The sequence below is a fragment of the Leuciscus leuciscus genome (assembly GCF_965113295.1).
Source record: "Leuciscus leuciscus genome assembly, chromosome: 13".
Taxonomy (NCBI): Eukaryota; Metazoa; Chordata; class Actinopteri; order Cypriniformes; family Leuciscidae; genus Leuciscus; species Leuciscus leuciscus.
In genome coordinates, this window is record NC_138737.1 from 19532201 (window position 1) to 19676379 (window position 144179).

General features: G+C 38.3%; 1 protein-coding gene and 1 long non-coding RNA gene across 13 annotated transcripts; both read right to left on the minus strand.

The window, feature by feature from the left end:
* Nucleotides 1-8188: 8188 nt before the first annotated feature.
* pbx3b (pre-B-cell leukemia homeobox 3b) lies at nucleotides 8189-98616 on the minus strand. 12 transcript variants are annotated; one of them, XM_082188013.1, is made up of 11 exons: nucleotides 96690-98616; nucleotides 95922-96000; nucleotides 26094-26341; nucleotides 23083-23273; nucleotides 21297-21432; nucleotides 19398-19427; nucleotides 16039-16204; nucleotides 15393-15470; nucleotides 14856-14968; nucleotides 13807-13896; nucleotides 8189-9886 (listed from the first exon to the last, which is right to left on the minus strand). In XM_082188013.1, exons 1-11 carry the CDS (start codon nucleotides 96885-96887, stop codon nucleotides 9794-9796), a joined length of 1422 nt encoding a protein of 473 aa, XP_082044139.1. In that variant the 5' UTR covers nucleotides 96888-98616; the 3' UTR covers nucleotides 8189-9793. The 12 variants fall into 12 exon arrangements, with proteins under 12 accessions (XP_082044139.1, XP_082044143.1, XP_082044144.1 ...); XM_082188017.1 differs by having other exon boundaries at nucleotides 95922-95995; nucleotides 96691-98193; XM_082188018.1 differs by having other exon boundaries at nucleotides 26100-26341; nucleotides 96690-98193.
* A 1074-nt stretch (nucleotides 98617-99690) lies between these two features.
* LOC309513411 lies at nucleotides 99691-103994 on the minus strand. The gene is made up of 3 exons (XR_014211444.1): nucleotides 103897-103994; nucleotides 103543-103698; nucleotides 99691-102199 (listed from the first exon to the last, which is right to left on the minus strand). It is a non-coding gene; the product is annotated as an uncharacterized lncRNA (long non-coding RNA).
* Between the last annotated feature and the right edge of the window lie 40185 nt (nucleotides 103995-144179).

Consider the following 144179-nt stretch of genomic DNA (forward strand, 5'->3'; position numbering starts at 1 on the left):
GCATGCGCACTATCTAGAGGACTTGTTTTCATGTGCTGAAGTCAATTCAATATTTGAAGAGCAACCAGTAGGCTACAGTTATTGTGTTCCACAGAAGACATTCAGAGGATGGAGCCGGTTAGGAACGACATGAGGGTGTTTTTTGGTTAACTGTCCTTGATCAAGGGTAAAATGATAACTCAAGGATGACCCCTTCTACATAGTCTTCTTCGGATAATGCTTTCCGGAACCACGTGTCTGTAGCGACACACCACCCAAATATGATCATATTAAACATTCAACCATGATAGAAACTCAGGGATCATAACCTATCCTTCTTATCCAGCAGCCCGGATGTCCTCCGTCACATTAATCAAACGGTGACATGCTACAACTGTGAACAAAGTGTGAATTGAACCACAGCGGCAAACTTCAGAGCTCAGTCGAACTCCCAACCCCAAAGTATACTTAATTTGACAAAGTATCTGTCATAAATCACACACTCATTCTAAAATAACCACTCCATTTATATTCAGATATTAAAGAGCTGGACATTCTCCTTTAAAATGTAGAGTTCACTTTGGTTGGAGAATAAGAGAGACCACTGTAATGACTTCCAGATAGCTGTACTCTCCGAGAGGGCCATACATCATACTTTAACAAGTACCAATCAACACATCTCCACTCTGTTCGCCCTCCCCGTCCCCTTCCTCAGGCTGCAGGGTAGCTTCTGGAAAATTGTGTGTGGAATACTTACATGTGGGCAAGTGGGAAGTCTGACTTGTGTCCTGTGTGTCATATTGCTGTTGATGTTTTTATAGTTCAACGAAATGGTACGAGAGGTGAATCAGCACCTGTCAAAGATCCGCTCGATCTGTCTAGACTCCTCAAAATAGCCGGATGAAAAAAATTAATAAATAAACACCTTGCTCTGAGACAAAGTCAGAGTAATCGATTACAGTAATCAATAACAGATCAATTTCAAATATTTGTTGCTGATTGGTAAATAGCCATGTTTTATTTACGGTACATGTAAAAAGTTTGGAAGCATTACAACATTTGAATGTTTTTGAAAAAAAGTCTCTTATGCTCACTAGGGCTGCAAAACTGCAGTAAAAACAGTAATATTGTGAAATATTTTTATAAATTAAAAGAACTGTTTTCTCTTTGAATGCTATCTTTATATTCTTTTAGATGTTAATATCAGAGGGCTGCCCATTTAAAAAAAAAAAAAGAAAGTTGACTGATTAAATATGTGTGGGTTTGTGAAAGAGAGAAGTAGACGAGAAAAAATAGCATCAGTGGAGTGAATGAAATATTAAAGCCCTCTAATGAAAAATAGGAGGTTTGCTTTTTCTTTTTACACTTTCAAATGTATTTTTTAATTTATAGTTTTAAATTACAGACATTTTATTTCTAGCTGAGGAGCAACTAGATGGATGGAGCATCGAGCAAAAAGGATGGTTTAAAATTTTAATGAATAAACAATGTCCTTTCGCTGAAATGTTACATGGGTCTTTGAACAATGCACCAGCAGCAATTAATCAATACGAGAAGAAAATTACATTTCATATTTAACAGAATATGAACTCTAGCTTAATAAATGATATCTTCTTTTAATTTAATTGGCGTCAGCTCAGATCTAGCAGATTGCTAATAAAATTCAGGATTTCCATATTTAATGATGCATGCTTTTCGTGCTAAATTTTACAGGGGAAATGTTGTCTTTAATGAACCTTAGAGACAATCCTAATAGACATTGTCTTTAACAAATGTAATTTCCCTTACATTAAAGGTCCTTTGGTTGATTCTGCTGATTTAAACACATTTAGCCAGTTATGGAGGACCAGAGAATTATGATGTTCTCCCTATTGCTTTTGTTTGCTGTATTACTGCGGCATTATCCATTATTCAGAGTAGTGCAAAATAAAATAAATAAAAAAGGACTGTTGCGATTTTACTTTTCCATCTTCTCGGTTGGGTTAAAAGGCATGGTTCATTTTGGAGGAGTCTGCAGCGAAAATGGGAATAAATGGATGTCAATTTCCATTTTAAATTGGTAGCCAATGACCCATGGAGGAAGCCCTTTCCACCACAGACAGACAGAATAACTCGAATTAGAAGCGGCTGACATTTCAGTTAATTGCTGCGAGTGTGGCCGGCTTCTGCAGTCACCTCCAAACCAGGTTCAATTAAGTCCTCACCTTTACAGCCGAGTGTTTGGAGGGGAGGAGAGACGGAAGACGGTGAGGAAGAGTGATGCTCAGACCGAGGATGCTGACAACTCACAATGAAGTCTCAATAGTTGTTATGAAGTGTGAATCTTGTTTTATTTTGGCAGAGGGCTGACTGGGTGGGGATAAAAACTGATGTCTTTGATTTTTGCAGCCTTTTAAATCACATCTTATCTTTTTTGACAGCATATTTCAGACACCACAACTTACATCACAGTTCTCAATTCCAACATGGGTGAAGTTGAACACTATCCATAAGATGCAGTAATGTTTTTGTCATGTAACAATCACATTGTAAAGGTCTGCACCATCCATTATGCTTAATAAGCTATTGCATTGCTTTAAAATCACCATGAATTCAAAATTGTCAATTCTTATTTTTAATGGAATGTCGCAATATTATAAATGATTTATCTGTGCACAATTTTTTTTTTTTTTTTAATGAATGTGTCCTCATAATTTTTCATCAATTTATTTTTTTTCTAGTTTGAGAAGTATGGCAAATGGCAAAAAGTAAAAGTAAAGAAAGAAATTACAAGTGCAAGATACAAAGTCATGTTTCAAAACTATTGTAAAATATAAAGTCTCAATTATGAGAAACAAAGCCAAAGCCACACTTGAAAGAGAGAAACACTTCATGACATTCATATTGTGAAACAGTCACATTATGAGACGTAAAATTTCATTGTGAGATTTAGCATGTTTGGTTAGATTAAAACAAACCCTGGTGCGATTGCTCTGTTAGTGCTGTTCATTTGAACGCAGACATCCGAAACCTGGTGCACACCAAACAAGTAGACCAAGACCGCTGAAAAGATGTGTCTTGGTCCGCTTCCAAACAAACTCTGGTGCGGTTCGAATGAAATATGAATGCAACACGGACCAAAGACATGTGAACGAACCAAAAACAGGACATGCTGTCACAAGATGCGACCACTTTAAAAGACAGAATGCTCCAGCATACCTGCTTTTTCTCGTCATAGGGTGCTTCTGTAAAGAACATAGGCCAGTACGAAAACCTCACTCCCCTGGCCTTAAGAGGCTCGCTAGCGACTGACACAAGCGAACCTTGTTATCGTGCCTGCCTGCCACGCCAGCGACCCCATTTTGAATCCCGCTTGGAGCAGGTCGAATATGAACAGCAACATTTTGGTGCCGTGACCCGGATGGGGGTGAGGTTTAGGGGGGTGAGTGTACGGACATAGGCCAGTAAAAGCTGTGCATGTAAACCTCACTCCGCTGGCCTCAAGAAGCATGCTAGAGGCTCCTTTCTAGCATCCTTGTTAGCGCCCCCACCTCCCAAGCTGGAGGCCCCAGTTCGAATCCCGCTTGGAGAGGGTCGAGCAGGACCGGTTACACTTTACACTTTACACTCATTTATAATTTGTGCAACCTCGTTTCCTTTCCTCCCATCTTAGCTCCACCCTCTTAATAATAAGGGTATTACAGATTGTGTATTAATACAGTTGTATCCTCCCTCATGACTCCTCAGGAAGCGTCCTGACTCCCCATTCCTCACCTCCTCGCTGTGTAATTAGAGAATTAAGATGCCCTTCAAATGGCTGAGTTTGATCTGTTTCCGGGTCACGGGCTGAAGGCTGGGGAAACGAGGAAATGAGCACTGTAAAAAAAGAAAACAAGTTGCTGCCTTAAATTTTTACGTACATTCAACTTGGATGTTTAAGTCATTTCAACTTAAATTGCATTAAAAAATGACAGTTGAATCTTGTATAACCAGCCCGTTCTCATCCCAAGGCGTCATATACTGATACATATACATATCAAGAAACTTTGCTGCTGTACCATGAGTCCAGCAGGCGTAATGATATGACGCAGCGCCTGAAAATAGTCCCCAGCTCGGTAACTTCCAATGTGACCGGGACTAAGTTTGTCTAACCTATTAGACCTATTTTCAGGCGCTGCGTCATATCATTACGCCTGCTGGACTCATGGTACGGCAGCAAAGTTTCTTGATTATTACGCAGGAATGAGATAGTTCCTAGCCATATCAGCCTAGAAAATCGCAACTTTACATTTTCCGTCGGTCTTAGTACACGATGTAACTACAGAACAGTCAAGTTTTAAATAGGAAAAATATTGAAACTCTTTGGTCATTTTTTTGAGAGAGATGCTAATGGTCCTGTCCGATTCAATGATCTATGCTAAGCTATGCTAAAAGTGGTACTGCCAGACCCGGAGATCGGCTGAATGGATTCGAAAACGGTAAAACTCAACTGTTTAACTCTGGGGGAGTTGTAAAATGAGCCTATTTCCCAAAAAAGTTGAGTATCCCTTTAACTTATTTGGATGAGTTAAAGCAATGTAAAAACACATGTTATAACTTATTGATCATATAATTTTTACAGTGAGGAAGCATCAATATGATTATTGAGAAGCACCCATTTGCGATGTTGCGTATCACATTTGGATACAGGCATCAGAACCGCGTCTCTTCGCAGCAGATCTTCGTTTGTGTGTGACAGAGGGATTCCTGCTGCTGTTTTGACACTTTTACACATTTTATAAGCTCTTCACAAGTTCTCAGCTCCATCATACCATCATATTTACACACATACAGTGAGCGCATTTAGCCCAGCACACAGTTCGACAATTTTTGCAGCAAAATACATGTCATAAAAGCCTTTTTTTTATCTTTAGGTTTGGTGTTAAAAATGACAGTGTGAACGCTAAGCAATCCAGGACTAAATGTGTAATTTTCTTTTGAAAGAACCGAACTACAAGTGTGAACACTCTTAAATTCACATCCTCTGATATATTCACATTGCAAATTATAAATCTAAAATGACGAGAAATGAAATTGCCAAATGGTAGATAGAAACTCGCAATTACAAGAAATGATGTCGCAATTACCCTTTTTTTCCTCTTGAGGCAGAAACAGGCTTCCATAATAATCAGCTTTCAGTCAGGATAAAAACACATTTTTCCCTTTAAATGAGCGCACACAGACACATACACCCTCTCTTAGCAGTCAAACCCCTCTCAGTGCCCACATTACATTAATATACAAAAACACAAATGCAACAAATGAGGCTATTGAAGGCCCACATTGGCAGGTAAATCATTCCAGTAGGATCAGAGGGGGAATTGTTTAAATTGGCTTTCATTATTCAAGGTCTGTATATGATTTGCGCTGCCCCTCTAATTACTAGAGGTACTGACCACCGGGAGCAGTTGACTGAGGCAATGCTAAATAGGTTTACCTGCAACAAGATTTGAAGGTCAAACTGTTTATCGCTGTGCCTCTCTCCCGGCCATCCAAGAAAAAAAAAGATAAATAAAGGAAAAATTACGATGACTTGAAACTAGGCTGATATTTGCAGATGGTTTGACAAGCTTCTGAAAACGGTTTCCGATCATTTTGGTGATAAAATAATCAAAATAGAGTGTTTTTCATTTCTCATGGCAAAATGATTAGTCCTGTGTCTTCCAGCAATAGACATTCTTCCCTTTGAACCATTATATCTTTTTCTGCTTGCAAAGCCCATCAGGTCATTAGTCAGAACAGAAAGTGCTGTAAAACTCCTGGTCTAAGTAAGCACTACTAGGTTTAAAATGGCACATTAACTGCAGTGCATGACCTTACACTGAGCTTGGTAATGGTTCCATCTTTTGTCTGCTAATATGAAGTTGTCTTGGGAAAGTCAGTATTTGCACTGCATTGTTGCTCTATTATCTGGTGTGCATATTTTACCATTGATTTAGGGTAAGAAGATCTGATATTATAGCCGGACGTCGTCATACTCAGTTTCTAGTCAGAATATGAGTCTGATACTGCTCCATTGGGCTGTGATTAAGGGGCGTGTTTCAAACGAACCAGGAAAGACAATGCATCTGCACTCAATTGAATAGACCTACAAACAATCAGAGCAACGGAGTAAGTGACGTATGTTCTTCATTCATTTCTCCGGTTCTCTGTTCCTCTTTTAAAATGAATGCACTGTCGATATCTTCTATAACAGACGCGATGGCGGAATCTACACATCTCAATTCTCCAGCGGCAGTCATCTTTGCTGTAAACGAATTCAACCCAAGCGATGTTGATCATCTGTCCATCATCGTATAAAGCCCGCCCTGACAATCTGATTGATCCGAACAGCTCTGGTTCGAGCATAGTTGCTCCACAACGGATCAAGTCAAGACCGAAATTTGCTAAGTTTGGCTGGCATCCAGGCTACCGTTATTATGGCTATTTTGGTCCATTTAGGCCCCACTACTAACCAATCCACACTCTCGGACCAAATTTACTCAACACATTCGCTATTTATGCGTGCGATAAACTTAGGCGGCGTTTACAAGGCCAATTAGCTGAGCACAATTTCAAGATCATTTGCGATTTATAGATTTAACTCTTTCCCGTCATTGACGGAAATGTACGTAATTTGTGAGACAACGCTTCCCCGCCATTGACGAAAATGTCGATCTTTCTGTGTTTTCACTGTTATACGGTAGAGGGCGCTATTAGGCATCTTCTGAAAGAGTACTGAATTTCCTGATCAAAGCACAGACAAAGAAGAAGCAAAAACAAGCGATATCATACGTAAGCAGATTGCACATTGGAGGAATGATCATAAGATCAAATGTAGGATGGTTTCAACACAACATTTCATAAATGAGGCCCTGCATCTGGTAGGGAAACGGCATAAGAGTAAAATGGCTGCACTTGCTCTTATTCTAAAAATAAGGTGGATGTTTGATCTGTGACGTCACACAAGCAAATATATTTGCATATGACTGCCTCCAGTGCAAGACATCGACGAAAAGTTATGCATCATTGCACCATATGCTCTGCCCACTGGCATTCAGTCGCTAAATGGCTGACATTCGCCTACATTGGATATGAGCGTCGCGTCGCACCAAAAGAAAATAGAACCCATTATAATCACTGAAGCTCTCTACACTGAATACAGTATATAGATGCGCGTTCAGTTTCTCCACGCACTTGAGTCTGTCGACTACAAGAAAAATGGAAGAGTGGAAAGCGTTCGCTTTGAATACAGCCACATACCCTATGGAATGTGTACACCACTAGGCCTCATCACCAAATCATCCCAAACTGTCACTATTATTTATTATTATAAAAAAAAGAGCTGCATGTGTTCCATTTTTCAGCTTTTTCGTTTTAGCCTTTATCTATTCTCTACAATGCCAGACTCCCATAGGAAGCTCAAACTTGACTCATTGTCTAGAGATCACATCCTGTTTATTTGTTAAAATAAAGAATAAAAAGGATTTTGGCTGGAGTGCGAATTCACAAACAGGCCAATTAAAGGAAGCTATTAATTTAGTTGCATTTGTCAAAGGGCTCAGGCAACAATTAGTACTATTAATGCAATCTTGTCACATGTCGCCATGCCACATGGAATAGCTTCTCACAAGCTGTTCCATGGATCCCTATCAAACCAAATAATTCATTTGGCCCCAGCAGCCCTCACTATGCTAAAATCCCTCTCTTTCTCTTTGACAGAGAACAAGCCTGCAGGGGGAACCATGCTTTCTATGTGGGGACTGTCAATTCTTCTTAGAAGCTCTGTCATGCGCATGTGTGGTTTGCATAGACGTGTACTAATGCATTTAAGATATTGGCGTATGATTGTCTAAGTAATGTGACACAAGCACTTACGCGTTAGCAAAATGGGGTGTTGTGTTTAGTTCGGCGTGTGTGCTTGATTTGATACATGCGCGTTGGAGGAGAATAAATCTTTCACTTTGTTGAAATTGGCATGAAGAGGTATTCATGCAAATGAACAAGACCTTGTTTTTTGATATGTGCATGGATACACATGTGTATGCATATAACAGAAGTACAGTTGTTTTCATATAAAAAGTAACGTTTGTGCTAATGTATGTAATACCAATATAATAACTTTAATCAATTTCAATCTGTTTACATTATATTATTATTATTAGCATCATCACTTCAAGTGCAATTAAAACAAACAAGGCAATATCAAAACTGTCATGAAAGGAAAACCGTTTATTCATGTTTGAAATTACACATAACTACCACAAGGAAGACTTTTCAGTCCAGGGTGTAGTCTGGTTAGAAAGAAACACGAAACATCTTTAATACATTAGAACCACTGTCACAAATAAATTTTGTATGACTTTTTTTTTTATCAGTTTCAGAATCACATACGATACAAAAAAAAAAAAAAAAAAAAAAAAGAGAAAGAAAGTTGGAACCCTGTCACACAGGGTTTGAAATGTACAATTCTGAATACTGAAACCTCTATGCATTACAGGTTTTCTTTTTTTTTAATCATGGGTTTTTATTTATTAATTTTTTATTTCTTTTTTGCATGAATTAGTAACAAGATGAGCAACATTCAAAATGTTCTTCAGTATTTACAACAGTTTTACTGTTTGGTGTTAATTTTATGATCGTATTTCCCCCTCCCTGTTCCGTCCCCCGAGATCCAGCACAAAATTCCCCTCCAACAGCCACTGTACTCTCCATACTCTCAGTGTTATTTGTATTATTAATATTATGGTTATTTTTTTTCTTTTTTTCCTTTAAAAGTTGCAACAAAGCAACTTAGTTTTCTTAGAAGGTTAAAATATACATTAGATTACATAAAGAGCGAGAGACAGAGAGAGCAAATTTCTTACAAGATGGAACCAATCCAAACTAACAAAAGTAAAAAAGTATTTAAAAAAGAAAAAAAAAGAAAAAAAAAAGAATGACAGAAAGTAATAGACAAAAAGCGGTGGTGGTGATTTTGTTGAGAGGTAGTCAGTGAGAGCACTATAAGCTAAAGAAATGTTTTAAATCTATTGGTTTTCTATGAGTTTCAATGAGGTAATAAAGCTGAGTATTTATTTGTGAGATGTATAAATACTCTCAAGCTATGTCATATACAAGAATGTTTTTGAATGAAAAATTGCCAGAAAAGCATCCAACAAGATGACCCATATTTCCTTTTTAAGTCTTCTACACTTTCTTCAATAATTGTAGAGAACTGAATATTGATAACGTTTTGTGTTTTTAAAAAAAGACATAAATTGCCAGGCATTTAAAAATCACCCCCCAAAATGGAGTGGATTGCCTTTTGTAGGTGGACTTGTTAAGGTCATTGCTAGGTGTGACATTAATACAAAATAAAAAATAAAAAATCAGAAATTAATTCCCCAAGCTGCCTTCTATAGCATTTAGCCCTGTTAAATGCATCGGTTAGCATCATATGAATATACCTTTGTAAGTCTCAGTTGTATTCCTGCACTAAAGCTTTGCCGACAGTCGGTTAGAACCATGGAGAGGGGTTATGACCAGTAATTAAAACAAATAACAGTTTGAGCTTGTACACTTTAAATGATAAAAGAAACATATTGGTTTGATATGACTGGAGAGATTGTTAGTAAAAACTGCAGTGGACTGATGGTACGGCTAAGAAATGTCCAGCTTCCAAAACACTGTGGAAAAGCACGGTGGATGATTCCATTAGGATGTTTCTGGATTAGCTGTGAGAGTTTATTCTGTGTCTCTGATTGGTCAGTCTGTGGTTTTGTAGTTCTGTGATTGGTTATCCACAGCTTGAGAAGGGGCCGTGTCAATGAGGAGATCAGTTCGAGGTATCAGAGTGCACACTACCAGGGCCTTCTGTAGGGGAGATCACAGAGGATGGAGTCGTAGCATCCTGCCATCCCCCATTACCCTAAAAGCAAAACACAGGGAAAAAGAAATGCTATTAATATTGTTGGGGGTAATGAAAAATGAATAAAAACATTGAAATGCCAACTGCAGTAATGAAATATTTTAAATAACACAAATATACTTTATGTAATTAATCTCACTGCCTCAGTGCCTCTGCTGCTGACCTTTGATGATCCAATTTAAGCATACTAATAAGCAAAAATTGCTTTAGATAAACAGCATGTTTGTGTTTATTTTTTGTATTTTTGTTGAACAGAGTGTTGAACATTCTCCTACTGTGTCATTTCACTTTTGGTATGAAAGGTCCTTTACTTTTGCCTAAATCAGAACAAGCAAGTCCAGCCCACGTGGGAAAAAGTAACGCAAAAGTAACGTAACATTACTTTCCATAAAAAGTAAACTAACCCAAAGTTACTTGCATTAGGAAGTTACGCAACATTGTAATGAATTACTTTTAAAAGTAACTTTCCCCAATACTGCTTTCGCCACACAACTCATTTTACAGTGAAAGAACATTTATACATATATACATACATATATATATATATACAAATATATATATGTGTGTAAATAAAATATTTAAATATATATGCCATTTTGTAAATAATCTAATATAAATACAGTAAAAAAAGATGTATGTATTTATATGTACTGTACTATGAGTCATCCCATAAATCTTGTGCAATTTGCTATGTAAAAGAATATAAATTTCCAGTATTCATATATTCACAGAAGCATGTGTGGCGAGAAGCGCGGGTGTGTTTGTTTGTCTGCTTGCAGTGAAGTGTGTGTCCTAATCCCGGTTTGTACGTGCGAAGCATGCATACATATGCATACTAATATATTAAGAAATTAATAAGAGAGAGTGTCTCCTCTGATCTACTGTCTGACATGCCGACGGCCATCTTGCCACGTTAAACCCACATTGGCTTCTCCCTCTCTCTCGGTCCCTGCTTCCCTCGCTCTCAGAAAACAAATTCGCATAAATGTTGTGGCCAATGGGAACGATTGCTGAAATCAATGTCTAATCAGATTTCAGCGGTGGGCCGACAGCTTGTCGCTCCATATTTTGATGTCAGTCAAGGGGAGGGAGGGGGGAAGCTCGAAGGATGCTGAGTGGAAGTGACGGTGCAGGCCTTTCCTCCACCCTGCTCGCCTGAGTGCTTCTGATTCAATCGCTCGGCTCTCATCGGAGACTAGCCTTTGCTGGATATTTTCCCTCCAAAATAACGCTTAAATCCCCCCCATCTAATTCTACCTCTCTTTCTCCATCTCACCACAACAGATAGTAAAGGTAAGCCATAGTTCCCAACTGGTAGGTCACGACCTGAAAATCTGTAGCAGATAAGTTACGAAAGGGTTGTGGGCGCAGAAAAAAACCCCAAATTATTGTGCTTTTATCATGTGTTTTGGTGAATATTTTAAAATGTTTGGTATCAAAGGCAATGCATCAGAACAAATGCTACAGTATTTAATTTGTAATTATTTTGTAAAAGTGTGTAAAATTAAGCAGATGCCAACCTGAGGAAATGCCCTCATTCTCAAAAATCACAAACAAAACTATGAAAGGAAAAAGAAAATGAAAGATTACAAATTTGCAATAAGGATAAACATGGTAAAAACTGGCCAAGTAAAACCTAATAAATTGTCAAATAAACATGGTGAGTAATTGGCTTAATATAATCAAATAAAGTATATTAACAATAAGCACAGTGAATCATTGGCTTAATATAATAAACATAATAAATTTTAAAAATAAACATGGTAAATTAGTGCTTTAATATAATATAGAAAATTATGAAACAATAATAAACATGGTGAATCATTGGCTTAAGGTAATAAATTATAATGAATTATAATAATATTAATTAACATGGTCAATCATTGACTTAATATAAATTAATTATAATAACTTAATAATAATAATAACACGAATATGGTGAATCATCAATAATTATTTTGTTGTTTAATACAATGTTCGTTTGATGGAGTTGTCACTTCATGTGAAATCTGGATCCTGAAGAAAAACTGTTGAGAACTACTGCGTATTTTGCTAATGAGGTGTTTGGTTATCAAAACAATCTGTCTCTGTATAAAAATCATGGGGAGATGTGTGTGCCTGTGCATGTGTCTGTGTGTGTGTGTGTACGGGGAACTGTTCAGTGGCGGAATTAGGATTTTGCTGATTTAGAGTTCCTGGAACTGGTCAATAAATAGATTGTGCTGGTCTCCTCCAGCCACAATGTCTGGACTGATGCTGAAACGCGACCGTTATAAGGAAGTCTGCTGTTCTCTGATGACATGGATCACTCGCATTCAGCCTGACACACACACACACACACACACACTTGTTGTAATGATAGAGTGACTTAAGCAGTGGACCAGAGTGAGAGAGTGTGAAAGTGTGGCGTTTGAGTCTGCGAGAGGCTGACACTTCATCTGCACAGCTACAGGCCAAAGAGGCCTCCGAACACACACACACACACACACACACACACACACTGACACACAGCCGTCTCAGCATTAGCCACAGATACACTGCCACGTTTGGGCCTCACTGCTGTGAAAAATCAGGCATACGTTTTGACTTATGACATTTATCGTTGTGTGCTTTGCTAGAGTTAATTCATGCAAATGGAGCTCTAACAGTCATCAGAAAATACACATATGACAGCTATGCTCTATTAATTACCTCACTGCAAATTATTCCTCCATCTGATTGCATCTGTTTCCCAATAGAAAGTGATTTGTTTTGCTTTTGGAAAGCTCATTTATCTTTTTTGATAATGTACAAGTACCATTTGGACCGATAAATAAGCTGTTTTGTATTATGAATAAATAATAATCTTTAAGACACGTTTTACAGGCTCATTTGATAATATTACAAAGCCAGAAAAAGTTTACAAGTTCCTATTTTATCAGCTCAGCAGCCACAGAGGCTTGTCAGTCAGCAGGTTTTTTTTTTTTTAGATTAAGGCTAACACATCTAAGTTTATATATTTACGAACAGATATAACATCTAAACCTGTGTTTAGCTCAAGGAAGATAAATGTCTGTATTTCACTCTTCTCTCTCTCTCATCAAATAAATGAGTCTTTACTCTGATGGTTTCAGATTACGCAGTGCATGGTGGGGAGAAAAAAAACATCATATCAAACCTCATCAAGGAAGATAAAATTCATGCCTGCAGAAGGCTGCAGGCAATCATACTTTCATATTTCATCACGTTGATAAGGATATTGCAAATTCTTTGAAGCATTGCAAAACAGGCAAACAGAGGCAAGACGTGCTAGTAAAAGCCTTTTCATCTTACCACGTTATAGGTTACTGTAATAGGAACTGTTTACACAGGCAACAAACTGACTTAATATATTTCTGAATCTCATTTTCCTCACACCACTCCCAAATACTTCAGCCGCTTGAGCTTTTACTGAGCAAAGCATTTATTCCCGCTTTTAAAATGGCCATATTTTACGCTTTATGCATATTATGGGATAGATACTCCTGTCATCCTCTGAATCATCACTCTGTTTGTTGTGGAGTTTGGATTTATGGTGGTTTCTTGCTGTCTGATCCTTCTAATTTATGTTATAATAACTATATGTAGTGCACGACACGTTACAAGTTTAACAACAGCATTTCTTAGTAAATGCCAAGCTAAAGATTTTGTTGTTTATGTCTTCCAATCCATAGCACATAAGTATGTTTAAAAAACAAACTATAGCAAATTCTTAACGAAAGTAAACTATAGCAAAATCGTGTTAATTTTTTTCGAAGATTTATTCAGCAAGGGTGCAATTGATCAAAAGTGACAATTAAGAGATTTATAAATAGAAATAACAGCATTTGCATTGTTACAAAAACAGAAATTTTGCATTTTACAACTTACAACTTTTTTATAGTGACTGAGACAGTACTTACATTCAAGCCATGTGGACTATACATCGGATTCCCCCCCAGGGCATCATTGTATCCTGCCGTCTGACTGATAACATGGCGCAGGGTATCCACCTGCAGAGCACACAACAGGAAGTCAAGCTTGTCAACATTCTGTGTTTCAGGAACGCATGCAAACATCAACACAGTGATGTATGGTTAAAACAGACAAAGGCAATGGTGTTTAAACGAAAATTTGATGGCTTTGTTGTTTACTAAATGAATCATACTAATGGAATATGCAGATAAATGGGATACATATGTGGTTTAATGCAACATTTAGGACAACATATGAGTTTCCCTTCTCTATTGCTGTCTGGCTATGATTACTTTATTTCCAAGCCTGAAACATAATAACATAGAAAGAAGGAAAGCAATAATTTTGATTTGGAATTTACTACAAAACACAATAGTATTCGCATATGACAACAGTTGGAGGAGAATACGGTACGTGACAACACATTAACAGAGCGTGAGCAAATATCGAGAATCTGATAAATCTTCAATACACATTAACTTCTCTATTTCTCTCTCCTTCAAATGGTGTCTTTTAACATGAGAATGAAATGAGCTTATGTGAACATGGAAAAATGGGGATAATCACAATGAACAGGGGACAGAAAAGGATATAGAGGTTTGAAGGAAAGAACAGTACCATACAACCAATACCAACCCAAGAGCTCAAGTCAGAGCCAAATGCATTCACAACATCAACTACAATATGGGGTCTGTTCCAGGATCAATATACTAGCATACTGCTGTAAATAATGAGTTTCTATTCAGAAGGACCTCTTAAGGCTGTGATATGGTAATTTGGTTGGGGGTCTAGACTGGAAATGTGAAGGATCCGTCCATGTCCAGACTACTTATTAATCTTCCATGACTATAATGAGACTAATTGTTAAGGGGGTTGATCAAATCTGTATCACTGTCTATATGTTGAGGGGGAGGGGGTTGAGTTTTTAATGTGGATGGTAGGCTAGCTGACAGGTCTGCTCTGGTTCACAGCCCCAGTTCCTGTGCGTAGCGCCTACCTGTGACTGCACATTGGCTCCGACTTGTGCCCCTTGGTAAGAATCCCCATTCAGATTCTGCATGCTCATGAACATGTCCCCCGAGTTTGGGAGGTTAAAAGAACCTGACGAACCTAGAAAGGAAAGATGTAAGGAGCTGAATAACGAGAGGATGAGAAAGAGAAAGAGAGGCTATCACAGACTCACACATACACACAATGTGTACAAGGACATACGCGCACCACACACCACGCTAGGAAGTGATGCTCAGAAAGCAAGCAACAAAGGAAAGCAAAAGAAACAAGGGAGAAATGAAAAGATAGGGATGGTGATGGCGGCTAGGTTGCAATACATCTCTACAAGGGCACATGGGGGTCACCAAAAATGGCAAAATGGGGGGGGGGGGTCACAAAAAGGACAGAGATGGAATATGGAATTGGAAGTCTAAGTTTTCCACGGGGGTTCACACCTACTCCTACTCTAGTGGGCGGGGTCATACGGGGGATTATATGCCAATGACAAGAAGGACAATAAGAAGCTTATGGAAAAGGCCAGTACCAGTGAACATGTTGGTTAATAGAGTGTTTTTGTTCTCTGCAGAGTCCAGCTGAAATTCTTCATCTTTCATCTGGAATCCTGGGTGCAAGAAAAAGGGGACCCCTTAAAAATTGCTTACCCACAACTCCTCAGGGTCTATGCTAAGTCCATATCACAGTCAAATATTCTGCTTATTATGTCTGAAGAGCATACGTTTAAGAAAAACTGCATCATTCTGCTAATCAAATATTGATTATTATTCCATACTATACATTTCTTTAAGAGTGTAACATGCTCCGAGCAAGATATTTCTATAAAGTCACAACAGGGGCAACACTGTCACATTTATGGATAAGAAGGGAGTACAGTGGGTGAGGATTATCTCTTCTATACCAACCAACACCACCACCCTGCCACCCTTCAATTCTTCAAACATATTCAGCATGTGCAACCCGCTCACACAGTTTCTGCTTGACTTTACTCGTCTCGTTCAGCATGTATAGTCTCAGAGGCAGGCGAGTGAGGCTTATCCCCCAGGCTGGGACCTCTCACTGTCACAGCAGCCAACCAGCGTGCCAGAGGGAGCAGAGGTTCAGAAGGGACCAAGCTGAGATAGGGTACAGCTGGTTGGTTTTTGGGGGCTCGTCCGGGATTGGTGTAAGCTTACCAGAGTTAGGTGTGGTGGGTGAGTTGGTCTGACTATTCTGGACGGCGGCAGCTGCTGCGTGCGCGGCAGTCACGGCTGTCTTAGCGGCGTACAGGTTGGCCTCCTCCTGGAACTTGCCAATGTTTTTTTTGTAGCGGATCCTCTTGTTGCCGAACCAGTTGGATACCTGAGGGAAAGATGGAAAGCAAAAAAAGAGGGGGGAAAATAGGAGGGGCGTCAGACGTCAATGCAGACGAGGTACTGTGCACTGAGCAGAGTGATTGTTTCAAGATGTCATGTTTGGGTCCATCAAGTCCACAGTCCCCAGCCTCCCACAGTAATATCCGCTGGGCATGCAGACTAATTAAGCGATTATCAGACAGGGCTTGTGCGTTATTGCGGATGGAGGCGTGACATGCTCTCTGTTTGTCTCTAGACAAAACCAACACACATGGGGCTGCTCATCTTGTGGCAAAATTAGGATCAGTGTTGTGCTTATGGGATCAGGTAGCTAATGCCAAACTTTCCTTGTAAGGCTAGCTGAGATCTTGCTAAAAATGGTTTGTTCTTGTCTTTGACCCCATATAATAAATTAAAATATTCTCAATAATTGTTTTAACATAAATCTTTCTTTTTTTACTTTTACTAGCTTTCTTTAAAGGTAACTTGGAAACATTCGTTGCCTTGATTTCAAAGGCAAGGCTTTTATGCATCTTAATAACACTAATGTTCTTTTCTTTTGCATAAAACCACTTTTGTGCTCTTGCCTGAAGACAAATAATAGACATGATAATAACCACAACTCACATAGTACACCTAAAAGCAGCCACACCGCCTCAACCCAATACATTAATAATTACAATAATGCTAATTCTACTAAAAACAGCAGCCAGAAAACAATATGATCTGGGTCACATGGGGGGTGGTAGATGTGCAAATGCTAGCACTGCATAATTGTGGAATAATAAAGAGATTAAGGGTTGTTTCTTAATAGCCCTATAAATTACGGTGGCCTGTCGCCGTGGCGATCTCTCCTGCCGTATTCCAGCTCTGGCTGGACTGGAGGACCAGAGAGCCTCAGCCCCTTAATGATGCTTTATTTAATTTCCACCTCTCTGCTTCCATTTTAATATCTCCAGCAGCCCGAGCCACACTATGCTACAGCGGCTGAATTTACATGACATCAGATCATTTCTACCCCCACCATGCCTCTGCGCTTCTAAATCTTTAATATCTAGGCAATTAAAATTAATGACCATTCAGCTGAAGCCACCACCGTTGGCAGGCTTTTGCCTTAACATCAATTGTTTGATGGGTTTACCTAGAGGTTAAACTAACAAGCAAGGTTTAATTGGAAGCAATGAAAGCACTAGCCGTCATCCTTTTTACTTAACCTGCTTATGAAGCAGTTTAAGGCCATGGAAAAAAGGCACGCAGAGTCTCCTTAAACTTTTCCTTTAGCTGTTCCTAACCCTAACGTTTCATATTTTAACAAAACATAACTCATTTAAATGGTTGTTCTCTCTTTTGCTGTATTTTTTGCCTTTAGATGAGTCAATAACAAATAAGGGTGTCCGAGAGGTTTAAAATAAGAATTTATTTTAAAAATCTAGTACAAGAACTCTCAAATGTAATCTCTGTATTCATACTGGTTTCATACATTAAAATGTTTTATTTCACTTGACAAAAAATGTTTAAATACTAATATTTTGCCTCACTGCATATTTGGTCTTCATATTTATGTGAGGACACCCTAGACTAGAGATGCAGTAAACGTCTATGCCTGGAACCCAATACCTGGTTTATTTGCTTTAAACCAATGGAGAGGAAAGCCTGTGTGGGTGTAGTAAATAATTCACCACTACTCCCTCCCCAAGCTTGGGTCAATACACCACTAGTGTCACTGAAATGGGATGGATGATCTTACCCAGGTCTCAATACCTCCCGATTTATACTGCTTCTCTTGCTGAGAGTGGAGCTTAAATGGAGACTCAGACTTCTGGCTTCATCACACACACACACACACACACACACACACACACACACACACACACACACACACACACACACACACACACACACACACACACACACACACACACACACACACACACACACACACACACACAGACAAACGCACAGACACAGACACACATGCACAGACACACACACACACACACACACACACACACACACACACACACACACACACACACACTTCCTGTCATTGGCGGTTGCAGTGGCCAGGGCTGCTGATATTATCAATAATGAAGCGGTCTGCCTCAGGTTAATGTGTTAACTATTAATGCAGAGCTCTGCTACATGTATAATGAGCTGAAATATTGATAAGTGTCGTTCGTTTGAACCACAGGAAGATCGAAGCGGAAGAACAGCACTTAATTGGGTGATGGGCATCACACTTTGTGCTTGCTCATTTGCAGGGTGCATGTTATCCCCTCTAGACTCAGTGCCTAAAATCATAGTTGTTATGAAAACTCTTTAAAAACAAAAAGCATCATGTGACCCAGTATGCCATGGTGCTCATTTAGAAGGCAGAACATCACACATGCACACAGATCGTGCCCAGATAATGAGGTTGATTCTGTGCACTGAGTGAAGTGGTGCCTGATAAAGGCGACTAAATTTCATCAACAATACCATTAACACCACACATCACTTCTAATCAGCATATGTTTCAGATACAAGGAAAAAGGCAAAGCAGGCAGTCTCTGGGATGTACATGTTCTAGAATTTGTTGCAACAAGAGTGAATTTTTTTTTACTACTTATATAATGTTTTTTAAAACACACCGCAACATTTGTACCTATTTTTTTTATTAAAAATAGAATTTTTAACACTAAAATTGAAAAACTAAATCCTCCAGCATATTATTCATTTAATGAAATATATTTCCAAATATATATATAAAAAAAGGTTAAGTTCCTGAACATATGCAGAACACACTTATTAAATACGATGTGGGGTAAATGTCTATCACAGAAATGTCAAAATATACAATGACAAGACATAACACAATCAAAAGGGACACATACTTTTAGAAGTTTGACAATCGAGTGAAATTCTCTAGGGAAGAGTGAAGGGGGAGTATATATATTTATATTACATAAATACTGTCTGATATTTAGTTGATTACTGAGCACTCCAAATACAGTCCCATTCGACACTTGTTCAGTGTGCAGATTTTTTGTCACTAAGTTTAGAAAAAGGTAGACTTTTGGGGAACAGAGTGCTGAGTATATCTAAACATGTTCTTAGGTATTAGTGAACACACATAAAGGGGTGACAGAATAAAGGAAAAATCAACAATAAAGTAAAACAAATGGCACAAAAAAAGTGGAGCAGGAGAAGTCATGACATACCTGTGCCACTGTGATGGTGGTTCCCACCCCCTGAAGGCAAAAAAGAATGGCTTTTACAGGATCTGACTCTGAACAACCCTCCATAAGCCCCTCCCCACAGAGAAAAAATAAACATTTATTACATCACAGAGTATGCAAATATGCTCTAAGACCAATAGGTTAACAGTACACATTTTCCTTGACCACCTCTGTGACAATTTGAAAAAAGGAAAAGAGTTTTGTCTGTGGGGAGATGGGTGTGGGTGGGTACTCTTGCCTTCAGGTGGATTCTGAATTTCGCTATTAGAGTGGGAAAACACTATACTCTTAATTGCTTTGCGAAAATGAATCACACTGTGCGACTAAAAGTTTTTTCCCTCTTCTTTCTCTCCTACACACATACACTCGCATGCACACACATTTACTCTAAAACACAATGACTGACACAGATCACCACAAACTGTGGCATCCATCCACAACAGGGTACACGCTGTGTCTTCAGGCCCTGCATGAGACTCAGCTCAGTGGAAGTATCAGACTGATGTGTTAGAGCAAACAGGTATGCATGCTAGACAGTGACGAGAGAAAAGAAGAGGACAATGAGAGAGAGTACGCTGAAGAGCCTTTCTGGTGTGATCAATCTTGGCCCTGTCCCAAATGGCACCCACAGCCCTCGCGATCCTCCTCCGAGTCCATACTTTGCCACATGGGCTGCTGGGTAACATTCAAGGATGCATAGCTGCTGCAAAGTGGGTGCATGGGTAGGTTTGGAAACCTAAAATGACAAACTGGACACCATACGAGCAAAGGTCAAGTGACCATAGGTCCACATTAAGTGCACCATTTGAGACAGGGCCTTTGTTTGCCTCATCTGACCTAGCCCTGCCAACTAGCTGCTGTTAACCTAGATTATGGTACTACCCTGCTGACAAAAACAGCTTAAAATAGCCTAAGATGGTTTGATGGTCTCAAAGCCTGTCAAGCTGTTCTGTTGGCTGATTTTAGAGGGGTCTTGGGAACTTTTCAGCTGGTCAGGCTAGGAGACCAACTGGCCAACCATGTAAAGCAGCTGAGCACCACCTTAGCCAGGATGGGAGACCAGCTAGACCAGGGTTTTTTTAACCCTGCTCCTGGAGACTAACTTTCCTTCAGAGTTTAGCTCCAACATTAAGCCATAGACACACAAGACTTTGAGCAAAATTTATATAGACACTGCAGCGGTCATTTGATGTCACACTCTGTAGCATTTAAAAAAACACACACAATTCAACATATTATACATCCAAAATATAAACAATATGCAGTCTACTCCACTTTACTGCAACTCTTCAATCCTGCAGATTTAAAGTTTGCGTTCTTTTAAATGAGTTACGAGTTCAGCCTTCTATCGGTCACATATCATCACGTGATACGAATTCACAGAGCAGAATTCACCAAACTTGAATTTTGGAAAGCATTTCCTGTCTCCTGCATTAGTATGTGTATAAACAGAAGTCAATTGAACGAAAAGTGTAGTGTGACCGCCCCTTAAATCAAACACATGAACCATCGAATCAATGTCTTCAAGGATCAATTGAAAATTTGAGGCATATGTGTTGGAGCAGGTTGGAACTAAACTCTATGGGTCTCCAAGAGCAGGGTTTAAGATCCCTGTGCTAGACCAGCCGAAGACAAGCTTAGCCAGGTTGAAGGACCATCTTAAACCAACTAAGACCAGGATAGACCTGCAAAATAGCTTAGACTGTTTTAAAATGCTTTTTTTGTTTTGTTTTTTTGACAGAGAGGGCATTGGATTTACCTAATTAAACCCTGGGCATGGTGACTTTAAGTCTTCAGGCTTTGATCTGTCATTATTCATTCTTTCCAGACTATCCAACAAAAATGGGGCATGTGCTACATGGATGGGTGGTGTGGTCTCACCTGGGATACTGTTATGCTGCACTTCTTAGCCAGCTCCTCTTTGGCCTCTTCACTGGGGTACGGGTTACTAAGATGTGAGTAAAAATACTCGTTCAGGATCTCGGTCGCCTGCTTGCTGAAGTTCCGCCGTTTCCGTCTGCCGTTGGACAAGCGGGGGGAAAACAAGTGGAGGAAGGCAATTAGAGAAACTCAAATAAAACCATGTGTGATGGCCAAACTCATAATGAACTGCTGGCAGGAAATGAAGTCAGGAAGGCTATTATCGGAATACATATGTAGACACACAAATGGAGAGTTGTTACGTTATCGGTTGAGCTCTAAGCGAAGCGTGAAATGTTCACTGTTTAGAGCAGCGAGCTTTCCCTCTCTCTTTCTCCCTCTCTTGTGCTTTCTTTCACTCTGATGGGGGCGTTTAGAGTTGCTCAAGCATTCCCAGTCAGAGCTGTATCTTGGGACATTAGGGAAATCAGGCCATGGCCAGCTGAACACTGTTCCTCAAGTACAGGGGCAGGGCCTGATGGAGTTGCACTTACCGCCACTCACTGCGACCCACCCCGCCACAGTTAAGCGCTGGCTTCTTTCTCTCGCCTTGTTTAATGCCTTTCACACGAGTGGCCGGCCAAATGATTGTGCTTCCGCTTCACTTGAGCGTTCTCCTAGAGACCTCATCCGTTCTTTTCTCGTGTTCACTGCATCATTTCTCTCCCCTCTATGCCTCTCCAGATCTCCTCTACCAACTGTTTGTGATTACAGTAATCTAGACCACCTGCCGATGACCTCCTACCCACCAAATGCAAATGACTTCATTTCCACTCTATAAAACTCTTAACTGCTTTCAGGTGCTTAGTATGACTGTGTTTAGTGGATGGCCTCTAGGCTCTACAACCCTTGTCTTGGCAGTACCACATCTTAACCGCTAATGGTTGAATAATGTTGAATGTGTTATTGTGCTCGACTGATAACAGGTGCCTGAACCCTGTTTGCACAGATTATAGGTCAAATGAACTCAAAATTGAGCTAAAAACTATTTGTACTTCAAGTAACAATGGAACCTTAACACTTATGTTAAGTTGTACTTAAAAATGTCTGAATTTAAGTTGTACTTAAGAATGTCTGAATTATGTAAATAAAACATCAAAGTGGCATCTGCAGACAAATGATGCTAAAGATTTTTTTCAGAGCTAACTTCACCTTCTAAGCCATTACTGTAAAATAACTGATCCAAAGTTCCTCTTAATGGAATTATGAATCGTCTATCCTCATTTTGAACAACTTTTCGTCCTTGTTTTGAACAAATAGCTTTTTTTCTTTAAAATAAATATTACTTGGTTTCATATTTTGTTTCATATTTTGTTTCATATTTTGTTTCATATTTTGTTTCATATTTTGTCATATTAGTGAAATTTTGATACAATTTCACAGGCAAATATGGTCCATTGTCTATAGTGTAGCGATGCATGAAGCACCGCTAAACACAGAAGTCTCTTTAAGACTATGGGCAAAATCTGATTGGGGAACTTTTTTTGCCCGCACATGAAATTTTTCTATTTTATGATTTCCTATTAATATGACTGGATTGACTTCTAAAATTTCACTAAATAACGATAAATGTGACCACACCCTAAATACATTTGGGGCCATCATATTTGATGGTTAACTTGAAATCATATTCTCTAATCATCACTTTCTTGTATATAGCAGAAGATGGATTCTTTCAGATACAACCGAGAATCATTTGTAATTACATGTCCTATAATGTAGACAAATCACACATACGGATACTAACCTGGCATCGAGGAAGCGGGACCTCAAGATCATGACGGCCTCACAGGTGCTCTGTTTAAGCTGCATTTGGATGGAGCTGAATTTGCGATGGATGATGCTGACCATGCGCTCGATCTCTTTGGGCGAGATGGGTCGTGTGCGAGACTGCTCCCTCAACAGGTTCATGACGTGGGTGGTGAACTCATTACATGCCTGTGGAGAAAGACATTTTTGATCTGAGGACACAGAGGGAGTAGGTGTAAAATGCATTACGCAAAACTAAATTACTCTGAAATCTTTAGGACACGCTACTGAGACTAAATGTAATAAATCATTTCTGAATATACAATTCTGTCATTATTTTCTCACCTAACATCCCAAAAAACATCCTAGAGATTGACACTCTTTTTAAAATCATTATATACTCTCAGCACAGTGACAGAAATGCTCTTTGACGTTATTCGGCAGAAGCAGCACATCAGTTCAACTGCATTCGTTTGAAGCTCTCTGGAGCAGCAATCAGCAATTTTTGAAGCAAGTTCAAAGCTGACGCTCTTGAAAGCACGGAAAAAACACCATCCATACTGTTTGTAGTGCTGCTGAGGACTTGAACGGCTTAATAGGTGAAGTCATCTATGAATGCAAATGCCGATTTGCAATTTGGCACTTGCCCAGCGCCGTAGAAATTAAACAGCTTTTCGTTAAAGCAGTGGTTCATACATGATTAATTAGAATAACTAATTTAGGTAGTGCACACTTTAGCTCATTACTCGGAGTAAAATTTGTTAAGTATTTACATTTAGATTATTAAAATGGGGAACACCCTCAACAAAGATGCATTTACTCTGGGTGAAAGGGTTGAGCAACCTTATTCACATGCTCCCTTTTTAAACGCTTGCAAGTTAATCAGACTAATTGAGCCCATTGGCCGGCTAAGCCATCAGCTAAACAACTTCCATTTCATATTAAGAGGATTGTTATTTACAAATAAAAGTGTTCTCTCAACCACTCTTAATTGTTTTCTGTGAAACGTACGACAGTAGCAGGGTCAATGACAAGAGAAAAAAAGAGTAACCACGGTAAAGAAAAGGAAAAACCTAACACAAGTTCTTAGAAATATACTATTCATGTTGGTTTTACTGTATATGGTTTGAAACAAAAGCTTGAATTTAATGAATGAAAATGTCATGGGCTGTAACTATCAAGTAAAACGCAATAAGATACATGAATATTCTAACATAAATACATGGGTGTACAATAGGGTTGTCATGATACCAAATTTCCAGTAGTCGGTACCAACACCATTACAATTTTACTGTTCTCGGTACCAATTTCGGTACCATTGTAAAATCTTTTGGAACTATTTAACTATTTTATTTAACTATTTGAAAAAACAATATTAAAATAAATTCAATGAGTTTATTATTTATGATGGTAATCATTATAAGTTAATAATACATATAAACATTTGAAGGCCACATGCTGTTAGGGTTATATTTCTGTCAATTTATTCAAGTTAAACCAAACTTTTATTTTGACGGGTTGTCGTGAAGACCTTTAAGTTTCTGTGGGTGTATGATATGATGATGGTTTTTTCTCAAACTAAAATTAAATTAAAATGCTCATGAAGTGAATCAGACCCAGAGCGGCTCTGGAGATGAAGTTAGTTCATGCATTCAGGTCCTCATGTAGTGAGGTGGAAGAGGCTGATAACACAGCGAACGTCACGCGTGCTTCAGTGTGTGTCTGTGTGTGTGGTAACTGAAACCATGCGTCTGCGCCATTCACACAGAGATGCGCAGAACATCCAGGATTCGTATTTAAATAGTCTTTTTGTGGTCAGTTAGTCTGGAGCCCTGCGCTTAGATAAACACGAAAACGACAGAAAGCCGCCGCCTGTCAGCGGGTACCGAATATATCCGTACTCTGTACTACCTGTAGCTGCTTCACTGTAAAGCTGCTTTGAAACAATCTGTATTGTAAAAAGTGCTATATGAATGAAGGTGACATGACTACCGGTACTACAGAAATGCTAGTATCATCATATTTTTTTAATTCCAGTACTGACTTGGTACCGAAGTACCGGTACTTTTGACAACCCTATGTAAATCATATTAAAAAAAAGGATATAGATCTGGGCAAAATGAGCATCATGTCATTGACCCAGGGACAATAGACTATTTATACAGCTATAACTTAAATTTTTCTAGACGTCGCTTCAAAACATCCAGCATGTTAACTATATCGTATCTCAACAAAAAAAACTATCAAAAAGAGATTGAAAGGCCATCGTTCAACTTGCCCTTGATTATGAGGAAAATAACTAAAGCGCTGAATCAAAAATTAATGTCAGCTCCATTAAAGAATCAATACATGACCTCAATGAAGCAGCCAGTCCTGCATAGCGACACTCTCAAATGCACTATGCAATCAGAGGCTGCTCTCCACAATGTAACTAAAAGCGTCTGCTCAATATTTATAAGAGGACGTCTAGACTACTGTTGTTCAGGGGTCAGGTAAGTTGAAGATGTCCTAATGCCTGAATACCACCATAAATCACATTTGCTCTCAGTTGTAATCATGATAGACAGGACTGTAAAATGCAAAATGCTTGCTCAGGTTTAGACCTCTGACACCTTCAGTTCAGATGAAGGCCTCTAGGTCTCCCTTTAAACCTGTCATTAAGCTTCAGTGGAAAACATCTATTCAGACAGAACAGCAAGCTGAGATTATTCACACTCATAGGATCAATGCAAATGTGTGAATGCAGATAAAAAGTTATTTTGTGATATTCTTGGCTCTGTACCATACAATCAGATTGGGCTTCGTAACAACTATATAGGTGTTTTCAGAAGGCTGGAAAAGGTTTTAGGTTTTAGTTATATGGACACGAACTATTATATGAAAATGTATTATTTCTCTCTATTTTTTTTTTTTTTTGGAGCAACTTATAGAGAAGTCAAACAGGACCTTCAGAAAGAAAATATACATTGCAAGCTGATAATGCCTTATTGGACTATAGGGTGTACTGACATTCACCTGTTCATATTTCTCCAGCTCGGTGTGGTAGATCTGTCTGATCTGGGAGAGTTTGGCCCTGTAGTCAGAGTGCTCAATGGAGTTGTCAGTGGGACTGCCGGCCGCTGCTGCCGCCGCGGCCGCCGCCGCCGATCCTCCACCCTTCTCCGGTCCTGACACACCCTCCGCCAGAAGCATGTTGTCAAGACGCATCAGCTGTGGATCGGGTGGGTCCTCTTCCTGAGCCCCGCGGATACTTAGACCTGATAAACAAAAACAAGAGATTGGTCAGTGACATGACGAGGTAGAAGTGAGACCACAATGGCTTTTTTTTTATATTCTTAAATCAATTTATCATAAAGTGGTATGACTTTCTATTTTCTGTGGAATACAAAATTCTAGATTTTAAAAAATGTTTTTGTTAATCGATTTAAAGTCAGTTGGGCCCAAAACACCATTGGACCCTATTAACATCTTATGTTTTGAACAAATATAAAAGCCAAAGAGGTTTGGAACAACAAATGATGAGTATTTGCATTTTTGTCTGAACTATCCCATTAAGCACATGATCACTATAACCCTTGAAACTATTTTTCAAAGGAATGCAATGGATACTACACTCTCACATGACGCAACAACCGTCCAGCAACACGTTCTTGATGCTCTTGAAAAAGCAAAGATAATGTAAAGACATATACTGCCTCGCTTGTGCCTGTCTGCTGCCCTCATGAGCTGCGAACGATGAAAGAGTGAATTAATTATTGACGAATGATTGAATTTCATATAGGCGTTAATCACTGACGTACTATCACACGGGTTGTGAGCTCTGCAATCAAGCCTCTGTCTGGCAGCAAATACCACTATCTGTCACAACAGGCGAAAATAACTCCAGACTGTATTAGAGAAAAAATACGTCGTCCATTCCGACCCATCGCTATGCTTGAGTTAAAGTGAGACGGATCAGGGTGCTGGGGGTGTATTGAGAGAGTGCTGAAAAGGCCCGTAGGTACGAATTTGTTTTTCCTCTGTTTTGCAGTGCTGCCTTCTCGAATTTTCACAGCACACTGCACACACGGTGTGTGTACTCACAGCCATACATGACAGGGACACTCACCGACTGACACACACTCAACAGCGTGATGGCACCTCTCCACGCTGAGGCGATGCTAAACAGAAAGGCATGCATGTACTTGTGCCTCAGCGCGCTCGCCTACTGGTCCGAAATCACGGGTACGGCGTAATAATGAGCAGAAAGTGTTCTCATAAGTGCCGTTATATTTTGTTGTTAACAAACTGTTTTATTATACAACCCCGGTTCTGCTCTCCACAGAGGCAAGGCTGCTTGAAATGTATGTAAATTTGCATAGCAATCGATATGAGGGTGAAAGATAGCTCATTGTGTTTGCCTGATATTCATAATGAACCTCAGAGCAGTAAAGAGCCATTAAGATTGATTACAAACTTCCTCATCATGCTTGCCTCTCTCTGTGTGTTTGCATAATGAATTCCATTCATATGGGAGAATAATGAAGCAGAAAAAGTTCTTTTAGTGAAAGATTTTAATCAAACGATTTGATCTTAACATGTATTTGTAATGGTGCCTTTAAGAAGAAGAATATGAAGAAGAATATGAAGAAGGCTGCGGCCTTCAGTCTTTGTTATTGGGACACATCCCGAATTCTACTTTCATAGTAGCAATGATGTTAACCAGAAGGAACAACGTTCTTTGTATCTAGAGCCGGCCGGATCACAGATCTCTGACATTTTATTTTACCTTTTAAATAAGGAACTATGGGAATGCAAAATGTCCATTGATACACACTTCAGAGTAAACGATATTTCAGTGGATCCTAATTAGCTTTCATTAAACACATAAGAATGTGCACCTATACAGGCATGACATGCATTCTGCAGTTTAAAAAGCCAGACAAAAATAATACAACAAAATTAGCCATTAAACCTGAATAAAAATGAGTTGAAATTAACATACTATTAGTCAGGGGGTGAAAAATCACCATAAATGTAGGACTAAGACGAGAATGTGTATGCTGTGGTTGGTCTGGGTATTTTGGACGGTTTAACTAGTGGGTGATTTGGGGGTTCTGAGAGTTTCTGAGAGCTTCATTACAGGCTTCATTAAGATACTGTGAGATGCTGAATCCTAAATGAGGAGATTACGGAGTTTATTATTGCACTGTGGAAGCCTGGCAACCAGCTAAGCCTCTCTCTCACACACACACACACACACACACACACACACACACACACACACACACACACACACACACACACACACACACACACACACACACACACACACACACACACACACACACACACACACACACACACACACACACACACACACACACACACACACACACACAGGTATTCTTGATGGCCAAACCGTTTAAAGCTATTCAGATAGAATGTATGATTTTACATTTGGGTAGTTTACAAATAAAAGAACAGTATAATGAGGGGGGGGGGGGGGGGGGGGGGGGGGGGGAACCAGTTTATTTACTGTATGTGGTTCAAATTCAAAAAAAGTTTGAATACATACAGTATGTACATACTAACATGATTGACTAAAGGGTCCATACATTGGCAACGCTACAGTCGCTTCCAGTTCTTGTGCACATTACAACATAAACAAATATTTACACATTTGTTTTATGGTTTTGTAAACAGACTTCAAGACTCGCTCCCATAAAGCACAACCACACACACACACACACACACACACACACACACACACACACACACACACACACACACACACACACACACACACACACACACACACACACACACACTCACTCACAAAAGCTACAATCCATCAACGGCGAGCAAACCAACAGTACAAACAAACCCCTACCGAACACGGACACTCTAGCTAACCCACTTTTGTAAATAAACAAAGACAAGATGCTGTCAATTTGAAGAGACCATTTACTCAGCTAACACGAGAAATCTTAAAGAGCGGCACCTTCAGCCCAGACTGCCGATGGAGGAGCTGCCTGGCCCGTGCGGTATTGATCAGGTGTTAGTGCATGTATGTGCTGTTGATATTAGGCCATGGGGTGTAATGGTGTGAGAGGCAGAGGATGAATGAGGTCATTTGTGTGAGACGCTCAGCTGGCCGTGCTGGACAATGCAGTGTCAGCGTGTAGAGCCAAGGCCACACCAGGGACAATATGACCCTGCTCCACTGACTCCAAGAGCAGACACACAACTACACATACACACACAGAACCAATCAGAATCACTATATCACATCTACATCGCAGAGACATCATTCCTCTTTCTTATTTTCTTTTCTTTTTTTTGTTTTAGTCATTTTATTGTGTTTTTGTAATTTTTATTAGACTATAAAACATAAATGTCTTTATTGATTGATTTTATTCATGTTTTATTTTATTTATTTTAGTACATCAAGTTGATCCTATATTAATATTTAGAATTATTTCTTATTTTTATATTTTAAGTTTTTGAGATTTTATTTAATGTTAGGTCAAGTTTTAGTAATTTTGTACGTTTGTTATTTTTATTAGTTTTTTTTTTAAATACATCTATACAGTTTATATTGATTTTTAAGTTTTAGTTTAGATATTTTAGTACATCAAGTTAATACTAGTAAGTTTTTGATCAAATTTGAATTAGTTTGTTTCTTATAAATTCGTTTTTTATGATTTCATTTTGATTTTAGTTAAAGTTTTAGTAATTTTACAGTGTGTTTTCTGTCCATGGTTTTTATTATTTTGAATAAAAATGTCATTTTATTTTAGTACATCAAGAAAATGAGAAATGCTGCTTTGGCAACTAGCTGAAATAAAATAAGATTAAGATTTTTTAAATGTTATTTTCAGTTACTATAATACAAGCCTGATTTGATGTGTACGTTTTCATCTGGATTAGCTTGTCGGATGTTAGAACGACATTCAGCAGATGTTGTCTGCGGTTTAAGATGTTTATCAGACGTCTGTACACAAATATGGCTTCTTTTTTTTTTTAAGAAGCATGATTCTTTCCAGATGATGCGATGATTTGCGGTCTCACTAGTATATGAAAGTATGGGTATGTTTGGGTTTGCGTTTGATTTGTGTTACGTTAGAGGAGGTAAGGCTTAGTTTTTGAGTTTTGGTTTATTTTCACGATTCTGTCAGGTATATTAAATATACCACAAACTGACACATTTCCACACCAGCCTCAGTTGTCACTACCATTCCGCTCAGTCGCTCCTGAAGGACCAGAACAGGAAACGCAGCTGAGGGAATTTACAGAGCTTTTCACTTAAACAGACATAAATCAGCACTTTCATTCAAACCAAATAATCTGAGGCCATAAAGAGCTGCTTGTCTCGCACTGTATATTACCGCCAAGTTCCTGCGAGCAATAACACGGCCGTTCGCAGGCAAAGCAAAACAGAGAGGGACGTGAGGATGTGACATGTAATGCAGTTAGAAGGTCCTGTCGCCCACACTGGCCCTGACACTTTTATCATACGTGTCCATTTCTATTTGGGAAATGGCGGGGATAAAAATGATTACTCGGCTGTGCGGAGAGCGCGCCGGGCCCCTCCAGGCTGTAGACCGGGTGCATTGGTGCCACGACAGCCCAGGAGAGCCATCCATAATGGGCACATTTGTAGACAAGGACCCCCTCCTCGTCTCCCCCTCCTTTCTTCCACCTCCACCTGCTGCAAGAGCTTCAAGCAAACAGCGTTGTGGTTTATGGGGCCACTTTCTTTTAACAACAGAAATAAGAGTCAAGTCATTTCCTGTTGTATCATTACTCCGTTCACTCCCACATGTCTTTTTGGGTGCTCCAGTTCTCTCTTTCAGCTAATGTACATTTTCCCATCTTTTATAAGGGTAATATTTTGACCAAATCTATTCAAGTTTATTCATATTTAATTTAATTTTCAAATGTATCCAATTTATTAATTATTTAAAATATATATAACAATGACTATGACAAGCATGTTTTTAATTTTAACATTAACATTTTTTGTTCATCATAATGGAAAAAGTTATTAAAAATGAAGTCCTTAAAAAGGAAACCAGTTATTTGGAAAATTATTGCAAGATCCTTATGAAAAAGTCTAAAAAAATATAAAAGTTTTCCAAACCAACATCAATAAAAAGAGTACATTCAAAGAACGTGTTTTATACTTTAATTTTATAAGAACTGTTCCTTTTCTTTACACACTCATAAGTAACTTCACCATATCTTCCTTCTTTTCCATTTGGATAATCCCTCTGTTCTCTTCTCCCTCTGATATTCTCCCTCTGTTCACTTCTCTTAATCTTTATTCTTATCCATTTTATTATACCGACACTATTCATATAACTTCCGGCTCACAGAGGATCCGGACAAATAAGAAACAACCAAATCTCCTCAGTTGCAACAACACTTTTATCACTTCAAACTAAACCCCAATATGTCTGAAATGAATTAGTGCTATCACATCCACACAGCGGGTTATTTCATCCCGAGGCCTGTGGTTTCCTTTAAGCTAAGCAGCTAATAACACTTTTAGGATGAGCAATGTAAACATGGTGCCATGATACTGGTAAAATAGGCTTTGTGGTGATTAGATCTCTCATTGGCAGTAAAGCTGCAAATAAGCAGAGGAGAATTTCCACTGCTTCAGTCACAGATATCCGCACTGGATTTACCTAATACCTCACTCTCTCAGCGTAAGCTTGACGGCATGTGTAAACACCATGCACCTTTATCCAAACCTTTTACCTTCGAACTGACGCAACAATCCGTGGTAGTAGTACGAAACATTCGTTTTCTGCCTTTAAACTTTTTTTCCATCTGATGCAAGTTCCTTAGGACTTAAACCTTGAGCCAAGGCGACAGAAAAAGCAGCTGGGTCTGATGCAACGTTGCGGGTATCATGGTAAATGGACAATAGGGGGTTGGGAGCTCGTTTGAAGAATGGAGGCCAAGCTTCACCTTCACAAGTTCCCTAAAAATACACAGTACGGCGCAGAACCAGCCTCAATTAAACGCGTGCTTTAGGCCTGTCACTCGATTTCATCAGCTCAAAATGAACAACACGATGAAGGGGGAACTGTTGCTGGCATGTTACGAATCTTTAAAAAAAAAAGATTTTATACACTTAGGCCTGCACGTCCAACACGGACAATGCAGTGTGAAACGGGCCTTTTACTTTTAGTAAACTCACCAGACAGACACAATGTTTCTGTGATAGACAAGGATTAGACAACTGTGTGCCGTCACAACAATTATGGTGAATTTACACCTGCTCTCCTGTCTCTCTTCCTCAATCTGTCCCTTAGGCACTGGGCATGCCCTTACGACTGACCTCTGACCTCTACCTTGTTTACTCCCATCACTTAAGAGTGGCCATGAGAGCCATAAAGACTCATCCCCGCTGAGTTAATGTGCAGTGTTGGAGCGTGCCAAGCTCTTAACACACACACAAGCACCACTGAGTCGGTTTTTTCCCCTTTGGTACGGTCAGTGACTTGGGGAGGATGTGTGTTTGTTTACACTTACACAAACCTCAGACTAGTGATTCCCAACCAGGGATTTCAACTTTGCTTTGCTAAAGCAATATTTATATATAAAGATATATATATTATATTATATTCGATTCTATTTCTAGTTTCTCAAACTGAAGTTACTGTTTTCTGCAGTATGTTATTTTCACTGTCACTATCAATTGTTGTAAATTAATATATCCAATATACACTACAATTTAAAAGTTTGGGGTCAGTAAGATGTGTTCATATTTCTGAAAGCCATCTCTTATGCTCACCAAGGCTGCATTTATTTGATCAAAAATACACTTAAATCAGTAATATTGTAAAACAAAACAAAAACAAAAACAGTGTCACATGATCCTTCTGAAATCATTCTAGTTTGCTGCTTTGCTGTTAAAGAAATGCTTCCTTTAAAACTGTAGTGCTGCTTAATTTTTTGTTTTTTTTTGTTTTGTGGAAACCATGCCATTTTTAAAAATCCATATTTGAAAAGATTAAACTTAAATAGAAATACATTATAAATGTCCTTACTGTCACTTTTGATAAATGTCATGCATCCTTGCTGAATAAAAGTATTAATTTCTTTAAATAAAAAAGCAAGCTGGCCCCAAACCTCTGCACAGTAGTGTAACTTATGTTTAAAAGAACATATTTTGGGTTTATACTGATGAAAAAGTACTTGAAGCTTTGGCGGTACAGAAGGTTAAGAAACACCACAGACAACTAAATTCTTTGTTTTCAGTTTATCCATTTAACGGGAGGCTTGAAATCCGACCGTGATGTGCTGACAGCAGAAATACTTCCCTGTGTTTGTTCATATCAGGAAGAGCATCTGGTTTTGTGAAGCAACATGAGGAGACAGGAAAAAAAAAAATACAGTTATGATTCAGTTATCCCTGCATGCGAGCGGTCCAACAGTGATTTCTTCTCGAGCGCTCTCTTTCACGCTTCCACGGTCTGTGGGTTCAGTTCAATACACCTCCGACTGACCCCATAACCCCACATCCCTTCTCTTTCTGTTCAATGAGTTGCTCTGCAGCAAACCGCTGCCTATCGACACCATGGCACGTCTAATTGCATCGACCGGCGCAGGTCTCCCAAAGCTAACTAATCGAAAGGGAATTTATTTCCTGTCAATATCTAGAAAGGTCATCTCTCTCAGAACAGCTCAGTGCTCAGTCGTTCATGACCATGAAAAGTGCGTATGTGGGGGCAGTTTTGCCGACTAAATGTCCCCAGAAAGAAAATGGCTTAATAAACACAGTAAATAATGTGTTAAATAAAATGTAAAAGGTTTGTGTGATGGTTAAAGAATAGAAAACATCATTAGCTCAGTATAAAAACAAACTGGAAAGTGTGTACTGTATGTATCCTCAAGATGGTGATGGCAGGTTAGATGAAGATAATGCTAAACTGAGAGCAGAAACAAAGCAAGATTACAAGAGCCTTTGTAATCGAATCAGCTTTGCAAATACGATGCGGATTGGACATGGACATACACGCTAACACACATATTCTTCTTAAACAACACAATCTACCTCTCTGTCACGTCTGTTGAAAAAACTTTAAGATCAAAGTGGATAAAAATATGTTGTTCTGCCAAGTAAAACAACCACAAAATCAGCCACATTAATGCATCTTCAAGTGTCTTTCTCTGCGTGTCCATATATGAGTCTTGGCCTACATCCACATGGCAAAGAAAACACTAAGGGAAAGCGCCTCCGGGCTCTCTCTCGCTCTCACATGTAGGGTAATTAACATGCCATTAACACATTAATACACATTAGCTATTCCCAATGTTAATGACAGACTAATTACCATACCTGAGACTGCACTGGGGAGGCCAGCGCACTGCGCCCTCCCACCAAATCGACTCAGCCAGCTCAAATCAGAGCCCCAGTCACACACTAGAGGCTCTCTATTTCCCCACAGTCATAGGGTTGTTGTACCGCGAGACCACGCTCACTGCCTGCCCAGACAGTAGACTTTGACAGACTTAACATGCTGGACATTTTCTAAATGTAATGTTACAACAGAGATAGTGACGCAAGTTTTAAATAGAAAGACTATTGGGATAAAGTCTGGAATGCTTATAGAACGCAACAGTTGGATTATGCACATACAAATCCTATTGATTTTCTCTATAGAGACACTAATCAGTGTAATTTCAAGGTGAAGTCGACATAGTGAAATTTCACTCAATGCGTTTTCTAAATGCATGTTATTGATCTTAAATTGAATGATTAATCTGTGCATGCGTTTTATTTTTATTTTCAAAAACAAAAAATTGGTAACACTTTAGTTTAGGGTCCAATTCTCACTATTAACTAGTTAAATATTATCATGCATAATACTAGGATATTTGCTGTTTATTAGTATTTATAAAGCACATATCAATGCATTATTCTGCATGACCATATTCTACATTCCTTAATCCTAGCCATTACCTAAACTTAACAACTACCCTACTAACTATTAATATGCAGTAATTAGGAGTTTATTGAGGCAAAAGTCATAGTTAATAGTTAGTTAAAAGTGAGAATTGGACCTTAATCTGAAGTGTGACCAATATTGGATCTTCCAGTGAACTGACAGACTTCTCTCTGGTGACATATGCAGGACTTTTCCAATCATTTAGCCCACCTAAACGTTGCCCTTGCAATAGAATCAAGTCCTCACCCTACTTATTGTCTTTTTCTTTCCGATAATCCATTAAACTCAGATGTACGTCACAATATGGAGAAAAAAAAAAGTTCGTCACTACTTCTGTTTCATTGCACCTTTAAATTCTTTTACAAATCCAGGACATTTCCAGGAAAATTCTACATTACCCACAATTCTGAAGTGAGAACCACTTCCATAAAGCACTCTGGATAGACCAATCACATTTGGTGGTGTCATTTAGCCAACTAGCTTAGTACTGCGTTTAATGAACATCTAAGTGTTTGGTTGCTGAGGTAGGTGGAATGTTAAAATGCACTACAAGGTTGGTAAATGATCAGTGTTTACAGATTGGGAGACATGATGGCAGTGAGTGCGGGAGGAAAGAGAAATGATGGAGCAGTACAACTTCGACTGGGAGGAAGATGATGTTGATGATACACGGTATCTCTTCCCTCCGCACGGAATGATAAGCTAATCAGGACTGTTGACAGCGATGCGTGACAATACACACAAACCTCAGAGCTGGGATGGGGCATTCAAGTTTAAACATCTACATTTTAAAAGAGAAAGAAAGAGGGAGGCGGGGGAGAGAGAGAGAGAGAGACGTGACCAAAAGTGGCAGCAGTCAAGAGTAGAGGATTTCCTGTCAGTTCAGGTAGCCTGGATGTCCCTAGATGATGATGTGTTTCCTCTCCCCAGGAAAGAGGTTTGTGACAGGGTGAGGGAGAGGAGGAGGGGAGAGAAGACAGGGGTGGGAAAAGATAACCCAAACAAACATCTTGTAGACATTTTGCCAAGCACACCAAAATTAATCATTGTCCCATTGAGGAGCTGACATTTGTCTGTAGTGACACGCAGCGTGAGAGTCCAGAGGGAGAGGACGGAGAAAGCGCGACAGAGACGGAGAGAAAGAGTGAGAGTGTCTAAACAAGAGGGCCTCTGTCACTGCCTCTTTGTGTGTTTGTGTGTGTGTGTGTCTGTGTGCCCTCCTGGACATGGAGTCGGCCTGGGGCCAAGAACCACAGTGGTCAGCGAGCAGGCCTGCTTGTGTGTCTGTGTGGAGGCTAGCCAAACCAGAGAGCGAGGCCACTGTGACACAGATCAACACTCTCTCTCTCACACACAGTGACCTGACGGGACCTATTCAGCATGGGCTCCTGTGCTGGATCTCACGGGGTCACTGGCTCTGGCCAGGCTGAGCTTTATTCAATCATTTGTTTAGCCAGTATGCATAATTAGTCACTGGTCAAGATGCTGTAGCCAGCATTTTTTTGGTACACATAGTGATGGACGCAGAACTTGTTGGCAATGCAATTAAAAAGCCAGCCTTTATTTATTAATAATAAAAAGAAAAAAATAAGAATTTCTACTGAGTAGTGAAGTACAAATCACAAGCAAATCATTACTTTTAACAGGTTCATTCGATCAAACTGATTCACAAAGTGCTCTATATACCATGTAACCTAATGGGAACCTATATAACCTAATCAAAAACAGTGATAAATTGATCTTTACTGATTAATGATGTTAATTTCACAATAGCAGTTCTTTTTAATGATTCAGTCGAACAGATTCGCAAAACACTCCTAATGGTAATATATGTAATGTAGTGATAAGATATGAATCTCTACTAATTAGGTATTCTGCTCTTTTGAACCTGCTCTCTTTAATGATTCAGTCTAACTGATTCATAAAGCACTCTATAACCCATGTAACCTAAAGGAAATCTATATAACCTAATCATAAGCATAGTAAGAGATTTGAATCTTTTCTGATTAGTTATGGCCAATTTACAAATTAATTGTTGTTTTGAACTGGTTATGTGTAACTGAACCAAACTGTTACATAAATCTAAAAACATTAAAAAAAAAAAACGTAAAAAAAACGAATGGAAGACAAAGTTTTAAATAGAAGTATCGATAAGATATGAACTCTCCTGATTAGTGATGTCCAATTTGGAAATTTAATTGTTGTTTTGAACCTTTTCTTTGTTTTGGCCTTAATAATTTGCAAAGTGTTATCAAAAACAAAATTATGAATAGAAGCACTAGTAAAATCAGATTAATGTTGTCCAAATTGAAACTAAATCATTATTTTGAACCACTTCTTTAATGACTGAAATATGCACACACACACACACACACACACACAAACGATTCACAAAGTGCTCTATATTCGAATTTAATAGAAAACATAGTGAAAAATAAAAGCAATGCTAAGATATGAATCTCTATTGATTAGAGATGTCCAATTTGCAAACAAATCACTGTTTTGAACTTGTTCTCTCTTTTGTCTAAACGTTTTCGCAAAGCGTTCTAATCTAACCAAGTGGAAATCTATAACCTAACTGAAAACTTAAGTGGAAAAATAAAAGTATGGATAAGATATGAATCTCTACTGATTTGATGATCCAATTTGAAAATCAATCTTAGTTTTGAGTGGATTCTTTTGAATAATTAGGCTGAAATGATTCACATAAAGCTCTATTATCTTTCTAACTTAATGCAAACCTTAATGATTAACAGCAGTATTGTATTGTACTGTATTTGGCAAAAGAAAAAAGTATTTAAGTCTGTCTAAAATCGTTAAAATGACTCAAACTTTCTAACTCCACAATAGATTATGCCGGTGGTCTCTTCATTCATTCAAATACAAAATATCTTCATATTTCCAGTATTCCATGAAATATGTATATGTGCTTTGAGCATTGTTACACTTCAATATTGTACATTTCCAATTCGACTCTCTCAATTTCTAGCCTGCTTTGGGTTGTCATATTTCATGTTAATATCTGCTTAGGTTATTTGTTCTTGTCTTATTAAGCTCCTGGCCTTCATTTGTGGCCAAGGTAGTGTGCCTCTTAATGTACACCCCCAGCAAATAATGCAAATGTGTCATTGAAAGGCACTTATGAAATACCCACAGGCAACTAATCTATGCAAGCCGCCTCGTCCTTCTCCGCCACTGCCTAATTAGGCAACGGAGAAGTATGTAAAATCAGGTCACACACACACACACACACACACACATATACAAAACACAGGACACACAAATGGCAGGTTCTGGTGTATTAGTGTCATTATACACACACGCATGAGCACGACTGCATGCAAGGCAAGAATAAAAAGCTTTGGGCAGACGTGAATATTGCTGTAATATACAGGCGCACTAATCCCAGAATCCTCTCTGCCTGGTTTCTTCATTTCTCTCGCTGTGATATGTGAGCGCGCTGGAGTGTTCCTGCATGTCAGATGCCCACATGTGCGTGTCTTTTTTTTTTTTAAATGTGCGTGTATGTGCAAGGGTGTGTTGATAAACAACAAAAGCAGCGTTAGAAACATACAGCTGGGCCGTGATCCAGTGCCAAAGAAATGACTTTTTGCAATGGTGTCCTCTGTGCCAGACTTGACAGTCCATCATTTAAATTTGGCTGCAGTGAATCCACAGCAAAGACTCTGCCGCCTGGAGCGGAGAGAGAGAGAGAGAGAGAGAGAGAGAGAGAGACAGAGAGAGAGAGAGAGAGACAGAGCTCCCTCTGAAGGGTCTCTTCTTTCTTTCCGAGAAAGAACTACACTCCAAATTACAGATTAGCATTGCCTTGTTTTCAGCATCCTGAGGCAGGAAACCTGCGGAGCTCCAATCACAGAGGATGCGCATTCACCACAGAACTCGCACGCAATTATTTCAGCAATAACACTCTTCAAAATCCATTACGTAGCGCACAAGCACACAAATCAGGTGTGAAGGAACACGTATGATGGTCTAAAGTTCCCTGAAATTCCTGTAAAATCCCTTGCTGATGCCTACAAGCGGTTCGTTCACCTGCACCGGCCTATTAATAAGCATGAACAGTTTGGGAAACAATAAAAAAGAGGGTAAACCTTTATTTACCAGCCCTTAAAGGGACAGTTCACCCAAAATGTCATAATTTACTTTATAGCAATATAGCAAAATATTTATCAATGGACGTTTTATATCGCTGTTAAAGTTATTAGGTGAGATAAGCCTTGAATAAAATAGAAGCCTATGCACTTGCGCTGACTGACACAAACCCGAAAAGCACAAACAGAAAGCCGCCTCTCAGACACTATGCAATCCAGAATTCAATCTCTTTCGTGGTGTTTTGTGCTTGAACGGTCATATACGCACAGTGTTATGTCAAAATAAAAAAAGTCGGTTATGTCTTAACTCTTAAGTGAATGTAAACAGTTTAGCGAAAAGTGGATGTGTGTTAATATCCTGGATCTGTGCGTCTGTGCTGTTGACTGAATAGCTATTGTAGCTTTAAGAAAGATTTAAAAAAGATCAAATAAAATAACCAATTTAACTATACCATGACATATACTGTTATTGTGAAGAAAGATTATTCATCTTATTAAATAAGATTTTCATTTCACCCACCCCTAATTTAGCATAATGTCCTGCTCTTTTCCATACAATGAAAGTCAATGGGAACCCCAACTCTTTGGAAAACAGTGCAGTCTGCTAAAATTCTCCTGTGTTACACAGTGCCAAGAATGAGATGAAGGTGGTTCTTTATATAAACACTACACCTGTAAATAAAATAATATACAAAGACAAAAACTTTTTAACATCGAATACAGATAAACAGTATTTTTATCAAATAAATTACTCTAGTTACTGCTGTTTTCTTCCTTAATTTAGCACAAATGAAAGAAAAAATGGAAACAAAAATAATAATATTTGTTTACATCTCTCTTAATAAGGGTTTAGGTCTGAACTGTGGCCTCTGGCTTTTAGCTAGTATGTTAAAATTTGAATCACAAATATTCACAACATCACACCTTTCCATTTCAAACTGCACTCAAACACAGCTTTCAGCTTATCGTTAAACGCTGAAGAGAAAGAGAGGTGGAGAAGGAGATAAAGAGAGAGAGAGAGAGAGAAAGGTCTTGCTTAGCTAATTACAGTAATTAACAGTTACAGATTTAATTGGAGGAGAAGACATTAGTGGGGATAACGTTTTGTCGGTTGTGGTCGGGGTGGACCAGTGTCTTGCCAATGTGCCTTTGTCTCGGGGCGAGGAACAGCGCTCGTTGACACGACATGCGTCAGGTTGAGATGCCGGGGCTCGTCAAGCACGCGCAACCGCCGGCGCTAACGAGCTAGAGGGTTAATGAGAGCACGCAAGCTCTCCACAACAACAGCACCATTAGCCTAGCTTGCCAGCAAACAATGCGTCTTTTCTTCTCAGGACTTGATGCTTTTAGCCACCTCAGTTCAGTGGTTTCAGGCTGAACATGAAGCTTTAAGAGCGTTTTGAGGGCTGAAGCTGTTATTATTATCCTTTTTTATTTTTTTTATTTTTTGAAACATGAGGGGAAACACACACTTCATCTCCATTTTCTAGCCGACTGCAGTGGCGACTGACCTTTTCAGATTGGATTGCCTTATGTTTTTGTTCCACATGTATATCATTTCCACAAAAGATCAGCCAGCCAGTGCAGTTTCAGGTCAAACACAAGACATTACATGCGCAAAAAGCCCACCCCGCTCGCTCGCTCGCTCGCTTTTTCCCTGCCCCCCCCGTCCTCTTTCGCTCTCTCAGCTTAAAGAAGCTGGCACTTATACCGTAAAGTGCTCGCTCGATTCACAGGATCGTCTTTCAAAATGTGTTTGTGAAATCCCACACCCCTTTGAAATGCAAGGGGATTTATTGGAACATGGTCCATTGAGAGATTCCGAGACATTCTCCCTCCTTTTTCCAGCCCTCTAAAGCCCTTTATCTCCTTGCCTCCGCTCACCCGCTCTCGCTCCCTCTCTCTGCGATTGTTGTTCGCCAGTCTGTGTTGGGCAATTACAGCACAGACTGAAAAATGAGGATCCTCTGCTGCTGTGTCCGTCTTTTTAATAAGCTTTGGTAAAGATGACGTGTTTGAATGAGTTCGATATCCTCACAGTGGGGCAGTGGAAAGGCTGATTTTAAAATATGAGTAAACAGTGTTTAGGATTTGGGAGAGGAGGGTGAGGAGGGGTTGTCGCCGTCTCGCTTGCTCTCGTTGTTCCCTTTCGTTTCTTGTGCGCTCTGTGTGTTTGTGCATATAAACTCGAGGGCTTAGCGCGAGGGAGACTTTCACAGATAACTTCTGGCTGCTTTTTTTTTTTTTTTTTGAGCTTTGCAGCAGTTCACAGATTTGACTATAAATGTGTATTGCATGGGTTTTCATTAATAAGATAGAAATTCTCTGGTAATGGATTTTGGCTTCATGGAGATACACAACGAAGCCTGAAAGTTTGCGTGAAATATGGTGTGAATTTATGGTTAATTTTATATGCTATAAACAAAAGTAAAAGTACCCATGCAAAACTTACCCTGGTAACTGTAATTTACAACAAAAATACCATAAAATTTGTACAATTATTTTTAGTATTTTAAAACATAAGACATTAATGTAGAATCAAATTTGAACTGTGTAAAAATCTTTCAGAGTGTTTTTTTTATGACAGAAATTATCAGTATGTAGACCACAGCATTTTTACATTAGTGATTTAAAGTAATAATTTGGCAAGCTATCATTATGGCTTCAATCACAATTTTTTGCAAGGGTAAGAAAACAAAGGTATTGAATGGAAGTCCATTTCTGCCCCTCAAAAAAAAAAAAATATATATATGCATTTATCATTACAGAGCTTATATCTCGTAATGTGATTTAATTGACTATTTTAAACTTTTCTCACCATAAAACTTTCCATTTTAAACTTTATCTCACACCTTTATGACTGTGGTACATTTTGGGTGCATATGCCACAGGTTCACAGTGTGAGAACAGTCGTCAGTCACGAGTTTTCTACATTTCCCCTGGCTTACAAGTAATTTCTCTCATTTTTTACATGAGAACGTAACTCAGAGCAGGAATAACGTAAATGTCCGAACAACCCTGAGTCTGAGCAGATCTGTGTAAAAGCGCCATATCTGAGGCCAGTAAAACCAGTCCATAAATACAAGCGCCACTGAGTGAGAGGAGCGCGGGCTCCATCCGAGGGGGAAACGGAGGTGGGCTGCTTCTCTTCAACCTCTGTTCGCGCAGATGACAGCCACATTATGGGCCCCTCAATCCACCCGGGCTAGCTTTCACCCAAAAGCCATATCTGTCAACATTAAATACACCCGCATTACCCATGTAAACAAAAGCATCCGCCGTTGCAAGTGCATCAGCGGCCACAAGGGCAAAACAACACAAGAGCTAGCAAGTATCACGCTACGGGCAGCGGCTAACACAGCTAGCTGTTTAGTCAGGTTGTGAACTCTCTTTAGCCCTCATTACTCATCCAGTCAAGAGAGAAAGAGTCCAATCTTTTTGTTTCTCTCTCTTAATTCATGTTTCCTGTTTGCTGTGTAAATGGAGAAGTGATGACACTTTGAGCCATCAAAATGGAAAGCCCATTAGATAAGCAAACACTCCGTTAAAAACAACTCTCACCTGCTTAGCAGGTTCCTCAGAGATGAGGGTCTGTTTTCCTCTCTAACTTGCTCTCTTTTATTTCCTTTGAAAAACCAACAGCACTTAAGCAAAGCAAATATTTTAGTGACCACACCAGGCAGTGGAGTAATCTGTTTATTTTCTCTTTTTCCTCATTTTCCCCCCTTTTGCCTCATGCACTCCTCCAGCTGCCATCTTCATAGGATGTGTTTACAAATGAATGGATTCCTTCTGAAAATGGGAGACTGCAGGGGCTTTCAATTTTCCAGGGCGGTATTTCACACTGGGGCCTCCCTCTCTCTTGGTCGACACACTCTTCATATCTGACTGTCTAACATACAAGAAGGCCTGCAGGAATATGTAACACTGCTCTCCATTTCTCAACAGGCTGTTGCTCTCTGGGACATTATGTATTGGGACTTCATAGCACTTAACATGTACCGTGCAGTCCTTATTTTCTCATGGAAGTCTATAAGGACTAAATGTTTATGCACGTCATGCCCCCCCTCTCTTCTGGAGTCCCTTATTAATACTGGCTGTGCATGGACTGAATATTTCACTAGTGGACACAGAAAAACCAAAGCAAGTACAAATCCCACGGACCAAATGAAATGTATTAAACATGTGGACTTCATAAATCTCAGCTGCCTCTAAACAGGGTAATAGTGGTTTGTGTGTGTGAGTGTGTGTGTGTGTGTCCTGACTTCCTGAACAGTACATCTCAATGAACACAGTTGAATGAATGGATGGATGGAATAACAGAAAGAAAGAAAGAAAGAAAGAAAGAAAGAAAGAAAGAAAGAAAGAAAGAAAGAAAGAAAGAAAGAAAGAAAGAAAGATGGATAGAATAAAAGAAAGGATGGACGGACAGATGGAAAGACAGAATAAAAGAAGAAAATAAAGTCTGATGATCTGTATTATTTACAGCTACTTTTATATTTGATTTATCTTTGATTTAATTGTATAATTAACATCCATAATTACTCGATTAAGAATAGATTTTCAATAGAAGTATCTGATGTAAAAGGGCGACATGCTGTGCGTTTTAATATAGTTTGAAAAAATAAGCCTTCATAAAGATAAAAAGCCCAGAAGATCAACTCCCGGGGACAAATATTGTCCCTTAATAAAAAAAAAGTTCATTTCTGAAACGAAAAAAAAGCCTTCATTATTATATATTATAGACAAGGGCAAATTCAGCAGTTCTCATTTTTTTAATCATTTCTCCTCTATCTGACTCCCTGCACAGCAGCCTTTGGGAGGGGCAGAGCTCAGTAACCCTGAGGGGGCACTTTCACCTTCAGCAGTGGATGAAAGGTAGAGAGAGCCTGAAGGGTCTGCCCCGCTGCTCTCGGCGCCATGCCCTGCAAAGCTGGGCACAAGCCGGGCACAACCAGGCACACACACCTCCCATGCCAGGCAGAGAGGGTGAGAAAAAAAAAAATCAGTGGGTAAGTCTAGAGAAAAAGCTAAAACCAGAAAGACAAATACGACAGTGTGAATTAAATAGTTACATATAAAGGGATAGATCATCCCGAAATAAAATCTATCTTTTTAATGTTTAAAATTATTAAATTATGAAGGTCAAATTAACACTGGGGATGTTGGATACAATTCTGTTCAGCCCCTGAAGATTATAGGTAGTATAATCTGTCCTGTTCCCATTCTCTGCAGATGAGATAGAAGGGCATTATGTCTTTCTCGTGATAGCTAATCTGTGATCAGAAAAGATCAGGCGTGCTAAGAAAAGACAGTTAGTCACCGAGGTGAGCTCAGGAGTTTGACTCGTACACAGAAATATTTTGGCTTCAAACGCCAAATCCTTTGCCTCCCGCTTCACATTATCCAAGCAAAACCGAGGGCAATAGTTTAGGCATAGGTTTTAAAAGCACTCACAAAATGTCATCGGTCATGTACGGCACTGCTGAGTGTGGAACCGTGTGTGTGTGAGTGAGCAGACCCATGAACTCCATTAGTACAGGTTATGGTTTGAAGCCCCCACCAGCCACTGGATCACAGGGAACGCTAGCCTGGGCAAATCACCAGGGAGTTCGGCTTTGTAATGCCAAAGCCCTCAGATAAACACGCAAGTACATGAGAAAAGCCATTTCTCTTAGCCTTGGCTTATTACTCGAGGTCCTAAAACAAATAAGAGCCTGGCACCTTTTAAATCACTTCAATTCACATTTCAAAGTATAATTTAATCTTTTTTTTTTTTCCTCCTCTCTCTCTCTTTCCCGACATGTGACAATTACTTCATCATGGCGTAGTGACGGATTAAAAAGTTGTCAAATTAAATATTTAAGAGGTCTGTGGGAGGGCGTGAATTTGTTTAAGGTATAACAGAGGCTGAAGTTAAAGCTACACTATACGCATGTCATTCCTCTGGGAACGAATCCATGGATTTTCCTTCGAGCCACCTACTTCTTTCCACAGAACCGTGCTATCCGGGGCTATGTAGCTCCATGCTGTGTTGGGCTGCTAATATCGCTTTTATACTGTGCCGTCAAAAGGAATATGGTTATGATCACGTAGAATAAAGAAATGAATACATTCGGAGAAAGAGTGAATAATTCTTTAATGGTTTCAATTGTACTCCCCGAGAGTAAAGCAACCAGCTCCTTTTCATGCCATTTGAATCAAAGCCCACTCAAACACTAGTTAACAGCATTTATTTTTCAATAACTGCAGAGATCAGGGGGAAGGAAAGAGAAACACCCCTGTGGAATTCCATGTAATACAAGATATGTTCTTTTGTGTTGCGGAAAAATGGAAGTGACAGGTGACAGTTACGGAACAGCAGTTTTCCTGAGATCAAAATTGTGTGCGCTACAAAGCGAGCATGCCGGATCCGGCAGGGTTAAGTCTTTATAAAGACGCAGAAGATCTCAGAGTGAATAATAGTAGCAGTTCCTAATCAACGGAATAAAAATGTTGTGGACTACTTTGGACTACTTGACTACTAGGACTACTTGAATTTGATTAAAAAAGCTCCAGTGCAATATTGCCTGGACGTGCAATATATATATATATATATATATATATATATATATATATATATATATATTTTATTTTTTATTTATTTTTTGCTTTCTGTGGATATATATCTGAATATAGAACAGATCCTGACAGCCACGGACTCAAACCTTGGAACACTTACAGAGCAGAAGGCTGATGGCAGTGAGAAGTCATGAGGCATCACCTCTGAATTATGGTGGATGATGCGGGATGAGTGACAGGAAAGGAGACAGCACAGTGAGCCGTAAGTATGTGTGCGCACACAGGAAGGAAACTGCTGTGCTAGGCTGTACTAAATCTAGGACAGGGTTTAAAATTAGCATCTCTCATGGAGAGCTGCCTGCCTTGGCGATTCGCTGTCATTGCATGTCCAGTTCAGTTTGGTCCATCTTAAAAAAGCAGAGTCATATCTTAAACACAGCTGGCCTTGTCTACACAACACAGACGACCCAAATGAACATGAACACGCAAACATTTCTTCAAACAGTCACTTGTCCCAATGTAAATAAGTCTTGGTATGTGGATGGCTTCGAGACTCGATTCTTCACTTTAACAGCACTATTCTCCTAGAGGCATTTTTCCATAAAACTGTTGCACAGTTCACCTACAAGCTGTTTGGTAGCTCATAAATGATAGCATACATGGTGCAAAAAAGAAACTAAAACATGCAAATTGCTATTCACATTATTCACTATTAACCATTTTATTTCTGTAAGCTGTATTTGAAAAAGATATTCAAGAAAATTATGATTTTTCGGTTTTGTCCAACAAAATTGATTGGACAGTGAAAAGCGAGCATTACACACCATTATAGAACACAATTGATTGTGAGTAAGTCTTAATACTGGAATCGGATACTTAAGGTCAGATATCGGATATGAAAATAAAAATTTCGATTCCGCTTATGAATTCCTGTGTGCGTATTTTAATGTGGTTTTCAACAATTCAAGCGCAAGATGATGCGAAAGAGAACTCAATTCGGCAATTCAGTTCACTTTTGTGTCTTCTTGTGCTTGGACGGACAAATACACACAAAATGATGTCAAAATATCTTCGTAAATAGTCGGTTATGTCTTAAGTGAACATAAAAACTTGAGAAAGAAAACGGAAGTGTAACAGTATATAATTTCAAACGATACCCAACCTTAGTAAATTGAAAAACTAAATTGAAAATACAAACTAATAATAACAAACAGCAGTAGTAAAAACAACTTAATTATTAAAAACTAAAAGGAAAGCCATTTTCATGAAAGAGCAAATTACATTTCGATTAGACACAAAAAAATAAAAAATCCTTTAACATAGCATGCATCAATGAATAGTTCAAAATAAGACCAGGAACGTGCAGTAAGAAAACAAACAGTTTAATGATGACTTCATGTTGACTTTAAGGGTCACGGCAGGTTTACGTCAATTCTAATGACTTAATTCGTAATATATGGCCCTGTACCGCTACAGAAATCCTCCTGGTTAAAATGGACTCTGGGGCCATTTCTTAAACACAGTTCATTTCGTTCCACTGTTTGTCCTGTCACACACACGTCTCCTTTATCCATCTCCGTTTCTCATCTCTCCCTCCCTATCTTTCCGTCCTAGTCTTACACATTCCCGCTCTCGTTCCGTGGCCCCGGGCTGCATAATTAATGCATGTACTGACAGCAGTGTCACGCACTGACTGAGGAGTCATTCGCTCCCCCACCACACGACTGTCGTTTCACCCAGGAAGAGGAACTCGGGAGATGAGCACACAGCCCGGCATGGAGGACCAACCTTCCTCTAAACCCACCACCCTCCTCCCATTCTCTGTTGTTTCATCATTGTGATTGAGCGGGAAACAGGAGCGGAACAAAACAGCGGCTTATGTTCACGAGGCCCCGTATATATTATGCATTCGACTTCTTGGAATATATCTTTGACTGATCCTCAAATATTTCTCAAGGCTCAGACGTGTTTTACCCCCTATTCTTCCTGCCTCAGACTCGCTCGCTATTAGGCATGAGTGGGCCGTGGTTGTGTGCGCGTGTGACACAGAGCTGAAATTATGAATTGCTCCTATCAAGTGGGAGCTGTTGCAAGTTGATGAAGGGAGCACCGGTGATTGCCGGGCGAAGGGAGTGCTGTTTGGAGACGCAAACGGAATTCTATCTCAAGGAACGATCCCTCCGGAATAGTCTTCAACGTAAAGAGGATGCGCCCCATTCCCAGCGTAGCAAATTCGTACATTTCAATAGAGAGCCGTTTCACACCGTAGACTCTATGATTAAATGCCGATGCCTGCCATTTTATGGGAATACATAGAATCCCCTTGCTGATTCCCTGACCGTTTTACCTGTCAAAAACAATTGGTGGAGGACAATATGAGGTAGTGTGAAATAATACATACTGCCTAGTGCCTACTGACTGAAACACAGGGACCTCAATGTACAGTATCCCTCAATCTCAATACCTCTCTCCTTTCTTTTATCTCTACTTCTCTCCTAGGCCTTTTGCGTTGGGGTTCGAGCAGAGACACAGATTAAGTGACTTGATCTTGCAAACATTTGAGGAATTCAAGCCCACAAAGGGGTCAGCGCAGGGGCGAAGGTATAGCCTTACACACACATACACACGTACGCGCACAACCACACACACTCAGACTGCTCCATTAGCCCGTCAGTAGTGCTGTCACTGGTGCAGCCCTGCAGAGTTTTCTCAGGGAGAAATAGCCTCAACACGCTGCACTTATGTTCTCTGATAGCGCGGCTCTGACTCACTGCAATGGACAATTAAAGCCCAAAAAAATATAGAGAGGAGAGGGGGAGAGAGAGAAAGATGTGAAAAGATGGAAAAGCAGAATGTGTCCATTGTGAGTACCGGTATACAGTATGAATATGAAGAACAGTATATGGATACAAATACTCAAAATAAAACGTTGCTATTAAAACAATTGGACTCTATTTAAACAAAATAAAAACATACATGGATAAAAGCCCACTTTGAAATGCCTGCTAATGGTATTACATACTTTCTGCACGAATCCCCTCTTCTGTGTGCCCTGGATGTTTAATTGTGCAAGGGCCGAATGGGGGAAAGAGGATGGGGGCTAGACTTAGGGCATCGGCCACTTTTCACAAATTGCGTCCTTATTCGATTACGTTTACATTTTGAGGTCCACGTCCAGCTATAACGCTGCGTCTTCCAATAAAGTTTGCTTGTTCGGAAATGCTGTATTCAGAAAACGCAAATGCTGAGTGCAGTCTCCTATGCTTTCCCTCAATTGGATTTTCTTCATCTTACTGGGACCTGGACACTGTCAAACAAAAACTTTGAAATGAATCTTTTATTGCTATTTGGGGAGGAATGTAAGTATTGTTTTGAAATTTAAGCAACCGGTGTGACTACATATCATTCCTGTTATGCAGTACCTTTTGAACTTTTAATGCTTTACTATTTCACATTTATTGATTATAGCTTGATTATTATACTTTTGATAATATGCAGAATTTTCTAACTAGATCAAACAAAATGGAATGGAACCAACTAATGCCAGAAACGCAATACTTACTGATGTCTTTGCTGTTGTTTTCTAGCCAAAAGTGAATTTTACTTCCAAGAAGATGATGTCATTAGGAAACTGGCTTTTGTTAAAGGCATCTTACAAAAGACTTAACATGATGGAAATCTATATTGTTTAAAAATTAAAACAATATTGCCAAGGAAAAACTTTTTAATTAGGTAAAAAAAAAAAAAAGAGGTAGCACCTGAAACATTGCTTGAAAAGAATGAAAGAAAAGTTTAATATTTTACCCAATATATTAAGATATATATATATATAATGTCATGTGGACATGAAAAAGTAAGGTCCCACTTATTAATGTGACTAGTAATGATTAAAAGTGTTAATAATATCTCAGAGTGGTTTTCGGATTTCTCAGTATTTAATGAAATGTACCTAATAACTGCTTTGTTAGCATTTCACCTACAGTATGTTGTTCTGTCTTGCTTTCTGTATCAACTGAATCAGTGAGATGAACTACATGAGTATCTGCTTCCATTGCATTTTTCTCAGACACTTTAACAGGACATCTACTCTGATGGTGAAGCTTAGCCTGCCCAGAGATTTGAAGGCGTGGCAGTCGGCAGTTAGCCTTTAGCATCGTGGTGACACGCGTTCCGTTAGCAGCTAACACTGCCTCATTTATTTCACTTATCCAGAAGATTCTGTACAGCGACGAGAGAACCTGCTGACCTTGTCACTTCACACCACCAGCCTCTCTTCCTCCTTTGCTCTCTGTCTGGAGCTAAAGGACTCGCTGGTGCTTGGGTTCTGTACGATTATCCGAAGAAGCCACAGAGAAAAATGTACGCCTATAGAGAGCATGTAGATGATGCTTGAATATCAGTACAGTCGGAGCACCCATGGTGTGCAAATGCTTGAGCTCATATTATAATGGACTGCTAAAAGGGTTAAGGGTTTTATCTCATATAAAAGGGTATGAGATTTAACTGTGTGACTGTTATGTGGAACTGAACTATTTTTCTGCTGTAAATTGACAGAGAAGAAAAAGGCAGGCGCACCATCATTAGAGAGCATGCACATCCACATTGGCGGTGTTACGGTATGCTTTCCGCTGTGCGTCCTGATAAAAGAGGGGGAAGAGGTAAAGGAGGTGTGAGAGGAGCATCTTTGAGCTCCTCAATAAATTCTCATTATTTGAAGTGGAGTATTTGAGAGCTAAGAGCAGGGTGGTGTGTATTCTCTTAATCTTGTCGTCGGTGGCAGGCTATGTGAGGCAGGGTGGGTTAATGTAATATCACAGTTGGGTGCCTCACCATGCCACTTAAACCCCCTATTAGTAAAACACTCCCTTTCTCCCTCCGTGTTATAAAAATGAACCCACGCTGCCATTTCAATGACGCACAGGAGAGAAGACTGTCAAAAACTTGTAGTGAATTCGAAAAAAAACGAGTCTAGGCTCTCAGTTATAATTAATCCCATCATACCAAAAAACATAAAATGGAACAACAGGAGTTAGCATTAAATTCCATGAATGTGAAGTTATGAAAATATTATTAAGGTGTTTTAAATGTAAAGCATGAAGTACCCAACCCCCCCCCTCCAATTTTTTTAAAATAATATTTTTAAAAAAGAGTCCAGTATTGAGCCCTGTGGAACACCTTAAAAAAGGGTCTAGTATCGAACCCTGTGGAACACCTAGAAACTTCAAATGTAAGTTGACTGCGGGGCACGAAGAAACACTAAGAAAAACACAGATGAAGGTCATATTGTGTTGAAAATGGGCAAAGATAAAACCCAAGGCTCATCCAGAGACCCTGACACACAAATTAGTGATGTGCATAACAGCGTAATTGGAAGTAACAGTGGAAGAAAGGATCGGAAATTCACACAGGCAGGCATGAAACGACGCAAATGAGCTCTGGACTAAATGGGAAAAACAGACCAGCGTCTCCTTTGACTCCCGTCTCAATTAACGGCTAACACAATCCAAACATCTCCCCATGTCCACTTGCTCCAATAAAAGCACAAATCTGCCTTTGGCCTATTTTAAGCTCTCTGAATAGTTCGTGTTTTTTGCTTGTACTTTCTTTCGCCGCAGACAGCTCATCAGGAGTCTCGCTGGCATATCGGATGAGTTAGTATGCCTCGCCTGAAATTCTACCCACCAGGTCTTCCTGGCAGCCTGGCACGATTGCTTTATGGCCCAGGTGCTCGGAAATGCCATAAATTTACCGTTTTATTAAAAGAGAATTAAGAAGATGACTCAAATGGCTGTCTTAATCTCCCTGGACCTCTGATCTGAGAAAGGCAATGGGTCAATGACTATATTTGAAAAGAAAGCGTGAGAAGAATGAATGAGGGACTGTGGGAGAAAGGGATAACTGAAAGAGTATTGCTTCGTACAGCTAGTGTACTCTTCAGTGAGGCGGCTCTATGCCCGCTGAGCATCTGTGTCACCGCACGCCACACCGAGGCTGCCAATCTCGCATGGGCACACACCGGCATTCACCGTGCCACCCAAGCCACCCTCTGCCACTCCAGCAGCACCGCCATGCCACATTCGCCTGTGCGTCCTCCCCTCTTCTCCTCCCTGACGCGCAGGGCCTCTCCAGCTGCAGCTTAATTTCCTGTGACTTGCCTAATTACTGTAATTAAGGATTAATTGCCATTAATTATTCACACATAAGCTCATCGCAAATCATGGGGTAAATGTCTTCTGAAAGCTGCCATACTAGCCATGGATAAACACACTGGGATGCTTCAGGCAGCTGAATCTATCACTCCACCCTGCAGCAAAGAGCCCTCCTGGCCCGCCAGTCTTACCAAAACAGCCATAACTCTCCACAAGAGAAACGTCAAGTCCGACCCACAAGAGGAGAGGTTCTGTCACACCTAGCATGTTCTGCTATCAGTGCTTACACTACTGTAAAGATGGATGGAGGCAAGCCCAAAGAGCTAGGCCATGAGCGCTGGAACGGGCCGCCGTAAATTATGCAAGTTTAACATTTGAGGAGAAAAAAGGGAGTAGAAAACCTCTCAGAGAGAGAAATTGAGCAGCTAAACTTTGAAGAGCTTATCAGCTAGTTTAAACAAACAGCAAATGTAAGGCTGTGTCGACAGGGCATATGTAAAAAAACGGGCTGGATTTATGCCATTCCATCACACACAAGGTTAATGTGAAAGGGGATTTTCCTCAGACTGAAGCACACAGGCATACACTCTTTTGATGGAAACATCAAATCCTTACAAACTCCAGCTAAAACTAGCTCAAGGTGGTACCTGGTTTTATATAAAATCTAGCTTGAAGATGGCCATTAGGTGGGCCAAGATTAGCTCAAGTGGTTGACCAGCTGAAATACTAGCTGAGAGGGCCCACATAGAACATCTTGAGCAGCCTGGTTAGAACTGTACACACATCGGTTTCCAATACACAGCTTAAACTCATATACCACCTTAACAAGTCAACAAGAAATGCCATTTACAACACATTTTACTGCCGTAATTTGATGTATTCATAAAACAAATTAATTAATTCAATTAAAATTCTGAACCAAATTTATTCAACATTTAAATTTAATATATCTAACAAATTCAGTACTAAAAGTCTTGATTTTTTTTTTATAATTCATGTTTTTTTAATATACATATATATAATGTTGTCTATATGAAAAGTGCTCTCTATCCCTAATCTGAGCTTCACTCTTCGAGCTTTACAGTCTCTTCTAGTCATGAGCTTGTGAACTATCTCAGAAATTGCCCCAGCGTTTCTGAGGCAATAGTTTTAAAAGCTCACGCTTCATAAAATCATAATAATGGCCATCATGTAAATCTGCTGAATATGAAATGTCTGCCGGGAGGCAGCATGCAAACAGTATTTAAAAAGCCGACACTTTTACAAGGCCTTAAATCAGCCTAGCTTCAGTCTGGTCCTCAAAACTAGAAGCTCGGGCAGAGAGAGGGAGAGCAAGACAGAGAGAGTCTGATGCCTCGCAGCTGGTCTGTGAAACTTTACAGTTGTCTGACAAACTCAGTCATAATACACCAGGCTGACAATTACTCGCCAACTCTTGAAACAGGGTCTCTAAAGTGTCTGATGCTTCGGCACTAATAGGGGACCGGAGAAGTGCCGTCCTAGGTCTTTAAACATAAACACTAGCGAAATAAAAGGGAGGCTGAGAAAGAGAGAAAGAGAGACCGAGTTGGGGGAAAAGAAAGAGTGGGAAAGAGCGAATGAGAGAGGCACTAATTGTTCTACTAGAGCCTTCTGCTCCAGATTAATGCAGGAAAACATTTTCATTTGGGTACATAAGTTTGTTTGTCTGATTTAAACATTTATGCTAATGGCCCTTCTGCCAGCTCTTTAATGCTTTACACACTGCTGTAAACAGCCCCTGAGCTTATCCATCACACTTGCGCTCTCTCACGCTCTCCCTCTCTCTTTCTTTCTCTCGCTCTTCATCTCTGTATAGCCATGGAATCCAAGACAATGTGAGAAAGACAAGTGCAACTACACTGTCTCTCTATCTCTTACAAACACGCATATATTTACTTATCTATCTAGATGCGGATATTCTATCAAATTCGGTACATTTACTGTACACCCCGATGTGAATAGAAACAAAAAAATTCAATAAAACTACTGTTTTAAGTTTGAGTCAGTATATGCGATTGTTTTAAAATAATACTTTTATTCCGCAAGGACACATTAAATTGATCAAAAGGGACAGTAAAGACATTTATAATTTATAATAACTTATAAAAGATTTATATTTCAAATAAATGCTGTTCTTCTGAAGTTTCTATTCATCAAAGAATACTGAAAAAACAATCACTTTTCCACAAAAATATTAAGTAGCTCATCTGTGTTGATAATGATAAGAAATGCTTCTTGGGCAGCAAATCAGCATATTAAAATGATTTTTAGAGGATCATGTGAAACTGAAGACTAAGGTAATGATTTAAGCATCATACAATTCCATCAGAGTTATTATAAAGTAGTGTATATAAAATATTTTAAATATGTTAAATCAAAACCTTTGACATTGAAACTTCTGAAACAGCAGCAAAACTTTGGGCTATATTTGGGCTTTGCAGCCCCTCTGTGCTCATTTTCCATCTGTTGTCCTCATCTTAGCACATACAGACAGCATTAAGTGACACAGACCCCATGGCGCATTCAAATCTTGCAGTCTTCTGGGTTTAGTCCCCACACACAGTCTACATCTGACACCTTTCAGAGTGAGCATTCATCAGTATCACTGTCACTTAATTGATACTTACTAATTTCTCCTCTTTCTCTCTCTGGTTCTGTGTGTCAGCTGCCAGGGGCCTCGGCGGTGCCCTCATTTGTGGACTTCCAACCGACTCCACAGGGGTAATTACACTTTATGTGTTAATTGGTGTAAATACAAAGACGGGAGCTACACCTGCACATTTCACATCACAACTTGAAACTGCGAGCCGATCGAACAGAGTGTATGTATGTGTCTATCTGTGTATACATCTGTGTATACAGGCAAACAAGCCGGTCATGTACTGGATCAGTCCAACTCAAAACGAATCATTCAGACTGGTTTTGCTAATAAAATCAATTGACTAATTGAAATGGTCAGACTCAAGAGAACAATTTTAACATGAATCATTATTACTATTTTAAGCACTTATAAATATAAACTATGTAAGTAAAACAATCTAAAAAGTAGCATGTTCAGTATTAAACAGAATTGCAGTAAAATGGCAGTGTACTAACAGATACTTTTGATGAAGCGTAAAAGCACTTTTATAGTGCTTTTGTGTCCTTTTCGAAGTTCGAAAGCATCAGTCCCCATTTGTTATAATTGCTTTTGTTCTACGGAAAGGCAGAAACTTTGGAACAACATGAAGTTGTATATTTATATAAATAAATATAAAATCAAAGTATTTTTTACAAATATAAATACATTTATTTCACTTAGCACCAAAACAAAAATAGTTATGTAAACAGGCTGTTTTTGCTACTGTACCTTTAGGACATGTTTTTATGCAAATGACCTTTGTTATGGCTGACAGACCTTCAAGTACAGTTGTAATTCACACTAAGGCATTTATATGTAAATGTAGACAGTGATACAGCGCGTTACAGTGATGTCAGAATCACGAAAACAAACTGTTCGCTGTTTTAGTTGCCATAACTGGAACTTTTGCACATAGAATACATTAAGGATTAAAAATAATTGCATTTTTAAATGAGTTGTATAACTTTCAAATACACTATCATAACCATAATCCCACGTTTTTTCTTTCTGTTCCACCACCGTGGAGCCCTTTGTAAAGTGTCTGTTGTCAGCAGATGTCATTCCACTGGAGACAAAGGAAATGAGAAGGGCTTTGGATATCATCAGCATAGAAATGAGCCCTTCTCTCTCTCTTTCTCTCTCGGTTTGCACCACAGTCCTAGCCCGGACCCCAGCCACTCCAGCCACTGTGCTACCTTTTCAACTTGCAAATGACAGTGTCACCAAACGCTATCCTTCCATCAATCAAGTCAGGGGGGTCATGAATATACAAAAGGCGAACGTGGAGACTCGGCCACCTCCCGCAGCTTCGCTTGGCCCAATTATAAAGCTCTCTCTCTCTCTTTCTCTCTCGCTCTCCCTTGCTTTCCTTGCGCGTTGTTTGTTTATATTTTAAAGGGTATGGTCACGTTCAGCCGTAGGCTAAAACAAGGTAGGTCAGGCATGGTGGCCCTTGTCAGAAAAGACTGCAAATGCAGGTACACTCTGGATAGCCAATGTCATCTCTCTTTTGCGTCACTATTTCTCAGGCTTGGCCACAGGAGTGGTACGGTAAGGAAAAGTGCACACACGTTGGAGAACGGTCCGCTAAGAATAGAATACGGAGTTCAATTGTGCACACACGCAAACAATTTAGCATGCGATCCCTTGATACAACCTCCTCAACACAGGAACAACACTACAGCCACCCCTCTCTCGCTCGCTCTCTCTCCCTCGTTCTCTCTCCCCCTGGTCCAGCTGTCAGCTCCTAGCGTGTGCATTAGCATTCTAAGTGATCCACGGCTGCCTTCTGATGAATGTGTGTGTGTGGGTAACTAATGACCTCCTTGCTGCAAGTGGAACTGATAGTCAATGGCTGCCACTGATCAATAGCACAGAGCTGGGCCTGGCCACCGAGAAATCATTTCCAAGGCCAAAGACATCTCTTACACGCAGAGACAGCACGGCTATCATCAAAGGCATGGAGAGAGAGAGAGAGAGAGAGAGAGAGAGAGAGAGAGAGAAAGAGAGAGAGAGAGAGGGAATGGTCAGTTTCTAAGGAGAGAGAGGGAGAGCAGGAAAAATGTTTTGACGTAGAATCTTAATGCACTAATTTGTCACTTCGCTGCAGTGGCTCGCAACTGATTTTTACGGGATGACCCAGAACTCGAAATTGTTTATTGTACAAAAGTAAACAAAAATGTCATTGGTCGAATACTGAAACGCATTATTATTACATTATTTGGGGATAAAGGCATTTCGTGCAACCCGCGGTCTAGCCCAAGATATTAATATTACTTTAATTGGACATACAGCCATTAACATTAACAATAAAAATATGGAAAGCTTTTAAAGTTAGCAAACCTATTTATATTACTATTCTAAATTGCTTCACCATACACATAATTTCATCCTGGTCTGGGCTTACTGTAAACATGACATAATTCACATATACTGAGAGCAAATAAGAGCAGTGGTAATAGTTTACTAAAGCTTCCAGTCTAAATCGTCTTTGTCTCTTTAAAAGATAGCATTGTACTATTAAAGTGACACCAGTGATAGCTGGTATAAGTATAACTATAGTAAAGTGATTTTATTCCACCTTGTAAATACTGTTGTGACCTACTTTACATATAAAATGTAAGTATAGGAGAGAATACATACAAAAAATTAAGTGAGATTAAACATGTGTTTCTTAGTGTAAAGAATATTTTAATAATCTAAAGACAAGTTTTTTCCACTATAAAGAACTTTTGTGCATTGGAAAGTGTCCATGGATGTTAAAAGTTCTTCACCATCAATGCTAATAAAGGACCTCTATTTTTAAGAGTATAAGAAAGAATTGGGTAGGAAAAGAAAGGTCAAAAGAAAAGAAAAGAAAAGAAAAGAAAAGAAAAGAAAAGAAAAGAAAAGAAAAGAAAAGAAAATTCCTGGAGTGAGAGATGTGAGAGGTCATGTTTCGAGGTCTGCCCTTGAGCTGTTTAGGAAGTGTTAATGTGACAGCAGAAACCACTGCAGTAACACAAACACACACACACACACACACACACACACACACACACACACACACACACACACACACACATTCGCACATGCAGGCCGATAGAGAGAGAGGAGAACCAGTGTGGGGTTAACGTCTGGCTCCGGCTCAGGGAAAATAAATTGCTTTAAATATGGAAGTGGACGTCGGAATGGTCCCTGCTAGAGTGGAGTGGGTTTGGGTAAACCAACAGTCTGTCGGCCGTAATTTATAGACAGCTATGATAAATACTATTTGTCCATGACAGTCACATGAAATAATAAACCTTGGCTCTGCTATAAACATTACCAAATCCTGACACTATTGATTTATAACGGCTAACACTGACATCAAACCAAACAAGTGACAGAAACAATGCCCGGGCTTTAGGCGCAGTTTGTCAACTATTAATACTGTCAGAGGGGGCTTTCGCTTTAGCTGGGAAAGCCTGTCGCCCAGTTGTCAGTCGACCATGCTGAGGAGGACGCGGGAGTGAGAGAGAGAGGGAATGTGCTGGAATTGTCAACAGGGGTCCTAGCGGCACGGCTGCATTAGCCCTAATTACCCCCCCACCCCCCACGCCCGACCCCTCCTTCCCCTAAACGGCTCCTGCTCTGCCAGCCCCAACTTAAAATTGCATGTTAATTATGTAAATTATTAATTGGGCTGAGACTGCTGTTTATGGGATTTTGGACTTAATAACTGGATCAGCCCGCACTCCGAGCCTGACCTACGACAAGCCACGGCCAGCCAGTGAAAGTGACATTTTCCGAAACATTACCTCCTCTACGCACACACAAACACATACACACACACACACACACCTCTTCAGAAGGCTCATGGTGTATAGAGGGAAGGGAGGGTATTATGCAGGTGGTGCTGTGTAAAACCCTATTTGGCTAAATATGTGTTTCACAAATGTATTTTATGATTTTAATCCAGTCCAAATTGAACCTTAGTAAAAATGATAGAGCAAAACCCCTATTCCGACTGTAATTGCTTTACATGGGATTTTATTGCAGTCTGAATTGGAAATGTTGGTGTTTTCTCCCATAACTTCCAAGAAAATGAAAGAAAATTAAGAAAACTGTGGTTAATAGCTAAAAGAGCTAAATTGCACATTTGAACATGTAAACTTGTATTACATACAGTTCTACATAGAAATATTATCATTTATAACTTACACAAACCATGTGATAGCCATGTGACTGAGTATACACGAGAAGCACATTTTCGGGTTTGTATGTTGACAGAACTGACTCGTCCCTAGTGACGTTGTATCACAGAGATGACATGTAATATGTCACAGGCGAAATGCAGTCGTTTCAATATGAATCCACATGATTGAGAATTTTGCATAAGGGCGAAACATTTCCCCACACAGATTTGAGTTCGAGTTTTGTGTGCGCAAATTCTCCTCACTGACCAACAGAAACCTGCTTAATTTAACTTTTTTAACTAAATACTGTAACTAAAGCTATTTTTTTAAGTTATGCCACTTAATAAATCTATTTATTTAGATATGTTTGCCAACTTTCTCAGTAAAAAAAAAAAAAAAAAAAAAGATTCTTGACCAAAAAGAAAACGAAATAAGTGATCACAGAAAACAATCGTTTTTTGTTTGATTTCAACCGAGAGAGGGTCAGGGAGGGATTGAGGGAAAAGTGAGAGTGAAAGATAGAGGAAGATATTAGTGTCTCATTTCATGGCTGTCCAGGACTGTCCTAAGATCTGAATATACACACCTGTGACAGGCGGAGCTCGAACCCTGTCGACACCTGTCATGAGAAACCAGCTGAATCCAGCGCACACTCCATGAACCCTAGACGTTCACAGACACTCAAATTCAAACTCACCCCGAGCACACGCCCCCTGAACATCCCGACCCATTTGGCAGTGTCCGACGCTTCTGTGACTGAATAACCCTGTAACTGATACCATCAGATAACTCCAGCCAGGAGCTCCGTTTCAGCAAACCAACCCACAACAAACAAATCATTACAGATCACCATGACCACATGGGCCTTGTAAAGAAAGCCACATTTCAGAATAGAACTTTTAAAAGAACTTCTTTTAAAAGCAGTCTGGCTTGTTCCTTTCCAAAATCGTACCGTGAAAACACTTTAGGGGGAAAAAGAAACCTTTGCCATCATAAACCATTACTGTTAACACTCCAAAAAAAAAGTTGGAGTAAGGGAAATTCCAGAAGCGTTCATCACTGACACATACGCACAGTGCGTAAGTCATATATCACGGTCCGTCCGCACTAGCAGGGCTTAACTCGGCCGCTGCCAACATCTCGTCTGCGGCTCACCGGGCCCCTGAGACTCGAAGCAGGGCTTCCTGTACGGGGACCGGGGACTGGGGCGTGATTCAGTGCACAGACAGACATGCATGAGTGAGAAAGCACTACACAACACCCCCGGGCTCCAGCAAAGAATCTCTGCAGCCAAAAAGTCCCACATTAGGGGACTGTATAAATATTTTCTTTCACTTTTCTTGCTCTCGCCGTCTGTACGAAAATGCCTCAAGGTGTTTTTCCCTGTGGAGAACCTGGATGTTGTTGGAGGTTATATGAGGTTATACGCAACTGATTAGATAAACAAATAAACGTAATTATACATAAAAGCAATTTATCTGAAAAGTCAGTTTTTTATAAACTCTTTACGTAATTGGGTGTTCCTTCAACTTCGGGCACTGCTATGTCCCAGGGGTTGAGCTTTATTAAAACTAACAAATTTAAACATTATTTTTGTAATATTAATGTCCTCCCTGGAAATTGCTTTCATACCTTCATCATTTATTTCTCCTACTTTTTAAATTACTTTTATGTACCAATTTAGTTTTACCTACATCACAGACTTTCTATATTGAACTATGAAAGCCCATCCTAAAATATGAAATATTACGTTTAAAACTATTCTGATCTAAACAAAGAATTAAATACACCATTTCAATATTTATATTTCTGATTTCAAAATTCAAGATTCAGTTTTAAAAAATTACAGCTGTCGTTTCCAACACAACCCCCCCAAAGGTAAATTGTTCTTGTAAGTGGAATATTTAAATTAATATAATTGTATTAATATTTTGTCAAATGTTTTTAGAATGTGTATTTTTATTAAAACTTTATTACAAGTTATAATAATGTTAAATTGTGCAAAATGCAGAAAAAAAAATAATAATTTGCTTTAGCAAGACAAAGGAGTCATCCATGCTATTAATACATAATTTGGTGAAAAGACACTGTGGTGGAAACGTTCATGGTGTTTCAGAAACAATTACTAAAATTACATAATTATAGTGTGACGCATTAGTGGACATATTAAACTAGTGAGACTGTAAAAACTGTTGTCAAAGAGTTTATTACCAAGTCCACAGGGCCAAAAGTACTTATTGTTGAAGAAAGACCCAGTTGTGCATTTACCTCACAAATAAGTGGAATCATTTAGTTGTCGTAATTCACCTAACTCTCCAGTTAGCAGCTACTAAAGGTTTTGCTTTCAACATGACAACGCTAACATGTAATCCAAGCTCTTTTCTGAAAGCTGTGGTCATTTGCGCAAATGGTTTCTTCTTTCAGGAACAGTAGCTTAAAGAGAAAACGACCAGCATGCTAAAGGGAGCTGGGAAGTGCACATCGGTATGTAAAGGATCTCCCCGCAGCAGAAATGGTAAGACAGCATGAGGTTGAGATGTGCAATGGCCCTTGACCATCATAAAAGGCAGCTGAAATTACATCCTTTGATTTATATACTAAGAAGACAAACTTCGAATAAGTAGAAATATAGACATGCAAACAGAGTACGAACTGCCTTCTCTGTCAAACACACAATATAGCAAGAGAATCCGTACATATACTATATTGAAATAAAGCTTAGGTTGACCTCTAAAAGAAACCAAACAAGCACGATGATTGTGTGGTTTGTTTTAATTTCAGCTCAATTGTTCACAAGGCACATTTAAATTATAGTTTGATTAGAGCTGAGTAGAAGGTACAGTAAATTCTGTTCTCCTTGAATGTTTGCTGCAATTCCTCTAAAATGGGAAATATTGATCAGCGTGATTTCCCTGGGCACCCAAAGAGTGAAGAGAGAGAGAGAGAGAGAGACAGAGAGAGAATGAGAGAGAGAGAGAGAGAGAGAGAGAGAGAGAGAGAGAGAGAGAGAGAGAGAGAGAGAGAGAGATAACTTAAGACACCCAACATAACAAAATAAAGCAACAAAGCCTCAAGACATGGAAGAGCCATAAAAATGTGATCTTAAAAGCTTAAAAGTCATTGTTGAAATCAATAAATAAGATCATTAAAAAGATCACTACATGAAGGGACACCACATACACAATCATATCACGGATCACTCGATTTTAACTGCTATAGAAATACGTCTCCACAGGAAAACATTGAGCATCAAGCTCGCAGACCGATTACAAAATCGTACAAAAAGCTAATAAGAGTTTCACTGTCCTAAGTTCAAACAGGTCTGGCAAGTCTACAAAAGAGCATATCATGTGTAGACACATCAGCCTCAATGTGCATTTGATCAAAGAGGCTGATTCTCTTGGTGCCAATCAATACACTCAATCAGCTGTGCCGTGGATGCTAGTCTTGGCTGAACTTGAATAGAGACTTCTTTTTTTTCATTGTTTTTTTTCCCCCTTCCTCCCAGACAGATGAGCTTGCATGAAAGGCATCAGCTTGACAAGTGCAGGTAAAGGATGGCCAGACAATTGCTTGGGAATCAGGCAGTTGTTGATTTTACATTATTAATTAGAGACGTGCAAGGCCATCGGGGCCCCCGGTGTCATGGGAACGGGTCATTATCATAGCGCGACGCTAAGCGTACCACGCACATTGATTGACGTCCCGAAGGCTGAATTGATTGTAAGGAAGCACAATCGATGTGTATCAACCAATGGGATTCTTGCTTAAAGTTTAAAGCTTTAACCCTTAGCTAAAGGTGCCGTCACATAAGCAAAATTTCAGCGAATTGTCTATTGTCAATAATGCATGAAGCACAGCTCACACTGAACACAATTTGATCGCAAGGATTACTGTTGAAGTGACTAGATTTCGCTCACAAACAAATTGGCCAAACAATGGTAAACGTGACCGCACCTAGACGTATAAAACAGAAACTCTCGGCCTAATGTCCTTGCACTAATACACTGAAATACAACAAAAGCAATACACTGATTTTTGCACAGAGCCTCTAGGGAGGGATCATAAGTGTAAACTAAGTGTCCAACTACTCACTAACAAACACTAGTTTTACATTTTTATGATTTTTAGTGATGCATTAATTAGCATCCAAGCAATGTTCAGTGCTTTAGCTGTTATCCAGTTTAACTCTTTCAGAAATGCTGTTTAAAGTTTTTTAAAGTGCCATGAAAACAGCTGTATATTTAGACAGATGTTTTTGGACTTGTGTTGTGTCTTGAGCTGGTTTTTGAGTGTCCTGCCATGAGCATTGCATTTGCAGGCTGGTGTGTCGAGTTCAAAAAGAATCCAACATTGAAAAACACGACCCCTGCAATCTGTTCCATTCTGTTTCAAACAGTTACATCAAATTGTTTTAAAACACAAGAATATTTGTCTCATGTAAATGACCCCAAGAAAACAAGTCTGCCAGGTCAGGTGAACCCGAAAGTAGACTACTTATTCAGAGCTTTTTTAAGATCGATTTGTTGACTGGTCAATTAGGTAAAACAGTACATTCCAAAAAATACCACCACCAGTGAAACATAATTACACTTCCAATAAAACCAACACTGAACAGCGAAAGTAAAATAAACGTCATGAACATGCAGCATTTCTACTTTGAGAGACTTGTTACAAAACAGAACGGCCGGGGCACTGAGCAGCTGGCATCAGCCAAACACTTCTACTGAGACCAGTGCCAGTTTCCAATCGCCCTAAGCACCAACCCCGCGCCAAGCCTGTAAACAGCCTTTATCAGCAGTAATGGTGGCATAATCCCAGCTAAAGAGGAAGCGGCATATGGCCCAGGCTTTACAAATGCAATCCCAACAAAGTAACGGGACTCACAGAGGAGGGGTTAACAGTAATGACCATTTAAACAAAACTGTAGACACTTTATTTATATATTATTTTAATTAATTTACTCAGTCTCATGTTGTTTCAAACCCAAAGGGGACCAAAAGTCTATACGACTAATACTCTATATTCTAAGTCTTCTGATGCCAAACAACAGCTTAGTGTGAGGAACAGACTAAAAGTGACAGCCATGGTCACTATTCACTTCAGCTTGGACATTTTGCTAAACTTCTATTTTTGTTTTCCAAAGAAGAAAGAAAGTCATATAGGTTTGGAAAGACATGAGGGTGAGGACATTTTATTTTTGGATAAACTCTTCCTTTAACCATCAGAATTTGTAATAGTTTTATAAAGCTAAATCATATGAAAAGTTGACAGCATAAACATCACATGCTGACTAAAACTAGAGCTTTGCGTTTCTCAGTATCAACTGCCTAACCAAATCCAGCACAACAGAGGATTCAATCATTTTCTACTGCCTCTGCACATTTGATTAAGATGTATCTTCAATAAGTCAGACTGACAGTAGTCTGCTCTGATGTGCGAAGCATTGCACTGCTGAATCTATATCTGTATTGTCAGCTTTCTCTGGATCCCTCCTTCATTAAACCCATCAAGCTTTCCTTTTTGATCACAAGTCCAGGAAGATGGATCTTCAGCCGTGGGATGGCGGGCACTTGCCAAGTCCTTTTCTAAACACCCCACCCCCCCGAGCACGTACCTTTATCCATTGATTTTTTTCTCAGCGACTGCCACCATTCATTGTTTGTGACATTCTACAGTCGACTCTTTAACACCCGTCAACCAAATCAATTTCATATTTTTTTGTCAACGTCTGGCTAGAGGATGGTTCCTATTTGAAAGGACTGACGTCTGATTTAAGAGGTTGGTTTTCAGCAACAGTTTTAGCCTTGAGTTTTACGAGATTTGTAAAGTCAGCCAAACGTGTTGGTTTGAAAATACATAATGGAGCGGAAAATGTTTTCTAAAGCATTTTCAACTTTTCCAAGTCAGTCGCTTTGCCACAGCATGTGTTCTCGGTTACACTCAGGTTATTCAAGCAGAACAATGACAGCACTGATCGTCCAAACTGACCTTGACGTTTCCTGAGAAATTTCCTAAGCTAATATTTGATAAGGACATTAAGAGAGATGGGTAAAGCGATGAATATTCTTCATTCAGCACGCTCCGCCTGGAGACAGACTCAGAGGGGGGATATACAGGTCGCTCCGGGTACGTGCTGGTCACTCTTAGTTGTCAGGACTGATTTATTGCCTCCTAGCTGTTCAATTTCGCATTTCGTCCTCGTCATATCCCTGCCTCGTGATCATTCGCCGCTGACCCTTGTAGGGCAGCCCGGGAATATTGATAAAACAATTATCTGCTCGCCGTTCATTTGATTTTCCATTTCAATTACGGATTGGAGAAGGCAAAAAGAAAAAGATTGCGCCATTGATTTTTTTTTTCTTCCTTCTTGCCCTCTCTCTCTCTCTCTCTCTCTCTCTCTCTCTCTCTCTCTCTCTCTTTCTGATAGTGTTTTTCCAGTGAAATGACATGAATGCAGGGACATCATGTATGTAGTATTTAGTTTTTTCACATTCGTAGTATTATGCTACTTTGCTTCAATACAGTGTGTATACATTATATTATAAATCACACACACACACACACAAAGTATAATATATTTGAAAGAAAGAAAGACAGAGGGTGAATGAGAGAGAAACGCAACAACACACACAAAAAGGGAGACAGGGATGAGAGTAATTCCCTTCATATCATCCACAGCAGAGCTGCTCTAAGCACTCGTTCACCTCTCTCAATCACACGTCTCACATGAATGCAGACATGGTGTTACACAAAAGAGAGGGCAGCTTTAATCTCCTCATCTCTCAACCAATGTCTGCTGTGGGGAGATAAAGAGGAGGAGTGGCTATCCCTAAAGACAGGGGAAGATGTCTGCTATAGAGCCTGCACATGGCCTGACACCAGGAATGAGATCTCTACACTCACTCCAGACTCGGAGGCCTGTTTATGAAAGTTCTTAAGGAACACCAGCTCCACCACTGTAAGTCTAAATTGGGAAACACACATTATTTGATCATGTGCGTTTACTTTGCTGTGGCACCAAAATAAGAATAATATAAGAAAAGATAAAGGCTCTAGTTAGAACCAAAAATAGTCCTGTATAGTCTAAGCCAGTTAAAGAAGATATTTTGAAGAATGTCTGTAACCAGACAGTTGACGGTAGATATTGACTTCCTACTACGGAAGTCAATGGCTACCGTCAACTGTCTGGTTACCAGCATTCTTCAAAATGTTTTGTGTTCAGCAGAAGAAAGAAACTCATACAGATTTGAAACAACTTGAGGGAGAGTAAATGATGACAGAATTTTCATTTTTGGGTGAACTATACCTTTAAGAACTAGTATGACCAAGAAGCATTTAGTTAGGGGTAATAATCAGTCTTACTTTTTCCTATCAAATTAGACCAGTCTACATTTTAATGTAACTGACTTAAAACATGTATAAACAGACTTAAAGGAAAAAGTCGTTTTAAAAGACTAGTCTTAGTGGTTTATTGAACCAGCCCCTAATGCCACAGAAGAACCTTTATAAGTTCTTTAAGATAACTTTTTATTTTCTTGTTCTATAAACCAGGGGTTTTCAAATTAGAGTTTCAAAATCTCTACTCTGAATTAAAAAGCTAAATAAAAAAAAACCCACCATTCTACATCTAACATTAACAGTAGGGAATAATGATACAATGCCATCTTAATTTCAAGTAAATATTTCCAAGATAATATCTGAATAATTTGCTTTGGCTTCAATACAGTAACAATTTAAAAGCCAATTATTCAACTTAGAAAAACAGCATGTTTTTCTCAAACAGAATTTGGGTCTTTATTCAAGAAAATTAATAGCATACTTTATATTTTAGGAAGTTCTTTTGAAGAACCTATAATGAAACATCTACCATCTGGCCAACTCAAGAACTCCACACACCGAAAATTTGTTCTTGACAAGGACAGGGTTTCAGCTGAACCTGAAGTGCTGCAAATAACCACTGAAGCACATTCAACACTTCATTTAAGTGTGTGTGTGAGGTAAATCTCTTTGAAAGAAGTGATATGGAATCAGAGCTCAGTACATCAAACTCAAAGACATCAAGCCTCACACTGATTGGAATCACAGAACTGTTTGGATTCGAGCACTTTGAATCAAATCAAACACTGGCTTTTGAAACAGAGCAGTGGCGTCAGATGAAATTGGAGAAGTACTTTAGTACTTTGACTTTCATATAAATGGAGAGAGAGAGAGAAGGCCATGAGAAGTGAGTTCATTACAGTATAAGACTCAATAGATTCTCTGTAAATGATTTGGAACATTGATAATGGGTTAAGGCCCAATGGGAATCATGCTCAAATAGCCCTGTGGGAGCCTGGGAAAATCTGCTTCAGCTGAAGTAGCCGGCTCCTCGCCAAAACCCTCATCCCAGGAGGAGTGGAGGGGCACGGTTTGAGTGTGTGAGAGAGAAAGACAGAGAGAGAGAGAGAGATCTGCACACGCACCGAGAGAACGTTTCACAAGGTGAACTCAAGAAAAGAGATAAAAGAAAACATCCTCACTCTAGGAACCTTCAGTCAAGACTGCTGTCCAGCTACAGCGTTAAACATGATCAGAGGGATCCACATACTGGAGGCCAAGACTGATGATAATGCAATGGTTGCTGGTCAGTGATCCAGCACGGGCACTCCAACTGTACTCTCTTTCTCTTCCCACACACACACACACACACACACACACACCCTCCTCTTGCCCTGCGCTCCAGTGCACACTAACACCTCTGGGGGAATTCACATGAATGACCTTAAGGAAGTTTGGCTTTGATCAAAGTTTAAGCTGGGTAGCACAGAAGATCAGCATGTCCCTTGGATGTACTGAAAAAAATGCTTTCTTAATGAGTATTTTTGTCTTATTTTCCAGTAATATTAGTAAACATCCTTAAAACAATATTCTTGTAATTTATAACTTGCGTTTAAAGAATCTTTAAGTACAGTTTTAACCCCTTTAGGATATTTTTCAAATTTGAAGGATTATATTATATTATAATACTTCAAACAAGAAAATAATAATGCATTAAGAAAGTAATAACTGCATTATATTATATTATAATACTGATTTTTTTTTTAATAAATATTCTAATAAAATAAATTAATATTTTAATAATATTATAAATATATTACATATACATATTAAATTATGTAAATTAGAATACAAATAATATTAAAATTCATTTCGATGCATTAGAGTCTATTTGTACACAATTTTGCTTCAAGTAACTTTACTTGGTTTAAGGGATTTTTTTTTAGCAAACAAGACAAGAATACTGATTAAGAAACTGATTTTTTTTTTTTTCTCGCAGTGTGAAACTCTTCCTCAAGATCTTTGGCAAAGAGAAACTCCCAGAACTGCACTTAAAGTCCCCCTCCAAAACAGGATTACCCACAGCAATTAGGCTAATGAACTTGCTAATGTAACAAAGCATAAAGATCTGTCCTCTCCAGGCCTCTTCTCTGTTTCATTATGGCTGTTTTTGAAACACTTATCTTAGGACAAGACCGGGCCACTGCGCTGTTTATCCGGGCCGTAATGTTAAACATATGCCGAGTATTGAATATCATAGGGGCCTTGGTGCTCAGTTTCAAAGCAGTCCTTCAAAGTGACATTTCATGTTGTCATACTCTCATGTTGGTGTTTTCCTTGATGATACAGGAAATGATTTCATAAATTTGCAGAGCACAATGGAGCGCTTTGTCCGAGATGGCCTTCAGTAAAATAACACTTCCTCCGTGGTTGCTGAGACACAGAGAGGACTCTTGTTTTAAAAATGAAGGAGAGATTGAAAAAGAGAGCGAGGGCCTGACGTCCATTTGTATGCCTGTGAGTTTGATTGTTCTCACGGCCCCCTCGAAACGTCCCACCTCCTCTCCCCACACACACAAACACACTTCCCAGCTCCTGATTCAACTCTTCTGTTCTGCTCATGGCTGCCTTTTTCATTTAAACACATTATCGGGTCCCAAATTTCACTCCAATATCACCTCATCTCTCCATAGTACATTAACCCTTGCCAATTGCATTCCAAATGACCCCATTACAGTCTGCTTTCACACTTTGCAGTAATTCTGTCCCGTTCACGACACACACACACACACACAGGCCCTCATTCCATGTTCAGCACCCCTGTTGAGGCGTATGGCCACTGACCACAGAAACACACACAAGCTAGGCATAGCAGGTGTCATGAGTGTAGACTCATGTGGGGAAGTCTAATGAACAATCAAAAGTGAAACAGTTTTCACATTCACAGTTGGAAATCAGAAGTAGGAATGTGTTGGACTTTATAGTGAATACTAGCCTCTTTAAGATCTCTTTAAACCTCTCAGTCGCAGATGGGATGCTTGCTAACTATTGACAGACCTTCTGATTCACATTGCACACAAAAATGACTGTTCTGATTGGTTGGCTTTACAAAGTTTCTAGAAATGAACGTGCACAGGCTTTTATTATTCTGATAGGAGAGAAAATTGTGTTTACATTTTAACAGGCAGCTACATCTTGTTTTCTAGTACAATGCTTGACCATCCTTAAAAAAGGGCGCACATTTATTTGAGAATTAAGCAAAACTAAGATCATGAATGATTTTTGAACAATGAATTAAGTTTATATATGCATTAATATATATATATATATATATATATATATATATATATATATATATATAAATTATATTTTAAATACATATTTTAATAAAATAAATAAATATACATTGCATTAATATGTATACATTGCATACTAATATATTAAATTATATTATATTATATTATATAAAAATGACAAGAGCTTAAAAATGTTGACAAGCTGCTACAATGAACACCTACAAAGATGAACAAATCAAAGTTTGTGCGATTTACAAAATCAAATCTCTGACAATTAGACCACTGACAATTAGTGCTTAACCTCAGATTATGGTCTTTTTAAACCCCACTTTCAAAGTGTCATTCAGTAGTAACTAGCGTTACAATATTTGTTCTTTGTGTGCTTTAAGTACCGATATCACAATGGTGTTAGACGCTGTACTGCCATCTCTCAACATGGAAAACAAAGATCATCTTTGAATTTTGTGTACAACACACTGATACTAGTGAGTTTTAGAAAGTGGATTACACAATAATACATTTCCTTTCCTACAAACAAGTAGAAACTTGGACATCAGGATTTTCTCCATCATTCCACCTTGTGTATGCCGTACTGACTCATGTCTTTCTGTCTTCTGGCTTCTTTTTTTGGTTGTACATATTACTGAATCTTGCTTTGTCTCTGCTAGTAAAGTCATTATAGGTGTGATCCATTGCCTATTTTTCACACTTCACGTCACCAAACTAAATTGTTACGCTACTAACATGTCTACAGAGGCGGCACCCAATGAGCATGAGGATTTTCTCATATGTTTCGTGAAAAGTGCATATCGTATAATTTCATCATTGCACCATACATAATTAAACCACTTTAATTTCAGCAACAAACAACCAATTATACACTGAACAGTGCTTGCCTCATCAAATATTTATGTTTTGCATATCTGACTCTGCAAATATGCAAATAAGAGCATTAACCTCGAAACCAGAATACCCAAATAAATTCCTAAACATGAGCTGAGAGTGTGAAACATGTTGACATCCTATTCCTGTCTAAATGGCCGGTTCTTGGTCGCAATGTCTACCAGACTTTGGGCCAACAGTTGAAAGTATGTCAGTGCTAGACAACCTCAAACCTAACCAAGTGTATTAACTAGATCAAAGTGCCCTAAACGAGGTAGCCAATCAGAGCCGCTTCTGTCCACAGAGCCGCGTCTGACACAGCCGGGACGATGTCACGGGTACACCTCTCGCTCTTGATGCATTCAGTTCGCCCAGTGGACAAAAAATAGAAATCCTCAGACTTCTATTTGAATGATATTTTGAGCGTGAGAGCAGTGGAGGGTGGTGAGGGGACCTGGCATCTCCATACGCACCCTCACCTACAACCGCTCCCACCGGGGAGTGTGTGTCAGGAGCGCTCAACTCTCCCCGTACACACACTCGCGCACATACACGTGTGCGGATGGGTGGGGAAAGCGGACCTGACAGTGATGTATTGCAACTGGTTGCAGGTGTCGAAGAGAGGAGCGAGACTCGACCAGTCATGGGTGGGTGGGCGAGAGAGAGGGATGTGAACCGCAAGAGAGGGGGAGAGAGAGATGCTCTGTAGGGAATGGAACTGATACCCCCCGTTTACATGCTGACCCCCCTTCACTTCTTCTGTCCTTCTCTCGCTTTCCATGCTGTCTGACTTGGACTCCTATTACTGCCTTTCTCTATTTCTATTTCTCAAATGCTCTATTCATTCAGAGGGGAATTTTTACATCTATTGAGTTTCACTGTTAAAACATGTTTAGTATTGACATCTAACCCCCCCCCACCCCACCCCCACCCTACCCCCACCCTACCCCACCCCATCCCACCCCCCAAAAAATGTTAAACTAACATTTGCTGTCTGTCTTCATAAGCCTCACCATCCTTGCATAAAATGTAGAGTATAAAACATGCAAAAACACAGAAACATAATCATGAGTACTGTATTTCTCTTCATCGTATTTCCTCAATGCAGTGTTCATGTGAGAAAAGCAAAATCTCTATATATTTTTATATATATATTCAAATGTATTTATATAACATTTATTTATTTTTATATGTGTTTAGAGGTAATGAATTATATATATATATATATATATATATATATATACATATATATATATATATTATTTTTTTTATTTATTTTTTATTAATTAAGAAATGCCCAGGACCAAAACTGACAACAGACTAAGGCATATGGGTTTATGATCAACTTACAGAAATAACTGTATACAAACATCCCCAATGGCTTTAAAAATAAATAAATACAATTATATATAAATATAGTATAATATATATATATATATACTTTTTTTATTTAATTTTTTTACATATATTAAAAATATGATTTTCAGAGTAAAACTAACATTCGTTGTCTATCTTCATATGCCTCACCAATCGTGCATAGTATGTGCGATATGTAAACACGTTAACGACAATTGTTCACACGCGCTCACACAAAATCAAGAGCAATCTGCGTCTCTCTCTTCCCTGCGTTTATTAAAGAGCCGTTCATGTAAGATCTCTTATGTGAGGCATTTCGTTTTTATTGTGGAATACGGAGGTGTTTTTGTTGCGAAGCTCTAACTGATCCTGCGGGATTTGATTCCAGCAGGCTGTTCCCCTCTGCCTTTCAACACCAAACTTAGCACTCCAATCAAACCCGACCACGAGGGACCCCCACCCCACCTCGATTACTCCCATCCCAGCCGCGCTTCCATTGATCGCGGGGGAGATCTTTCCTGAAGCGCGTGCTACACAGTGCCAAGAACAAAGGCCTCTTCGCCGCCTCCTACACTCCTGAGAACTGCATCTTCTTTCGTCTCTCTTTTCGAACAAAGGACTGGAAGATCTATGCAGCTAAAGGGTTAATCAGGGTCTTTCCATGTTCACAGTTCACTCTCTCTCTGGAGTGTCGACTCTTTGATAAACTCTGTCAGTTGTGTGTCTCAGTTCACAGTGTTTAATTTTGATTTTTAAAATGCATATAGGCTGTATCTGTACTTTCAGTGGCTCGTGCTTTGTTGCTGTGATGACTGTATTACAGAATGTGGATATTAAAGAGCTTAAATTTAGATTGAGTTAGACAGCTTTGTGCTTGATGTGTCAGATTGTGTCTATGAATACAAACAGATTCAACACTGTGTGTATGTGTCAAGTTTTACCTGCATTGTGATGACCAAATGTCCCAACATGTCCCTAGTAAAACCCAAAATCACATACACTGTCTTAATAAAAATATGAAAATGCAAAAAGGTCATTAGCTAAGTATAAAAACAACAAAAGTCCATAGAAAGTCTCCATCATGATAGAACAAAATTAATGTGAAAGAGAGAGAGATTATCACTGGCTTTGAAAAAATATTATCTGAAAATGTCTCAAAATTGAATTCAATTAGGGAACATGGTTGATTACGAGAATGTACAGAAGTCACGTGACCTCTAATCATTCCAGCGATTGGTGGACCACCAAGACACAAGAGCTAATTATATCTGAGAAAATGTGTAATTCTTCCTGGCGAGGCTTAAAAATAACCACGCTATAAATACAAGGCATTCATTTAATCAGAGGCTAATTCACTTCTGACAGAGAGTAAATTCCACTATTTTCTGTGAGGCTTTCTGAAATTGCCATCATTTTTAATTAATTCTTAATTAAAATATATTACACCACAGCTTCTACCCATCTCTCTTGATATTGTAACATAATCAATTCAGAACCATTTACATATCATTAATTAAAAGCTTTCCCCTCTCATCCTTAAAATCATAATGAGGCTCTATTTCTCATTAAGATGGCATACGAGCAAAATAACAATGCTACAGAGAATGTAAGACACGCAGAGGAAGGTCCGTCGTCACGAGTTCCAAATCCTTCTGCTGTTTCTCTTTTGTCAATAAATGACAGAGCAAGATTTCAAGATAGCTTAATAATGTGTGTGGCTGAGTCGAGGAGCCAGCATTTTCAACATTGCAGCTTTGCGATGTGTGTTTAGCATTTTCGTAACAGTAAAAACTGGGAGCTGATTTAATATTTTGATAAACAAACTTTAATATGTATAGAAATAGCTGTAGTTACTGTTAAAATGTGCAGCCACAAACAAATATTAATTACAAATATGTAGAAATAAAATAAATGAAAAATAATAACATTAAGTTAACAATAACATTAACAATAACATTAGTGCTGTCAAATCGATTAATCACGATTAATCGCATCTTACATAAACGTTTGTTTACATAATATGTGTGTGTATGTGTATATGTACATATACACATCTATATTTATACAGTATATGCGTATAAATATCTGTGTGCGCGTGTAAATACAGTATACACACACACAACACACATATATATATATATATATATATATATATATATATATATATATATATATATATATACATATATATATATATATATATATATATATATATATATATATATATATATGTATATATATATATACATATATGCAAAAAAAGAGAGAAAATAGAGAGAAAATATAGTTAAATGTAACTAAACTAATTAATATTGCATTATTAATTGATTAATAATTAAATAAAGAAAAAAAAAAAGAAAAAAAAAGTAGCAAAAAAAAAAAAATTCTCATGACAGCAGTTGTCCAGCGGCGCCAAAAGTGACATCAGCAGCATGTTGACAAGCAGCGGTGCAAACTGCGTGATGTCACATCCTCTCCCAGTCATGTCTCGCGACATGCATTGCTCTTTTCTTACATTCCTAATATCAAGCATTGATGAGTGCTGTGGTGTAAGCCATATCCATGATTTCTATCATCCCTCTGTCTTTCCGTCTCCCTCCCTCTCTCTGCCATAGGTGTCCCGGAGTTGGCTGTCAGGGGGGCACATTTTGAGTCCTCTGCCCGTCACATAAAAATCGCAGAAGCTGGCGTTTGGACTTAGTGACAGCAATTTATTTGAATGTTTTGTCAGCGTGGTGCTGCATTATATGAAGGCCACACGCACGCCAATATGACACTTCTACCCCCTGCCCATAAGTATGCAGACACACACACACACATATGAACCAAATATAATAACATGTAGATACTGACACACTCATCCACACAGACTCAGTTTGCCTCCTTTTTAATGAAGAATAATAACATAGATAAGATGCAAGTGAGATGCAAATAAGCATGTCTCTGTTTATAATTGGATTCCCGTGAAATGTGGTGACACATTCCAGAAGTTTAAAACAATTAAAGCTTAAAACTATTGATGCACCTTGGGAAATGGTGAAAGTTGTTATACTTATGTTTTATCTACATATGGTGTTGGCATAAAAAAAGAAAAATACACAATGCAAAATGCAATTCTATTTGCACTTCACTGAAAGGGTGCTAACAGGTTATTAGCGCAGATTCATATACTGTACTGTAGGAAGCGTTTTCACGTCTTACATCAGACGGCCGTAAACATAACTGAAAAAGTCTAGTGTAAACGCTCGTGTGTTGGCAGGCATCTGGGTGAGTCTTGTTAGGGCAGTGTTAATGCTGAAACACACAGTCAGACGTAGTTAGCAGCTGTTTCAGGCATTTAGAAGATCGCCTCTCCTATTACTCTGTAACACTTCCAACACGCAGCCCTCGCTCTGCACTAGACACACCAATTACAACGTAAACTCCTTCTCTACACACTTAACCACCGCGAGCGTGTGCAAACACCCACAAACACGAAACCGCAAACCAGCATGCCTTTATTTTCCAGAGCGCCGAACTTTTCCCTTTCTAAACATACATACTACTTAAGCGTGTATATGTACACACTCAGAACAAGTCCACTTGACAGTGCACGAGTACCGGCAGGAGGAATGATTAATTCATCTGAAAACACAAGCACATTAACGAGTCTCTAAGCACGACTCAAACTAGGTCTGTGTAATCCTAGATGTGAAATGCTCCTTGGCCACAAGCCATCTGGATTTGAATGTATTACCTATATGAATATACACACTCTCACACACACACATAGCCAAAATAATAATACATATTAATGGATGAATACACACAAATGTAAAGTGATTTTCTACATTTCTTAACTGAAGCTACAGAAGCAGACCAGCATCCCTGTTTTAAATCAGATAGCATCTCTGGAAATGTTTGTCCGGCACTAAACAAGAGAAGAAAAGCGACAGTTTGCTTAACACCGGACTGTCAGCAACTCCGCGGGATGTTATTTACATAGGGCGCCGACAAGGAACGCTCGTTCTCTAATTTAGGACACGTTTTCTGCGGGACTGAGAGAAAATGTACACATAGTTACACTACCGTTCAAAAGTTTGGGGTCAGTGAGATGTTTGAAAGGAATTAATTATTTAAATGTTATTTTATTCAGCGAGGATGCATTCAATTATTAAAACGATGCATTGAATAAACCAAAAGTGACAGTAACAACATTTACATTGTAAAAAAAAAAAAATGAATTCAAATAAATTCTGCTTCTTTCTATTCATCAAACAATCCTGAAAAAAAATTAAAAGTATCATGGTTTCCACAAAAATATTAGCGCAACTGTTGATTTCTGAAGGATGATGTGTCACTAAAGGCTGGAGTAATGATGCTAAAAATTCAGCTTTACCATCACAGATATAAATTACATTTTAAAGTATATTAAAACAGAAAACAGTTATTTTAAATTGTAATAATATTTCATAATATTACTATTTTTACTGTATGTTTTGATCAAATAAATGCAGCCTTGCTGAGCATAAGAAACGACCTTAACTTATATACTTAAAATACAGTATAATATAATTCTAACTTAAAATTAAAGCTGCAAGCAGCGATGAAAGGGCCCTCGCACCCGTGCCATCGTCACTCGTTGGCTTTAGGAAGACAGAGCATGGTTGGGCAATGTGCATTTAAGGAGGTATACAGTATATAGTAGTTGCTAGCATGTTTAGTATGTTTTTAGCATGCTTAGTACACAATAGGTATGTGGTTAGTACTGCATTACTGTGTTAACCAGTTCAGTTTCTGTTGGCAGTAGGTGGGGTTATATATCTAAATATTGCTTTGTAGATGTGTTCAGTGCAGGACTTTTATCAAGTATGTGAAGTTTGGGGCAGATTGGATATTGTATGTTTGAGTTACAGCAAATTCATATTTAATTGTAGTAATAGTATGGTTTAGTACTTATAGTGTTTACTAGTATGTTTTAGCATGTTTCTAGTATGTTGGTAGGATGTTAAGCACCTACTGGCATTTTTTTTATATGTTATTAGGAGTCCACAACAGTGTTTAACATGTCACTTCCTGTTGCCAGCAGGTGGCGCTTTGACTGTAACTGAATATGAGCATTGTCATGTGTTCAAGACAGAACGCTTATCAAAAGTGTGAAGTTTGGCGCAGATTGGACATTGCCTTCTTGAGTAACAACAACATCCTGTTTCATTATATTAGCATGCTTTAGCACTTAGCTTAGTATTGCTAGCATGTTTTAACATGTTTCTAGCATGTTTAGAAGTCAATGGTATTTTTAACATGTTGCTAGAACGGCATCAACGTGTTAAACATGACACTTCCTGTTACCAGTAGGTGGCGCTATTACTATAACTGAATATTCTCATGTAGATGTGTTCAGGCCATGACTCTTATCAAACGTGTGAAGTTTGGGGCAGACTGGACATTCCGTGCCTGTGTTACAGCAAATTCCTATTTAATTGCAGTATTAGCATGCTTTAGCACTAAGCTAAGTGTTTGCTAGCATGTTTTAACATGTTTCTAGTATGTTGTTAGCATGTTTAGCACATGCTGGAACTTTTTTATATGTTATTAGGAGTCCACAACAGTGTTTAACATGTCACTTCCTGTTGCCAGCAGGTGGCGCTATGACTGTAACTGAATATGAGCATGGTCATGTGTTCAGGACAGAACGCTTATCAAAAGAGTGAAGTTTGGCGCAGATTGGACATTGCCTTCTTGAGTAACAACAACATCCTGTTTCATTGAATTAACATGCTTTAGCACTTAGCTAAGTTTTGCTAGCATGTTTTAACATGTTTCTAGCATGTTTAGAAGTCAATGGCATTTTTAACATGTTGCTAGAACGGCATCAACGTGTTAAACATGACACTTCCTGTTACCAGTAGGTGGCGCTATTACTATAACTGAATATTCTCATGTAGATGTGTTCAGGCCATGACTCTTATCAAACGTGTGACGTTTGGGGCAGACTGGACATTCCGTGCCTGTGTTTCAGCAAATTCCTATTTAATTGCAGTATTAGCATGCTTTAGCACTAAGCTAAGTGTTTGCTAGCATGTTTTAACATGTTTCTAGTATGTTGTTAGCATGTTTAGCACATGCTGGAACTTTTTTATATGTTATTAGGAGTCCACAACAGTGTTTAACATGTCACTTCCTGTTGCCAGCAGGTGGCGCTATGACTGTAACTGAATATGAGCATGGTCATGTGTTCAGGACAGAACGCTTATCAAAAGTGTGAAGTTTGGCGCAGATTGGACATTGCCTTCTTGAATAACAACAACATCCTGTTTCATTGAATTAACATGCTTTAGCACTTAGCTAAGTTTTGCTAGCATGTTTTAACATGTTTCTAGCATGTTTAGAAGTCAATGGCATTTTTAACATGTTGCTAGAACGGCATCAACGTGTTAAACATGACACTTCCTGTTACCAGTAGGTGGCGCTATTACTATAACTGAATATTCTCATGTAGATGTGTTCAGGCCATGACTCTTATCAAACGTGTGACGTTTGGGGCAGATTGGACATTCCGTGCCTGAGTTACAGCAAATTCCTATTTAATTGCAGTAATAGCATGCTTTAGCAATTAGCTAAGTGTTTGCTAGCATGTTTTAACATGTGTCTAGTATGTTGTTAGCATGCTTAGCACTTGCTGGCACTTTTTTATATGTTATCAGGAGTTCACAACAGTGTTAAACATGTCACTTCCTGTTGCCAGCAGGTGGCGCTATGACTGTAACTGAATATGAGCATGGTCATGTGTTCAGGACAGAACGCTTATCAAACGTGTGAAGTTTGGCGCAGATTGGACATTCCATGCCTGAGTTTCAGCAACTTCCTGTTTCATGGCGAAACATCGAAATTTGTCAGGCCGCCGAGGACCCGCCCTTCGACGAAAACTCAAGATCTTCGCAATTTAACGTCGCAAAGGCCTTAAGATTACACTCACCAAATTTGAAGATGATCAGATTAAAACTGTAGGAGGAGTTCGTTAAAGTACGAGGCATGAAAATGGCAAAAACTGCACAAAAATCTGAGAGGAAGTTGAAAATGGCTGACTTCCTGTTGTGTTTAGGGCTACGCTCCAAGAGACTTTTTTGTAGGTATTAGGTCCTTACATGTATGTACCGAATTTCATAAACGTACGTGGAACATAGCGGGAGGCGCACTCCGTTTGAACTTTTATAGGTGGCGCTATCGAGCCATTTTGCCCCGCCCAATTCTGAAACCTATATCAGATGTAAATTTTCGCCAGTTCTGACGCGTGTGCAAAGTTTCGTGAGTTTTCGAGCATGTTTAGGCCCTCAAAAATGTGATTAAATGCGGAGAAGAATAATAATAATAAACAGAGCAATTCCAAGAGGGTCCTCACACCATCGGTGCTCGGGCCCTAATGAACAGTATTATGCCTACATTATTACATATTTTTGACAACTGAAACATGGTCATTGTATTTAAATTGATAATTTATTATTATTAAATAATAATTATTAAATATTATTAATAATAATAATAACAAAGATTACATAAATATTCCTCTACTGACATTAAACAGCAATAGAAAAAAAGAGCTGACAGCAACTAGAGGAACATAAAACTGCAAGTGTGATGCTTACGGTGTGTTGCAAAAGAAAAAACACGATTTTTCCAGCATTTGCCAAATCAATCAAAGATCAGGTAATGAAATATGCTCTGTCCTGTTTTGTATCTATTTATTTTTAGCATGCTCCTGGAACCTCTGACAAATTGTGTGCGATCGCAAATCTCCATAATCACGATTAAAGACAAGTATATCATCACCAGAGCATATATCTTCTCCGGCCTGACCCGTCCGCTAATGAGAAAAGGCCCTGGACTATCTCGGGCTGATTAATTAATTCAAAATGTCGGCTGTTATTCAAATATGAGGCTGGCGCTATTTGAATAACACTTGACAGCGAATGCCTGGAGAAATAATTTCCAGTTTGCGCGACCCTCCACTGGATTGCTGATGATGGCTTATGGAAATGCTATACGTTTCTCTCTCTCTCTCTCTCTCTCTCTCTCTCTCTCTCTCTCTCTCTCTCTCTCTCTCTCTCTCTCTCTCTCTCTCTCTCTCTCTCTCTCTCTCTCTCTCTCTCTCTCTCTCTCTCTCTCTCTCTCTCTCTCTCTCTCTCATCCTCTGAGCCATCATGTTGTGTTTTCATTACTTCATTTCAAGTTCGGGTTGAGCTAAAGGGTCCAGTGCTTCCATTCTACTGCAGACCCTGTGTGTTAGCAGTGTGCCCTGCAGTCCAGGTTGATCAGTGGTGCCTGGATAGACAGGGCGAGAGAGGTAGAGTTTGCACACTATTGTGTACAGTCTACTGACTGTATATATACACACACACTATACATATTGATTATTGACGCATTGTCATTGTATTTAATTGATAATTTAGTAGTAATACTAATATATACATTTATATTTAGTATTAGGGTTGCATTCTTTTGCATTTTAAAATTCAAAATATAATTTTTGTGTGTTGAAACATCTAAAATACATGTTAAAATGCATACTACGGAGTGTGTGTGTGTGTGTGTGCTCTATTTCTCCTCCACTCTATCTCTGCTCTCATCAGGCAGAGAGAATAATCAGGGCTCAGGAGACAGGAGAGGTTCAGTCATTAAATAAATTAACTCTGCTACACTACCATCCCTGCGCACCCGCGTGACTATGACCGTGCTCTGCATGCACGCGTATATATGCACATTTAATGCACATAATATTTCCAGAAAAAAAAAGAAAAAAAAGTCAGTTAAACACTCAGTGCAAGCAGACACACATAAGCTAAAATGATCTGATAGGAATGTTACTGTACACCTCATGTCACGTTGAAAGGGTCTCTAATTTGAGGAGGAAGTTTAGAAACGCCCTCTGTCCTTGGTGTATCATCTTCATTTGCATGTGTTAGGATGCCTTACTCTACATGATTATATTAAAGGTTAGGGCAAATTAAGAAAATTGTGAAGTGTTATGGGAATGAACTAAAAAAGCTATAAAAAAAAAGTCAAATTTATTCTCTTATTTCACCCGCACACTATATTTATATTGTTTTTAATTAAACCAAAAAAAAAGTGAAACAAGAGGGAAATATTTGTTAGAAACATCTAACATCAGCTTTTCTAGTAACAAAAAGGGGATGTCAAGAGTCAAACTATTCTACTAGTTCATTACCATCAATAGTTGACATGTAGTTTCCCTGTGAAATCTAAAAAACCCTCTTCAGCACTTGTCTGTCTATTTTTTTTTTTTTTTTTACTAAACTCTGCTCCACTTCTAAAAACTCTCAACTCTTGTAAGGCAGAGGAAAAGAGTGAAAAATCTCAAACTGTGCCACGTAAAACAAATCGCTATCAATCATTCTGACAGAGTTGCCGCTTATTTGAGAGGCAAAAGTGAGCAAAAAAAATCGAGCTGTCAGCAGAGTGGCCAGTGTCTAAACCCTCACTTTACATTTCTGCAGCTACAAGACTTCCCAAAAGCCCTCATCGCAGGTACAGACATGGTCCTCTTGTTTTTCTCTTCTAAAATGAAACCTAAGGAGGAGTGTGAAGAGATAAACAGCTTGATTAAAAAGCATGCCATCTCTAATAGGACACAACCGATAATGATATACTCGAATCTGGTTCACCTATTTTAACTTCGATGCGAAATGGTCAAAATTATCACAAATGCATTTGATATTTGAGATCTAAATCTAAGGGCAAATGCAAAGGTCTTTTGAGTTAAACTTTTTTCACATGTCTGATGACCAAACAAAATAAATGCTAAAATATAGCAATAGAAATGCATCTGATTTGTGTCCACAGCAGTGGTAAGGATGGAACCCAGCTGTGCTGAGTGGAGCGGTGTGTGTATTGACAGGGATGAAATTCTCAGGTCGCGGACATGCGGTTTCCCTGCGTCTCACTCTAAATAAGATTACTGCACCAGCAGGAGAAGAGCAGAGTGCCAAGATCCCTGATTAAATGAATTAACAAGTAACTGAGGCGATGTCCCTGGGACCCTGCCACTGCCAGGGAGACAAAGAAGAGAGTGAAGGAGGAAAAACTGTGTGACAGTGATTAACCTCACTGTCTTAACTGATATGAAGGCATGAATACATGGTGTGAACAAAATCAGATCTAGTCTGTGAATTGTGGTTTTACATTTGAATGATTTTAACTAGGGTCCAAAACTTTTGGCAGGTGAATTGAGAAAATTTCAGCCATAAATATACTATAACACCATAAAACTAGATTAGCTGTATTTCATTGCATTAGCTCACAGTAACCTATCTTTTTTTTGTATGTGTCTTTCGTTTGCTTTGTCTAGTTTTAATTTTTTTTTTTTTTTTTTTTTTAGATGGAAGGGCATGCCATAAAACCTTTTCTGGTTGAAATTTACATAAGGTGACACAAAACGTTGAAAAATACCATAAACTTTGAATGGACACATGACCTCTGACATCAACAACAGACACATGAAGCATTTCTCCTTTTTAAAAGCTGTTATCATAATAATACACAATTCTATGGCATTTTAGAATTGGGTTAGCATTATTTTTCCCTACTATTTGTAACTATCAGAACAGAACCTTCTCAACCTACCAGTTGAGAACAATTGCCTATAGATCACATACATAAACTACTGTTTAAAAGTTTAGGGTCAGTTAGATATTCTTTTTGAAAGAAAATGAATACTTTTATTCAGAGAAGATACATTAAATTGATCGAAATAATTGTTCATTTGAACCTTTTATTCATCAAAGAATGCTGAAAAAAAAGAAAACACAACTGTTTTCAAAATTGATAAACGGATTATTTTCTAAGCACCAAAAATCAAGCGTAGCGTCAGTTCTGGCAGGTCACGTTAGTCAAGCTCGCATCAGCTGACTCTCAGCTGATCCACATCTACCTATAGAAATATGACGCCTATCCCTGTATATATAAGCTCCTTCAGTATTATCAGCAGTTATCGCGTTTCTCAGGAGCGAATTACCCTCCTCCATCCCCAGCTCCACCTCTCGTCAGTCAGGATTTGGCATTCTGATTCCCTGATGAACTATGTTGTACTTTAAAATCTTGAATTAATGATATCTGCAATACATTCATGTTGCTTCTGTTCTGTTTACCCTAAGAGTGGTTGTTGCTGCTTATCCATGTTAGTCTGCATGGATGCGCAGGGAGTTCTAGCCCAGAACAGAACCACACCGCCAATCCAAACTGTATGCTAATTGTCAATCGTATTCGACGATAGTGGTCCTGACAGAACAGTATATCAAAATGATTCTGATGGATTGTGTGATACTGAGGACTGGAGTAATGGCAGCTTTGCTGTCACAGGGATAACTTACATTTTAAAATACAGTCAATTATAAAAGTTATTTTATATTGCAAAAAAAAAAGAATTATTTTAGATGCAGCCTTGGTGAGAGACTTCATTCAAAAACATTTAAAAAAAAATCTTACCAACCTTAATACCAACTTTTGACCGGTATACAGCCGCTATATATATATATATATATATATATATATATATTCGAATAGCGATTGAAAATCCCATATCATTCGACAACATACTGGGACGCCTCACTGGGAAAATATCACGGCAAGGACCTCCAACCGACAATAACACGAGGATGAAGAGGATGAAGAAATAGAGAGTGAAGAAGTGAGAACAGGAAAGAAAATGGAAAGAAAGGCAGTAGGAAATAGCAATAATGTTCTCGAGGATGACCTCCGCATTGTGAGAGAATAAAAACCTGACCCTTTACTTCTGCTGCTTTTCAATCCCCATCAAAGTGTAGCAGGAGGAAAGGAGAATGTTCCCCTACTCACTGCCATTAATCACCACTTTCCCAGGAGCTGAGTGCGTATTCATTTCTGTCATCCCAAACATCAGCAAGTATTGTTATGGTGCTGCTCACTCCTCATTCAAGCAGCACGAACTGGCCAGGTTTCAATGAGGAGAGGAGAGGAGAGGAGAGGAGAGGAGAGGAGAGGAGAGGAGAGGAGAGGAGAGGAGAGGAGAGGAGAGGAGAGGAGAGGAGAGGAGGAGAGGAGAGGAGAGGAGAGGAGAGGAGAGGAGAGGATGTAAAGTTGCTTTTTCAGAGCACACCGAGAGAAAGGGAAAGAGAGAGAGAGAGATAACCAGAGAGAGAAAGAGAGAGACTATCCCAGGGGCTCTGACACCAATTAAGCCATTTCACCATGAGCCCAGAACAGGATCTGCCCCCTCTCCCTGAAACATGAGACAGCACCTAGCTCCGGCTGGCCCTGCGCCATCTTTCCGTTGCTTCAGCTTACAAAAATGAACTTCAAGGGCTTAGGGTGAAGAGACAAGCTCTGTTCCAAAACCTAGTGAGCTGCCTACACAGACAGCTGCATTCTGACTATCATGGAACATCATAAGTGACTTGGAACGCTCTACTCGACAAATCTTTGTGGGACATAAATAGCGATCGCTCGACTGGCAATTGATTTCAAGCATGTTGGCAGTTGGCATGTTGCTAAACTAATGGAGCACTACTCTAAAAACAATTAAATAGCAAAGATAAATGTTGGGTAAAATCATTTATTTTTAATCACAATGCACTAATTCTATCCATACGCGTCTGTTCATGAATTTTGAGTGAATAAGACTTTTTTTTAAAAGAAAGTAATACTTTTGTTCAGAAAGGATATAGCAAACTGATCAAGTGACCGTAAAGCCATTTATAATGTTATAAAAGACTTAGGCTATATTCTAAATAAATGCTGTCTTTTGAACCTTCTATTTATCAAAGAATCCAGAACCAAATGTATCATCGTTTCCTCAAAAAAATATTAAGCAGCACTTCTGTTTTCAACATGGATAATAATAAGAAATGTTTTCTAAGCACCAAAAAGCATATTAGAATGCTTTCTGAAGGATCATTGGATTAATGGTTGCTGAAAATTCAGCTTTGCCATCACAGGAATGATATATATATATATATAAATAGAAAACAGTCCTTTTCAATTGCAATAATAGTTCACAATAATACTGTTTTTACTGTATTTATGATCAAATCAATGCAGGTAGGTGAGAATAAGAGATTTCTTTCAAAAACATTAAAATCATCTTTACCCCAAACTTTTTAGTTTACATTATTGAATAATAAAAACTTACAATTCTCATTGATTTTGAGACATGTGATGCTGCCTTAGGATTTAACTAAAATCGGTAGCATATTATAGTAGCATAATTATGTTGACCATCTTTTGGAACAGCCTTCACCTTGGAATGACGACTTAAAATGCTGCCTACGTAGGCAGCTCACTGGAGACTTTTGAAGAAAAGAATGTTGTTACATTTAGTTGAGGCTTTCTGGATTGTTTAACTGATGGGATGTATAAAGATGGAAAAGTTGGACAGAGGAGCATTCCCTCTAGCACCGTTAGCAACACGTAGTGTAAATCTAGTTCAGTCAGGAGTTCAACAGTTTACTCTCTGTGAGATACTCTGCGTGGCCTGCATAACTTGTTTCCTCTCCCAAGACAGTAAATGTCCCCATGGTTGCAAAAACACATACATTAGCATTTCACTTTTCGGTTACAGTAGCGGGTTGGCTTTAAAAATTCCTGTCAACTGTGTGTGACAAAAAAATCATTTATTTATGGGAGTGTATGTTTAACTGTGTATGTGTATGAAAAAAGGAACATTAAACGTGTGAGCATTAACCGAAAACGCCACAGTCAAAGTGAGCGATGGCATTAGGCTGCTTTCTTGATGTTAAATAAATAAGTGCAAATCAATCGATATATAACCCCTCCAGCGATTAAATCCAAGGAATGCCTAGTAGTCGATTTTTAGAAACCACTCCTGAGGACGCTGCCCGCTAGCTTTCGGACATTTACGTCTGCTTATAGGTTTTTTTTTAGCCTCTGCTCTGTGCAGACGAAGCGAGGCTTGACAAGGCAGTGGCAGAATAACGCCAGCTTTGTTATGAATTAAATATTAGAAATCTTAACACAGCAGCCAATAAGAATTATTTGCCTTGTTAAAGCAGCAGAAGACGATGATTAAAATTTCATTGCGTTGCAGTCTTTTTCCCATTTCTGCTTTCAATATATCATTCTAACGTATGAAATGCTGAAGGAACAATGGCACAGGGACTTCATTTGAGGAATGCAAATAGGAAGAGGGGAGGATAGAGCAGTGCTGTGGGGAGAATAAGAGCCTGAAATGCTGCTTTAAGCTAAAAAATAAAATAAAACAGGCTTACTTGAGTCTAATTTACTATTAAAGGAAACGTTTGGATTTCTGCACACACATCAGGCAAAATGATCTGAGCTCTAAAAATGCATCAGCCAATAGTATGTGGTTTCACTAGATATTCTGAACATTCATATAAACTGCTTTTAAAAAAAATACTTATAATCTCACATTTTGCAAAAAGAGAGAGAGTAAACTTAGTAAACCAGATTATCCATGCGATTATAAAAACTTTCTTTAAAAATATATAATACATATAAGGATCACTGTGAGATTGAATGAAAATAAATAAATAAATAAATAACCAGCAACCAATCACACTGATTAAACTCAACCATAAGGATTCCAACAAAAAAAAAAAAGACCATAAGATACAGAAAAACAAACATGGCTATGCAGTAGTTCTACCCTAGAAAGGCAAGTGTGCATCGACAAACCCTTCATATTACACACATGAGGAAGTATATGGACTTGCATCCTCTGCCCCTTGAGAAAATCTCACCACTGAAACAGAGGAGGCTAATGAAATGGAGATCTATAAATAGCGATGTCATTACAATGAGAGGACCACTCTCCTCCCCTCCCCTCCCACCCACCTGACCCTTTTTGTGCTAATAAGCATCCTGACAGTGATGCAGGTTCTGTTGGATAGCCGTGCAGAGCCGAGGTCCTGCGACCAGAGTGGTATCTGTGACCCAGGAAAACCTCTGCGAGCACTTGGACATTACCTCAGTGGGCGACTGTAAAAATTCGGAGACGGGATTGAGTAATGCACTTGAATTGTGTAATCACCTGCAAAATTAATAATCATGCCAGAGTTATTTGCAGGTCTGAAAGAGTAGTGGAGGTGGAATAATTGCACGTACTGCACAGTTGTAGTTTACGGTTCTCCAGGTGGTTCTTGAAACCTAAATATGACCCTTCAGGGGCTCCCAATCATTTTACAGTAACATTTGGACTCCTTTTTTGGCCTTTGCTCAGTCCAAGGACTCAACTAATATGAAAATGCTTGAAAAATGCTTAGCCTCTAAACTACATTTACATTTATTGTGCCAGTGTGATGTCCATGTGTTGTTACAATTTTAAATGGTGGTTTTATGCTCTATAGAATGAACCAAATCAGATTAGAAGAGTTTTGTCTTTCTACCATGAATTAACCACATTTTGAGAAATACATTTTGAGATATATGTAAAAATTATTCACAAATATTCTGTATAAGTCTAAGAACCCCCTACAGAACCTTCACGGGCCTCCAGGGCGTTCATGGTTGAAAACCCTGGCTTTATTTTAGTGCCATGTTGAACGTAAATCAGTGTAACACAACACTGAGAATAATTCAAGAGAAAAAAAAAGGCTTTATTTCCATTACTGGATGCAGTACCACAGCTTGCAATATCGAAAATATCTATATAAAACTGAACATAACAGCCCATGAACCTAGTGTCAATAACAAATGGGACCCGTGTTAGACAGCGGCGTATGAATTGAGTTACACAAATATCATATCCAGAACGTTTGGCCAACGTTAGCATTGCTCATCGCATCACAGTTTGCTCTGTATGCGACACAAACAGTGCTGTGGGTGGATGGGTGTTTCACAGCTTTTACGCCCTGGTGACAAAATTATTGATGACAACGCATCACAAATTGCACTTATTTCATATACAGATGACAGGCCGTGGGGGGGGGCGATGTAAAATATTAAAACAGCAGCGCCGGGTGGGAACATTTACTTTTTTTAAATGAAAATTTAATGTTTCAATACAGAGCACAATTTAGTTAAACGGCAAAGGATAGCTGACAATTCAAAGGTGATGTGAGATTCATCAGAGGTTTGCACCAGTCACCGCATCTGACGAACGCGTGTGTATGTATATAGAGAGCATTTATGTGACATCGGTTAAGGTGTAGGTAAAGCATCAAGGGGGGGAAAAAACATTATCATATAGCATATTGAATTAGTGTAGTTTTATATAAGACAAAATAAAACAATGAGACAAAAGTGGCTGTGGAAATCCTGCTCTGATTGGCCATGAGTTTCAAAAGATCTTTATCAACTTTTTCATGTCCACTTCCTCATATACAGGCTACAGGAGCAATCTGAAGTCAGAGATAATTAAATGAAACATGAGCTCATCTAAGACTGGGTAGAACGGGAAAGGGGTTGGCAGTGTGCGCGCGCGCGCGCGTGTGTGTGTGTGTGTGTGTGTGTGGAGGAATCAAGAGGCAATTTATGAATAAGACAAGCAAAATAAAGACAATGCCACAAACAGCCGTACAGATTCTGGTGAGTTGAATGTTCTCTCTCTAATGCACAGAGCACATACTGAGAAACACTGCAGTGGATTATTAAAGTCACACTTTCTATCAAGACACTAAGCCTTTTATTGAACCTAAAGGAGATTGAGATACACGATCACTGAAAAAGTCTGAGTGTTAGCAGTAGCTCTAGACACACTGATCCTTGGTGCTCATGTGGGAAAAACGGATTTGAATCTGACCTGCAACATTTCATTTCCTTGACTGTCTCTCAATAAAAAAACACAAGCCAGAGCCATTTCAAAAGCAATTTTTTTTTTTTTTTTATCATATAAGAAACAGCATTTCCACCAGCTCTGCCATTGCTAACGGGCTATTTACATGTACATTTGGGACATTTCCCAATAAACCTGCCAAAATGTTATGCCATAAAAGGCTTATTTGCATAGCTAATGTGCTACACAAAACGTAAACAAAAAAATAAGTACAAAAAACAACTATGGAGCTGTTTTTCACAAAACCTCAGACAAAGACTACGGCGGATAAGTACAGTGAGAAATCATACTGATGTGAATATGTATGTTTATGCATAGAAGCATTATTTGTGCAGCAAAGCCTTTGCCATATGCAACAAGAAGTAGATTAGCCTCATATATGTAAAAATATTTCAGACAAGGCACAGAGTGGGAACATTTGTTCAAAAAAAGACAAATGCTTAAAGCGTGTGAAACCTTGTGATTAAAGATTTTCTCCTCTCCTTTTTTTTGCAGTCTTTTTTTGCCTTTCACCAGCCTGACATCCATCCGTACCCTCTCTCTTTCTTTTGTTAATTCCTTCATCTGCTCTTTCTTTTCCATACCCACCTTCTGCCGGAAAGGAAAAATCAAAGGGTTTTACGGCACTGTAAGGAAGATAGCAGTCACTCTTCCTCGATTTCAAACACAAAGTCTAGTAATGGAAAGAAACAGAGAAAGAGAGAGAAGGACAGAGAGATAAAGAGAGAGAGAGAGAGGCCACGGCATTCAGGAGTCCAGGCGCCCTGCTGAGCAGAAGCCATTCTGCCTTACACTATCTTGTCACTGCAGACGCATCGCTGGGGCAGACGGGAACAAAAAGCAGCCCAAAGTCAATTGTCTCCACTGCTGAATGGCTTTCTATTGCGGGCTGCATACATTTACTCAGACATTCGCGAAAGAAAAAAAAAGAAAAAACGCTTTTGCTATTGTAACTAAAGGCGAGAGAGGAGGGCGACGCTCACTAATATTTACTTTGGATCATAACGACCGGGCTCTTGATGATGTCATAAAGAGACTGAGACGCACGGCTTCCCACCTACACAAATATGGATCGCAAGCCGGAGTCAATTTTTCATAGTTTCATGGTTAAGTGCTCCTTTGTTATTTCGTAATTAGCAAACAATTAATGAGTATGTTCTCTCATTAATTAATAATCTGTAATCATGGAGTATTAAAATAAGCCGTCACATTCATAATAATCCAATCAACTGATATTGAAAATATCGCTTTCATGTTATTTTTCCTCTTATTATTTAAAAATAGAAAGTAAATAGCAAAAAATATATAACAATGACAATTCAAGTAATAACAACAATAACCCAGCAGATGTCAAATTAACTTCAGGCTAGATTTAGTTGGCTCATTACCGCTTTGTCGGGGCGCCTCAAAATGAATGGTCCCCGAGGGTTTAAGAAACGCTTACTCTAGAAATCCATGCATTCCATTTTTTCAAGGTAATGCTTTTAGCCGGCCTCGCATGTGGTTAATTACGATGGTGCCTACAAATTAATTCAGCCGGTTCAGAGTGCACAAAGAAGGGTCTCGCCGATGCAAAAATAACAACACACAGCCCTTTGCTGAAAAATAGCGTACGTGTGTGTGTGTGTGTGTGTGCGTGTGTGAGGGGAACAGCGCTGCGGGGGCCACACTGCCGGCTTCCTGCAGTCTCTCCTCCAGACCTCCCGTTTCTGAACTTGATGAGTCAAAGGTCAGAAAAACAACAAGTCAATAGGCAGGCAGCCGCCGCCGAGGCAGCAAACAAGAGAAGAGGAGAGAAACCGAGAGAGAAAGAGGAGCCTATGATTTTGGCCCTGTAATAGTTTTCTGTAATCTCTCTGTATTGATTAAACCTCACTTCAGAAAGGAGTGTTGCTTCGGAGCACACCTAACCCCCCTCCCCACTCCTCCTCCCTTCTTTCTCTCTTTCCTGGTCAGAAATGCCATATGGAGGTAATCTTTCACCTTTGTTATTCCTCGCTGCTCCCGCTGCATCTGCCACTGCTGCCGCCAGCCCTGCTCTCTACCGGCGGAGAGAAAGCAAACAACCCAAACACACACGCACACACTCACTGTCTGATTAGCACACAGTCAACCCAGCAGAGGTCTTCCTCAATTCGCTGCTGCACTTCTGTATTCCCTCTCGAAACAAACCAGACAAGTTTATTCTCCACACGTTAAGGCTTCTTTCGCCCTTTGTGCAGGGATTCCTCCATCGCTGTAGCCCGGATCAGACACATTATATCTTAATGGCACCGCAGACATTAAACTAAAATAATCTGATTTGTTAATTATGCCGCCCAATAATCTGACCCGAACATGTTAGCGGGAGTGGGTGAGGTTGTAATAATGCGTTATAATGATTATGCAGGGGGGGGGGGGAAACGTGGAAAAAATAGCAGTGAACGAAACACGCTTAAGAGACCTCGGAAAAACAGATACCTAAAAAATTAAATGGGAGAGAGGGAGAGACTGAGAAAGAAAAAAAGAAAGAAAAAAACAGCATCTGCTAACAAAAAAATGATTTTCAAGCATTCTGCCACATTCCTTTCATTTGATTCATTTAAATGCAAAAGCGAGAGAAAGTGGAAGAGAAGAAAAAAAACAAACCCCTCCTGCTAAAAACACTCAATTTACTGACAGGCAAATGACTTCACGCTGCCACTTAATCTCATTTCTTGCATAATGCCCTCTAATTAGCATATCAAAGTGAATTAATACTTCTAGGGCATTAGCAATGGGGAAATCTACTCAGGGCCTCCAGTAGCAGTTAGTGGAGTGCCAAGAAAGCTCCCCAACACTACAGACAGCTTTGCATTGCAAAACGCTTCTATCCATTTATCCACCATGCATGTATCTCTCTCCTCTCCTCTTCCATCCACCCTCTCTCTCTCTCTCTCTCTCTCTCTCTCTCAAACACATCATCTAGCCCCAGCCACTCTTTGAAAAAGAGAAAGAAAGAATTTTTTTTCATGCCGATTCTCCGCAGTGCCCCGGGGATCCCAAAAACAACTCAAACCTATCAGCCCGACAAGACTTTGAATTTGCAGTAATCTGTGGTTAATCTGACAATTAACTCGGCACGTTTTTGTACTCGTCAACATGACGGTTGTCATTCACAACCTTCGGAATGAGCGATAAGAGAGACCTAGAGTCTCTCCGCACATCTACATATCACAGTTTCAGGGCGTATATGTTGTGTACATCCCTGACATTCTCATAGTCAAGGCAAAGGTACACACTCAAGCATCCGCGAAGTCAAATCTCTGTTAGCTCGCTCTACAAACAGATGTACATACACAGCTTTTCCTTCTCACTGTTTACATAGTTACAGTACAAACACTTCAGGTTTGATTTACCCCTTTTCGCCTTTAAGCCCGCTTTGCATCAGATCCAAAAGCAACAATGAATGTTTCATCTTTTCAAAGCTCTGTTCTCTGCTGCGATTCACAAATACAAGGCCAAGAAATCTCTCCGATTGGAACTTATTCATACATCAGCACTGGCAGTTGTTAGCATTTTCTCTTACTGTATAAAGAGAGATACATTTAGCAGTGACTGCATGACATAAACTGTACAATATCAATATCACACACACTAAGTTCAATGATGAAAACTACTATTTACGAAAAAAAATAACTATTAAATGAGCTGAGACACAACTTTGAAGTTTTGTTATTTCTTTTGTATGTAATAAAAATGAGCTAAACGTAACATATTAAAATCTCCATGGCAGTCGTAGATTGACAGAACATGTCCGACATGTACAACAAGTTGCAGAGGCTGCATTTGCTAATTGTGCACGCATCATCCAATAACTTTCAGGAACTTAATCATGTCATAGTTTTCCATTTTCACAGATTTCCTCTCACTGCAACGGCATCAAACCCTGACAAGAACCTCTCAACTCCTCATTTCTTCTACGCATCTGTTGAGTACGATAAGCAAAATACATAATGCTCTGACACAAGGTGTTCACTTATGTGTGTGGTGTGTTAGAGGGGAAAAAAAGCCTCACAGAAGATGTGTTTGGCTGAAAATGAAAAAAAAAAAAACAACAACGAGGAGTAGCATGCTTATCAGTGAAAGTCTCTCTTATCACTCTGATGAGACAATGTCCTTCAACGGGCTTGTGGAGAAAGAAAAAGAAAAAAAATGTCTTGCACGGAGGGGAGAAAAAAAAACGACAGCTTTCCTCATCTCTCAAGACCTACACACTATAGCAGGAAAATTGAAGTACCGGTTGTTCTACACTGTCTACTTAAAAAAAAAATTACTTAACAATTTGAACAATCTGTTCCTGTGATATTATAAAAGCCTTTTCTTTTATGTCTTATTTTGCAAAGCGGGAAACAAAGAAAAGAAAACATATATGTACAGAGTAAGAAAATATCATGCTTATGTTCACTTGTGAGTTAATAAACAAATTAGCAGAGAGAAGCTTGTTAGGAAATTAGTCCGGATGCGTTAAGAAGGGGGGGAAAAAAGGAAACCATTCAAAAAGGCAGCGTCAAAGGGATTAACCGAGATTACAGCAACTGAGCTAGTAAACAAGCTCATTTAAATAATTAGCATACTTAGGGACTCTACTCTTTATGCATATTTAATTAGAGCTATAATGCAATAAGGGACATAGCTGTATTAAACGTAACATGATAGGTGCATATGGAAACACAGTCAACAGCTGGAGGTGGCTTTTTAGTAATGAAAATACATGTACAATGTAAAATTAAATATAAAAAAGGTTTTATATGAAAATGCTATAAATGTGCTTACATTTAACGGTATTTGGATTGTTTAAACACAAAAATAGAATTTCAAAGAAAAGTATTGCATGTGTCCAACTATATCACACAATCCAACAAAAGTTTTTGAGATAATATAACATACACGCGCACACACACACACACACACACACACACACACACACACACACACACACACACACACACACACATATATATATATATATATATATATATATATATATATATATATATATAGTGAAAGGTACTGAGATTTAAGTAAATATAAAATGTAATATACTGAAATATTATTTGAAATTACTCACACCAGATACGCATGTAAACTTCCTCTCTCCTTGCAACTATCATATTTTCTTGAGACACAACAGTAACGGTAGCTACATTAAGCTACGGCTTACATTAACAGCTACATTAAGATACAGCCACAGCATTTAGTAATCAATTTCTTTCTTTCTGTTTTGCTCCTCATTCTATCTGTTTTTGGACAGGCATAAAGAACAACTCAAGCAGACCGGGCGGTGGAGCAGGGCCTTGCCCTCCCACAGTTGAGACCTCCAACAGCCGAGAAGTTCATTAAGTTTTATGATCTTCCTCCAGTCACTTCTGCTTATAAGCCACAAAGGCCACAAATCTGGCAAAGCACTATTCTGCCGATACAACCACACATAGACGAGATAAACACATGAACTGATATTCAAATGTTATTAAATTGCTGCATTTATCATAATCCAAAAACTACATTAAGGCTCTATGTGAAATAACTATCTCTTTCTTTTTCAAAAATGAATCGTTTGTTAACCTATTAACAAAGTTCATTAATATAGATATGATAAAGGTGATTAAAAACATCACTAAAATAATATTTTAAAAACATCACTATTTCAACATGCTATTAAAGAATAACATTTCTAAACATTAAAAGTAAAGACGAAAGTTCTTAGTCTAATTCAGTGCGTTTGCCATTGTGTTTTGGGCTCACCTTACGGATTTCGCTCTGCTATTCTCCTTCCGCATTATCCAGAAATACATACTGCACATTCCTGGTAAAAGCCCATTATCTAAGGGTCTCTCTGGATTCTGCATATCTGGTTATGTGGTCATTCTCTCTTTATACCTGCGCCCTGCGTGATTGCTGAACGCGCGCGCCTTTGCGCACATCACGCGCCTGTGTTAACCGTCGCAGCATAAAGGAAAACTGCACATTAAATTACATCCACTAAGCTACTGGACGTACTGAATTGATTCTGCTTCAACGGGAGCTGATTTCTCCCTCAAAGCAAAAAAAAAAAAAACTATCTTTTGTGAGACAGTGACATATGCTAATGTTCCGTGTCATTGGGGCAGGCGGTATAGCCTTGGTAACGCACGTGCTGAATTGATGTTGTATCTGTCATTGGACTTCATTTACAGTGCGCGCGCGACAGACTATTTCAGAGGTGCTTGAGTGTCAGAAAAAGTGGGGATATAATATGTCTGTTTGGGATAGACATGCATAAGCACTCAAAAATATTTTTGACAGCACCATTCTAATTTCAACAAATACATGTGGTGTAATAAGTAAACATTTTGAATAATAACGTGCGTTCGTACTTCTGCCGCAAAATGTAATACATAAAAGGTCCCTAAATGGTGTTAGTAGTCAATTAAAGTAAGCATGCCACTCAGGGTCAACGTTTTGTTTTAGTCAAATGCACAAAATAATAATATTAATAATAATAAATAGATAAATACTTATAAGATCTCCGTGAACGGTCAGTTAAAAGTAAATAATAATACTAATCAACGATTAAACCAAGTTTAGTTGCAGTTTTAAAATGTTAAGGTGGTGAAAAAGTGACACCCTGCAGTTCATTACACTTTTTCAACCACTTTGCATTCAATTACTGATAAAGAAAATCAAGATGAAACTCTAAACAGGCACAAATGAGAGCATTGCATAAATTTATCATGACAAGATAAAGCAAAATTGCTGTATAACACTGAAAACATTTTAAAATGTAAACTAAGTCATCTAAATATATTTTACATGTTACACTTACACCAAACTAATAATAAATGGCATATCGATCACTCCTGGTCACAGTCCGTTTTAACACAACAATAACGCACCATAACGTCAAGCGTCTGCACGTGTCGGTGAACGATGTAACCTTCACAGCGCTGGCGTCTTTCATAATAAAACGGGGGCAATAATTAACTGCAGGACCGCCGATAGTGCCAATAATTATCCAGTAAATTGGTCGCATAATTAGGCAGAGGAGCGCAGGAATTGGACCGCTCTCCGAACCACGGACACGCGTAAACGCTCACTGGGCTTGCAGTGGCACAATTGAGCAAAACAAGCTTGATATACAACACCAACACCGCACAAACCATATCCTCAATGACAAATGTTGAATATCCCGAAGATGCATAATTGTCTAGCAATTCACCAACTGTGGGTCTTGAAAGATTAAACGGACGGTGGGAGAATAGCGCGCTGTAAACAAATGAACTGCCGGGGTGCCTCTCTCACACATGCCCCCAAAAGAAGGCACTCAGTTCAGCCTCACGATGCAACGCAGAGGGGGGGAAAGCTCATCATCATATTTCGCTCTCTTATGCTGATACATCCAATTATGACTATTCATTTTCAGTAGTGAGAAGCAAAGAATTGTGGATGCTGGTTATGGCTTGGTGCAACTGGACTCCGCTAACGACCAAATAAAAAAATAAAAAAATACACCAGTAAAGATGGCGGTGTCTAAAGGATTAGTGGCATTGTACTGTTGCTTTTTTTTTTTTTTTTTTTGAGATGTCTGTAGGTAATTTTGCTTTTTTGTTGTTGTTAGGGTATGTATAATCTTACCTGTTTTCTCTTTGATCTCGCAGAGCACACTGAAGAGGGCTGGCTTCATTCTGTGACAGTTGAGCCCATGTTTCCTGTGCCATTTGGGAGCAAGAGACGAGATTGATATATAGTCACTTAAAACTCATAATTCTCTCGCAATGAAACTTTATAAGACAAGTCTTGAGTTTAAATTTACACTTAAACTGCATTAGTTTACTCATCACAAAAGTTCAAAACAAGGCTACATAAAATGACATATTTATCTTAATTCTCAACTAAGTTATTTTTTTTGTAGTTGCTATAAGGGCTGTGTAAGTGTCAAGGCCTTAGAAGTAGTAAAGTGTGATGTAGAAACTTTTAATGAGATGCCCACATGTGTTGAGTACTTTACCTGTGCGTCTTTCTCAATGTGAAAGACAGAGAGGCTATTTTGAATATTTCAATACACAAGTTTAGTGAACAGTAAGTGATATTTTGTCTTAAACTTTACAACTTGAAAAATAGGCTACAAAAAAAATGTGATTTCAACCTAAGATGCGGCCACCTTGATTTCAGATGCATACGTGACTCTCAAGGTTTTACTATGGTAACATTTGTGAAGATTATGCTACTGTTGGGACAAGAGTTTCAATAAGGGACACTACCGTCAAATAAAAGTTAGCTATTGTGACGTGTAAATGTTAGCACTATAACCTATCGTATAAAAATTAAAGAAGATAACATACATATAAAAGACTCTCAAAACAAGACAATGAAAACGTTTAGCTATCAAAAAAAATGCACCAACTTTGCTTGCGCCTCGTCCAGGCTTTGGTCGGTGATGGTCATGATCTGATGCAGAATGTCACCGATGTCTTGTTTTCTTCCATCCCCATCGGTTCCGTCGTGTCCATGAGGAGGCGGCAGAGCCATGCCTCCCTGTACCGAGTGACCGGCCAGGCTGACACCGCCGAGAGCCTGCATGATCCGGGCTTGCTCGTCCATAGTCCGCCGCAACACAATCAATGCGCTCGTGCTCAGTCACTGAGATGGGTGAAAGAAACTCGGAGAATGCACATGCAAAAACAACTTGATTATTTCATGTGCGGTGTTTAACGGGTCGCTATCGTGCACACAATATTGACCGTGAAGCAACGCGGCAAATACAATAAATCGCTGGATGAAATATAGAGGAATTGATGTCCCAGGAATCACTTTATGGAAAAAGATTTAAATCGTCTTTGATCCTCCTGTATGAATGTCCATTGGAGAAAAATTAGCGATGATATTTCTTGTCTATTATTTAAGTAAACTTCAGCATTCAAGTGACAGCGGTTTCCCGTTCAATCCTGTCCGAATCTTCATGCCAATTTGTCTTTTTCCTTTGAAGAGCTGGAGTCCTTTGCAGATGTCTGGAATTCTTATTTGCAGTCTTCTTAGGATAATTTCGCCTTGTGCACTTCTTGGAAACTTGGACAAATCCGTAGTATTACAAAGAGTTCCAAACAAAACATCCCATGCCTCTGATGGAAAGTAACAATTAATCAAAATTAATGATTATGTAATTAAAAACAAGCACACTGCGTGTGAACAACTGGCAAAATATTGCCTTTTTTTTCTTTCAAAAAATAAAATATAAGAAAATAAAAGAAGCCGCGCGAAATAAATTAAACCATCAGCACCGGCGACCAGAGCTATAAAGATTGTAGGAAAAAAATATAAAAATGTATAAAAAAGTTTTTCTCACTTTCAATAGGGAAAATAGAAAAACTGGCGAAAAAATTAATCACGCGCCATAAAGCGATGCGCAAAAATATCTGCTGGCGGAAATTTATGAGTCGAGCGCGAGGGCTGTGTGTGCTTTATGTTGTTTGATGGCAGCGGTAGTGAGCGATTGACAATGTGCCAATGCCATTCACTCAGTGCGGACGTGTCAGAGAAGAAAAAAAGATACAAAATCGACATCAAAATGCACGCTCCGCCCTGCAGAGGAGGGGTCTTAGATTCTTGTCACTTCTCGCCGAAGCCCCCGAAAACAAAATGCCAGTTAGCTACTAATGATACTGCTGGTGATGATAATGATGAGAGCAGAACATCAAATCAACAGCGTTTAAGTCTCCACTTTACGCGTGCCTCATTTAAAAGCGTGCCCGTGCACTGAGATGCCGTTACATTATACCCATTTCCAATAAAACAAACAAAAGGTCGGAGTTTGATATTGTCTGATTCAAACTAATAATGAATTGCACGGGCCCCCTCGCTTCCTTACACCATAGTATGGTCGCCTCCAACAAGCCGTGCTTGCAGGGGCAGGAAAGCAGAGGACATGTTTATAATATTGGAAATAGACGCCCCGGACCAATCAGCGAAGAGTCCGTCTTTGAGTGGCGGCCCGAAGGACCAATGGGTGACTCCCGCTGACCACGAACGCCCGCCTACAGAGCTCAATACCTTTGCTACGGTTGTACAGAGAGATATCAACTTCTGATTGGCCGTTGCCAAGGGTGACATCTACTGCAAAAGCAGGCGGCGCTGCGCTGCAGAACTCATCGGCAGTTGCTATGGTAGCAGACTGCGCTCTGTGGGCTCGAAGCAAAGAGACACACTGAAACATTTCTGCGCCTTCCTCCGGTTGCCTCGCTTCTTACATACGCCTTTACTAAACCCACGGTGGCTTTCCCGCCAAACCACTGTATTTCCGATGCCAAATCGCTACATTTCAAAACCCTGGCGTTGTTGCGCTTTAAAAACGGGCTACGCGTCTTTTGTTCAATGTCATACACCTAAACCGTTTTGCTTTTTGTTCTAGTGCTGAGGTAAATAAGAGACCAAAACTGGCTACTGCCAACTCCACTATACAGATTTGCATTATTTGATGATGTGTATATTTTAGGTCTAAAATTTATTTTTACATCTTTATGAGGAACTTTAACTTTTTTTTATTCTCTACTGTTTATTAATACATTCACTTACTTTTTTTAATTTCAATTTATCTATTTTATTTGCATGTTGTAATGACTAATGTATATTTACACTGTGGTTAAAAGCATTTGTGACACTGTTTATTCTTGTTTTCATTTTCTACAAGGGTCAATGACATGATGTGCATATTTTTGTCCAAGTGCATTATTTCCTTTTAAAATAATTTGATAAATGAATGAATATTACTTTATTCTACAAAAGTATTATTTTTTTTTATATTTAAATTTGAATTAATATTTAGTTTGAATTCATTTTTAGTCCATTTAAATAATACATATAATTATTTTATGCTTTGTTATCTTAAACCCCAAAAATGTCAGGTGGTGCAACTGTCCGAACAAATGAACAGATTAAGAAAATATCTAAAATACTGTCTTAAAAAAAACAACAACAAAAAAAACAACTGTGGCAACATTTTAGGTTTGAAACCTAATAAATAAATATCAGCTGTTGAGATAATTGAAATATTTTATATTCTCAACTGCAAACGTGGCTCTTTATTGTGAACTGATAAGGTAATAACAGTAAACATGATAATGCATCTTCCAGAGGACCCCAACTGATCCTTGTGGCAGAGTGAACGATCTATCTTTTGTAGATCCATCTCAAATATGAAATATGAAATGCTAATTTCAAGTATGGGTTGGTACACTTTCCATGTGGTACAACTAGCCACATGCAAAAAAAATAAATATATATATAAAAAATAATATATTTTTGCTGCCTTCAATTTTCAAGTACAATCAACTTGGATGTTTAAGTCATTTCAACTTAAATTACATTAGACTGACTTAAATGAGCTGAATCTAACTGAAAATTGCTTAACTTATTTTGATGAGTTAAAGCAATGTAAAGACATATGTTGTCATATCATATTGACCATATTTCTATTTACAGTGACTATATGGTTGTACCGCCTGACATAACAACAATGAAAAAAATGATTTAAACACTTTGAAATTGTTATTTAACAACTGAAACTTGTTTAAACACATTGTTCACGATTAAAAAAAATATGCATTACATCAGTTTAGAAAATATATTTTTTTAATTTAATGATCTATAGACACTCTCACATTGCAACCAGATACTATATGTACCTACCTTCAGGTTAATATTCATTATGAAATCCTCTGGTGCCACAGTTGAGGTAATGCACTTCTGCAGGGTTGCACTTGTGACATGACAGTCTCTGATGTGATGGGACTAATTACCATGAATCAGAGACACATACAGAGGAAACAGAGCTGTTAATTTTTGCACAGCAAGAAAGTCAATCAGACACCCTTCCAATGGCAACAATGTGATGCTACGCTGAGAATTTGTGAAAGCTGGCACCAGAAAGTCCCGTTCCATACAGTGCATGAACTGACTGAAGGCCCTGTGGACCGCCTCCATCACTGACACACGCAACACGGGAAATTAACGCAGGCTAATTAAAGAGCGAATAATCAGATATGCAGAAAATCAAAACTTCCTCTGGGATGATCCAGTTGAGGATAAACAATGCGAAAAGCGCTGAAGAATCTGTCAGCATGCCTGGAGCTTTAAGAGCTTTGTGATATTCAATACATAAAAAAAATGTATACCAGTGATGTTTTTTTGTTTGTTTTTTATGCAAGTAGAACATATAAGTAGAAGTGTATAGGGGATTGTTGTAACACAGATTGAGATTTTTATTTTTTAATTTCACCAATTAGAAATGGGCTTGTACACACCACACCACCCACTTCTGAGGTAATTTGAAGCAATAAATTCATGTCTTATTTATAATTTGATTTGTGATTGTTAATGAACGTTATGTGACAGGACTGGTATGACCTGAATCAGCGGGTTCTATTGTTTAATTTGATCTATAACACCCACACAAGTTTTTCATCTATATTTGAAAAATATTATGTCTGAACGGATGGCAAGGGTTGTAAACCTCTTCTCCAAAGTACTTGTAGATTTTGCACACACAAAAAAAAGGGAAACTGGGTAAGATGTATTTGCCAAAATTATGAGCGCATGAGCACACGTTTACTTACAGTGGCTTTCTAAATGGTGACATTCCATGGACTTCTATTGATTCTTACATAAATACTTTAACAGAAAACATTTGAACTTTAAATGGGGATGTCCACAAAAAGAGGGCATGTCAGATTTAGCTCACTTCTGGGTACAAATGTCCCCCAAAATATGGTTATGTGGCTTTTAAGTGGCTTTTTAAAATTTATATAGCTTGTTTTATGTATTTGTTCTGCATTTGTTTGGAATTGTTTTGCAGTTTGAATTCATTTGTACACGTTTCCATTCAAATTCTTTATTTCTAAACTACTTTAATTTGTAACAGATAAATATGTAAACATTATAGCAACATTTGAGATACATCCCCCATCATGTTCAGTAATTAAATGTGATATTAGGCGATTTCGCTTAAATACACCACAGCATGATTGTGTTCTGTTATAGTTTGACACCATATTTAATACACAAACATAGGCTTTTGATTTACACACATCCTCCTGAACAATACAGATCAAACAGTAGAATTTATAGTGGCATATTTACTTCAACTCTTGTGTATGAATTGGTGTTCAGAGCAATTGATTCAATTCTTCGGGTGCAATAAGTGGGTGATATATTAGTCATGGATCATGTTAACACAGTTACTGGATCCTGAGCAAGAATAATGAGCTCACCTTTAATTAACCATTTCACACATATCACAGAGTAAGACAACATGCCACAAGCCCTGTAATTCAATTGTTTTGGCTGCGACTGAGTGCATGTGTGTGTGTGTGTATCACGCAGAGTTTCACCATCATTTTTATATAGTCGTTGTCATTTTTATTATCCGTGTGTAAATGAACTAGATTGAATATAGCATGTGCGGCTGACAGATTATGGATTTTTAAAATCACAAGCATCCAATAATCACGGAACGATGCTGTAACGCAACATCTGTGCTTATAAAGCACGTCACATGAATTTAAGCAACATAACATTTAGAAGTTGTCGAAGTTAAGGAGGCGGCAAGAGACGCTCGCTCTCTCGTTCTTTTTAGCAAGCTGTGTGGCTCGGCTCTTTCATATTCACTTGACCTTGAAGTATCAGCCCGGCACACTCCTGAGTTTAGTGAATGGAAGTCCCAGACCCACTGCATTTATCACTGAAATACTGTGCTGTCAGGTGGCTCTGTATACCTGTCATAGAGGGCTCAAAGGAACAGCTCCAGATCCTCTCCTCCACAACACCGCATGATTCTTCATTGCCTTGCGTTGCATGCCTTTCCACCATTGTTTTCAGCCATATGTCAACATAATTCATTTCCCCCAAGTATGACAGCAAATCTTTTGGTGGGAGGGGGAAAAAAAGACACTTCAGCTTATTGTGGTCATGATGCCATGCTTACATAATGACATAAACACAATTTCTATTATTGGATGTTTACTGCCCACTTCCTTCAACCGACTTGAATTTATGGAGAACGAGTAATGAAATCATAATTCAACAGCAGTTTGAATCATATGAACATTTAAGCAGTGAATACTGAAAATCGTGCAATGCAGTGCTGCTTATAAACCGAGCGTCTTGAAAATATCAGCTGAAGTTTCTGCCAAATATGGCCACGGTAACCTCGCTGTTGTCAGTGGTAACTGTTGATATTATTGCTCTTGGAAAGAAGCCCACCGTTCATGATTATTTTCACTAATGAGCACACCAGGCTTTTTTTCCTACCCATACAATTTTTCACCCCAAGTGGTTACTCCATATATAGTATGTGTGTGTGTGTGTGTGTGTGTGTGTGTGTGTGTGTGTGTGTGTGTGTGTGTGTGTGTGTGTGTGTGTGTGTGTGTGTGTGTGTGTGTGTGTGTTTATATATCAGATTATATTCTCTATAATCGTATCAGACATAATATAATAAAATACTTTATTTCAATGGTCCACTTTAGACATTCTAATAACTACAAGTAATTTTGCAACTATACTATACATGTTAACTAACTCTCTTTAGAGTATTGGTACACCGTCTGCTTAACATCTGCTAACTCTTTATTTTGATGGATCCTCAACAAACATTCTACTGACTATAAGTAACTTTGGAAGAACATGTCGACTTATTCTACTAACCCAAACCCTAACCCTAACAGTCTACTTATACTCTAATTAGAGTTAGTTGACATGTAGTTGACAAGTTACTTATAGTACTAGAATGTCTGAAGTGCATCGAAATAAAGTGTAACCTAAAATATTACAAAATGCATGAGTTACATAAGAAAAATTGTGTTAAACAATAATATTAATCTGTAAATGTATGTTTATTATATCATTAATGTAAGAATTAAGGAAAAAAACAGCACATACAACATAGCTTCCATTTATCTCTTCAATGTTTAATAAATACTTAATTATTTACCGCTTATTTATGCATATGGGGTGCTAATTAGTCATAAAATCGTTCTTATCTGACAGGTTTAATTGACAGTCTCAAAACAAATAGCCCCTGTCTCATAACATACACATCATTTCCAAGAGAATTAAGTTTTTGAAAACCGAACAGGCTGTCACCTTACTTTTTTTTTTTTTTTTTTTTTTTTTGGTGACAGCCAAAAAGGGGCCCACAGGTGTCTCAGAAAGCAGTGACTGTGTTGTCATAATTCATTTAGGCATCCTTCTGCAAAGCCATAATTACCTAATTAGCTTGTTAATTAGGAGATTAGCATTTACTGATAGAGTGGCTTGTTTAGTGAGGGGTGGAGTGGAGTTCCAGTGGAGTAAGTTACGAATGTGTCGCCTTAAAGTGCCTCCCAATTCATTCCGATCTCTATCTGGGTCAGAGATTAGAAGCCTTGATGGAAAGATATTAATAGTATTGAAAAGTTATGCAAATAAATGGTAACTTATTGATCAAATACATTTAAAAAGTACATTTTTCAATTTAAGAAGAAATTTAGGAAGGAGGATTGAACAATAAACACATTATGTTGCTATATTGCTTTATTTTCTTTCATTTTATCGTCAAATAGCCTAAGAAACGCAAACATACCTTCACAATGTGTTTAAGATTCCAGTTGAACTGCTGAGCATTGCTCTCGGTCTGATTGCCCGGGTTACAGCACAAGTAGTCTAGCAACTCAATAGTCTCTCGTCTATATGTCGCCAAGTCATGTCCTGTTGCTGAGGAAGATTGGAGGAAATGACTCGAACGGACAGTGCCAGAGACGTTACTAACTATGTTAGCACCAGTCTCTTATCTAGTTTATGTGTTTGTTTATTCATTTACCGATATTCACTGCATGCGGGTCATATGTCAATGTTACCATCAGGCATGCTTTATGTTTAAGAAGGCCAGTGTTGGGCAGTAACTAAATAAAAGTAGTGATACTAAAGTTGTTGTTTTTTTCAGTAGAGTGTCTCTGCAACTTTTTTGAAAAAGTATTGTTATGATGATTCAAAGATACATCATTATTTCTTATGTCATATTTATTGCACATTAGCGAGTAATCAAACATGCTCGACTAAACTGTGCTATCTTTCGTATTGAATTGGCAAGTCCGATTAATTTTAATGAATCAGTTCACAGTGAACGGCTCATGTAAACCAAGCAGTTCACATAAACTATTCACAGACTTATTTAGCTAATTCATCCCTATGTACAGTAGAAAACTCTATGTGGAATACATTGTCAAAATATTAAGTTAAAGTTAAGTATTATATTAAATCAAATTCATTAAATATTAAGTTAAATTACTTTATTTCTAGTTTCATTTGTTGTATTTAGCGTTATGCTGTAGTTGTCACCCTAATTGAGATAGTTTGTGTTTTAAACAAATGCTACTCGAATTGCAGAAAGAAATACACACACATGCACACACTGTCAGCCGCACATGCTACAGTATATTCAATCCAGTTCATTTACACACTGATAATAAAAATGACAACAACTATATTAAAATGATGGTGAAACTCTGCGTGATACACACACACACACACACACACACACACACACACACACACACACACACACACACACACACACACACACACACACACAGTTCCATAGTAATGGAACTACATTTTAAAAGTGATGTGCTGAAAATGTGTCGAAAATAAAATCAATATTTGGAAGAAAATCGTATGAGTGTTTGAAAATAGCAATAAATACATTTTCTGAGATATTTCTATGTTCTTACTACTTTAAAATATTAGTTTGTAACTTGCACTATACAGTTTCACTAACGCAGGTTAGTAAGTGTATGTTTTGAATCAAATTTGAGATTTTTAGGAAAAAAAGTCATTCCTAGTCTTTCGCACTGTGATGTGATTTTAAGTGTAGTTTAAATAATGAGACGGCTTTGTTTTTCACTTTCTTTTTATGTTTAAACAGGCAAAATTGTTATCCAACTGACTGTTATTTTGATAATTATGTCTTATTATGGTTTTTTTTTGTGTGTTTTTTAAGGGCAAAAGAAAATTAAAACATTAATTCTATTTGTCCAGTTCTGGTCTGTTTATGTCCCTATAGCTAAAGCTCTTCGCCCAGCAGACATCCCCTTCATTCACCCAAAGCCGATCTGTCTCTCTCACTGGCCAGGTTGATAAATAAGCGGGAAATATTGTGTGTCTGCCAGGGCATGTTGTTAACTCTCCCCCCACAGTCATTAACTCATTTCAAGTGCAATCATAGAGTGGGAGGTAAATTAACAAACCATTAAAAATGTTATAAATGCACAATTAGCATGCCAACATTTACAGGACACATTCATGGAGCTGCAATAATTTTTGATTGGGCGGTTCCGATTCATCCCCCCTCGGTTTGTCTGTCTGCCTGTCTCTCTTTTTTCAGCCTCTCTCTCTCTCTTTCTCTGACCGTCGGTCTCTCCAGACATTTTGGTCTGGTGCCTGTTTGGCGAAGAAATTGAAGGAATGAGGCCTGATTTAATAGGTCACTGGTGGTGAACATTCACCTCTTACATCATAGAGCAAAAGAAAAGAAAGAGGCAGAAAAATATGAGACAAGGAGGGCTTTTCCCCTTCTATCTTGCCTTTCTCATTTGCTAGATTATGAGTTGTGTTGGTTGGATGAATTACATGGTTTGTAATAGTAAGGATGATGGTACAGCAGAGGGCAGCCCGCATGAGGCAGCGCAGAACCTGGAGAATCTCTTTCTCAGCTTCCTGGGTCGATTGTAATAGGGTCATTAGCTAGTCTGGATCATATTTTAACATTTAGCCCCAGGTTATTGCATGTAACTTGCTTGATGGTCTCTGATATGAGATTACTGCTAAATCGATGAGCTAATGAAACCATAATGGTGTATTTCAATCAAATATCAAATTAATGTTTTTTATAAAGTATCGCTTCAATTTTGACAGGTTAGTAACAATGTCCTGTTAAAAAGAAATAGGCCCCTCAGGTTGTAAAAGAAGATCTTTAACATTTCATCGAAGAAAGCCTGATAAAACCGTTAGCGTGCGTGTTCAGAGTGGAGAGTGCTTTTGGTTTAGTACAGAATGCTGTGTTTGACAGCTGATTAAAATTCATTTCAAATATAATTAGGCAATTATAATATTGCTTACACCTCCCTTACACAAACAAGAAGTTAATATTGAGTAACTTACATTTTAGACACGATTGTCTGGTACGTTGTCTGGTTTTGGACCGCCATCGAAACAGGTCCAAACGAACCCAAAACAGAATCAGTCTCCGAGCAACATGAATGAATCAAACGAATCGCTTGAATGAATGGCTCACTCACAAACACACACACTCGACTCACTTGTATCGTTCCTGAATAAAAACAGTATTTTTAACGAATCTGTAAAGTATTCCTCACTCATACTGTATGCAGTTATTTGTTTAGTTTCAGAATGAATCAGTGATTTTGAACGAATTGCTTCAGTGAATGGTCCAATGACTCACTCTGTCACCCATACTTGTTTCCTTCCTGAATGAACCAGTGTTTTTAAACGAATCGATAAAGTAAATAATTTAATTCCTCATTCATATGCAGTCATTTGTTTAGTTTCTGAATAAATCGGTGATTTTAACGAATAGTTTGAGTGAATGGTTCAATGACTCGATCACTATTTTAAACGAATCGGTAAACGATTCATTCATTCATTCACTCTAAAAGACACTTGTCGCCACTTATTGGCGTAACGATGTATTAGGGAGAAAGCAGTGCAAATTTATCCGGCTAATAATCTAGTATTTTAGACTATAATAAAATTTGTCAATATGGCATCTTTTTTTTCTTTTTTTTTTAAAGGAGCTCCTTGTTTTGAAAGTGAATATCACTGATTCTGATTTTTATTTTTTATTACTCAGTATACATTCCATGTGAGCCAACTACAGCATAAACACTGAACATGTATGTCTTTTATAATGTGTGATGTTCAAGTCTCCTTTCACACAGTTCTGTTATTGTTGCAAGTAGGCTAATTGAAAAACATATGCAACATATCCTTCACACATATAACGAAAGCAATGGCATCAGAGTTTAAGGTTTGGCCCGTGTTTTCGGCGTCTCCCCTATTCCAGAGTACAGGGACACATGAGTAGATCCAGCCGGGCCTCCTCCTCCAGCTCTGCTAAGGGCAGGCAGATGTAAGGGATCAGGGGCAGACGTGGAGCCTCGCAGGGGGAAGGTGAGAGGTACACAGCCTCTCCGCTCCCAGTGATCAATCATTCTCCACTTGTCCTCCTCCCTGGCCCGCAGCTGTTCCTCCAACATCTCCTGTGGAAACACACTCTTCACTTTGCTTAAAATTATTACACAGACCATAAACCCAGAGAGGGAAAGCTCTGTTAACACTAGTGCACAGGGTAGTCACTGTAACCTTTAAGATGAGCCAGTGGTGCTTTGGACGAGAGCCATACAGCCGGCGCTGGCTCACCATTTTCATACCTGTGGAACTGATGTTTTTGCTGTGGAATTTATTTGCCACTCGCAGCCCAATCTCAGGAGCAGCATTGATCCCCTCGATGACGGCTTGAACCGCGGCCTTCATTCCAAGGGCAAGCTATCCGGAAAGCTTGTCAAATTACGAAGGTGTGCAGACCTGTTTTGACAACATCATAAAACAAGCAGCCAGAAATTGTTGACCATCATGATGATGACTAGAATGATTATGTGAGGAGGTGGGATTTTAGATTGCCTTTTTTTTCTTCTTCTTTTTTTTTTTCGCACTGTGAAGAGAAAAACTATTTTGGACTGAATGAGGAACTGTTTTTTTTGTTTGTTTTTTTGTGCTGTTCTTGATTTGAAAATGTTAGACAGCCTGAATATATCCTATTTCTATACTTATTATTGATTTTTGATACAATACGCCAAGTCTTATCATATAAGGAGTGTTTATCTGACCTATAAAGAGTCAAGTCATCACCACCATTTATGTGAACAAATTTATAAAGTAGTGGTGTTTCTGGAAGAAAATATTCTGGGTTTAGTACAAGTTAAGCTTAATCGACAGCATTTGCAAGCATAATGTTGATGAATTTTCACTTTCATATCTCAAATCTGGGTTAAAGTGAGGTGCTGACTATGGAAGTGAATAGGGCCAATTTGTAAACATTATTCATTGTTTCAATCGACACAATCCATAAACAATATGAATGTTAACATGATTTTAGTGTGGGAAAGAAATCACATACTAACATTTTTTGTGTTCTATCCAATTTTATAACTTCATCGCTGACAACACAACACCATTAACCCTAAAACGACAATGAAAATGATTATTTAAACAGCTTTACAGTTTAAATAAAACAAGAAAAATATATATTATATGAAAGTGTCAAGTCTAACCTTTCTGCTTTTAAAACTCCAAAAAATAGCCCCAATCACTACCCGTTTAAACCATAATTTTTGCTTTTTTTAAAAAACAAATGAGAGACAAAAAAATTATAAAAAACATTATGCCATGAATTATATCGTTAAAGTTCAACTTGTTCAATAAACACAATTGCTTTGACAAGTATTCATGCATGTTTAGTATTCATATGCTATAGGAAACAATACCTTTGTAAATTCTTTATTTGAAGCCAATGCTTTCTCTTATCACATCTGTGCATTCACAGATATTAACTCTATACCAGGACCAGGTATGTGACTGGCATACCAACCTAGCCACTCCTAAGCATTTCTGCTTTAAACACAGATCTAGGAACAGTAATCCATCTATTTCTGCTCATCTGCTATGAATTAAACATAGACGCAGGTCAGCACACAGTGTGTCTAAATCACTGCAGCCCGGCTGCCCTTAGCTCAACTTCTCTATTGACATAATGTCAGATATGACACTATTACTCAGCGAGTCGCGATGGTCATTTGATAAATAGTACCATAAATTGTTGACAAAACAATTTGTGATGTATTACGTTCGTGATGGGTTGTACTGCTTATCAAATCAAAGTAATCTGGTGGCGGACACCATTAATCAGCCTAATGTGCATAATCCTGCTGCTGATGGGAGACGACTTGCAGATTGTGGATGGTTCTCTCACAATTCTCAATTTAAGATTTAACCAGCACACTAAGTCTTCACAATTAAGGTTCTTTGTTGGCATGTATGGTTCCATGAAGAACCTTTAACATCCATGGCAAAAAAGGTTCTTTGTAGAAGAAAAAGTTTCTTTTAGGCTGTAAAAATGTTCCTCAGACCAACATTCTTTGAAATAAAGGTTCCAAAAGAGGGTTTTCACAGCAAAGCCATAGAAGAACCATTTTGTGGTCCACAAAGAACCTTTCAGTGATCAGGTCTGAAAATAACCTAAAACATATTTTTCCACTATTTACCTTTTGGGAAATGGAAAGGTTCTGTGGTTGTTAAAGGTTTTTCATGTAACCATAGATCCCAATTAAGAGCCTTTACTTTTAAGAATGAAGAATGAAATGGTTCTTTTATGAGCCTTTCACTCACAGGTTCTTTAAGAAACCAAAAATGCATCTGTAATGACATTGATACGAAAACCCTCTTTTGGAACCTTTTTTTTCTAAGAGGAAAAAAACTTTTATTTTAGTCTAAAGAACACTCAGGAAAAAAAAACGTACAAAAGCTGTCACTGTATACCTACACTGTAAAACAAAAACAAAAAAAAAACAAATTAAGTCATTTCAACTTAAATTGCATTAAACTGATTTGAAAAATTAGTTGAATCTTATAAAAAAGATACAAATTTGCTTCACTTATTTTGATGAGTTGAAGCAATGTAAAAACATATGTTGTCATATTTATTATTCATATAATTTATTTACAGTGTATATTAGTACCTCAAAGGTACATATTTACACCAAAACTGTATATTAGTACCTAAATGGTACATATTAAAACCTTTTTAACCGTCCCAGTGACAGCTTCTGTACCATTCTTTCTGAGAGTGAATATTTTTCTTCAACAAAGAACATTTGTGTGTGTTTTGATTTTGTTTATTCAGCTGAACTAGATTGTGCTATATTTTAATCTCTCCCATTCTTAATTATTATTATTTTCTTAAATTTAGTATCTCTTTGACAACCTTTCCCCTGACAAACCTGTGTGTTTTCATGACCATAACAATTTTAAAGCATATATTTGCATAAAACAGATATTTATGTCTCATAAATGCCCATATGATTTCAGTATGAACTGTTGAGAGACTTTAATTTTAAACGATTCTGTATGGAAAAAGTTTTGAATATATATATATATACACATACACACACACAATACACTAGGCCTGGCCTATACAGTATATACTATATACTATAATTTTTCCCAGACCAGCAGTCATGTCATGTTGGTTCCATTACATTCTCTCTCCTCACCAGATTACACACTCTGTAGTGCCGCTGTGTGGTGTGTTTCCACGCTAAGTGAGCAGCCGATATCTCAGCTATCTCTGCTAGTGAACTTGCTCATCTCTGCTGTCAGATACAGATGACAGTGTTATTTTCAAAGGCCCACCACAGACAGGAGGACTTGTTTAATGTGCGACAACTTCCTGTGATCACTCAGCTCTCTGTATTATGAGCAGAGCTTTGTATGTCCGTTTGCAAAGGCTCAAAGACTTGAAGCGTCTGAAGGAAAGAACGACAGATACAGACACAATGTGTGGAAGTCCACGGGAGCAACACAAAAGGCTGCTTATCAACTCTTGATAAGAGTTGAAAGGGTTTGCCTTTGTTTCTGCTGTCCACATCACTTGTAATTGAGAGGCTGTCGAAAGTTGAAATGATTAAAACTGAACCATTCACACACTATTAAGACACAATGACTGTCAACCCTACTGGTTTACAACATATTTCAGTATTACAGTATGTCATTACATTCTTTTCCCCCTTGCTTTAATGTGCATTTTGAAGTAAAAACAAAAACAAAAAAATATTTCAAAAAAGATGTCCTATTGCTCAATCAATACACTATAAAATATTTTTATCGGCGACTGTCCAAATATGTATAGTCTAATATGTTAGCAGCACTTTATATAATAACTGTCATTAATAACATTAACAAACATTATTATATTATATAATGCTTCACAGATCATGAATGAACATTCAAATGGTCTTATGTTCAAAAATATATATATTTGAATGTACATAGATAAATTCAGCAAATAAATAATGTATGCATAATGACTCTTTCTTGAAAGTTACAAAAAATGTTTTCCAGTGTCTCAGTGACTGAAGAAGATTAAAAGTTAAAAAGGTTCATCACAGAAAGTTCGGGTAAATATTATCATTTCAAACATAACACAGTGTCTGAACAAACTGCATCATAAAAAAAAAAGCAAAACAAATTATATTTAAAAATTAGCCATACAAAAAAAGTCAGTGCAGAATAACTATATTTTTTACCACCCGTATGACATCACCCGTTTCATTCTCTGCCATTGTTTTAATGTAGTCTGTGGTGAAAAAGTGATCAGAAGACTTTTTGCCCTTTGCTAATTAGAATCCAGCAAGAAAGGCCTGGAGATTTATGAAAGGGTTAGAACCTACACCCGTAAGTCTTTCCTGTGCACCGGTGTAAAGTCAAGCAACCTTGAGACGGAGCCAAACAGATTGCTCACAAAAAAAAAGAAAACATCTTCATGCGGCACATTTCGAACAAAGATTAATTAAAAAGCCAATTGCAATACATATTTTTTACTGAGAGAAATTGGGGTATTTTTAAGAGTGATGCAGTAATTTCCACATCTTTATCATTAATGGAAATTTCCACTCCAGCCAAAAAAAGAAAGAAAAAAAAAGCACAATTCTTTTTTTTTAGCTTGAATAATATTATCAGGCCTTTTTTCCCCTGCTGTTTTGTGAATGAGATAAAAAAAAAAAACAGTGGATTTTAAAGTTCTGCTGCTTTCTGGTGAATGAATCTGTAAAACATAAGTCAAATTGTCAATCATTGGAGTGAGTGGCAGATGAGGGGTGTTCAATTCTCACATTTAAAAGAAAACTAGAGGTCTAATCAATATATAGGATTTATATTTATTTTTATATATGGTTGTAAATGATTGTTTGATAACCCCTAATGCTCAAAATAACTAACTGGTTTGAGTAGAGCCAACTGAAATTAAACAAATTAGTTCAATCAGATTAACTTTTATGAGTATTTAAAAATGTCTTTTTTTCTCTCTTTTGAGTTCACAAAACTGAAACATTTTAAGTAATCTGAATTGTTTCATTGTTTTGTGTTTTGTGAGAGTTCTTTTAATTTAGACAAACTTAAATTTAACTGAAACTGGGCTGGGATTTCTATCTCCCAGCATGCTTTGTCATAACACTCAAACGGGAGAGTAAATGCTAAAATTAAGTGTTATATAATGTTTTTGTTGTTGTTGTTGATTTAGTAGTGTTTAATATTTTGCAGTTTAGAAGAGTTTCTGTCATGTTGTTTTGTATGCATGAGCTTAGTTTAAGAACAGATATGCGTTAAATGTTTTATATTTGCTGTGCTCATTCAGCTATGCTATGGCAACTAAAGCATTGTGTAACCAATTAGCAAGGTAGCATTTACTGAATTAAAACTAGCCAAGTTTCCACTACTAAAAATATTTAAGTTGAGATGTAAAAAATAGCTGGTAACTGATTACCTCAAATTTTTTGAGTTACGCCAACTTATTCAGGGTTACACTGTGTGAGACTATAGTGTATGATACCTTTTCTAAGCAGTGAATAATTTTACATTCAAATATGTTACATTACACAAAAAAAAAAAAAAATTTGAGAGGAGACCCTGTGGTTTGATAATAAAAGCAAAGCGAACTTGAGCTTTCCATGCATTGAATCAAATGGGCTGATAACGGAGCAATAAGGTAATGGCCGATGAGTCTTAATTTCTCAGCTTGTTCTGCCAATACATGTACTATTAATCGGAGGGTGTTTTTGTAGTGCTATTTTTACAAAAAGTGAAGGAACTGAGACTACGACGACGCATTTCAACTTGAATGTTAACTTTGTGAGCGGAGCGGAGCGATACATAATGCAGTGCTGTTGCCTGTTCATCTCTCATGAATGTGCCGTTTCAGCACTGCTGAAGTCATTAAGAGTCCCTCTGGTTTAATGAGTAAACCCAGTCTAATCTAACATTCACCACCCCATTTTCTCATTTAATACTCAAATCCTTTTAAAAAATGGATAGCTGTAACTTTGCTCTTTTTTTCAAACACATTAAGATGAATAGCAATAAATATGTTTTCTTGGAAACAGAAGGTGAAGTTTGTTCTCCATTCATGAAACCACATAGACTATAATGTGCATGCTGAACAACAACAACAGTCAAAATAAAACTAATAATGTAAACAATTATAAAATTGTTAAAATTACTACTACTAATAATAATAATAACATATTAACAGTCTATTTCTGCAAACACGATTTAATAAAATTTTACTTTGAATAATAACTTATTATTTTCTCAATCACAGTCAAATGTTTGAAATACATATTTAAAATTCGGGAAACATACAATCATGTTTATGTTTAGGGTAATTTACCCTCATGCCAAATTGATTTGTGTGTCTGTAAGCCCTGTGTTTATCTGTTTTCCAGTGTAGCAGAGAAAGCTAACCACATCGTCTAGCTTCCCTGGCAGACAGACGCAGGGAAAGATCCTATACATGGGAGATGACCCGTTAATGTGGTTTGTCCTGTATTCTTTAGCCGCAATTCATTTTAATTGTGCGTATGAAGTTTAAAAGTATTAGTGTCAGGTAAAGATTCATTGCTGCGGTTTGATTTAAGGCCGGCCTAATCGGAAGCAACCATGTGTTCTGGCAGATGTTTACATAAGCCTCACTTGCTCCCTGACAGGAGTTAAAAAGTACAGTTGTGGTAATCAAATTGTGGTGTGCCAAGTCAGATGCACGAGGCAGATTGAATTAAGCAGGCTTGCAGATTTATGTATGAGGAGACGCCAGCCAGGGATACAACATTCATCTGAGTCGGAGCGGGGGGGGTCTCTGAAACCCCCCCAGTTCTGCTGTTCTCCTTTGTGTCTTGTCGCTGTACCGGACTGACACACGATATCGATGTAGAGGCGAAGTAAACTTGTGCGTCCTCGTTTACCGAGACGAGAACGGGTTAGAAAGCGTCTCCAAATGAATGAGAGCAGTTTTTCGCTCACGACTCAGATTGTTACACACTTATTCGCTCACAACAGACAGAGACAAAGTGAAGAGTCTGGAACAGCAAGAACAATTGAAGTCAGATTATGTCTGGTTCAATGGTGACAATGAGGCGGCGGAGGAGGGCGTGATTGGAGAGAGAGCGAACGAGAAGGAAAAATCATTAGTTCTCCTTCTTTCATGTTGATTGCAGGCACGTAATATGATTGATACAAAAAGAACATCTAACAGGACCGTTCGATTGTTTAAAAATATCGCTGCTCAGATATGGTTTCCAATGGACTGTGCTGAAGAATACGAACATCTGGCCTCTGCTCAAAGATACGCTTCTCTTTGTTGTGAAAATGAATACGATCCAACTCAAAACGATCCGACATAAATGGGCTTAGTGACCGTGAATGGTTTTCTTTTTCCCTCGTTTTTCGTCAATTCTGTCAGCGCAACATATTCTTCAATGGAACGGGTCAGCATTAAATTAAACCTCAACCAGTTTCCAATAGTAATTAACTTGAGTATATCGCAGGGCTATTATTCACATCTAAGTAACCTTTTAATAGCAGTACTCTTTAAACCCCACTGCAGGTAATGACTTTAAAGAGGCCTTATTAAAAGAGAAATGGTAATGAGCTTTAATAAAGCAGAGCAACTCTGAAATGAAGAAGCATTTTGTATAGAGGAGGACACAGGGACCAGTGTCTGAGCTTCATTAATGAGAATGATGATCCCCGCAGTCCCTCTTCAGTGTGTACATGAAGTTAACATTAACCATGATGGAGGACAGATCTATCCAAGTGGAGAGAGAAATGGATTCTTCTAATCAGAAAAGAGGAACCTGAGTAAATTCAATAAAAGGAGAGTCCTGATAACACAATTCATGTGATCCGCGAAGCAGCAGAGACTTATGGGACGTTTCTCGCAGAGTAATTACGGCGCAACCCGGAAAACGGTGACATTATATCAAAACGGATATGAATCCAACGGAATGTCACAGCTGAATTTTTGTCGAACGTTATTGTTCGAGGCTTTATTTTTGCTCTTTAATTTGGCAAAAGTTAATTAGGCTTCAGATGTATGATGTATATTTATAATTGTGGGCCTTGAAGCAAAGCACAATTATGGGAATAAATTGCCGTTTTAATTTATTTATATTCTCCGCTTCTCGCAGTTTTGGCAAAGCATGAAAAGTTCAGGGCGCTGAAGAAAAAAAAAAACGAACGAGGAAATAAAACCGGTAATTCTCTGATTTAACATTCGCCAATTCACAAGACAAGCAATTAAAGAAAAACACAGAGAAAACTGAGAGAGAAAACAATCGAGGCAGAAGAACATAATGAAATCAATCTTCTCCAAACAGCTGGAGTTGAATTCCAGCTGACATGAGCACCTGGAATTGCTGCCGGGTAACAACCATAGGCCCGGAGAAAGCTGCTACACACACACACACACACACCCACACACCCACAACTGTGTTCGCTCTTGGTGGCACTTTGACTGGCACCCCCCGCTGCCTCGTCCTCCCGCCGCGAAACGTCGCAGAACGCTGCGGTGACGTTCCTCCGACTAATTAAAGGGATGATTTGTGCAACGCTGACTTTTTATTTAATTAATCACCTGCACAAAGCCATAAAAAGCCATCATTTAAAAAGATTCCTGTTAGTTTGCCATGTGCCTAATAGATTATGGTACATTAAAGAAGTGACATGATGATGTATTTTAAAATATGGCCACCTTGCCAGTCTGGCAAACTTCCCAACTTTTTTTTTCTTCTTTTTTTTTTTTGGAGAGGGTTCCCATTGATACAAATGAAGTGTCAACACTAGCAAAAGCTTGCAAACGGCTCCTTTTACCTATTAGGACAACTCGCTTTGTATAAGTGCAGCATTTTTTTTGCTGCTGCTCTGTTCTGTGAGACTCACATGTAAATATGAATTAATGATTATACAAGAAGTGAACAAAAGCTCTCTGTCTGGTCCTTCTCCTGCGACATGTATTAATTAGTTCAGAAGAAAACAAGTTCATTTGTGAGATGAAGAATTTGAGTTATGCATGTGTTGAGAGCGTGTTTGTTTGTCTCCCGAGTGTTGTATGTGAAAATGTAAATGAATTTATCTTCAGTTATTTAAAATAGCGGCAGCTTTCAATTGCTATTTTAATTCTATTTTTAATGTGTGTGTGGGGGGGGGGGTTTAAAAAAAAACTTGTTTACAGTTTTTCTCGATTGTTTACACACATTTTCTGAAAGCATGCCTCATATTCTCAGAACTCTACACACAAATCCAAAAAAAACACACAATGGGCAAAACCCCTCAATTCTCCTGCAAAATGAAACTTTACATTCAAAACAGTGTTATTTCTTCTCAAAATGGTATTTTGTTTTCAAATGACACACACAAACCATCATATGAATAGACATTTATAAGAACCAGTTGAACACTGATGTGCTCAATGGAAAACACTATGATGAATGGAAAACACTTCTTCTCCATTCATCATAATGACTTAGGCCTTTTTTTGTTCAGTGTTACACTTACTAAAGACAGTACATACATAAGTGTGTTGTAAAATATTTGAGAATATTGTTTTTATACTCAGAACACACAAATACATGATAACAAATATATTTTATTTTTCCCACAAAAACAATGTACACAGTGTACATCCCAACCAACACAAAGTTGTACATACAGTGGTCTACATACAAAACAACAGAAGAATTTACTGTATACAGTTACAGTAAAAAAAAAAAAAATTCCAATGTTGGCATCCATTGCACTATTGAAGAGCTCACCTGTTGCCCTTTTATGCTAAAGCTCTGATTGCTAATTGTAAAACTGTCCGTGTGCATATTTGAATGGCAGTGTGTTCCTTGAGAAAACAAGAGATTTTCTGCATGAAAATTGTGCCAAAAGCAGAGAATTGTGTGTAGTGTTCTGAAAAAAAGTGTGTTTTAGAACTGCAATTTGAGTGTAAAGCAGGAATTGTGCTTGTAGTTTAGCAGAATTGGTTCAGGGGGTTGGTGAATGAGTTATATGTTGTGGTCACTGTATCTCAAGTACCAGAAAATGTGTGTAAACAATCGAGAAAAACTGTAAGTACTGAAAACTTCACCAAGACAAATTGAATTGTGTCTAAGCAAACTTGCCATACACACACACATACACACATACATACATATATATATACACTAGGGATGGGCATGATTAATCGACGATCGATAATTGATCGTTAAGAATTTCGTCGATCACGTTTATTTGTTATCGATTAAACTAATGCAGGTTGCGTTGCGTAGTGTGAGTCTTGAAGCAATGGAATTAATTTTAGCGCGGAGGTACCTGTGCATCCCGGCAACGTCAGTCCCCTCAGAGCGGGTGTTTTCGGCGGCTGGACTGGCTGTCACCAGGTTGCGGTCGCGTCTGATCCCAGATCATGTCAACATGCTTATCTTTCTCAACAGAAATCAGTAGACTGGTGCAGAAGTTCTATGGGAACTTCATGCGTTTTCTCAGATCGGATAGCTATCTGATTTATCAAAACGATTCCATTTACACCTGGTCACATAAATGTGTTTTTGCAAAACGGATATAAATCCGATCTTGAATTCCCGCGCTATATGCATATTTAAATTGTTGCACGTCATCGAATCGAAAGCAACTGATATGAGCTGCATTTTATTGATCATCAGCGAAAATTTCTAAATCAAAGACCGCAACAAGATATTGCGGCAACAGCCCTGGTAAGATCATTTCGGTTCTTTACTTTTAATGAAGATGATTGTGTGTTGATGAATGACTTTCACTTTGATTTGCGATAGTTTGCACGTTGGCTTGATGAATAGATGCTCGTCTGTGGTGATGCGTGTTGAAGTAGCGTCGTCATATCTGGATATAACATGACATATAGCCTATAACACGCTCTCACACGTTTATTTCTTATCATTTTTGGGATAAGTCAAATTTACATATGTGGTTTCAACAACCAGATGCATTTACTCTTGTCCAGTTTCGTCTGGAATGCGTCTCAGATCTCTTCCTGAAGTGGTTTGAACGATCGGATTTAAATCCGTCTCGAATGCGTTTCGGAGGGCATTTAGATTTGGTCTTTTCACGAGCGGATAGCTATCCGATCACAGAAAACGGATGAAGTGGCCATGGGTCTCTGTTTAAGAACGCCGGCTCGCAGCTGCAGGTTCCGCTGGTTTAGAGCACCGCAGGAATCTTCAAGTCTACCGAACGTCCAGTTTCACTGCCACAAGTTGATCTTCTTGTAATAAAGATCTCATCGAGGACAAACAAACTGTATTTTTGTATTTTCATTGCATTTTTAATTTATAAAAAGTTAAAGAAATAATGAATTTCAATATAAAAATATTAATGATTAATCGATAGTCGATCGTTAATTCTCCCGACGATCGACTAAGAAAATTTAATCGAATGCCCATCCCTAATATACACAACACTTCTGACTAAACAGCTGAACAAAGGTAAACACATAAACAATAAAAAAAAAAAACCTTACAAACAATTATGGACCTTTCACTAACAAATAACACACTTGCAAACCTATTTTTTATGACTTTGTCTCTTCAAGTACTTTAACCCAAACCTGGTCAGAACTTACCCAGCCAGAAATCATGAAAACAAACGCAGCTAGAGCTTTTTCTGAGCATTTCTGGTTTTAACCAGCTAGTGTAGTAGCAGCTAATAGATTACATTTTTAGTAGATGTATGAAGTCAAGTTCACACAGGTGTTCTATTAGAGTAACCGGCTCATCAGTTTTACAATTTGAAACCTATTATTTGCTTAAAAAGCTATCAATCTAATGTGTGTGTGTGTGCGTGGACATTGTGGTCAATTTTGTGGATAAAAATTCCCATGAGGAAAACAGCTTATCATTATTATCTTTTATTTTATAAATCATTATATTTAAAATAATAATAATAATAATAATAAAATAAAATAAAAACAGTATTTTCTCTGTAAGGGTTATGTTTAGGGGTAGGGTAAGGGTTACAATGTAAAGTATAACAATAATATTGTCTGTGTAGAGTCCTCAACACAATGACACAATGTGTGTGTGTGCGTGCGTGCGTGCGTGCGTGCGTGTGTGTGTGTGATCATGTGAGTTAATTTTTAGTTTTTTTCTCGAGACGGTGTGCAATATTACAATAATTTGAATTAAATTAAATGCCTACAATTGTCCATATGCATCCTGGTATGTGCTATAGGAATGAATTAATAGCTTTATCTATTGTTGTTGTAGTTGTTGTTAAATAGCATTCAGCCTAATATATTTTAAAGTTTAGCCAATGTTTCATCTTTCCCAACCTGATCTCTCAAATTCATATCTCAGATTTCCGTGTTCAACGTCGCACAACCTGTCTCTAATTATCTTAAAAACAGTAATTAACCATAAATATTTGTTCAGCTCCCTTCACGAGAGCAGTGTGTGAAACAGAGGACTAATGTAATTTGGTTTCCAGCCTATCAAGATTAATTTAGCATTGGACATGATGAATGCAGCTGTGGCTGCGTCTGCGATGCATCAGTGTCAGGAGGGCCACTTCGCCCAGATTTTTCACACCAGTCCGGCGTTTGGAGAGACAGAGTGCGGTATTAGTCATTGTTTTTGGGGAAGAGGCCCGCGCGCACTGATTTACTGCCAGACGACGTTCAGAGGAGGAGGCGCCATTAGCCTTGACAATCCTTTAAAGCTATAAAAAATTCAGACTGTGTGAATTTGATTAGCATCTCTCTTGCTTGGTGGGAAGCCGAGCTGAGCTTGTTTTATCTGGGTGGTATTGAAATTGACACACTTTTTTCCTCCCGCGCCCGCGCCAGTAATACTCCAGCGGTGGCATTTACCTGATTTGAAGAAGATTGAAGAATAGGACAGGAGTGGAGCAAGCGAAATACCCTCTTTACTGAAATCGACTCCAAGATGCAGATGCAGCGCACCAGCTGAACAGAATGACGCGAGCGGCGAAACAATCACAAAATAAGCTATTTGTTTGTGAATTTAAGAACACATTAAGTCTGTCTAGCTCGAAGCAGTAGCAAGGGGTATATTACCTGCTCTGAAAATGATGAAGAGAAATCGTTTTACAAAGAAATGATAAAAAGCGCCTTGAGCAAGCTGCAGAACTAGGGTGCCGCACACAGGGAAGATGAGCGGGCCTGATTAAAATTTCCATCTTTATCACCAGGCGATCACCCCCGTGACGACTGCGCCTCACGTGCACGGCTCTGACACTCCTGAGGATATCGATAACTTTTATATGATTGTTGTAAAAGGCCTTTCTTTGAGAAAATGTCACACTTTTTCCCCCTCCCTCTGTTCTCGCTCTGTTGTGTCTCCTTCTGAGGTGCTGTCTATAGAGACATATGAGAGAACAGAGGCAATCGCCTGTCAAGGCTGATACTCACTTCCTGTGGAAATATGATGTTGAAATACTCCCCGAGCAGATAAGTGTCTTTACACATGAGCAGCACATTTGATTGCCTTCTGCAGCGAGAACAGAAAGTGGATTACAACTCTCTCTTTCTTACTCTTGCTTGCATGCTCACCACACACACACAGACAGAGAGAGAGAAAGAGAGAATAGCTCTTTCTATCTGAGCATGAATGCATCTTGCCCAATTGTAATGTTCCTCTTTTGCCCTCATTCACTTTTTCTCTCTAATGAACACATGGAGACATGGAAGAAGGAATATGACCTGCCCTTCACAACTGGAAGAGCTCGGTGCTCAAGAACATAATGGTGTAGCCAGTCTTAAAGTAATAGTTAACCTAAAAATAAATATTCTGTCATTTTTATTTATATATTTTTTAAAGGAAAGGACATAGTTCACCTATAATACAAATTCTGCTACAATGTTACAGTAAGGTTCCATTTGTTAACATTAGTTAACAATTCAGGTTAATAATGTTAATAATGTGACCTTATTGTACAGTGTTACCAACATTAATTCATTCTTTCTTTGATTCATGTCTTCTGATTTCTGAATAACATGCTGGTCTCACTTTTCAATAGACTTCAATAGTTTTCAGTAAAAAAAGAAAATGTGGACTGGGCCAAAATTAGAAAGAAAGAAAAACTTCATAAGACTTGTGCACTACATTCCGAGTCATCTGAATACTTTCAGTAGTTTTGTTTGAGGAATAGACCAAAAATGTATTTGCTATTGAATGAAAATGTTGACATACTTGAGCATGAGATCAAGTCAAGTCACCTTCATTTATATAGCACTTTTAACAATGTAGATTGTTTCAAAGCAGCTTTACAGTGATAATAGGAAATGACAGTAACAGAGACTTGTTTGGCTTTAAAGCAGCCCTAGAATAAAGTTATTGTCCTAAAGTTCGTTTTGATTGATTCACTTCCATAAGCAATGTGCAGTTCTAATCATTCTTTTAAGACAAATCTTTTCAGTGAATCAGTCTGATTCATTCTCAAATAGGACTGATTTAGTTCTCAAATTCAACTCTCCAGAAGCGTCACTAGACCCCTTTATTGGGGCATGAGCCCCAGTGAAATATTGGCGTGCTGTGGTAAAATATTACTGACATATACTCATCTGATGATGTAGATTACGTATATGCCAACCCTGATTATATTGCAGCACTCGTGTCATGCATGTTGTCTATCCACTCAGAATCAGAGATGGCAGATACACAAATGAACCAATAATTTGATCTAACTGGTCAAACGGCTTTGCAAAAAATTCAGAAATTGTTCAAAAGTCAGTTTAATTCATCCGGACAGATCACTCACGCACTGAATCATTTGTAGTTTTTTTTCCCACTCCCAAAGAGTATGGGATACTTTAAAAGACAGAAAACAAAAAAAGCGCATGTGATGAATCAGCTCTTTATTGCATGTGAAACTTGTGAATGACTGCAGGTAGACTATTTATGGCCATATACATAACAGTATCAAAAAAGAAATAGAGAGAGAGAGTATCAAAATATCGGGGGCCTGTGCCCCATTCTTGAGGAAAGGCTTGAAATGCCAACACAATTCATTGACTCAAATTTTGATCTGGGAGTCAAACAAACCAATTTTTTTGTGAACTTTAACCAAATGCCAAAAAATAGACCAGTCCCACATTTCACTTCTTCTTTTCCAAGCTCTTATTTCCTCCCTACAGTGAAACTGATGCCATTTCATATGTTTTTTTTTTTGCCATTAACCTCCGTTCTGTGAGAGTGGCACATTACAGCTTTACTGGGAAAGAGACCGGTGCCTCTCCATATTACAGAGTAAATAAATTTGGGTGCTCCAGAGGCCTGCCATTGTGGGATGCTGACTATAATTAAGCGCTACATTAGAAAAGAGGGCCGGAATAAAACATGAGTATGTAAATGCTGCCCGGAGCTGATATTGTAGTGATTATTACAATGCAGATGAAGCATTTCTCATAACTGCTGGTGCCTACTGATGCCTCCGAAAACATCTGGACCTTTTAATTGAAAAATGGCACAGCGCTCTGCCTTGCTGCTGCTCGCACACTAAGTGAAGTCAACAATTAAGACAAAAGCCTAATTGATAAAATTGCATTATTTGCTTATTTGGCGTTCCAGTGAGATGAAACATTTGATTTATCATTATTTACGGGCCAGTGGCAGAGGGGAGACTATTTTGTTTCGCCAGCATTATTAAAAAAGAATAAACACATACGTTAAAAAATGACCACATTCAGTGGGGACCATGTTGCATGAATAAATAATTATTATTAAGCTTCTTTTGCGTTGCCCATTTGGATAAGCATGAGAAAATAATTTATTACTGTTGCTTTATGCAAATTTATGAACTGAAGTTTTTTTTTTTTTTCACTTATACCTTGCTTTGAGGATTTTACTGTTGGCTAATAAATGAAAAGATAATAAACTGCCTGAATATGATCACAATGCTGAGTAATAGGTAACACTTTACATTACAGTGTATGAATATTACTATGATTAATTACTGAAGCATTTGGGTCCACAATGTGTTCATAATAATCACATTCCAAGTATGTGTAGTTCATAAGTACTTCATATCAGCTACTTACTCTGTTAATAGGCAGTAAAATAAAAAAAATAAAAAAAATGCAATAAAAAAGGACTGCATTACCATTATTGTAATCTAAATAAAGAGGCACATTGAAATCACCAAACGATTACAATAATTTTGACTCTAGTTTATGTTTGATTTTATTTAACAAGAAAAAACAACAGACCTGAAGCCACTGATTCAGTGATTTTATTTTAGCGGTCATGAAGTAATCACTGATTCAGTGATTCATAAAAACAGTCAATAGTTTCGTAACTGAATTAAAATGTATTTTTGAATGAATTGGTTGGGTCAATGATTTAATGACTTACGTAATCATAAAGAAAGTAACTACTTTTATTCCCAAATGAATCCGTTTTTTAGAATGAATCATGTGAATGAATATTTTAATGATTCACTGATAAAGACAGTCACTTGATGTCTCCACCTACTGGCGTAATAACCTAACGGAGATAAAGTCACTAAATAAACCCACCAATAAGTTTTATTTTTTATTTATTTTTTATTCTGAAATTTCTGTCAATGGCGGCCAAGCGTTGTCTCACAAATGACGGAAATGTATGACTGGCTGCATCCGAAATTACATACTTCCCTACTATATAATAGGTGAAGAACAGTATGTGAAAAAACAGTATGTCTGAATTCACAGACAAAAAGTACCCAGATGACCTACTTCTTCCGGCGAGATTCTGAAGTGTGCATATGATGGACACTTTACTATCACATGAGGCCACGGGAGAGGATTTGTGAACGACAGTGATGCGACGCAACTGACGCTGTAAGGTCACATGATAATGACAACATGGCGAATGTAGAACGTCCGGATTACATTCATACTACACACATTTATACTATATATTTTAGCGGTTGTGAAGTAATTATTCAGAATAAGTACCTACTCAAGAGAGTATGTGATTTGGGACGCAGCCTCTGTCAGTGGCGGGGAAAGAGGTATCAGTCCTATTGGAATTAATTATATTTAAATGTAATGTGTGTAATATGTAGCCTGGAAATCCAGACCTAAATCTAAAAGATTAATGGTCTGGTGTCGGTCAATGAAACTCGGCCAGCTCGAGGGGCGGCACCAAGCATGCATTTGAAAATCTCACAGCACGCAATTGGATAACACTACGACCAATCACAACAATAAACCCCATACGCTTAGCTACCAGCGAGCTAACTGGTAGACTAGACTCTTCAGGTCGGCAAAACAGCAAAAACACCCTTCTTGCAAAGGAACGATTCGAGGGGCGTCTTCTGTTCCTCTTTTGGGAAAAAGCCAAGTCTAACTCGTTCATTGTTGCGGCCAAAGCCGTTTCAAACCACTGCTATTCATCCATAGGCATCTTGTAATGTTTACTGATGACTTCGACGTCACAGCGCTGTTGTCATCTGTTTAGCTCGCCTCTGGCCCGCCTATATCAGATAACCCGATGTGATTGGTGCAGCTCAGATCGAGGGGCATATTTAATGAGCTCCATTGCTCGACACCAGAGTAACTCGCTGAGCAAATTCAACTTGTGCTCTCGCGAGAACTCTGGTTTACCAGGGTATGTAATATGGACACTTCAATGTAAAATGATGGCGCTAACGAAGATAGGTAGGTACCATGGCCGCTATGAGGTCACAGAGGTCCAGAACTCGTTATTTTTCCGAGGTGTATATAATAAATGTTATGAAATAATTACCTATATAGTACTAACACTACTTTAATGCTGCAAGTATATTGCACAACACCAAGATCTTCTCATCTGAGCTGCCTCAGCGGTCTGTCTGTCACTGCTCGTCAATGTTAAAATATTTGAGATGACCAATCAAATCAAAGTAGGCGGGCTTTATGTTCACAGAAGCTGATGAGAGCGAATTCCAGCGCGACACTTCAGTAAACTCTCATAAAGTGCGAGATAAGATGCTAAACTAAACATTTCATATTTGACAGCTGTTTTAGGATAGAAATTTTAAACAACTTACAAAAATAATCAGTCAAACTAATATAACTTTTTTGCATTTTGAATTGAAAATATTTACTTTATTCATGTAATGTAATAATTAGTAGCTGTCAATGTGAGGGTTCAAGAAACATTAACAAAGCCTTTTTCATCATATTAGGCATAAGATTAATAATGAATGTGTACATATTGTGAATGAATTTGATCAACTTATTTAGCTAGCGTTCATAGCCTTCAGTAAACTTGTCTAAGAAAATGGTTAATAAAACATATAGGCTAACCCTATGTTTACTTTCTTCACTGACACAGATGAAAATGAAAAGACTATCAGTCAAAACTCAGCTTTAGTAGGGGAAGAGATACTGGGCAAGATAAGAAGAGAAAAAGGAAGAGTGATGGAGTAGAGGAGAAAGCAGGTACTGACAAATAATCTAATGCCCACTGACATAGTTTTAAAGCCAATTTCTTATCCATTTTTTGGCTTTTAAACATCTTGGAATGCACAACATTTTCTTGGGAGAGTATGCCCCCAAATCCCCCTAACTACCTCAAATTGGTAATTATAAAACCCTACCTACGGCCCTGGTAGGTAGACTTGGTTGTTTTTGCAAGTTAGTTTCGTATGGTGCACTTGCACTGACCCCTTTCAAAGTCAACAAGCTATACCCTCTGAAAGAACTCATCATCAGTCTGGGCCCCTCTCAGCTAGATTTGTGGTCCAGGAGCGGGGCTGTGTGGAGCGGAGGGTACTGTTCATCTGCCAATATGGCACGCGGGCTGAGTGATGGGCGTTCGCTGTTGTCACTAATAATCAGAGCTGTAATGATCTGCAGACAGGAGGCTGCAGGGGCAATGGATTGTGGCAGAGGGTCGGGGGGGAGTTGAGGGGTTTTGTAATGATCGGCGTACTAAGCCGGAGGTATGTGCACAAGGGTGTGCTTAGTTCATTCCAGAGCAGTTTTCAATCCAGACCGTGTTACTCCTACTTCTGTCAAGATGCTGTCGGCGTATTATCTGTATTAATTATGCTTAAAATTAGCTCTGTATTTTTAATAATAACGCAGGGCTATTTTACTTGGTCAAAACAATCGTACTATAAATACGTTTGAGTGTGCTGAAAGTTATGTTAATGTTACTCTGTGCGTTTGCTCAGTGGCTGGTATGATTATTATTATTATTATTATTATGAGACACTATAGTTTAACATTGCAGTAAGCTAGATCGATATTAGAATATCATATTAATAAAAGCTGGATAACTTGTGTTGCTAAATGGCATGCAATTAATAATATATATATATATTGTATGGTGGAGAATATGCTGTATTACTGTTAATACAAATAAAGCTTTTTCTGATTATGCTATGTTCGCCAGTTGACAAAATAGAATTGTCTCAGAGGCACAAGAGATTCACAGACTATTCGCTGAGCTATTTAACAATGATTAGTTTTCTGCCGATAAAAGTATCCAAACAGTTGCTCACCTGTGTAATAGAACACATAATGGTAGCACTTTATTTTACAGTCCTCCTGATCCCCATGTACATAGTACTCTAAAATTATTATAGTAATTGCAATAACTGGGTAATAACTACTAATCCTGAATCTACCCCTAACCTAACCTTAGCCCATGTAGTTAGCTTATATTACTATCTCAAGTTAGTACACTGTAAGTACACGTGCAGTAAAATAAAGTGCAAACCACATAATATATTTTTAAGCGTATATTTCATAAGCGTCTTTGTTGTTTGCTGATATGACGTAATTGACAGGCGACGCAATGACACGGGCCGTTACACAGGTTAAAATAGCCGCTTTCTCTGGATTTAAACATTGTTGGAAACATTTGGGATAATGTAAGTTCACAAGTCAACGAAATATATAAAATAAAATAAATACGTTTTTTGCATATTTGAATCCAAAAAATCGAACAAATTGTCTTTAATAAAAAAAACATGTTCATGTTAGTTCACAGTGCATGAAATAATGTTGACAGATACAACTTTTATTAAAAATGTGTTTGTAAATGCTTACATTAACTAACTAAGATTACGAAATGCTGTAGAAATATTGTTCATTGTTAGTTTCATTGGTCACTAACTAATGTTAACAAATTAAACCTTATGGTAAAGTGTTACTAAGAATTGTAGGGTTTTTTTTATACTTTAAATCACACCTATTTGGATAATCCTGAAGCTTTTTTTTAAATTCAATTCTTAATTATATTAATTCAATTATAGGTTATTTTGCTGGCAAATAAGGGGCCATTTCTACAGTATACTGTGAGAAACATAAACCGTAGTTATCCTGGCCATGTCTCTACATCTTGCTTTAAGCACAACTTATAATTTATGCCTTTTTTCCATCTCCATGCTACATGCATGTGATATTCCAGCCCAACATCTGCCTTTCATTCATAACGGCATTGCATTAGCTCTGTGTCATCATTCATCCGAATATAAAACACCCCCATATAATTTATATGTACATCTATTTTAATATGTATATTAGTTCACCAGGGTCTCCATCATCTGTATGGCACGTGAGATGATGGAGATGCAGACTTTCCTGCAGGGGCCATTATGATAATATCACATCAAAATGTACCAGCACATTTACATACTCGGAGACGGACGCCCACCTGGATTATACCTACCGCAGGATCAACATCAAACGCCATGTCCAAATTTTGCTGCGTTTCATGTCAATTTTCAAATTTTTTTTCATGTGACATTGTTTGCATTAGGAAAACATGTGAAAAATCAGATATTTGGGCAGCACATCTGTACATTTTGTTTAGTGTATCTTCATTTCTACATTTAGATTTTCTGATTCACTGCCACTTTACCTCTGGTGGAAATGTCCTAATTACACATACACCCAAAACCGCATCTCTTCCCTCAAGATTATATTTATTTCAGCAGAGCAAAATGATGAGAGAGAGAGAGAGAGAGAGAGAGAGGGGTGGCTACTGCTTTGGTAATTTAAGAGAGTGCTAATGAGTGTCTGCTAACCTTTCTCCACCATCCATCAAACCGTAATGGAGTAGAAGATCCTCTTTCCAATCGTGCTTCATTAAAAACTTTCTATTAAATCTAAATATGACGCCATGTACCGATGAAATTAATAGAGTTTCAAATGCTTATATCATCTCCATGGCCTTAAAATCCTCGCAAAACATTTTAACAGCATTGATTATATTATTTAAATATGATTTAATAAGACAAGGGTCTCTAACAGTGCATAGGGACAATAAAAATATACGGCAGCAAGATCAATTCACGTTGGTATTGGATTTTTGGAAGCTTAAATGTTACGTATGACTTTCATTGAGGCATTTATTTGTGTACCTGGTGCAGCTTATTTACTCCATGTAGAAGTTGGAGAAAATGTCACTATTCTGACATATAACTTTAACTGGTCATACCAACTCACAGCCTGGTGATATTTATGAAGAAATAATAATATTATTATTATTATTCATTGAGAACTAAGTGCATCACTGAAGAATTCACGAAATTGTGTTATAATAATGTGTTTTAGCAGATAAAACAAATTATCTGTCTTAGCAATATAATTTTAAGTATTTTGTTATATAGTAAATTAATTATTGCTGAAACTTGATACAATTATCATTATAACCAGACTTACATTTGGTGACACTTTATTTTACACTGTTCTTGTTACATGCTACATTTAGTTACTATAGTAATACAGTAAATTATGCATAATTACTAGCAACCCTAATATAGCAAGTACATAGTTAATATTACTTAGTACTTAAATGTATAATCACACTGTAACAAGAACACTTTAATAAAATGCCAGAAAGATTGAATTTGTTCTTTTTGCTAGCATGTTTGACTGTGACTTTGACTCTGTTAACAGTTAATATTCTGCTAATTCTCTGACTTTGTTTTTGTGTAGTGTGTGTGTGTGTGTGTGTGTGTGTGTGTGTGTGTGTGTGTGTGTGTGTGTGTGTGTGTGTGTGTGTGTGTGTGTGTGTGTGTGTGTGTGTGAGAGAGAGAGAGAGAGAGAGAGAGAGAGAGAGAGAGAGAGAGAGAGAGAGAGAGAGAGAGAGAGAGAGAGAGAGAGAGAGAGAGAGAGAGAGAGAGAGAGAGAGAGAGAGAGAGAGAGAGAGAGAGTCTTAATTAACGGCTTGCCTTCGATTGGGTGACATGTTACCTGTCAGAGTCAACACGCAGCGCTATTCAAGCCTGGACTGTTTGTTTCTGTCACTCAGCTGCCAACAAACTCCCAATTTTATTCTTCTTTTTCCCTCTCTCTCTCCTTCTCTCTCTCTCCCCCTCCCTCTCTCTTCATTCAGTTTGATGTTATTTGATTCACTTCTTAAAATGACAGTTTCTGCATGAAAAATCAAAGTGTGGAGTCGAGTATAGTATGTATATAAAAGGGAACATTTATAGAATGTTTCCCAAGATCTAAATAGCATTAAAACTTAGAGTGAAAAAATAATTGCTCACAATTTTTAAAGATACTATATAAACTGCGATCATAAAATATATTTGTATATTTTAATTTCATGACAAGTTTTATTATTATTATTGTTATTATTATTATTAAAGATACAATTATGTTAACTCCAAAAGAAGATATAAGTAGTCAAGTAGATCGATGAATAGAATGATGGAACAATAGATGGATAGAACGATAGATAGATAAAAAAGGGATATATTCATTTGATTAGGAATAACATAACAGATAAAACCAAGTAAAAAATAAATTAAAAAAAGTATATTTAATTTGCTTTTTTTCCCCAAATTTAAACAAACTCAAACTGAGTGACAACAAGCTCGCCTGCTGAGTTGTCAAGGTGCGTTTAACGAGAGCTCATAAAATGCTGACTTGAGCTCCATGTGGAAGTGTTTAAGTGTGTGTGTGTGTGTGTGTGTGTTGGATGGCAAAAGTGTGTTGTGACAGACTAATAGTCCGCTCAGGTGTTTTCTCCCTTCGCCTGTTATAAATATGGGTGGCCTTGTTTTTGCTGGGCCGGAGGGTCATGTTTTTATGAGTCAGGCTAATCAGCTCCACTGACAGCGCAAACATGATAATTACCCCACCAGTCACACACGTGCACACGTTGCTTTTTCTTCATCGGAAAGATGATATTTTGAACCTCATCAAAGAAGAGGAGTGTTTGAGAAACGCAGCTGAGGTGACAGGTGGTAATTAGCCAGAGAAGGGCATGACTCAGGGGTGGAGTAATCATACGACTCAGGTAGACGCCGGGTCTGTTGCGCCAATGTTTGTGACTTACTGTGTTCGCCCTTACTGTGATTATTGTGAAGAGGCCCTTCAAACATCAGCTGCCTTTCAACTCTTGTTTATAACAATATCTCACCATCTGTCCGTCTTTCTGTCACTCATCCACTGCGTTTGATAGAGTTTAAAAAACAAAAAAGGATGGCTGAGCGGTGAATCAAAACTACGACAGGTGTTGTTCTGGCACTGAGTGTATTTACTAAGCCACATCCCTGGTGCTTTCCCCATCAAAGTAAAGAACTCCCACACTTAGCCAGATGTGCGCAACGCCTGTGTCAGTACGATGCCCTCTAACCTTTTCTGCATCGACGACGGAGTGAAGGAGAACAGCAAGAGGGCAAAATGGCAAATGGTGAGGTGTACACAGTGCCCTCCCTGCGCTATAAATCAGACAGGCAGGCAGGCCTGAATGAGCTTCTCCTGCAGTCCTCGCTGCTGGCACTACCCATCGCCATTCATCACCTCCCTCCTTTCCTTCCTGCTCTCTTAAAGGCCACAGGAAGTAGTGCAGACCATCTCATCGTCTTCACCACCCACCAGTAAGAGAGCATTTCGTCCAGCCACCCTCTCAGTGACTCTTTTGATGCTCTCGGAAAGCACCACCAACAGTGTAGCTGAGAGCAACCATACGCCGTACGGAGACCAACTAGGATTTTGCCACACACCCATCTAACACTTCATCACCAAGGCCAATTTCAAATTACAATAGCTTTAGCTGTCAGCATGACCTAAATATACTGTAGTGAAGGTTATATCTATTATTCATATTAGGCCTATATAAATAAAATAATTATTTTATTTTATTTATTTTTTTACATTCAAATTACATATTACAATTATAAAAAAACTATTTTCTATTTGAATATATTTTAAAATGTAACTTATTCCTGTAATGGGAAAAACAGGAATTACAGTCCTGTTATGTAATTTACCATTTAAATTCCATTAAAAATGGTAACGGCCATTACTCAGTTCGGTGTCACATGATCCTTCAGAAATTATTCTAATGATTTGGTACATAAGAATTATTTCTTACCAATGTTGAAAACAATAGTGCTGCCTAATATTTTTGTGGAAACCATGTTATTTATTTTTTTAGGATTTATTTATTTTTCCGATTTTTTATTTTTTTATTTGATATAGAAATCAAAATAAATGTAATTTATTTTCAAAAAGCTTACTGGTGCCACACTTTTGAATTGATTACTTAAATTATATGGATATTGTTTTTAAATAACTATCTATGTCATATAATCTAAACTAACTATGGTTTTATTAAAGTGCAATATACAAGCAAAATAACTCGAAAATAATTTATGATTTCTACACATTTCATGCAATGAAGTATGACTTAACATATAAGCTATAAAAAGCTTTGCCATCTTGATAAATTCATATACTCACCTTTTCAGACACCACTGCATCACTAGTACCATGTCAAAACTGCTGTGAGTTCCTCACTAAACTTTGGGGCCAGTGTGTGAACCATTGATTGCTGGAGGAGTTAACTGCTTTGTTTCGTATGGTAAATGGCATTCTGTATATCTTTTATTCAAACTGTCACTACAACATAGCCTAATCTTAGAGATACTGGAATTACTTTACCAACTAGAGGCAACATGCCATTTCAGAGTCACAGAATTACACCTTGGAGAAGCATTTATGTGCAAGTTTAGGCAGTCAAGAAACTTCGGCTCTGATCACATACAGGTCTGTAGGCATGCAAGGTAATAAGTCTACAAAAGTGAAATGGGGTGCACGATCCCCTGAGGTTCTTCTCTGGAAAGAGAATGAGAGAGAAAGAGATTGAGAGATACTGTACATTTTTCACGAATCACAATACCAATGAGCTAAACATTAGCCTAAATCCAAAATGGCTGCTGTTATCCAGTTGGCCTCAAAGATTGTGATAAAGCCATAATAGCAACGGAGCTCATAATCACCAGACAAGATATATGGACTGAAAAAAGTGTGGAGAAAATAAAAGTTTGAAAGAGGGAGAAACATAAGATCCAGAATTCAGACTTTTGTTATTACTATAATTAAGTATCTGATTGAAATGTGTTACATGTGGCAGGTAGATACTGAGAGTGTGTTTATTAGGGATGCAGGTGTTTATTTTTGTTGTCGTTGTTTTTTTACTTGTTCTATTTGAAATGTTTCATGCAAACCGTGTTTTCTTGTAAATAAATTAGTAATGTATAGGCCTTTCGTACCTTTCACCCATGTATTCTTTCATAATATCCCTTTAAATAACAAAAGCAAATCATTGATGACATCATCATTCAGGAAGTGACATAATTGTTGGTTTGTAAACAACACGGCAAAGGCAAACATATTTTAGATGCCAAACATAGATAGATTTAATGAGTCGTCTCACTCTAAAACATTACTTCCTATTCCATACTGAAATAAGTATTATATATTTCAAAAGACGGCAAATCAATAACTGTCATGCAAGCAAACTCTCAATCCCTCACTGAGCAGTTGCCAACTATAGCTTTTTATTTCCATCCTGTTGTTTCATTCTGTTAATTGTCTTGTCATTGTTCAAATAATCAACAGTTAATAACATTTAACTGCCCATGGTTTATTGAAGAATATTCCCTAAAAGTCTAGTATAAAAAAGTATAACAGGTAACAGGGATAATCCCTTTGTGTTGTACTTGCACTTATTGTGAAGCTAATTCGCACTATTGTTTCCCTATATTTCACATGAATTTGAGCTACTCCACTGACGTTTTTTTCTTCTTTTTTTTCTTCTATTTATTCCCTCAGTGGTGCTCTTCTAAAATGATATTACAATTCTTGTCAAGTATGCTACTACTCCCACTGAAAGATGACAACAGCTATCTTAGCTTGTGAAGTAATGTGTGATGTTAAAGAAATACATGAATGGCCACAGCAAAGACGTGTCACAACAAAATAAATCACAAATGGAAACATTTTTGTGCTTAAATGACTCTTACTTTGCTAAAAACAAAGTTGTTAGTTGTCCTTTTGTTAATTGCATTAAATCATTCAATCTCTATGGAAGAGCTGTTTGGTGTTTAGCCTACAGTGAGGAGCAGCGATACATTTCATTGAATGTCTGGCCTGAAGGCAACAAGACCACCAGAACAGCTTTCATTGCACTAGTACAGGCGAGTATAATAGACCTGAGCTGGTCTGATTTTGTCCTGCATTTAGGAGAACTTAAATGGCTTTCTATATCTCTGTTCCTCAATTTGCTCGTTTCTAAGTAGGTTTATAGCGAGGGCCCCAGTAGTTCCCTACGCTTCACCAAACAATGTCTTTAAACTCCACCGTAAATCGGTGCCAGAGAAACTGCAACAGCAAAATCCTGTTGAATTTATCGTCTCAAAGGCTTGTAAACCAATATTGAAATAATGCACAAACAGCTCTGAGCTTTTAAAGGTGTTTCAGGGCACTTTGTCATTTTTCTCATTTTTGAGAATTTTCTTTTTTACTTAGTCATTCTGAAGTAGGGCTAGGTATCGAGTTCGATACTTTTTAGGCACCGACTGAATTGCCTGGATACTATTGAGTAGCAAAACATGTCTTATCGTTCTGTAACAAATTTGGACACCTAAGGGGTTCATTTCGTCAACGTCAGTGAGCCAATAAGCATGCAGCATGATTGGCTGTGGTGAAAAAACACTAGTTTACGCTATTGCCCAAAGAGTCAAGATATTGGTATTGAACATTTTTTAACAATACCCAGCCCTATTCTGAAGTAGTATGTGCAATGTAAATATATTAACCTGACAAAACAGAGTTAATCGCTTTCATCTTGCATCATAAACGCAAAATTGTACCATAATCTCACTAATATTCATATGTAAAGTGCACATATTTGTATACATTTGGATGGATACTGAAATATAGAATAGGCCTTTAAAAGATGATGGAATTCTTGATATGTATAGGTTGATTTTTCTTGTATTTATAATGATTTAGATTATTTAACGCATCATGTTTTTTTTAATGAATTTATATTAACATTGACCTAATTTAATATAAGTTCTGTTTTGTGTTACTATACTTTATAACTACAAATATAAATGAGATCACAATGAAAATTGAAACATTTGTTCCTGCTGAGGCAAAACTTTGAGACGCAGAGCGTTCAGTGTGTGTGTGTGTGTGTGTGTGTTTTGTCTGATTTTAAACCATTCCAAAGCTTTGTGAAAATCAGTTCTTATCCCCCTTGAGGATTTTCAAAGGTAAGCTCCCTTTTTTTTAACCCGATTTTTTGAAGCACATTTAGATTTACAATGACAAATGCTCGAAGATTAGCTCTCCGTAAGCCAGCTCTTATGAAAATTTACAGTTCTGCATTAATATTAATGGATTATTCTCACCTGCTCGGTTTCATAAATAAGCAGAGTTTTTGTCAGGCCCTGTGTAGATCACCTGGATGGTGCTTACCTCACCCTGAGCCTCTGTAGCCTCACACATCCGTTTTGTGAATTAATTGGAGAAATTGCAAATCAGGTAGCTGGCCAAATAATTCATTGTCAGATCCAATCAATACACAGGGTAAATCAACTCATTTAATTTATAAATGATCTTAAATAGATCAAGCGACCAATTAAACAATTAGCATACATTTAGCGATTAATTAATAAGAGCATTAATCATGTCATTACAGTTGAGATTTTTGAAGGCAGCAAGTTTTTGAAAGTGCCAGGCGTGCCGGCGCGGAGGCAATACGTTATGTGCGGAGAGTGCAGCCAGTGACACAGAGAGATTTACTGTGCTAAAAGCAATGCAATTAGGAGAGAGGTTGAGAGGCTGGAGAGGGTATGCGTGCAGTGTTAAAAGGAAGAGAGATTTGACAGGCGTGGACAGACTCTTTTCTGCTGATGAAAAAATATACAAAATGGGCCCTTGTTAAAGTACACTCAGGATAATTTGCAAAGCAAAGTGGCCTTTACAAAAATGCTTTTAAAAAGTTTCTAGGTTACCTTTGAAGTCAAACATCAGCATAGATTAACAAAATGCATATCAAAGCTTTATCACCAAGAGTTTAGAGGCTGAAATACTGTTTGATGAATCTGATCAAACTCAGATTATGTATATTACTGCTGTCAAATTAATCATCATGATTTATCACATCTAATATATATATATATATATATATATATATATATTACATATATATATATACACATACACACAGTATATACCACTGCATGAAAAGCCACGTAAACAGCATGATTCTAACAGTTTCCGTGTATGTGCTCTGGCGTGTCTGGTTTCTTGACACGGCCAGAAACGGATCACTTTGTGTGCGGCCATTTCTCAGTCCGTTCATCAACGCGATAAACCTCCGGACACGGTCGGAAATGTTCTCTCACTCACCGGTAAATCCCCGTACCTTCTTGTGCACGAGATGTAAAATCTCCACAAATTCCAGAGTACAAGCAGTTAAATCTCTGTAAACGGCCACTCGTGTCTAAATAAACCTCCATAAATTACCGTAGGCTACACTGAACATATTTTAAATGCTACTGGCCTTCAACATAAAAATGCTTCATATTAGCCTAATCAAAAGTAGTTGTCAACAAAGCCACAAACACAGCAAGGCATCAACAAAACTAGGCTATATTAAATTTTTCAGTGGAATGCAACATTTAACAGGACTGCAAATATTTTTAACAAACGCAGCAGGACTGCAACATTCAACTTAACATTTACATTGAGAAAAAGGTTTTAAATATGTTGCACAAAACATGACACTTTAAGCAAAACGGAATAAACAAAGTGAATAAAAATGAAACCAAAAGACTGTACACTAATTAAAACCAAAAACAATAATGAATATACTTGCAAAGGACACTTCAAAGACAGGACAGTGATTATAGCGCTCCATCTCAATTAGACACATATTCTACAACTCTAAGTAGAGTTGGGGCATGACGTATTTTTTCAATTAATACTGCCCTTCAGATACAGAAGATACCTGCATGTCTCCCAGAAGACAAAATAAGTACAATTTACCCTGATCATTGTTTTCAAAATAGTTGCCGCACCTTGGCTCTTAAAGGGAGAGTTCACTTTGAAATAAAATTTTGGTATGTTTTAGCTTATCTCAAGGGCATCCAAGATGTAGGTGTCTTTTTTTCCGCAGTAGTTTCAATTTTGATATTTTTAGGTCAAACCGTTCTTGTCTGTCAGTCATATAATGCAGGTCGATGGTCACTGTCTCAAAGAGAAAAACTATATAAATACTGTTCGTTTTCTCACACAAACCGCTCGTTTCGTGTCTTGGGCCATCAATGTGTACTTACGATGGGGAATTGTTTCATTTGGACGATGGGGAATTGTTTTAATTTGGACTCTGTGCATGCTCTTTGAGACAGTGACCATCGACCTGCATTATATGACTGACAGACAAGAACGGTTTGACCTAAAAATATCAAAATTGAAACTACTGCGGAAAAAAAGACGCCTACATCTTGGATGCCCTTGAGGTAAGCTAAAACATACCAACATTTTATTTCAAAGTGAACTATCCCTTTAATGCATCATGTTTACTTCTTGAGTATCAGTGAATGTTTTCACCCTTAGTTTGTAACAGGTGCGAGTGACCTGATCAATTCTCATGAATAGATGTATAATACAATCGGAACAAAAAGTACAACTCCCAAAATGCATCTACACTGAGCAACAGTTACGTTTCGCAATGCAATTGGCTGCTTTTCATGCCTTCAGTCAAAGACTTTGCTTCAGTCAGCTGAGCAAGTGCAAAAAAATGTGTAACGAACTACACTTCAAAGATTGTTCACAAGGTGAAACAGGTGTGATGCAGCAATATACGCAATTACCAGACCATTTCACGCTGCTGATGATTCTTTGCAGCCAAATTAACTGTAAATACTACATTTGGATTATCATAAGCAAAGTTGGAAAATAACGGGGGCTTGGAGCAAAAATGCCACCAAAAAATGTATAAAAAACACATGCACTGTGATATGAATGCCTGTGCGGCCGTGCGCATTTTATTAGTGGCAATTCGGAGGCAGAAATTGCTTGAATGGTGGGTTCATTATTAGTCTTAATGAAAAACAACAAAACAGTACAATGACAAACTCGCTTAAATAGGCGCTTTTACATTTCGCTTTGAAACCAAATCTTCCGCCATCATCTTGTCAGTCAGGAGTGAGGCGAAGTGAAGTGAAATCTGACTTCTGCTGCTAATCTGTGCTGCGACTCTCGTTCGGCTCATGCTGAATTGAGCAGAAGCGTTTAGTTTTTAACTGTAGTGTCTGTTCTCTAACTGAACTAAATTATGGCAGAGACTTCAACGGAGAAAAGTGAAGTCAATTAGAAGCACTCACTTCCTGATGGCTGAGCGTACTGCGTAGACTCAAACTGAGCTTGACGACGTAGATGTGACGTGAGCAACCCGTCTGTCTTCTAGTAGCTGTGAATCTGAATCATTCCCTTCCGAAACTTGCAGAGACGGAGAACGTGAGTAGTAGCTGGGAGCAGGAGCAACTTTTGCTAAGTATTCTGATGAATAATTTTGTCATTTTGCCTCCACGTCTCCCCGATTGCCTGCGAGCTTCTCCTTCTGTCTATACGGTAATCTCTCTACTGTGCGACAGAGAGTCGCGTGGTTATGACGCAATCGTTAGCCTATTTTTACAAAAACTGCTTCTACAATTCAGTAAGCATAACGTAAGATACAAGGTAATGGAGCCTTTTATACATTTTCGTGTTTCTTCAGAAATAAATAATGGACAAATGGAGTCTTTAAACACCTCAGGTGTAAAGTTATTCACTGTCAAAGTGACGCCAAAATGAATGGGAGTCAATGGAATGCTAACAGCAGGTGATGGTCTGCTAATCCATGGCGGCCCCCGGGGAAGCTTCAGTTTCCGGCTGATGGATTACCCCCTTGATTCAGATGCACTAGTAGACATTATAAAATATTTGTTTGGTAAAGTTTTTTTCTATGTGTACTTAAGCATTCCATACATTCTTAAGGGGGTCAAATTGACCCGTGAGGTAAGGAGTTGTTACTTTTTTTAATTTTCTTTTAAAATTGTGATTTTTTTTTTGCGTAGTGTCTGCTGATTTGTCAAAGGGGAATACGGTAACAACTCAAGCACACTAGCTAGGCTAGCCTAACATTAATTAATAAATGTGAATATTTTACTAATATCTAACTTCTTAGAAATGTATGTAACGTTAGCAGTTGCTAAGTACCAGTTAGCAGTTTACCAAATTAGCTCATTTTAGCTAGACTAATTTTACAACATAAACGCACTCAGTTTATATCAACAACACTTAATCTTATGTTTTGGTTAATACTCTATTTTAAATGTTTGTATGAATTTGCACTTACCTTCGAATGATGTTTGTTTGATTTTTTACCTTCTTATGATGTCTCTCAGAAAATACCTGACGCTGTCAGCGCGCGCAAGATTTGAAAGGAGCAGGAGAGGGAATAAACGGCTCGCAACAAGGTCAGGTGCAAACTACACTTTGAAAAACAAATTTTGATGTTATGTTCTAGCAAACATGTTAAATTAAAATAGTGTTATGAATTCACACTTACCATTTACGTGAGAACAGGCTCGAGAGTCGAGACTAGTCGATTCCAGAAATATTCGATTCAGAGGCGTCAGGAATTGAGTCTCGTGTGATTCAGCTGCAAATGCGAGGCCAGAAGGTGTTAATTTCCTCGATTGCAAACCCCGAGAAAGCCTTCTCGCCATAACAGCGTAGCCTAATGTGGATTTTGATTAATCCCAAATTCACTCAAATCGATTCTATTCATCAAAAGACTCGTTTAGATTAATTCACTAATAATTCAATCGGTGACACATCTGTAGAACAGTTGAGCCCCTTGGCTTTCACACAGCGCGATGATCCCGGAAAATTGCCAGAACGCCTTCTGTGTGAACGCAAACACGACCCAACTATGCCCAACACCGGAACGCGCGCTGTATGAACAAAAGCCGTAGTGATGACGCTGAAGCCGGGATCGTTCGCCAGCTAGTGAAACGGTCGGCTACGTAATGCGCAATTTTATGATCGAATCAGAGAAAAAAAAATGCACAAGTGTGGTTTCTCGAGAGAGAAATCGCAGCTCATTAGCAAACTTAAGACACAAGTGACATCGTTGTCACGTATCTTTACTTGATTTTTACGGGTTGTGTGTGAACTCTGATTCCGGAAAATCACGGGCAGTGTGAATGAACCAAAATCAAACGAACCCGGTCACTTTATCCGTGTATTTTCCGGAATCTCTGTGTGAAAGGGGCTTTGTTGAGATACATCACCAGTTGGTGGCTTCCAGAGTGGCTTTTTGAGTATTTTAAGTAAGTTTGAATAATTCAAAACAGGATTCATTTAACCTGCATATTTAAAAGACCAAATATGACTAATAAACATTTTTAAAAAAAGAAAAGAAAAGGCATGATAGCTATTGCTGATATACTCTCTGAACACGTAGCCTACAGTGTGTGTCTAATCAAAGATATCCAGTATCCGAAAATTGTTATGGACGTGTACGGGATTCCCCACGATTGGGGTAGTTTCCATAGTAGACAGTATATAAACTGGACACAGCGACCCCATAGGTTTCAACGGAGAAAAGTGAAGAAAATTAGAAGCACTCATTTCCTGATTGCCGAGCGAACTGCGCAGACTCAAACTGAGCTTGACGACGTGGATGTGACGTGAGCAGCCTGTCTGACAGTTGTAAGTCTTCTAGGAGCTGTGCCAACAGAAATCTGAATCATTCCCTTCCGAAACTTGCAGAGACGGAGAGCGAGTAGGAGCTGTCCATGAGCTAGGAGCAGGAGCAACTTTATGACTCTCTATGGGCTTCTCCCTTGACTTTATCGGACTTTATGCCTCCACGTCCCCCCGATTGACTGCGAGCTTCTCCTCCTGTCTCTACGGTAATTTCCAGAGAGTCGCGTGGTTATGACGCAATCGTTAGCCTGTTTTTACAAAAACTGCTTCTACGTGGCCATAACGTAAGATACAAGGTAATGGAGCATTTTATACATTGTCGTGTTTCTTTAGAAATAAATAATGGACAAATGGAGTCTTTAAACGCCTCAGATGTAAAGTTATTCGCTGTCAAAGTGACGCCAAAATGAATGGGAGTCAATGGGATGCTAACAGCAGGTGAAGGCTTGTTAGCCAATGGCGGCCGCCGGGGGTGGTACGGAAATCGAGAGCTCGATTACCCCCCTGGGTAGTTCACTGAAATTTCCAATGTCCGATTTAACCGGAAATTAGTCTTTTCATGCAGTGTATAGCCTGTGTCATGTGTGTGTGTATATCAAGCGGCAACATTCTAATCTGAAAAATGAAGCCTACCCGGAAGTGCGAAAAACTGCAATACATCGAAAATCCGCTAGGGGAAGGTCCCAAAAGGGAGCAAATGTCCATACACCCCCATGTTAAAGGTATAGCGGAGGATGTTTTACTTCCTGGTGGGTAACCTATACTATTGGTCCTCCTAATTGTCAATCATTCTGGTGAATCAATCAAACTTTTCAAAAAGTGGAGAGGGCGGGTCTTATCTAAAATTTGGAAAGATCCTCCGCTATACCTTTAAAATGTCCATTTTCACAGCATAAATTCATGTTTTGACAGGTTGGTCCCATGGACTTTTATTGTATTTTTCGATAGGTTCCGAGTGCCTGACAACTGTGAGGGGGGTGAATTTGTTTCTAACTCGTTAGTTTAGATCGTATTTAGATATCAAATGTATGACAAATAAGGGCTTGATTGACAGCTGACAAATTTGACGTCTCGGCCATGATCTGACACAACACATCATACCTGTAAGTTATCCTTTCTGAACATTTGTATTGAAATATGGCGCCGCCCATACCCCCCATAAACGGCCTCAAAACCGTTCTTCAGAAGTCTATGGGTGACGTCACAGACGCTTTGTCCATATTTTTTACAGTCTATGGTGTATATATAGTTGGTCTGGGAACGCCCCCGGGAACGCCCCGTCACGTGATGTGAATTTAGCCCGTGGGGGAAAACATTGCCTTGGTGCTCATTGAAATACACAGGGCAATCATGCCGAAGAGCTGCTGTGTCGTTTTCTGTACCGCCAATAAACAAACAAATTATGAATTGATGTTCTAGGCTACATCCTTAATAAACACACAGAACCGGAAATGAGGACAAAATGGCTTTTGAGCTTTCTTTTTTTAGATTACTGTGTGAGTAGATCCCTGTGTGATATAGTAGTGGGTGTTAAACTCGTATTATTAGGCAGTAGTGGGCTAGTTTTGTCTACATCCCTTACGAAAAAGAACTATAGTAATCCTATAAGATTTCTATAGTAGTGTATAATACTTATGTGATGTTCTGTAATACCTCTATAGTACTTCTAGTATGTCCCAAAATACTATAGTATTCCTATAGGATTACTATAATATTTTGTCCCAAAATACTACAAGATTCCTATAGTTGTTTTTCATAAGGGATATCTCATTCACATTAGCGTTATCAGCTGAAGGCTCATGACGCGAGCCGTGAACCTATGGAGTAGACTGCAGTCTGTGAGTTACTAGAGGACTTTAGGGATAACTGTCAGCACAGTCCCTCGGCAACTTCGTACTACTGATCACCGTTTTACAAAAGGATTAATAGTTTGGAGTGAAGCATACGTACAATTGGTAAGTGACCAGGTTTTATGGAGTTATAGTATGCAACATAAGTTGATTGAGTTATATGCTAATGTTACCGCTACAGCTACCGCAATGTCTTGAGATTCAACCAGATCACAAAATATGTCTGGAAACGACACCTCCGGCCATTTGGTTGGGTCATTGACCCAGTTTTGAATTAAATAAGGGCTATCATAACCTATTGCAATTAATTTTACAATGTACCGTTGCCGGTCGGCAGGCGTCAATGACTCGCAATACCACATTTTTGTCATTCAAATACACACAGTGTTTTCCCCCACGCCGACTCCACCCTCGCCACGCCCCCAACTATGACTAGATGTATGGACTTCTATTTTGTTATTCTGTTCAGTTAGTTTCTGTTTTATGTATTAGTTAGTTAGTGAAAGTCTCTAAACCTGTTTTGATTAGGCTAATTCTCCCATAACAATCAAAGGTTTGAAGGTCTAAAACCAGTGTTTATTATTCATAGCCTATATATATATATATATAGCCTATACATATAGAGAGAGAGCTTTCATTTATATTTCAGTTTTAGTAATTAAGCCTACTAACTTAAACACATTTTATTTCAGTTAAACTTAAAAAAAAATGGAGATTAAGTGTTCTATCTGATATTTATACCTATTTTATTTGAGCTTTATTTCCATTAATGAATATTTTTTATAGTTTTAGTTAACTATACAGCACCATCTAAAACTTCAATTTGTTCAAACTACTTGATGTGTCTCAGTGGTAGTGCCAAGCATCTAATGCTCCAGCTTTGAGAGCTGGAATGGAAACAGCAGTTCTTTGTGAGATCATACTCAGGGCCCACCCGAGAAACTTCTGTGTTCTCGCTATTAAACTGTCAAGTAAATAATTATTCTACTTATGTTATTTAATTCTTCCATTTTTAGCTCAAAGTGGTGTAAGTGTTGAACTTTCGACTGTGGCACGCATTGATGAGACGAGCCGAAAGGAATCTAGACGTCGGAGGTTGAAATGTTCTGAGTTGGAAAATCTGGCTACTTGTTAATGTTTTGTACATTTGACACTTGCGAAGTGTGAAGCCACACCTTCAACAGTGTGAAAAAGATGCAGTTAGCTTGTTACAAAACCAGGCAAACCCACACAATCTTTTGCTTATGTTGACGTACACTTTCAACACATCAACATGATCAGGGAACATGACATTTTTTTTAATTGTCATTGTTGTTAATTGTATTATACTGTATATAATTATCTTTATATTACTGATCTACATATAAAAACGTTTCTGTTCACTAGAAAGTTTGAAGAGTAAACTGCATTACCTGCCAAACGTGTAACTCTAAAGCTGATGGCGAATAAAATAAAAAATGCCAGAGGAAGGTGATACATTGAGCACATCCTGAAACAGTTCATACTAATTATTTGTTAATTTGGGGGGTGAGATGTAGAGATGCGTGTGCTGTTTTCTTTGGCTGAGGTCATGTGAAGTTTTGCAGTGCAGTTGCAGTGTATGAGAGTCAAGCATGCTGGCAGGAATCTGCCTCCACCAGCACACACTCATGACAACTTGAAATAATTTGAACGACATGGTGAAATCGTATGATATCATTCAAGGTTTTTTTTTTTTTTTTTTTGCCTAGTACAATCATGCTTGAGTTGGATTACTTTCTACCCCCCATACCTCCCTTCAATGTACGCATACAGTTCAAAAGTTTGGAGTTGGTTAAATTTTTTTTATACTCACCAAGGCTGCATTTATTTGATTAAGAATACAGTAAA

Bases quoted from the DNA above. Each gene is read 5' to 3' on its own strand.
- pbx3b (XM_082188013.1), bottom strand. From the start codon at position 96,887: ATGGACGAGCAAGCCCGGATCATGCAGGCTCTCGGCGGTGTCAGCCTG. The intron at 14,969-15,392 runs GTACTGGCCTTT...TTTCCTTTCTAG, and splicing joins ATTAACCAACATGTTCACTG to GTTCGTCAGGTTCTTTTAAC. The intron at 13,897-14,855 runs GTAGGCGCTACG...TGTGCTCTGCAG, and splicing joins GAGCCAATGTGCAGTCACAG to GTGGATACCCTGCGCCATGT.